At 38.7% G+C, this 144,179-nt stretch overlaps 5 protein-coding genes across 7 annotated transcripts; 2 read left to right on the top strand and 3 right to left on the bottom strand.

Moving 5' to 3' along the window:
- Positions 1 to 16,331: 16,331 nt before the first annotated feature.
- mtfr1l (mitochondrial fission regulator 1-like) lies at positions 16,332 to 36,921 on the bottom strand. Its single transcript, XM_057859994.1, has 8 exons — positions 36,773 to 36,921; positions 31,717 to 31,864; positions 31,482 to 31,589; positions 31,308 to 31,417; positions 26,789 to 27,000; positions 26,320 to 26,713; positions 23,373 to 23,515; positions 16,332 to 17,471 (listed from the first exon to the last, which is right to left on the bottom strand). The coding sequence occupies exons 2-7, from the start codon at positions 31,729 to 31,731 to the stop codon at positions 23,398 to 23,400; spliced, it is 957 nt and encodes a 318-aa protein (XP_057715977.1). The 5' UTR covers positions 31,732 to 31,864; positions 36,773 to 36,921; the 3' UTR covers positions 16,332 to 17,471; positions 23,373 to 23,397.
- Positions 36,922 to 42,710: 5,789 nt separating this feature from the next.
- si:ch211-15d5.11 (nuclear receptor coactivator 7) lies at positions 42,711 to 86,017 on the top strand. Of its 3 annotated transcripts, none has more exons than XM_057859505.1 (16): positions 42,711 to 42,856; positions 47,288 to 47,519; positions 57,976 to 58,178; positions 58,333 to 58,412; positions 62,331 to 62,441; positions 62,772 to 62,924; positions 66,973 to 67,104; positions 69,070 to 69,254; positions 69,364 to 69,680; positions 72,902 to 73,064; positions 78,151 to 78,328; positions 78,400 to 78,516; positions 81,865 to 82,017; positions 82,081 to 82,176; positions 82,257 to 82,330; positions 85,357 to 86,017. In XM_057859505.1, exons 2-16 carry the CDS (start codon positions 47,425 to 47,427, stop codon positions 85,490 to 85,492), a joined length of 2,193 nt encoding a protein of 730 aa, XP_057715488.1. In that variant the 5' UTR covers positions 42,711 to 42,856; positions 47,288 to 47,424; the 3' UTR covers positions 85,493 to 86,017. The 3 variants fall into 3 exon arrangements, with proteins under 3 accessions (XP_057715488.1, XP_057715486.1, XP_057715487.1); XM_057859503.1 differs by having other exon boundaries at positions 69,361 to 69,680; positions 85,357 to 86,014; XM_057859504.1 differs by having other exon boundaries at positions 62,775 to 62,924; positions 69,361 to 69,680; positions 85,357 to 86,009.
- A 44-nt stretch (positions 86,018 to 86,061) lies between these two features.
- selenon (selenoprotein N) lies at positions 86,062 to 100,321 on the bottom strand. The gene is made up of 12 exons (XM_057859506.1): positions 99,958 to 100,321; positions 97,146 to 97,263; positions 96,946 to 97,076; positions 96,574 to 96,786; positions 96,362 to 96,486; positions 94,088 to 94,225; positions 93,928 to 94,009; positions 93,681 to 93,869; positions 93,517 to 93,622; positions 90,935 to 91,047; positions 90,743 to 90,844; positions 86,062 to 90,668 (listed from the first exon to the last, which is right to left on the bottom strand). The coding sequence occupies exons 1-12, from the start codon at positions 100,144 to 100,146 to the stop codon at positions 90,489 to 90,491; spliced, it is 1,686 nt and encodes a 561-aa protein (XP_057715489.1). The 5' UTR covers positions 100,147 to 100,321; the 3' UTR covers positions 86,062 to 90,488.
- Positions 100,322 to 102,778: 2,457 nt separating this feature from the next.
- Positions 102,779 to 105,967, bottom strand: znf593 (zinc finger protein 593). The gene is made up of 4 exons (XM_057859563.1): positions 105,901 to 105,967; positions 103,403 to 103,617; positions 103,209 to 103,271; positions 102,779 to 103,134 (listed from the first exon to the last, which is right to left on the bottom strand). Exons 2-4 carry the CDS (start codon positions 103,600 to 103,602, stop codon positions 103,008 to 103,010), a joined length of 390 nt encoding a protein of 129 aa, XP_057715546.1. The 5' UTR covers positions 103,603 to 103,617; positions 105,901 to 105,967; the 3' UTR covers positions 102,779 to 103,007.
- A 259-nt stretch (positions 105,968 to 106,226) lies between these two features.
- Positions 106,227 to 137,333, top strand: rlf (RLF zinc finger). Its single transcript, XM_057859561.1, has 8 exons — positions 106,227 to 106,441; positions 117,807 to 117,961; positions 120,083 to 120,164; positions 123,902 to 124,037; positions 124,150 to 124,352; positions 124,513 to 124,649; positions 125,084 to 125,225; positions 131,912 to 137,333. Exons 1-8 carry the CDS (start codon positions 106,262 to 106,264, stop codon positions 136,250 to 136,252), a joined length of 5,376 nt encoding a protein of 1,791 aa, XP_057715544.1. The 5' UTR covers positions 106,227 to 106,261; the 3' UTR covers positions 136,253 to 137,333.
- Positions 137,334 to 144,179: the final 6,846 nt, after the last annotated feature.

Here is a 144,179-nt window from a genome sequence, read left to right as displayed (position 1 = left end):
GGGAAATGACATATGTCCGATTTAGGTGTCATAAAATATCTTTCGGGAGGTGCGACAGTAAAGGTGAAGCCGACAGTTTTGACCATTATGGAGTAATTTTGCCATGCCGTCCTGAATAAGCGCATTTTTATTATTTCATATTCCATTTAGCACAAGACTGTTATTTGTCATGACCATGCCATTTATTTAGCAATTGGGGAAAATACTTGGATAAAAAGAATACCCTGTAAAAATATTCAAGCAAAGAGACAGAAACAATGACATTTTGCAGCTCTCTTCGTCGCGTTTTCCTCGTTCTGAATAGTTCCCCCTCGATGGGCTGACTGGTCCTTCTCAAGCCATTTATTTAGCTATTGGGGAAAAAAATACTTGGATAAAAAGAATATCCTGTAAAAATATTGGAGTAGAGAGACTGAAACAATGACATTTTGCGGCTCTCTTCGTCGTGTTTTCCTCGTTCCAAATAATTCCCCCTCAATGGGCTGAATAGTAAAATCGATGAGCCCAATCTCCCGCTGACGTCATCCACCTGTTGGGGACGCTAGAGCCCTATAATGGTAGGCGTGGCTAACCGGCAGATTAAAAGACTAATTTCTCATCATCTGCGCTTTGCTAAATTGTTGTATATAGTCGAATCGTCTCAAAATATGATTCTAATTGACATAATAATGCTATTTAAGACTTTTTTTTTCTCATGTCGTATGCTCTTTAAACACAATTTACCATAAATATGACAATCTGAAGGCCTAAAACTGATTGAAATCCCAAACACTTTCCTCCCCCTGCGACGACGCTCAAAGCCAGCCAACAGTCTTTTCATGATGTTTCTATTATTTGATGGAGCGACGCCGCTGACCTTAACTGGTGTCCAGCTGGTCGTCTTGGACACTCGGTGCGCGGCACTCGGCGCTAACGAAGCCGCGGCTAAAAACAAACTAGGAAGAGCAGTCGGGGTCTTCAAGATGGCACACGTCTCATGTTTGAGCTGCTACTTTTGCTTTCAATTGCACTACCTTCATTTTAATGAGCATTTAACACTTAAATATCGGTGATTTTCTACACTTGCTAGATTTAGCCAGGATTTAATTACGCATCTGCTTAATACACTCATATGTCGAGCAAAGAGTCCTCATGTCAGGCTAGCTGCGAGCTCCACTTCCATATTGTTTCAGCGCCAAACAATACAACGTAGACCTCAAGTGCCACGAACAGCTGCACAGTTCACCTAATTTCTATTTACAGATGGCAATGTGAACGCAAGCAGGCACCCCGTTGTGAGTCATAAGTGTCGGCTTTGTGTCTCGATGACGTGGGTGGGCGCGTGGGTGACATCTGGGATAGAGGTGATCAGGTCACAACGCCTGTCTTTTGCGAGACCTTTGTCATCCGCACTGTCAACTTAAATCAGATGTCCGTTGCTAAGATACGACGACGGAGTGATGACAATCAAACGGAGCAGAAAACGAGTTATTGGGATGAATTACATGTGACTTCTTCACCCACTGAGCTTGAATTAGCTATTTAAGTCCAGCTTTTTTTTTTTTAACTACACAGTAAAACAAAAAAAAAAGCAGACTTCATAACCTATTGACATGACACGGGAAACGGGGCCGATTCGTAGGGGGCCTATTTTTAAAAATTTCAAATTCAAATAGCCATACAGTGCCCTCCATAATTATTGGCACAACTGAAAAAGATGTGTTTTTTAGCTTCTAATATTTTTTTAATTCAAATAATATGGGACCATAATGGGAAAAAAAGAGAAAAATCCAACCCTCAATACAAGTGCATTTATTCAGTGGTGAAAAAATCCCACATAAAGAAAAAACTATTTGACATCAAATAATGTGTGTCACAATTATTAGCACCCCTGGTGTTAATGCTTTGTACAACCCCCTTTTGCCAACAAAACAAGGTCTGGGGACTGAGATGGCCATAGGAGGAGCTCGATTTTGTGTCTGGTGAACCATTTCTGTGTAGATTTGGCCATATGTTTAGGGTCATTGTCTTGCTGAAAGACCCAGTGACGACCCATCTTCAGCTTTCGGGCAGAGGGCAACAGATTTTGATTTAAAATGTACTGGTATTTCAAAGCATTCATAATGCCATGCACCCTAACAAGGTTCCCAGGGCCTTTGGAAGCGAAACAGTCCCACAGCATCACTGACCCACCCCCATACTCTTTCGTGGCACGCCAGACCCACTTAGAGTGTTTGTTGCCAAAAAGCTCAATCTTGGTCTCACACCAAAATACACACGGTCCCAGGCTTCAACTGGGACCGTGTGCTTTGGTCAGATGAGACCAAGATTGAGCAGAAATGGTTAACCAGACACAAAATCAAGCTCCTCCCATGGCCATCTCAGTCCCCAGACCTTGTTTTGTTGTCAAAAGGGGGTTGTACAAAGTATTAACACCAGGGGTGCTAATAATTGTGTGACACACTATTTGATGTCAAATAAGTTTTTCTTTATGTGGGATTTTTTCCCCTCTGAATGGATGCACTTGTATTGAAGGTTGGATTTTTCTCTTTTTCCATTTAGGTCCCTTATTATTTGAATTAAAAAAAAAATATTAGAAGCTAAAAAACGTTTGTTTTTTTTTTTCCACTTGTTTTTTATTCCCTTTTACAAAACAATTCACACTTACACCCAGTGTATTGAAATGACAAACAACAAACCTAGGCAAGATACACCAACAAATCAGAAAGAAAAACATGCATATAAAAGTTAAATAATTAAAAAAAAAATAATAATAATAATAATAATAATAAATAAAAATAATACTAGTCTACAGTATCGTGGCCCAGCCTTCAATCTCTCCTGAATAATCCAGTCCACATCAAAGTTCTTGTTTATCGTTTGAAATTGGTGCCCTCTTTTATTTTCTAAAGTCTCTCCATTTCTTCCATTTCTCTTCAAATTGACTTTCTTGCAGTCTTAATCTAAACGTAATTCTTTCCATTTCACATAGCTCTTCCACCGTGCACATCCACTGCTCCTCAGTTGGCTGATCCACTTTACACCACAGTCTCGTGATTGTTTTTTTACTTGCAGTCAGCAACACTTTGACAAGGTACTCATCCTCCTTTTGAATCATTTCCCGAGTTAAGTTCCCCAAATAAAGCACCTTGAATGTTTTTGGAATAGCATATCCTATTATTTTCCGCAAATCTTTCCAAATTATATTCCAATATTCTTTTATATTCTGGCAAGACCAGAATATATGCAGGTGTCCCACGTCCTTATAGCCACATGCTCTCCAGCATGGTTGTTGAGTGAATATAATTTCTTTCTTTTGCAGAGGACTTATAAAAAAGCGTACGATATTTTTCCAACTAAATTCTCTCCAAACCTTGGAGCTAGTGGATGTGCTCTGTGTCTCACACATCTTTGACCATTCTCCCTCGGTTATTTGTGCTTTAAGTTCTTTCTCCCATTTTTCTTTAATGTACAGAGATGTGTGTGTCTGACATGACATGAGTGCTTTATAGAGTTCAGAAATAACTTTGCATTTTTTCCCATCATAAACTTTCTTGAATACCTGTATAATCTCATTTTCAGTTACACCCTTGACCTCTTTGTCATAGTAGTCTTTCAATTGTATGTATCTATAATTGTCCTCCTCTTCCAATCCAAATCTCTGCTTCAATCTTTCAAAACTCTGCAGCTTGCCTCCTTCCACCACTTTAGTTATTGCCGTTATGCCTCTTTTTGCCCACCTCCTAAACCCTTTATCATTTAATCCTGGTGTAAAAGTATCATCAAATGCGAACCAACTCAGAATTTTTGTTTCCCTTTCCAGATTGTACCTTTCCACCACAGTTTTCCATATATCCACTGTATTCTTAGTTATCTCCCCCAGTTGGTTATGCAGTGTTTTAATTTGTTCCTTGTGTGCTATTAAATTCCGCATTTCAATATTTGTTTTTCCTAATTCAATATCTTTCCATTTTGCAGAGTAACCTTCCTTGCACCAATAAACCAAAGGTCTAATTTGTGCTGCAAAGAAATATTCTTGCAGATTTGGCAATGCCAATCCGCCCTTCTCCTTTGGCAGCTGCAGAGTCTTGAACTTTATTCTTGGTCTTTTACCCCTCCAAATGAACCGCGAGATCCACTTGTCCCATTCTACAAATTGTTTTTTTGGAACTTTCACTGGCAGAGATTGGAACAAATACAATAGTCTTGGCAAAACATTCATCTTGACCACTTCTATTCTTGAACTCAGATCAGTAACCATATCCGACCACCTCTCCAAGTCTTTTCTTATTTCTTGGTTGATTTTTGTATAATTTGCTTCATATAAATTGTCCATTCCCTTCGCTATATTCACACCCAGGTATTTTATTGATCCAGCTGTCCAATTTATTTTATACATATCATTTATTTCCTGTGATGGCACATAGTTTATTGCCAATATTTGAGTTTTGGAGATATTGACCTTATATCCCGAGTATTTCCCGTAATCCTCCAATAGCCTCATCAACTTTGGTAAATTTTCATTTGGTTGTCGCAAGTAGACCAAAATGTCATCTGCAAACAATCCTATTTTATGCTCTTCCCTTCCAATTGTCACTCCCTTGATATTATCCTGTTGTCTTATCATTTGTGCTAATGGTTCAATGACCAACGCAAAAAGAGTTGGGGAAAGGCCACATCCCTGCCTCGTCCCTCGTGCCAATTTGAAATTTCCAGTCAGGCTGCCATTTATCTTAATTCTTGCATGTGGGTCCTGATATAGGGATCTAATGCAATTAATAAATCTTTCATCAAAACCAAATTTTTGCATTACTGTAAAGAGAAAGGCCCAATTAACACTGTCAAAGGCCTTTTCCGCGTCTATGCTTACCAAGATTGCACTTTCTCCTTTATTTTGTATTTCCTCCATGATAAGGAGTGTCCTTCTAATATTATCTTGTGTTTGTCTTTCCCTGATGAAGCCTGTCTGGTCTTCATCTATCAAATCATGCATAAATGTCTCCATTCTCTTGGCTATTATTGATGTATACAGTTTATAATCCACATTCAAAAGTGAAATGGGCCTGTAGTTACAACATTGCTCTCTGTCTTTACCTTCTTTAGGAATAATTGAGATGATGGCCTCTTTCCAGGAGGGGGGGATCTTTCCTGTCCTAAGAGTATAATTAAATGAACACTGTAAAACTGGAGTTAACTCCTCTTTGAATGTTTTATAAAAGCAAGCCCCAAATCCATCTGCACCTGGTGATTTTCCTGGTTTTACTTGGCTTATTGCCTTTTGTATCTCCCCCATTGAAATTTCCGATATCAACATCGCATTTTGTTTTATGCCTAGCTTTGGTAAATCCAAATTATCTAAAAAATTGGTCGTATATTCTCCTTCTTCTGACCACGGTTGAGAATATAATTTACGATAATAATCTTCAAATATTTCTCCAATTTCCTCAGGGTCATATGAAATTTTATTGGTTATTGGGTCCCTCATTTTATGAATACCATTTAACTCTTGTTGTCTCCTAACACGTCTTGCCAATATTTTGGTTGCTTTTGATCCTCCCTCATAGTAAGTTTGTTTAAGGAATCTTGCCTTTTTTTCCAACTCATCCAGCAAGATATTATCAATGTTTTTTCTAATCTTCTTCATCTCATTACATAAATCTGGATCATTCGTCTCTTTATGTTGTTGTTCCAGTTCTTTTAGATCTTTTGTTAGTTTCTGAAATGTGTTCAATCTGGCCCGTTTTGTGAATGTGGCGTACGAGATCAGCCTCCCTCTGAGTACTGCTTTTAGGGCATCCCATAAAATTACTGGATCCACCTCCCCATTATCATTATCTTTCATATAACTATTTATTTCCCCTTTAATTTGTTCGACCAAGTCTTTGTTGTTCAAAATACCTTCATTAAGTCTCCATAATGTATTTCTCCTTCTATTGTTCAAGTGAATTTTCAGATAAATTGTGCTATGATCTGCTATGTCCATCACTCCTATTTTACATTCTCTCACTCTATTCATATCACTTTTATTCATAAGAAAGAAATCAATTCTAGAATATACTCCATGTGCAGCTGAATAGTGAGTGTAATCTCGAGTCTCTGGGTGCAGTTCTCGCCACACATCTGAAACATCCATTAGTGACATCATTCTATTCATATACTTATTAATGTGTTTCTTATTTCTCTTTACACTTGTAGTATCCAGTTTGTAGTTCAATATCACATTAAAATCACCCCCACATAGTAAGATTCCTTCCATTTCCAAATTTATCATATCAAAAATCTTCTCATACACCTTTTTGTCACTTTCTGGAGGGGCATATATGTTAAACAGTGTCACCAATTGATTTTCTAATTTCCCTATTACCATGATGTACCTTCCCTTCTTATCTCTAATTTCCTTTTTCAGGTCAAACTGCACCTTATTAGAAATCAATATCATCACTCCCCTCTTGTGATTTTGTCCATATGAGCTGGAGAATGAGTTACTGTAACCTAACTTTTTAAATGTTTCATGCTCTTCCCGTGTTAGGTGTATTTCCTGGAGAAAGATGACCTGTATTTTTTCTTTTCTGAATTTAGATAAGGCCTTTTCTTTTTTCTTTTTGTTGTTCAGGCCATTAATATTTAATGACACCATCATTATATCATTGTGTGACATTTTTTGAATCTCTGAGCATTATTCTAGACCACTTTACTGTAACATAACACCGAACAGACAAAAAAAACCCAGAAACATACAACCCAGACTCCCCGGTAATTATGAACCTTATTTCCCACAGGTTCAGTCTCCCTGTTGGCGGGAGAAGGGGATCTCCTTCTTTAAACAAAGGGCCCCTCCTAGTATATTGGGATTTCCCTAAATCAGAAATTCCCTTGCTACTAGTTATGTCCAACATAAAAATACATTTCTAAGACTCCTTGTCGAAATTTAATTAATTTAAGAAGCCTCATTAATCATAAGCAGAGAGGATGTGATAACGATGAGGGGGTAATGTTAATGATCCCCATTCACCCAACCGTCGAATGATCTTAACTTTGAAGAAAAAAATATTCAATCCCCATTGTCACTCTTTGTACTCCACCCCATCACCACTCCCTCTAATGCACAAAACAAGCATTTACTCATCTTCAATTGCTCTTCTAAATTCCTGCAGCTTCCTTCTCGCTCGACCCGCAGTGTCTTCAGGCGAATCCAACGACGCGGCTTTTTCGGCGCTTGTCGCGTTCCTCTTGTCGATGCGTTGCCATGTTAACGCACGAACGCGTTCCTCGAGTGATGTTAGGCCGCTTCCCACGCTGTCCTGTTGCTCCTCGATCTCCAGGCCTCTTCTCTTCATGTCTCTCGTTGCTTCTCCCGCGCTGTCATAGATCCTAGGACCATCTGACCAATGGATCCTGATTTTACTGAGGGGTGTTTGAAAGCGTATCTTTTTTTCTTTCAAAACTTTTTTAACCTGAGTGTAGGATTTGCGCTTCTTCAGCACCTCTGTGGGGTAATCGTGGTCAAAAAAAATCTGCCTTCCTTCAACTTGAATCTTTTTTTTCCAAGCCTTGGCCAAAATACTTTCTTTAGTCTCGTATTTCAAAAAGTTGACCACAATAGACCTCGGAGGTGCTCCCGGTGGCGGTTTCTTCCCGAGGCTCCTATGCGCTCTTTGAATATGGAGGTCTGTCTCATCTCCACTTACGAGCTCCCGGCGGAGGAGTCCTTCTACCCGCTCGCGTACAGATTCGTTGTCACGCTCCTCCACGCCGTAAATTCTCAAGTTACAGCGCCGTCCGTGTCCTTCCACTTCAGTCAGTTTGTCTTGTAATCGTGCTTGTTGTTTAAGGAGCGAAAGGATGGCTTCTTTTGCTTCGGTATTCCACTCCTCCAACTGGGCCACCCTCGCCTGCACTTCGGCGATATCCTTCCGCTGCACTTGAATGTCTGCTATGTTTTGTGCTAATTTTCTGTCCATTTCCTCCATAAAGTCCGCGAACTCACGTTTCACCTCCACCTTAAAATCGTCTTTGAACTTGGCGAAATCCTCTTTTACCTCTTTCTTGAAATCTCGAATTTCTCTCGAGATTGCAGCAAGTCCTTCGAGTAAAGTGTGGGATATGTCGGCGTCGCCAACTTCGCCTCTTCCTCCCGCACCTTCGAGTTCTTGGTCTTTTTTATCTTTAGACGTCATTTTTTTCTTAGAGCTTCTTTGCCCTCGTCCCCCGCTCATTTCTAGTTATTCAAAATTCGTGTTCGGTTGTTCTCATTGTCAGGGGGGAATAAATTTATCAAGTCGACGCGGAGCTCTGCTCTACGCTGCCATGCCGCTTCACCCGGAAGTCGCCATCTAAAAAAAACGTTTTTCAGGGGTGCCAATAATTATGGAGCGCACTGTATCCTGTTTATCTATAAAGTCTTCGAAGCAGGCAGTTCTTGGCTTAGTCTGATTCTTTTCTCTCATTTGAGTTAATACTTGTTTTGGAGTTCAAAAGTGAATTTTCCTGACAAGGATACGCCGATACAGAGTACCGATCTGATACCATGGCAATTTATTCATAATTCAATCATTTATTTCAAAGCATACTTTTTTGTTATTGTTTCTTTTGACAATATCCTTGTCCATGTTGATTATTTTGTTGCTTTGTATCAATTTTTTAAAAAATCTTAAAGACACAATCTTTTTCCACCCGATTATGATCTTCTAAAAATGTTGCGTGGTACAAAACATTACTTTTTTATTATATCCTTGTACATTTTGTTGCTTTGTAGCCATTTCATAAACATATGAAAATCTTTCAAAACTGATTTTTTTTTTTTTTTACCCGATTCTGATCTTTTAAAAATGACATGATCGGATCGAGGACATCCCTAATCGGTTATAAGCCCCTGGATTTTTTGGGTGTTTGTCGCCCTTAACTTATTCACTGCCTTTGACAGAAATAGAAGTTAAATTTTTATTACTGGGAAAGTTGGCGGTGAGTGATCGTGTTTCTCTGGCATTGATGGAGATAGACGTCCACTCCAATTTGACTGGAAATTGGAGTGGAAGTCTATTGCTGTCAATGGCAGCTAAAGAGTTAATATTTAAAAATAAAAATGTTAGACATTTTAAAAAACCGAACTTTTTTACCCCTTCCTGATCGTGTAAAAATGACGTGCTCGGGCCAGATTTCTGATCATGTGATCGTAGACATCCCTCGTCATAAGCTCAAATGTTAACAGCAGAATGTTTCAATTTGTGAGGGGAAAAAAAACATAATATGTGTCCTTTTAATGCGGCGTGAGTCGGTATTTTAAAAAATGGAACAATTACGCAAAGGCAGATGATCATGTTGCCACTACACTGACATGCAGCTATTGAGCTCACGGGATCATCGGCGTATTCTGCTCTGGTATTTCCTTTGCCTTTTTCCAAAGTGGAAGGTTACTCAGACTGGAAATGTGAGTGAGTCACAATTTGGCATAGCGAGAGAACAAAAAAAATAAGCAAAAGGCATTTAACTTTTTCATTTTATACTCACAATATACCACTTTGTTGTTCTCTTTCACTGAGCTACATTTAGACCTCATTTCAGACTGGGAAACGGAAGCATTGTTTGGAAATGTGACCCAAGAGCCGAGCTATTTTATAAGATCCGCCATCTTAAAGATCATTAACTGTGACAACACCTGCAGTCCGCACAGCTGTACTCCAGACTGATGAACGGTCGCCACAACAGGGTTTGGCGTATCATTCAGCATTTCATCACTCAGTTAAAACCAATGATAATTATTTGGGCGAAAAGAGCAAAGCATAGAAGCGAACAAACACCAAGAAAAAACGAAGACAAACTCAACCAACACAGGTTAAACAACTACAAAAGGTGGTATACGATACGTCAGCTTTTCAAAGGACACTCTTTTAATTAATTCGCAGTGAGACATGAGCATTCAGAGAAAATCCTCCCAGTTTAACCCCTTCAGACCAAAGCATGCTGCTGAAGGACATGATGTGTCTCTAAACCAAAAAATACACTGAATTTAGTTGCTATTGCCAATTCTGTGAGATGATTGGATGAAGCTTTACCCAAATCAAATCATGAGGTTTGGTACACCCTCTTCGCTATTTTTAGCTCTTTGAAAATGGATGACCAAATGCAACTTTAAAAAGGATAACGTAAGGTGCTCATGTTTATGAAAAATACATTAACATTACAAATAACCACAAAAAGCGTGAAATATCCCCGACCAAAAAAAAAAAAGCACTTTGTTCTGGTGTTTGAGTAGAGTAAAAATAAGTACTGATTTCTGTTTTGTTTTTTTTTTTGTTTTTTTGGGGGGACATCTATCGCTGTTAATGGCAGGCAATGATTTAATACTAAAAATAAAAATTGGAAAAAAAAATAAAGAAAACTTTAGAGTGTTATTGGGGGGCATAACCAGTGTTTTCTTGTTTTATTCATTTTGATTAATTGCATTTTTAAATTTTTTATTCATTTATATTAATAAATTTCTATTCCAATTTATATATTTTTTTTATAATTTTAAAATTAATTTATATTTTTACATATAGAATACATATTTTAAAAAATAAAATTATTAATTGTTTAAAAATTACAATAATTAACAATTTTTTTTTAAATTACTGTATTTTCTGCAGTATAAGGCGAACCTAATGGCTTTCCATTTCCTCAAAAGCCGATTATTATCAGATGCGCCTTATACATGGATCAATATTAACCAAACCACTACTACTATTACTACTACTGCGCCTTATACTGTAATGTGCCCTATATATGAAAACAGTTTTAAAATAGGCCATTTATTAAGGGTGCGTCTTACATGCCAATGCACCTTATAGTGCGAAAAATACCTTATATAAAATTTAATTGAGACCTGATATGTGGGCATCCCATTTTGGGTCATGGAGGCCACAATATTAACGCACTCACTGCCATCGACAGTGATAGATATCAAATCGTTTGAACTGGAATGGCTGGTGTTAAGTGATCGTGTGTCAATGCAAATGACGGCGGGCACTAGATTCGACGTCTTGCGCAGTCAATGGCTATGGAGGACCAGGAGTGCAAAAATTAAACAAATACACAATTAAATAAATTATTATATGTGTCATTAAAATGCTTGTATTTCAAAATGCATTTCAATATTTGTCATTATTTCATTTTTATTATCTATTTAAATCTTTATATTCTTTTTATTTTACTTTTTATTCATTCATTTAAATTCTTATTTATTTCAATCTTTAATTATTTGAACATTTATTTATTGTAATACATATTTCAACATTTATTTCCATTTTTATTTATTTAAACATTTATTTATTCCAATACATACAATATTATTTCAACATTTATTCATTATTAATTACTTCACTTTTCATTCTTACTGTTGTTCCTGAACAAAAAATTGAAATGAATAAATATGAATGGAAATAAATTTGAATTGAAACAAATAAAAAGTGAAATATACAAATAAAAATTGACATACATTAAAAAAAAAATCGAAATAGATATTGAAAATAAGCATTTCAATGACACTTTTAATATTTAGTTAATTTTTGCACTCCTGGTCCTCCATACCAATAGTGCAAAAATAAATACACAATTAGATACATTATCAAATGTGTCATTAAAATGCTTCTATTTCAATATTTCAATTTTTATTTATTTCAGTTCATATTTTATTTTTTATTTATATATTTCTATTTTAATTTCAATGTGTATTCGTTTAAATTTTTATTTCAATTCATTTATTTAATGTTTATATATTTCTCTCTACTTCACTTATTTCCATTTATATTTATTAAAATTTTTATTTCAACATTTATTTCCATTTTTTATTTCAACATTGATTCATTCAAATATATATTTCATCATTTATTTCTTTATTTCATTATTTACTTCAACATTTCACTTTTCATTCATTTCATTCTCACACTGTTTCCTGAACAAACAAAAAAATGAATATAAATTGAAATAAACATATATTGAAATAAATAAAAAGTGGGCTATCTAAACACAAATTAAAATATATAAAAATGGAAATAAATATTGTAATCGAAGCTTTTCAGTGACACATTTCATAATTTATTTAACTGTGTATTCATTTATTTGATTTTTGCACTCCTGGTCCTCCATAAATGACTGCCATTGTGTTAATATTTTGTATCCTCAAGTCACTTTCCCTATAAGGGGTTAAACCGGCAGCATAATTGACACAGGTTGCGACAAATTATTCCCTTGTGAGGTCATCAACACAACTGAGGCAAACAAACAGGTTGCATGTGAAACATCAACGCAGGTAGATCAGTTGAGGGAATAAAGGACTTCAAAATAAGTAGATTGTGATACAGGTGAGCAAAGCCAAACTAATGTAGGTGAGGTAATTGAAGGACATGACAAAAAGAGGGGGAAAAAATCTGAACAAAAGGTTTATATTTATAGCAGAGCCTAATTATGACGCTAAATCTCATTTATAGAGCTCCCCACAGACACACCTACATTCAGTAGGATAGTCATGGTGGCGGTGAACTAGGCCAAGGTCTGGCTCGGAAAATAGACTGTGGCTCACTTCGTAGCAGCTTCATTTCGGAAATAAGGGAGAATGGGCCAAAATGTACAAAAATATTTAAGTGCAATTAGTTACGTTCATTGAACTCGTATACTTTTCTGTAGTTTAGCTGAGTTTATCTGCCTCCTTGTGGAAACATGTCATACTGCAACATATTGTTGTATATTGAAAATTTAGTTTTAGAATGTTTCATCAATCAGAGGATTTCAAATGAGCAATTTTGAGATGCAAGTCATCATTTGGTCAGTTTCTAAATATCGGCAGCATACCTCTCAAGAAGCAGCTGATGAACAATTCAGGCATTTTATTGCCATTACTAGTTGTTAACTGTAAAAATAAAGCATAAAACAGAAAATTACAACAAACCAAAGGAGTTTTCCCTCATGAAAATAGTTTTAGTTAGAGGTGGATAGTAACGCGTTACATGCACTCCGTTACATTTACTTGAGTAACTTTCTGAGAAAAACGTACTCTAAGAGTAGTTTTACTAAGCCATACTTTTTACTCTTACTTGAGTAGATTTGTGAAGAAAAAATGCTACTCTCACTCCGCTACTTTGGGCTACACAAGAGTCGTTACATTTTTCCAATATATTAGTTCGAATAATCTGATAACAAACATTTAATGCGTTGCAGAATGCTTGCAATAATATTTTCCTTGCTAAGATTACTTTCAAAAGAGCATTAAATGAGAGTACAAAATAAAATTCCTGAGTGTTTCTTGAAACTATGCAGAATTTCACTTTGATTTAACAAGAGAAATAATTTAAATACCCGAACTTAGCCTCAAATGATATAAAAATTAATAAATGAGGATCTATCTAAAACAAAAGAATTAGCACTTTTGCTATGCAAGCTACCCATCTTAAATGCTATAAAATGCTTTTTTTTTTTTTTTTTAACAATGCTCTTAACAAATCATTCAAACACATGCATAAACAAATGCATAAACAAACACATTAGCTCTAACAAAAACATACCTTATGTTGGTCTTAACAGGGAGCAGCTGGTTTCAGCCATGTTAGACGAGATGGCATATTCACTGCTGCCACAGGAAGGCAGTGTAATCCACCCAAATCAATAAAACCAAATGCAACACTTTCAAAGCAAACTATTACAATTTAAATAATTGAATGACTCCTCGAAGCAGCAAAATTCAATTCGAAGCTTTTTTCTAATCGAATTACTCAAATTAATCATTGCCGACGTTGCAGCAGTACTCAAAATACCCCAATTTATTGAAAAATGGAACCTAAATGAGGTGCCATTTGTTTGTGCTATGTTTGCGGTAGTTGTTGAGACCCCTCTCTTATTGAGTTGGCACACTACGTCAGCCGCGACGGAGGTGCTGCGATAGAAGTAATCACTCAAAATTAATACAGTGGTACCTCTACATACGAAGTTAATCCGTTCCAGGAGCTTGTTTGTAAGTCGAAATGGTCGTATGTCGAGCAGGATTTTCCCATAGGAATACATTATAATTCCATTAATTCGTTCCACAGCCCAAAAACCTGCACTAAATCCTTAAAAAATACTGCTGGTACTATTACAAATTGCAATTACACATAGCAAAACAAATAAATTATAAATCAAAATCGGAATAATAATAATAATAATAATAATAATAATTCCTGTATTAATGTAACGAATCGGGTTCTAATGTGGCGGACGTTTTTTGCTGACCCTGAACGCACCGCGGGGCTCACGTGCCAGAGACAGACCGGTGAGCTTGAGTTTCACTTTCACTTTGAATGTTTTCTTGAGAACACCTCAATTGCGGCAGACAGAAGGTGTTTTTGTTTTGAATAAGTTGTGAAATAAATGATAAAAACGTGGCGAAGTTGGCGATTTCTCTGGAGATGTTACCACAATAAGAATTGTCAGCTTAACTTATAAAGACTGGCGAACGATGGTCGGAGGAGGACCGTGGAGATGTATTGTTGAGCCATTTCACGGATGCCCACCCTACGCTCATATTTTTCTGTCATTTGCATCTTCATTTAGAAGGTAAGCGTCAACTTTTTCCTTGTTTCACCACCTGTACCAACCTTTTCTGAAACCTGTGTTGATTTGTCACACAAGAAAATCCGCCGTGCATTCGTCTGCGGTGCTGCCATTGTCGTCGTATTTCGAGCATGTCGTCGGATGTAGAAACAAATGGCGAGTCAAATTTTACGTCGGATGTCGAAAAGTTCGTGTGTCGAAGCGATCGTATGTAGAGGTACCCCTGTATCTCAATATCTATAAAACGATATCAAGAAAGACAGACACCATTTTTAATCAAAAATGCGGTTTACCTCAGATTGACCTATAAAAGAATTGTTAATATCTCCGTACTACGGACCCCCCTGGGTGCCAGGGTAGAAAAAAAAATATCATAGCTCATCTGTAGGTACAGTTTACTAATCCGTACCCACAGTTTACTAATCTGTACCCACAGATCACTAAACTGTACTCACAGTTTAGTAATCTGTACCCAGATAACTAATTTGTACCCAGTTTACTAAACTGTACCCATAGTTTCGCAATCTGTACCCAGATTACTAATCTGTACCCACAGATTAGCAATCTGTACCCACAGTTTACTCATCCGTACCCACAGATTACTAATCTGTACCCAGTTTAGTAATCTGTACCCAGTTTACTAAACTGTACCCAGTTTCGCACTGCACCCACAGATTACTAAACTGTACCCACAGTTTAGTAATCTGTACCCACAGTTCACTAAACTGTACCCACAGTTTACTAATCTGTACCCACAGATTACTAATCTGTACCCACAGATTACTAATCTGTACCCACAATCTACTCATCTGTACCCAGTTTTGTAATCTGTACCCAGATTACTAATCTGTACCCAGTTTACTAAACTGTACCCAGTTTTGTAATCTGTACCCAGATTACTAATCTGTACCCAGTTTACTAAACTGTACCCAGTTTCGCAATCTGTACCCACAGATTACTAATCTGTACCCACAGATTACTAATCTGTACCCAAATATTACTAATCTGTACCCAAATATTACTAATCTGTACCCAGTTTACTAATCTGTGTACCCACAGTTTACTAATCTGTACCCACAGATTACTAATATGTACCCACAGATTACTCATCTGTACCTACAGTTTACTAAACCAGGGGTTCCCAACCTATTCCACTAAGGCACACTGTGGGTGCAGGATTTCATTCTTACCAAACAAGATGACAACACTTTTTCCCCAATCTGGTGTTTTACAAGTGCAATCAGTTGATTGCAGTCAGGTGTGGCTTGTTTTAGCAGAAGCCTCATTGGTTCAACTGTCTCTGCTGGATCGGCTGGAACAAAAACCAGGACCCACAGTGTGCCTTGAGGACTGGGTTGAAAACCCCTGTACTAAACTGTTCCCACAGTTTAGCAATGACCCGGAAACAGTAGTCACCAATGTTTGGCAGGGACTCCAAACGCCGAGGGACCGACCGAGCAAGCACCTACACGTTTTGTCCTCGGTGAACAAAGGGGTTTTAAAAGGTAACTATTGCACTTTTTTTTTTTGGTAGCAGTCTAAAATTTCACTTTCAGGTGTCATCAATCAATATGGCATGTTGTGTTTGCAAATTTTCTGTGCTGCTGACGTGTCCGTGCGTGCTTAATTGAACTAGTGTTCATTTGTCAGTTAGCTATTTTTAGTCATTGCTAAACTGTGGGTACAGATTAGTAAACTGTGGGTACGGATTAGTAAACTGTACCTACAGATGAGCTATGACTTTTTTTTTCTACCCTGGCACCCGGGGGGCTCTGTACAAAAACAATAGCGGCATAAACTTTTTTTTCCAGCACAAACCAGTGACATAATTTTTTCTATAAATTTGCATCTGATGGGGGCCCAACTTCACGGAGTTTAGTTTAACACAATACTCTTATTGCCATAGATGAAAAGAGAAACAGTTTCAAAACATCTGCCCATCTTTATTTACAAATCCTCACATAACAAAAATAATATCGAAAAACATGCGGTACAATGTGGAGGTGCCATGTTCAACCCAACGAAAGGGATCGATGCTGAGAAACTGAGGTAAATTCTAACTTGTCATGATGCTCTGAAATGTCTTAAGGATATTTGTCATCTCGTCAAAGGATGCATGAGGAAGTAAAGCAAGTAACAATTGTGAGGGGGTTATTCCTACCCATATATTGGTGGCTCAAAACACATTACACTCAATAAATGTTAACAAATAACGCACATATTGTATGGGAATAAGCGACGGGTAATAAAAATATATTCGTGGCACAATCAGGGATGGGGGTGAGTTACATCAGGCATCCGAGCAGGCAACAGATGTGCGGTAAGGCGGTACCAGGAATATTCATAGTCACAACTCTCATGTTCCCATACAAAGTCATGTAAAACAAACACACACTTCAATTTTCTTTGCTTCATCAGGCATTCCCATTGTACTTCAAAAGGCCGTCAAAAGCTTGGATCCTTTGAAACGTCTCACACTTTGTTCAGTTGAGGGGTGGACAACTTCAGAATAAACATACTCCAAATACATTGTGTACACACCTTTTAATTGGCCGAAAGATCAAGGAGTAATTTGTTTTATTAGTATGTCATTCCTCACCCCCGTTTTAACTATATTGGCTAAACGCATACACGTCACCTTATGACTCTTATGTTGATCCAACGATTTAAGAGATGTTGTGTGTATCCTCGCAGACATTTTCAAGTATGATACAGAACTGGAAAATGTCCTAATTAAAAACCCACCTCTTCAACGCAGAAAGGGTTAAAAAGTGCTCCTAAAAAGGGGCCACTGGTTACTCCTCAGTTCAAATTCATTTGTTCTGAAAACCGGAGTGTGAAATGGACTATGCCATACAGTTTTGTTTACTAACTGGCAGCAGGCAGCTGCTGCATCCAGGTCCGAGGAGTAAGGTCGCAGTCCATGACTACACCTACAAATGAACAGAAAAAGAAGATCTCAATAGGGCTGTCCCAAACGACTATTTTTCTCCCGATGAGTCAGCAGTTTTCAACGATTAGTTGAGAAGTCTTTTTTTTTTTTTAAACTAATCTAGCAGTTAAATTTTTGTTGACACTTATTAATTCACAAAAACATTTTGAAACACTTAAATTCTTTATTAAAATACAAATTAGCACATAAATAACCATTTTAAAAAGTCACAAATAAAAATGTGTAAGGCGGAAAACACAGATAAGGCTGAAAAAGTAGTTTCTGCTCTTGTACCCCTTTAAGCCAAAAGAGCTGTTGTGTTTGACATAACAATATATCTATTAGCAGTGCAACGGTTTGCGGTTCAAAACCGAACCGTACGGTTCGCCCTGTACGGTTCAATACGCCTTTATGAACCGCGCCTTTTTGGTTTTGCAATTACAGTAATTTATTCCGAACGCTTGTGGAATGAATTGGTCAAACTCTGTGTGCCTGTGTGTGACGTGAAGCGCAGCTGTGGAGAAATTCCCGCCCCGCGAGTAAATGTCCAATCGCTGTCAAGCACCTGTGTAATAGGAGCCGAGTAACGCCCTCTCTCGCTTACGAGCGAGGTGAAAGTGAAACAAGAAAGAAAACAAAAAAAGTTATGGCGAGCGGAGGAGTCGACAGACCGAATTTTGAGGAAGCACCGTCTTCTTTCAAATCTGCGGTGTGGCAACATTTCGGTTTCCCCGTGGACTACAATGCAGACGGGGAGAAAATATTGAAAAAATAAAATAAAACAATTTGCAAGCATTGCTCAGCGCTTGTTCCCTATGCTAAAGGCAACACTTCTAACATGACTCAGCACCTCAGCCGGCATCACCCACAGAAATCGCTTTCTCAGAGCAGGACAACCCCGAAGATGACACCAGTGAAAACACACGGGTCTACAGAAGAGGCGTTCCAAAAGCCTTACAATATCAGGTCAGAAAAACACAAGAAAATAACCCACGCAGTGGGGATGTGCATTGCAAAAGACATGCAACCATATTCCGTAGTTGAAGATGCGGGCTTCGTTTATTTAATTGCAACGCTTGACCCGCGTTATATTGTTCCCTCGCGGACATATTTCGCCAACAACATAATCCCTGACATTTATGAAATGGCACGCAAAGCCATCGAAGATGATTTCGCGAAAGCACATAGTTTCGCCCTGACCGCTGATAGTTGGACGTCCCGTGCTACAGAGTGCTACTACCTAACTGTGACGGTCCACTATAATTCATACCTATCAGGTTGTACGGTCTCGTCGTAATTTGTACAAGTGAGCACTGATTTTTAAATGTGTACGCCGTACGTTACGATCAAAATATGCACGTTTTCCGTGCATTGCGTTTTTTTTTTTCATCCGTTCGGATTTGGTCACCGTTTCTGCAAGAGCCAATGTTCGTTAATACTTGAATGACGCGAGAAAAGTCAGACACGGAGAGGGAAGAGTGTGTGTTGAGACGCTGTAGCAAACGCGATGCTAGGCTACGCCTGACTTTAGCCGACATCATACAATCTACGCCTAGATATCTCATGCATATAGAACTACATGCGAAATGACACTTGGTAGCGTTACTAAACAGCCGCCATTTCAGAGCAGTAAACTTCTCAGAAAGGCTCTGTTGTAGTAAACCTTCCGAGCGAACCTAAGCAACTTTTTATCCAAAATACTCCTAAATCGGCAAAATCTTGACTTGAGTCTATCTTTAAAGGATGAAAGTCACATGTCGAAAGTAGACAGAAGGGAACTAAGGCAAAAACGGGAGCAATTTTATCACATTTAACGGTTGATTCACAAAATTAAATGACCTCCAAACATAGCAAAGGTTACTATGTTTTTGGGTTTGTTTGTTGTTGTTTTTTAATGAAAAAAAAACATGAAAGGTATCAACAGTTACTTTGCCAAGTAACTTTTTTACTACTGTGTGTGTATTTCAGTAGTCAGTCACTACACTTGCCAAAGAGCTAAGTGGCATTTTAACAGTCGAAAATGTTTACATTTTAAGTGTTATTTCATTTTTTTAAAAAGCAAAATAAAGGCAGTTTAAAAAAAAAAAAAAAAAAAAAAAAGCAAACCCGAACCGAAACCGTGATCCCAAAACCGAGGTTCAAACCGAACCGTGGGCTAACTGAACCGTTGCACCCCTAATATCTATATGCTGCCAAAGCAGATTCATGGTGCATTAAGCCCCTGAACTATCTCTAATTTGCCTGTTTTACCCTGGAGACCCCCGTTTACAGACGTCACGCAACCGCTTTCTTTTTTCCAACTCAGCCATTAAAAAAAAGGTAAGTAATTATATTTATTTATTTATTTTTATTTATTTCCCTTCAGGCATGACAAATCCAACAAACATACAGCAATTATATGTGTTTACAATTAATTCAACCCGAAAAGAAAAGGGCAGACGGGAGAAGCCGAAGCTTATTGAAACCCGCCCCCAGTATACCTTAGGACGCAGAAAATATCGAATAACAGTTTTTGACATTCAGATTGCGTAGTGATTACATGGTTCTTTTTTTTCTTTTTTCTTTAATTTAACCATCCCCCTTGATTGTTCATTTTCCCAGTAGTCCATGTCGATCGTGTCCATGTGCTCGTTATGTTTAGGGCTGCATCTATCGAATATTTTAGTAATCGAGTAATCGACTGAAAATTCTATCGATTAATCGAGTAATCAGATAAAACATTTTTTTTGGGTAACGAGCAATTATCAATATACATGGAAAAAAAGACATTTAATCCAATATTGAACCATTTTCAGTCAATCAATGTCTTTATTTTCGATGTACATTGTTGAAAACAGCCAACAATTGCATCTCTGATGTGACTAGAAAAAAAATCACTGCTTTCACTCAAAAAACTTCTAAAGCTTATTTAAAAAAAAAAAAAAAAAACAACATTTCTTCCCTAAAAATGTAATTACGCTTGATAACACACATCACTTGAAAGCTACGTGTTTTTCTCACGTGTTTCAATTGAATTTCCATTTGTGTCAAGCTATTTTTAAGTTCTAGTGAAGTTTTAAATTAGTCTAAACTGTAAGTACTGACAGGATTTTGAGTTTTTGCAGTGTTCAAAATAAATTTATGATACTTGCTGTATTTGAGCACATTAGGGACCAGCGCTACTTGGTGTTTTATTCAGCAATGACTACCGAGCTAAAACTGACAGTTAGCTTCATTATGTTTTAATTTTACACCCTTATCACTCTACAGCGCCATGTTTTTACAGATTAAATAAAGCCTGTATGTAAGACACGTTAGCCACGCATCGACAGTGGTCATAATCAATAGAAACCTAGCCCTCCGAAGGGCTAACGATACATGAGCGAGTGACAGTAACGTTATATTTATTAGCGCTAAGAAGTGTACTGCTTAAAGATGGCAGCTGTTTACTAACGTTGCCCAGACGCGGCCGAGTCTGTCATTTCGCATCTAGTCCTAAATGCATGCGATATCTATGAGACGAATCGGACACTAGCTGCTACCACACTAGCATCATGCGGGCATAGTTTTTAGCAACGTCGGCGTAGTTTGTAGCGGCTGTCGGCTGCAGTAAGGGTTTTTTTTTTTTTTTTTTAATGCTTCTTCCTCTACGCACGTGACGTCAGCGCGTTGTCCCACATTAAAAGTAGTCCGGGCAAAACGAGATGCTTAGCTGGCAACATTAAACGATTCCTCGAGGTGAATAAAATTACTCGGATCAGTTTTTAAACTCGAGTTACTCGAGTTGCTCCGAGTATTTGCTTCAGCTCTAGTTATGTTGATTAGATCCAGTAGATTAGTTCATAATTCAGCAGTTAGTTTATCCAGTTGATTCGATCCAGGCAGGCGCGTTGTCCAGGTTTTGGCCGCCTTTTAAGATCTTGGCCAGGGCACTCAGTGGCCAATTGACCAGTTCCATGTCATTAAGATTATCTGTCCTTGTGATGTTTGGTTGAGTTCTGTTTGCATTGGAGTCCCTCCTTTGTTTTGAGTACACTTGGTTTTGTTTACAAGTTTGAATTGCCACCCAGACATTATTTACCTTTTGTACAATTCGTATTATGACCTAGAAAGATTAAAAATTCTGTATACGTTAGAGGCTGAAGAATGTGTTTTATTATAAGTTTTATAATTTATATATTTATAATTAATAATAATTAATAATTTATATTATATAATTTATTATTCGAAATGTGTCATTTTTAGCTTTGAATCATTAATTGAGGTCTAATATTTATTTTTAAAAAAACAAATTTGAAAAATTATTCACTCGCATATTTTAAACAGTCAAACAAATTACGTCACAATGAAAAACATGGTGTCTGTAAATAAGTCACGGATATTTGCCTCATAACTATCGCTTGATTGTATATATATATTTTTTTTTACTGTCGCGTTTTCCTCAATATTTTCAATGATAAATAATCGGTACAGACAAAGAAAAATTGGGGGAGAAAAAAAAAAAAAAACACATTTAAAAGGGTAACTATATGAAAATTAAATCTCGACCACTCCTTGATGTTGGCGATTTCTGCATCACGACCCTTGTTATATTACCATGTTTCACCCATAAACCCCCCCAAAATACGGCTGTGGCCATTCACAGCTGTGCCTTGACACTTGGTGATACATGCTACATGGAGTTTTTGGATCAAAAAGAGGTAAGTATGTGATAATATCTCGTTAAAATCATGGTGTCTTTAATATGCTCTCTCGTGCCCTTACCTCTAGTTAGGATTTTGCTGTTTCATTTTTTTTTTTTTTTTAAATGCCCTCCTATTCAAAATTTTTCTTCCCCCAGAAAATTTAGATTTTAAGCTTTCCAATGATGCATCGCACATCGGACAATTTTGAAATTTGGCCAAATTGGGGTCTCAGGGCGGAACTTCAAGTCACCTGAGTGTTTTCCGCCATATACATAATACCTTATAATGTAAGTATGCAAGATTAGTACAGTCATGGACTATAGTCAACAGGCCAGTGTTTCCGGTTTATTTTATTTGTTTATTTTTTTTTTTTTTAGTCGCACAAAGTGGATACGTCATTCAAGAAAAGTTTAGGGCAAGGGACTATTTTTGGTAATAAAAAACAAACTTATGTAGCATCTACAAGGACAACGCCCACTTGGTGACAATAATGCACACTCGACAGGAAAACAGTCCATTATGTTCAATTAATTTTACCCACCTGAATGCCACAAACTGTATGTAAAAAGAGAGTTTAAGATGACGCTCGCCACGCTAAATGCTAATGCTAGCTAGAACGCGAATACTATGCTAACGCTCTGAGGTCTGAGCCCCAAAGCATCATCTTTGCAACGGCGTCACAACGCCCTTCCCTCCTCCCCCTCCCGCTCTGCTCTTTCAGTGTCTCTTAGACATCTCGTGTCGTTCGACCAAATTGCAGTAAAGCACGCCTTCACATCCTAAGTAACGGTAACGCCGTTGCAAAGATGGGAAAGTTAATTAATTAGATTACTCACGACAGACAAAAATAACGCAGTTATACTCTAACGCCGTTATTTACAACACTGTTTGTATGGACTTACGATCTGCCAGCTTGTTGTCTCCTGTCGTCTTCCAAAATTAAAATTGGGTGACGGCGCTTTAGGTGTTCATTCACGGCCGACAAGCTTGGCATTGCAGACTGCACATGATAGTGTACCCTCCTTTGTTTCGTTGAAGTAAGTCCATGCTTTGGTCACTCTGGTGCGCTTTTTTTGGCTTTGTGTCGCTTTCTCCGCTTGCGCTCTGCCATTCTCATCTTTCCACACATATGTATTTTTTGGCCCCTTAGACTTTTTTAACCGTCGACTAGTTGGGACATCTCTAGATCTGAATATCTTGACAACATTTAATGTGGTTAAAAATGCTTTATGACTTACATGGAGAAGCAGGACCGGTGAGGTGTTACTTCCGTTTCACGGCCATGCTGTCTTCATCCTTCAGGACAAATTTTTTCCTCAGTGCCTCCGAGATCAGGGAAGCCGAGTCTTCTTCTCTCAATGACGTACAGCCTCTGTTATACCTAGGGTTGAGTATTGTTTGGGTTTTAACTAGGGCAGTCAAAATATCGCGTTAACGGGCGGTAATTAATTTTTTAAATTAATCACGCTAAAATATTTGACGCATTAACGCACATGCCCCCCTCAAACAGAGTAAAATGACAGCACAGTGTCATGTCCACTTGTTACTTGTGTTTTTTGGTTTTTTGTCGCCTCAGCTGGCACTTGGGTGCGACTGATTTTATGGGTTTCAGCACCATGAGCATTGTGTAATTATTGACATCAACAATGGCGAGCTACTAGTTTATTTTTTGATTGAAAACTTTTGAAATTTTACTAAAACGAAAACATTAAGAGGGGTTTTAATATAACATTTCTATAACTTGTACTAACATTTATCTTTAAACAACTACAAGTCTTTCTATCCATGGATCACTTTAACAGAATGTTAATAATGTTAATGCCATCTTGTTGATTGTTATAATATACAGTACTTATGTAAAGTATGTTGAATGTATATATCAATCTTGTAGCTTATCTTTCCATTCCAACAATAATTTACAGAAAAATATGGCATATTTTATAGGTGGTTTGAATTGCGATTAATTACGATTAACTGATTTTTAAGCTGTGATTAACTCAATTAAAAATTTTAATCGTTTGACCGCCCTAGTTTTAACTACTTGGTACTTTTGAAAATGCTTCCAGTGCTGAAACGGTTCTTGAAACAATACCCCCGCCAAAAAAAACAAAAAGAAAACCCCACAAACAACTTGACCAAATTGAAATAAACTTCAATTGAATCTAAATTATTATTCTGGCTCCTGATTCAAGATTTCTTTTGTGTCTATCTTTATAGACCTATTTTATTTAAAAGAGAGTTCGGTACAATTGTGAAAGGCAAACCGGATGTCATTACGTAATGGATTTCCTGATTAGCATTTAGCCTGAGAATTTGCGCTAACTAGTGATTAGTATTGTGGGATAACAGTTAGCGATTGATTAGCGATTTGCCTAATCATTAGCATGTTACCTTGCCGAAGTTTAGCACGTTGACTCTTTCTTGTTAAATCATATCATCAATTAGTAGTGTTTTATGTATAGTAAAATCATTAAACACACAAGTAACATCGTATTAATAAATAAATACAAAATAAAATTTGGATTTTATCATACTACATAATATACTTGTGTATATAAATACAATAAACAGGTAGTCCCCGGGTTACGAACGAGTTCCGTTCCTAGTTCCTACGCTGGTGGAAACCGAATTTCCGCTCAAATCGTAATAATAATAATAATAATACATTTTATTTCTAGAGCGCTTTTCAAAACACACAAAGACGCTTCACAAGAGGCATGGAATCACAGTACGATAAAAAGGTATTAAAAGGATAAAAAATTAAAAGCACAATAAAAGAAGTAAAAATATAAGAGCTAGGGGTTATGGTGGGTAAGAAAGAGTGAACAGGTGTGTTTTCAGTCTAGATTTGAAAAGTGATAGAGTAGATATGCTGCAGAGATCAGGGGGTAGGGAGTTCCAGAGCTGGGGGGCGCAATGACTAAAAGCTCTGGAACCAAAGGTGGAGAGGCAGACACGGGGGACGGAGAGGGGAAGACTAGTGGTAGAGCGAAGTGAACGGGTTGGATTGTTTAGACGGAGAAGATCGCAAAGGTAGGGAGGGGCCAGGGCATGGAGTATTTTGAAGGTGATGATGAGGATCTTGTAGTTGATTTTTTGTTTGATGGGAAGCCAGTGAAGTTGACAGAGAATGGGGGTGATGTGGTGTGTTGCGGGGGTTCTAGTGATGAGATGTGCTGCTGGAATTAACCCTTCAAGTACCCCTAAAACTCAAAATATCCAAAAAGTCGAAAAGTATGGTATTTTGTTTAATGATGGAAGACACACTGCCCTCTGGTGACAGCGTTGGGTCTAGCTGGACTGTCGCCTTTTATGACTGAAGAGCAGACTCAGACATCTGACATGGATAAAGGATAGATTCGCTCTGGATTGGCCCACATTCAGGCTGTAAGTTGTTTCAGCTAATATATGTTTGTGTATGCATTTGTGATTAAGTTTACAGCTACAGTTTGTGGAGTTAAGTTTGAGCGATTTGATATGAAATTGTAAATACATAAGCATTCGTAGCATTTAAGCTAGTGGACGTTTGTTAGGCAAATTAGGCTAATTTAATCTACTGAATTTACATATTGATCAGACTAGATGGACGTTTGAACAACTGTTTTGTGTCATGTGTTTGTTAAAATGCGTGTCAGTTTGAACATAAGTGTACATATGTGGGTTACAGCTTTACAAACTGTCAAAAGTGAAGGAAGTAAAAAGCTTAAAAAAGCAGAATTGCCTTGTTTGTTGTCTGTCAAGCTGAACATCTTCACGTTTAGCAAGGACAGAACATGTCATATTAATAAAGTTAAAAATAAGATACTGTGAGGTGCAATAAGGTACCGTTTATGCAAGTGAAAAAAAAAAAAAAAAAAAAAAACGACTGGAAACAAAATGGCGGACAAGACTCCGGCGTCGTAAAGTTGAGGTCGCGTAAGTCTAGTTCGTCGTAACCCGGGGAGTACCTGTATATATAACATCACGCTTGTTTCCAGAACAAGCGAGCGGAGTTAAAAAAAAAAAAAAAAAAAGGCACTAAAATGTTGGGGTTTTTTGGGTCCGGTTACTGGAACCGTACCAAACTGATACCGGGTTTCAGTACAAAACCCTATTAATACCCAACGTTGATTCCATTCCACACGTATTAGGCACATTCAACCTGTAAATTTAAGATTTCAGATACATCATAAAGAGAGTTTCTACCTGTCTTTACTCATCTTCATGCGGTTCATGTCCTTCAGGATGTCCATCACGTCGGCAAAGCTGGTGGACTTTGACAGGGACACCGTGTCTTCCTCTGCCTCGCGGTAGTCCATGCTGGGCCGGTCCAGGTCGAAGGTGGCAGATGCCGTCATAGAGACTGGCGGGAGGGGGTCCGGGACCAACTCCGACACCACGGACACCATGTCTTTGTCGTCGTCTTCTTCTTCCTCCTCCTCCTCTTCTTCTTCTTCATCTTCCTCGGTGACATCGCTAATAACAAAAGAGGCGGCTGCCGTAGCCGCCGGCTGGTAGGGAGTGGTCTCAAAGGGCGCCATGGAAAAGCTCATGGTGGTGTCGTCAGGGGAGAGCAGGTCAGGAGTTAAGGGGTTGGAGCCTTGAATGAAACAAAGAAATTCGTAAAATTTCCAGTTGTAATGTTCTTGACTAACAGGAAGAACAAAGGATTTACCAGTATCGCCGGCCACAATCTTTGCAATTTGCGCTCGAAGTCTGCTCAGCTCATCTTGCAGGGCGGTAGTGCGGTTTAGTGCGGTAACGCCAGGCTTTCTCAAGCCTTCCACTCGCTTGCCCTCTCGTCGGAAGTTGGGCACCGATGAGTTCCTGTGTAGAACCAGGAGTGGTGTGGGCCTCCACTCGTGTTTCAAAGGGCGACTGTCACTCCTGGAGAGAAAAAAAAACAAAAAATTTGGGCTGCAGCTATCGAATATTTTAGTAATCGAGTATTCTACTGAAAATTATTTTAGATGTACATTGATGAAAACAGGCAACAATTGCTTCTCAGATGTGACTAGAAAAAAAAAAAAAATCACTGATTTTACTCAAAAAACCTATTATAAAAAAATAATAACTTTTTCTTACCTAAAAAAGTCATTACCCTTGATAATACTTAAACCACTTAAAAGTTAGGTGTTTTTCCCACGTGTATCAATTGAATTTTCATTTGTGTAAAGCTATTTTTAAATTCTAGTTAAGTTTTTAAGATAGTCAAAATTTTAAGTCCGTATAGGATTTTGAGTTTTTGCATTGTTCAAAATATATGTAGGATACCTGCTGTACTGGAGCACAATAGGAACCAGTGCTACTTGGTGCTTCATCCATCAATAACTACTGAGCTAAAATTGACAGTTAGCTTTATTATGTTTTTATTTTACACCCTCATCACTCTACAGCGCTGTGTTTTACAAATTAGATAAAGCCTATATGAAAGACACATTAGCCACGCATCGACAGTAGTCATAATTAATAGAAACCTAGCCCTCAGCAGGGCTAACGTTACGTTAGCAAGGTACAGTAACGTTAATCTTATTGATAAGCGCTACGTTAACTTAATTTGACCTAATCCCGAGTATCCCTCCTCCACTCTCGGAGTAAACGGGGTGCCTTTGGTGGAGCTGCAACATTGAAGGCGTGCTCTACTTTTATGCAAGCGCTATCTTACAGTGAATGCATGAAACAGTGTTCGCCTTGGTCTTCAGCTTGAATGGTGCCCACACTTTTGACAATTTCTGCTTTTTCTTGGTGCCTTTCTTTTCGCTTTCATTAGCTTCTTCGTCATTAGCTCTATATTCATGCGTGATGTCAGCGCGTTGTGCTGCATTAAAAGTAGTCCGGGCAAAACGTCATGTTTAGAGCTAGGAAATTTAAATGATCCCTCGAGGCTGTGAAATTCCTCGATCAATTTGTTTTTAAATCGAGTTACTCGAAATATTCAAGTAATCGTTTCAGCTATAGTAGAATTAAGCTTTTCACTTGCGAACAAAGTTGTCACGTAGCTGTTTTACCGACACTGGGGAAAACATTTTGCCATAGAATAACTTATTAGACTTGAGATTTTATTATAGCCTGCACAGATTTAACTACCTAAGCCCCCCCCACAAGGTCTTATTTCATAGCCGGGACTCGGGACAGTGTACATTTCTTTGTGGGTTTAACAGAAGTGTACTAACACATCTGAGCAGGTGTCAATCAGTGCTGTTTTTGGAAGCCATTTTAATTTTTGTCTTAGTATTTTTTGGACCAAATGCCAAGTAGTCTTATCATATTTTAGTCATTTCAAAATATGTTTGCGTTTGCCTAGTTTTAGTGGATAAAAAAAAAAATCAAAATGTTTTTGTCAGTTAAAAAAAAAAAAATCAAAGGTTTTGTCCAAGAGTAAATTAAAAAAAAAAAAAAAAAAAAGTTTTCCTAAAATATTGAATGAACATCAACAGAGGAGCACGTATTGTAGCATCTACGATGACAACGCCAACTTTGTGAGTTTTTTTCCAATGATTTTATTTGCAACCGGAAGCACAGATCGCTACTACTATAAATCATAGCCGACACAAACTAAACAAAAACACAACAACAGTTTCAGAGGATGCTCGCTATTCTACAGTTAATGCTAACGCGAATGCTATGCTAACGCTATGAGTTACATTTAGTTTGTGATGATCACTCATAGAGGCGTGAGAAATTTCCGATTCTTAGATTATTCGCGATTCGGCCGTGGAAGATTCGACAACGATTCACAAACTTTCAAATTCCGATTATTGAATTATACCAGGTAAAGCGGAAGTAAAACACAGTCAGCGCGGTCTTCGGGACGCAATGAGGAATGGACCCAGAGTAAATATCATGTTCAACTCATGCCGCTAGATAAAAAAAAATAAAAAATCATACCTGACTGCGGCCGACAGCCGCTACAAATAACGCCCGGTTGCTAGTTGCTACAAACAAACGGCTACAGTAGATATCATATATATGTAGAACTAGATGCAAAATGACAGAAGACGGCGGTGTTAGAACATGTATTATTGAACAGAGATGCGAAATGACGGACGCGTTAGTAAACAGCCGCCATCTTAAAGCAGTAGACTTCTCGCGAAGGCTCTGTTGTAGTGAATCTAATTAACTTTTTATCTAAAATACTCCTAAATCAGCAAAATCTTGTCTTGAATCTATCTTCAAATGATGAAAGTTTTAAAACTTTGACATGTCAAAAGTAGACAGAAGGGAAAATATTAGGGTTGCTCTGATCATGTTTTTTTGATCCCGATCGTTTTAGTTTGAGTATCTGCCGATCCCGATATTTCCTGATCCGATTGCTTTTTTTTTTGCTCCCGATTCAATTCCAATCATTCCCGATAATATTTCCCAATCATATACATTTTGGCAATGCATTAAGAAAAAAATGAATAAAACTCGGACGAATATATACATTCAACATACAGTACATAAGTACTGTATTTGTTTATTATGACAATAAATCCTCAAGATGGCATTTACATTATTAACATTCTGTGAGGGATCCACGGATAGAAAGACTTGTGACTTTGTATATTGTGAGTGAATATCGCCATCTAGTGTATTTGTTGAGCTTTCAGTAAATGATACTGTAGCCATTTAACTGTTCTGCCCAAATGCATGACGGGAAGTGCAACCATGACTGTGAGGATGTTAAGGAAAAGATCAACCACTACCGTTCTTCCCCACATTGCTTCCCACGATATTTCTAATTGTTGAGAGAGGGATTTTAAGGCTTTAGCCAATTAAAAAAAAGACTCCAAAGACTGCCAAAATTCTCTCAATTCATTTTACGCTGCCTGTTAGCTCTATTTATAGGTAAAACGGCGCCAGTATAGATTGAACGCGACAATGCGTGAGTGGGTCGTGCAGCGCATGCAATAATTGCATTAAATATTTTAACGTGATTAATTAAAAAAAAATTAATTACCGCCGTTTATGCGATTAATTTGATAGTCCTACTTTAAGCCAAAACTAAAGACTCTGGATGAATGTAAGACATTTAGTCTGTAACGTTATATACAATTAGAAAACAATTTAATAAAAAAAAAAAATATATATATATATATATATATTAAAAAAAAAGGCATGTCCGATATTTTTTTGCCGATTCCGATACTTTGAAAATGAAGTGCTCGGACCCGATCGATTATGGAATAACGGGAGCAACTTTAACAACTGTAACGGTTGATTCACAACAATAAATTAATTGAATGTAGTTTAAAGCTGCTGATACAGAATGGGGACTGGAGTATTTTATTTACTGTTATTTTTGTATATTTGTTTACTGTTATATGTTAACTTGATACTGAAATAGTAGTTTGGTTAAGCCTGAAAGGATTTTTGAAACATTTTGGAACTAATGTACAAAACATGGGGGAAAAAAAAGGAGGGGGGTGCATCAATAATCGTTTTATAATCGAATCGGAGCCTCTGAATCGTAATCGAATTGTTAGGTGCCCAAAGATTCCCAGCTCTAATCACTCACCACAGACCTTTCAAGCAAGGGTGGGCAAACTATTCCACAAAGTGCCCCGGGATTTTGTTCCAACCCGTCATGAGGCCAGCCTTTCACCAATCTGATGTCTTACAAGTGCAATCAGTTGATTGCAGTCAGGTGCTTCTTGTTTCCACTGAAACCACCTCATTGGTTTAATTGTCTTGTGCTAAGTCAGTCGGAACAAAGACCAGGACCAGTTCAATAGTTATGTGTAAATAAATTGTTACTTTGCGATCAAAAGCTCTATTTGTCTTGTTGTTTATGTTATTTTGTAGAACGAAAACATTACTCAGATATTTGGGATGTCACAAAAGCGAAAAATATCTGTGTTAAAGTCAAAGTTATGTTTGAAATGTATGCTTTTACAAAAAACTCAATTTCTCTGTTTTTTCATCAGAAATTGGAAAATTGCTCAAAACTAAGCTATTTTCTAATGCTGATTTCTAAAGAATGGAAAAAGATATGAACTAACTTTTTTTTCTGTTGAAAGAAGAGAGTCTAATCTTTCTTTTGGTGGGTTCCATGTTTATATAGCAATAGAACAGAATTTTCTGTGGGCCTTGCAAAATCAGTCCAAATCCAGTAAAACTGCCAGGAGGGAAGGGCCTTGTTCCGGTGAAAATGGCTGGGAGTGAATGAGTTAAGCTACATCCAAAAGAAAGGAGAACATATCCGTCTTTACCGCACTCTGGCGTACGTCTCCTCTTCATCCGCAACTATCCAGGCAATATCTGCCAAGGTAGGAACCATGGGGCCGTCCATAGGGCGAAGAGAAGTCAGGCCTGGTAGCTCCTGATTTTTACAGATTATATTAATGCATAGAAACGACAAGAAATCAAGAATGAAGGGACAATACCTGAAAACATGCTCTTTGTGGTGGTTTGAGCGGAAGAGTGGAGCCTATTCGCCTCACCACGCTGCGAGTGGATCCATGAGGCTTGTTCTGCCAGATAGGAATAACGTCCTGCAAACAATAAAGACAAGAGAATCAATCTCGGTAAACCAAGAAACCTTCCATCGGTGCAAATTGCACATGCCAGCACCTTCCTAAAGTGCTAATTGATGCAGCGTCTGAAAAAAGGCTGACTTACGGTTTCGGTTTCCATGGTGACAGCTCAGCTTGCTGGGGAACACCGGTGCGTTGGTGCTCTTAATGGCTCAAGACTGAGCAAATGACTGAGCAGATGCCACGTTAATCTGACAACTCTCGGGATGTAAATTAGAGATTAGTCAGAGCATCTGTTGGGGAGACACAAGCGGGGAGAGAGAGAAGTTACACTCAATAACTTGAACTTTTATGGAACAAATTAATAAACTGGATGACGTTTTAAGGACGCTTCATTGTAAATAAACTCAAGTGGTGGACATGACACGATTCCTGAATTCGGACTACTGAAAATCAAGAGAATACGCACAACCTGAACTAAATTGGATGAACCAAAATTGACAATGAGCTATGTTGAGTTAATAAGCGTAATACGTCAAATTCTTTATTACAATTATCTATACATGAAAGCGAGACGTCCAATCCATTTTGAGTGGGAGAAGATGGTAGCAAATAGTGATCCAGTCAAAATGGATCGCTATTTGCTACCATCTTCTCCCACTCAAAATGGATTGGATGTCATTGTTTAGTGTTGTCAATGAAATTAAAAGATGAGCATTCACAGACAGTTTTAGTGATTTGGGCGGATTCACTGCCCTCTAGTGGCAACACTGGATATGACATTACTCATTTAACGTGGCTGAATCCACCTGCTCCCTGTTAAGGCCAACATAAATTTGTAAGTTTTTGTTTAACCCTTTAACACCGAACGTGTCGGCAGCGACGCGTTTACGCATATCGTCTTTGAAGCTTCGTCACGCTGTAATTATGTCACCCACGGGCCGCTGGTTGGTCTCATTTGAAAGTGCGGAAGTTGATGTCCAAACCACTTTTTATTTGAAGTCAATCGACCAAGAAAAACGGGAGATAATGTCATTTGAATTTTATATTTTTATTGCACTCATAAATATGCATGAAAACGCTGCATGGACCATGTATCCATCTCAATATTTCCATCATTTCTGGTACTTTTTCAAAACCGAAAGCAACACAAAAGACTATATATATCCCAAGAGCCGTTGTGATGTCAAGAAGGACGAACCGAATGTGATCATTTTTAATAAATTTTCGAGCGAAGCGCCAACTATTGAAAGGGAGGCATGCGAAGCAAGCAACAGCCGGGTGTTGTGCCGAAAAATATCCGTCCCGCGCGAGCGACTTTGAAACGTGCAGAATGAATCTAAAACTACATTTAGCGCAAGCTAATGCATTATTTCATTAACTCGAGGAAGAAGATGAGCCGTATTTGTCGTTTTCTTGGGATGGGTCGGCGTCTCGGCGAGTAGAAGTGACAGCAGCGCGCAAAGCCGCAAACGGCGAAAGAGTAGGCTGTGTGACGTTGTGTGTGACGCAGCTCCGTGACCTGTTGAAGAAGAAGCTTTATTGAGTGCGCAAAAAAAAATAAAATAAAAAATAAAAAAACTTTATTGCATGCCTGAAAATTTTGAATTGAACTGAACTACTTGTCAATATTTTTTAAAATACTTTTTTTCAATGTTATATATATATATTTTCTTCACTATAATCTTTTCAATTTTTATGTAGATGTGTGTTGGAGAAGCTTGATTGCATGTACGTATATACTTTTGATAAGGTGATGGGTACAACACCTAACTTCACAAAGAGATATCCTCCAAACCCTTTTTGTGTTAGATTATATATATAATTTTTTTTCTCACTATTTTGCACAGTATATAACCTGTTTTGACCATAGTATGTGTAAAGGCCAAAAACGCCTATGACCATACCTGCTGTTTGTGTTGAATTGTCAAACATAAAACTATTCAATCTTATTTTTTTCTACTGAATTAATATTATCAAGCTTCAAAACGGTTGGTCGAGCATGTTTGGTTGTCAATGGGACATCAACATTACAAATTTTGAAAAAAGATTTTGGGATTTTTTTGTCTTTTTGGGTCTAAAATGTGGATTATAATTGGTCAGTGAAGAAAACAACAGTTTAGACATGAAGTTCAAGGTGTCCTCAAAAAAGGGACCCAACTTGGCCATTGTAAAGAATTTTTTCTTTGAAATATAAAGGCAACATCGAATGCATGCAAATTCGGCCAAAATAGGCTTAGGTGTTAAAGGGTTAAACTAGGGCTGTCGATTAAAATTTTTAATCAAGTTAATTACAGCTTAAAAATTAATTAATCGTAATTAATCGCAATTCAAACCATCTATAAAATATATGCCATATTTTTCCCGTAAATTATTGTTGGAATGGAAAGATAAGACACAAGATGGATATATACATTCAATAAACAGTAAATAAGTCCTGTATTTGTTTATTATAACAATAAATCAACAAGATGGCATTAACATTATTAACATTCTGTTAAAGCGATCCATGGATAGAAAGACTTGTAGTTCTTAAAAGATAAATGTTAGTACAAGTTATAGAAATGTTATATTAAAACCCCTCTTAATGTTTTCGTTTTAATAAAATTTGTAAAATTTTCAATCAAAAAATAAACTAGTAGCCCGCCATTGTTGATGTCCATAATTACACAATGCTCATGGGTGCTGAAGCCCATAAAATCAGTCGCACCCAAGCGCCAGCAGAGGGGGACAAAACTCCAAAAAACACAAGTAACAAGTGGGCATTGCACTGTGCTGTCATTTTAATCTGTTTGAGTGGGACATGTCCGTTAATTGCGTCAAATATTTTAACGTGATTAACTATAAAAATTAATTTCCGTCCGTTAACGCGATAATTTTGACAGCCCTAGTTTAAACTGATATGATTGTTTACCAAATCGTAATATAGTTGTATATTTAGAATTTTTTGTGGGAAAATGTGTTTGAACGATATGTTTAAAAAAAAAAAAAAAAAAAGTTAGCATTTCATATCATTTCAGCTAGCGGACTTTTGCCATGCAAGTTAGCTAATTGTTCTGTTGTTGTACTTAGAGCCTAATTAATTTTTTTGAGGAATTTTATTTTGTATTCACATTTAATGCTCTTTTGAAAGTACAATCTTAGTAAGCCAAAATAAATATTATTGCTAGCATAAAATTGTTTCTTTCCTTTTATGGCACTTAAAATTTATTTGGCAAAGCATTTAATGTATGTACCCTAATTTTCGCAATATAAGACGCACCTGACTATAAGTCGCCACCCACCAAATTTGGCACCAAAACAGAATTTATTCATATATAGGCCACACTGGACTATAAGTCGCAGCTGTTTTCACTGTATAATGGGATATTTACACCAAAAGATATGAACCGGTAACACTTTATTTGTCAGCGGCATCATACGACTGTCATAAGACCAATTGAACCACCATGAAACTTTGAACCAATTGGCTGCAAGGCTTCATCGCTTCAAGAAACTTTATTTGGCCATCACTGCTGCTTTGGGGGAGACAGGCAACCTCTGCTGCCACCTGCTGTCAACACTGTTGTGTTCCAACATGCCTCCAAGCATACACTGCAGTGCTACAGATGTAAAATATAAAAAATCATGTTCTGTGCTAAACATTTCTTTAGTTACTGTTCCAGATTTTTTCATTAATTGCTAGTTATGGTATTTGGTAACACTTTATTTGACAGTGGAGACATAAGACTGTCATTAGACAATCATAATTATGACATGACACTGTCCGAAGCATTAATGAATGCTTATAACAGATGTCATTTAGTGTTAACCGGCCAATTATTTCACCTTTGAATGGATGTAAAAGATCCAAGCTGGACTTAAATGGAGTTAGTATTACCTGGTAAATTATGTCACTAAATGACATCTGTCACAAGCATTTATTAATGCCCATGATAGTGTCATGACACAATTATGACAGACTTATGACACAGCTGTCAAATAAAATGTTACATATTAACCCAAATAAATCAACAAATAAGACGCATTGGACTATAAACCACTGGTATCAAAATGAAGGAAAAAAATAGCGGCTTATTGTCTGAAAATTACGGTAATCAGATTACCCGATTATTCGAACTAACTAATGAATAAATTGATCGAGTACTTAGACAAGTAGTGCTGAAATGATTAATCGATTAACTCGAGTAATTAGACTAGAAAAAAGATTTGGATTAAACTTTGCTGCTTTGAGTATTCTTTGAACTAAAGCGGCATTGTAATGCTTTGTTTTGAAAGTGTTTGCATTTTGTTTTATTGATTTGAGTGGATACACTGCCCTCTAGAGGCAACAGTGAATATGACATAACTCATTGCACATGGCTGAATCCAGCTGCTCCCCACTAAGACTAACATAAGCTAAGTTTTTTTCTGACTTAAGGTTTATTTAGCCGTTTGTTGTAATTTTGTAATTTAGTTTACCAGTAAATTTAGCTGTTTTTTTTTTTTTTTTTTTTTTTTTGAAGGAATATGTGGGGGAAAAAAGTTAGCATTTAATAGCATTCAAGCTAGCAGACTTTTGCTATGTAAGTTAGCCAATTGTTCTTTTGTTGTACATATACCCTCATTTATTTAATTTTCTATACCGTTTGAGGCTCAGCTCTAGTATTTTCATTTTTTATGTTCCTTATCCGATTACTCGATTATGCGAACTAGTTCATCGATTAATCGACTACTAAAATAATCGATAGCTGCAGCTCTACTTAAAGATATCCTTTTTCCATTGCATGAACATAAAGCAATTGCAGCAGGGCCACTTTGAAACGACGGATGGACAATAATTTCTGGAATAAAATCGTGTCAAAGCCAAATAGCTTAAAGAGTGGTATGCATAGTTTGAGGCACCTTAGAATTGTTATGAATTATACTCAATGAAAAACCAACAGCAGGTCTTTTAGTTACGACCTAAACCGTCGACACTCTGCTCGGATACTTTAAAGAAGTAAAATGATTTCAAAAAGGACACTAAAGAGACTAATAGTGTAAACTGTGTCAATACATTTGTTTAGCCCGGCTGCTAAAGATATCTAGTACACACACATACAAAAGGCCGTGCGTTAGCTTCGGTAGCGCAGACGGTGACCCTTAAAGTATGCGCCCATTTCCCGGACAATTCGTTGAAATTCGGCAATAAAAACGAAAAACACATAACCAAAACTTACGGCCTACAAAGTGGAGAGGTTCAAAGAGAGGAATTCTATTACAGACGCAAGTTATCCTTTTCGTCTTTCAATGTGAGTAGTGTTGATGTTCATCAGCGGAAGCCGGTGGTTCGTTTCCGGTGAATGTGTGATGATTTTTCTAACACTGCGCCCCTAGAGTTTGCGTTGAACACGCTTTTATTGGTTCAAATTTAGTTTAGAGGGACTTTATGTTGGTGTTGTGTACTACGCGGATTAAAATATTAACGCAATGATTTGCACTTTATGTTTATTTATTACTGGAGCGGAGAGAGTCGCAGGCATTGATATCGTATAGATGTATGACGCGCGCTGTGAGCCGAAAGGAAGGGTGTTTTCACTTGTCGGCCATCTTGCATCGGGACCATTCGCTAAACAACACTAGTCAGTTGAGTGAGCAGTTTTTTTCTATTTTCAAACAGCTTGGTTTTTCGTGAATGTTAGAGAAGCAGTAAATTTCATTCTTACCTGGAAAAATAAACGTTTTTTAATTCACCCAGCATCATAGCCACGTAATTCTTTTTTTTTTTTTAAATGTGTGAACTAAAAAAAAAGGTTTTTTTCTATTTACAAGTTATTTTTTTTCCCCCTTGACGAATAGGAGATGACAACACAAAATTCAGGAACATAATAAAGCCATAATAACCAAAGATATACAGTGTTGGCTAAAAAAAATGGCACCCCTGCAATTCTGTCGGATTATGCTCAATTTCTCCCAGAAAATGATCGCAATTACAAATGCTTTGGTAGAATATCTTCATTGATTTTGCTTGCAATGAAAAAACACATACGAGAATGGGAAAAAAGGCATTATCATTTTACGCAAAACTTCAAAAATGGGCCAGACAAGAGTATTGGCACCCTTTGAAAAATCATGTGATGTTTCTCTTATTTGTGTAATTAACAGCACCTGTTACTTACCTGTGGCACATAACAGGTGGTGGCGATAACTAAATCACATTTGCAGCCAGTTAAAATGGATTAAAGTTGACTTAACCTCTGTCCTGTGTCCTTGTGTGTACCACATTGTGCATGGAGAAAACAAAGAATCTCAAGGCTACAAGTCCATCCAGAAAGACGGGAATGTTCCCGTGTCTAACGTGCGCAGTGTCATCTATAAGTTTAAAGCACATGCCACAGTGGCTTACCTCCCTAGATCCGGACTGAAAAGAAAAATTGACGAGAGATTTCAACAAAAGATTGTGCGGATGGTGGATAAAGAACCTCAACTGACATCCAAATAAGTTCAAGCTGGCCTGCAGTCCGAGGGTACAACAGTGTCAACCCGTACAATCCGTAGGCGTCTGAATGAAAAGGGACTATATGGTAGGATACCCAGGAAGACCAACTTCTGACCCAGAGACATATCTACCTTTTTTTTGCTACTGTCGCATTTTCCCTGTTATTTGAGATGATAATCGATCCAAACAAAGACAATTTGAAAAAAATAAATAAATAAAAACGTTGAAAAGGGTAAATATTAGGGCTGTCAAACGATTAAAATTTTTAATCGAGTTAATCACAGCTTAAAAATTAATGAATCGTAATGAATCGCAATTCAAACCATCTATAAAATATGCCATATTTTTCTGTAAATTATTGTTGGAATGGAAAGATGAGACACAAAACGGATATATACATTCAACATACTGTACATAAGTACTGTATTTGTTTATTATAACGATACATCAACAAGATGGCATTAATATTAACATTCTGTTAAAGCGATCCATGGATAGAAAGACTTGTAGTTTTTAAAAGATAGTACAAGTTATAGAAATTTTATATTAAAACCCCTCTTAATGTTTTCGTTTTAATAAAATTTGTAAAATTTTCAGTCAAAAAATAAACTAGTAGCTTGTCATTGTTGACGTCAATAATTACACAATTCTCATGGTGCTTAAACCCATAAAATCAGTTGCACCAAAGCGCCAGCAGAGAGAGACAAAAAACAAGTAGCAAGTGGCCATGACACTGCTGTCATTTTAATCTGTTTGAGTCAAATATTTTAACGTGATTAATTGAAAATATTAATTACCGCCCGTTAAAGCGATAATTTTGACAGCCCTAGTAAATATATGAAAAAGAAAATCTTGACCACTCCTTGATGTCTTCGATTTCTGCATCGCGACTCTTGTTATATTACCATGTTTCACCCATAAAATCCGGCTGTGGCCATTCACAGCTGTGTCTTGACACTCAGTGATACATGCTACATGGAGTTTTTGGATCGAAAAGAGGTAAGTGCGCGACAATATCTTATTAAAATCATGGCGTCCTTAATTATGCTCTCGTGTGCTCTCACTTCCAGTTAGGGTTTTGCTGTTTTAATTTTTATTCATTTATTTTTTTAAACCTGTCCTGTTCCACTGTTTGACACGGAGAATAGAAGTCTAAGTGCCCGGATGGTCTGAACAGTTTTATTGTTTCACATTGAGAGTCTGACATACTCCCATTGCGATCATTCAACTTATCTTGTTTATTATGAAAAAGCAGCGAACAGGAAGGGGTTAAGGGGGAACAGAAGAAAAGAAACATGAGAAGAAAGAAAAGAAACACAAACTACAACAAGAAATACATTGAACGTCTACACCAGGGGTGTCCAAACTTTTTGCAAAGGGGGCCAGATTTGGTGTGGTAAAAATGTGGAGGGCCGACCTTGGCTGACGTCCTTTACGTAGAACAATATATTTAAGGAAATGTTAGCAAGCCATTCTGTGTGTCACATTTGCCTTATTATTTTTATTTTTTGTGTGCTTTTTTTTGTGCTGAAACGATAAATCGATTAACTCCAGTATTCGATTAAAGAAAAAAGATTCGAATTCAATTTTGCTGCTTCGAGTTCTCGTTTAATTAAAGTGATACACTGCCGTCTAGTCTGCCTCATTTCAAATGGCAGAATCCAGCTGCTCCATGTTAAAACCAACATAAGCCAAGTTTTTGTTTGAGCTAATTTAAAAAAAAAAAAATTTTTTTTTTATGCATTCGTAATTTAGTTTATTGGTATGTTTAGCGGGGTTTTATGTGGGAATATGTGTCTGAACCATTTGTCAAGAGCATTGTAAAAAAAAAAAATAAAGCATTAGTGTTTTATAGCATTTAAGCTAGCAGACATTTGCTATGTAAGTTAGCCATTGTTCTTTTGTTAATCCTTATTTATTTTTTATACCGTTTGAGGCTCAGCTCAGGTATTTTAATTTTTCATGTTCCTTATCCGATTACTCGAACTAAATAGTTCATCGATTAATCGACTACTAAAAAAATCAATAGCTGCAGCCCTATTTTTTTAAATTGATAATTTCAACAATCTCGCAACTAGCCTTTGTGGCGTTCTCTTTCGACTCTCGGGCTCTTGCGAAATACTACTGTTATATGTCATGTAATAATGTAATAATGCTGCTGTAAAATTAAACTAGCTTGAAGTTGCTTCAATTTCTCGCTTCTTCCCTGTAAGCTTTTCGTACATGTCAGCGTGTCTTGTTTGGTAATATCGCCTCTGGTAATATCGCCTCACATTGAACTATTTAAAAACAGCGCACTGTCTCTTTGCAAATGAGGCAGACACAGCTGTTGCGTATTTTAGTGAAGAAATAGTCAAATTTCCACCTATCCCTAAAGCGTCGGCCGTCACAGTCAACAGTTTTTGTCGATTGTCGCTTCAGAAAATTGTGAGTAAAGGGTCACACGGTGTAATGTTGCTTGGAGTGGTGCTGCCTTTTAGTGGATAAATGAGGAGCAGAATTTAGTGTGTGAGCTACTTCATATGCTGGTAGCAGTACTGCTGACCAATATATTAAGTCTATGCGGGCCAGATGTTAATGATTATTATGACAGAGGCTGGGGGCCGGATGAAATTTGACCGAGGGCCGCATTTGGCCCCCGGGCCGGACTTTGGACTTGTCTGGTCTACACTAACTACTAGAGGTGTAACAGTACACAAAAATCTCGGTTCGGTACGTACCTCAGTTTTGAGGTCACGGTTCAGTTCATTTTGGTTACAGTAAGAAAACAAAATGCAAAATATAAATGTGCTAATTGTTAATTACACACTTTTGTGCTTTCAACAATAGGAACATTAGCCTATACAAAGCTAGAATTCTTCTCAAAAAGTAGCGGGTATTTAAAGATAATAATCCAACAACAATTTGCCTTTCAGACCCCGTGTATTGGTCAGCTTTCCTTCTGAAAGAAAGAAGAAAAAAGAAGTCCTGTGCTAAAGAGAAAAGCAATCCCAATGACAAAGATTTTAACATGTATTTTACAAATGAAATTCCTAAATGAATCATTTTTTTTCTCAAGAACAGTTTTCAAAAGCTTTATTGGTGGATTTTCTCAAATTAAAGCGCCACAAAGAAATTAATAAATTTAATTGTGTTAGCAGGATCTGTGTATTATTCTTATTATTTGATTACAGGTGTTTTAGCTCATTTCAATTTATTTTATTTAAATGGGCTATTATTCATTATATTATGTGTTTATATTTTGCAAATGTGATGTAGTATTCATTTATATTGTATATTTTATGTTGCATAACTTTAGTTCCTATGTGAATATTAGTTACTTGTTTTGTTGTGGTAGGAGGGTTTTGTATTGAAGACGGGGCCGTCTTGGTTATTATTATAGCAGAAAAAACAGCAGTAAATCAACAAAGACAAGTCAACTGTGCCCGATCGACCACCCAAGAGATCTGATGGACTCAAAAAGTGGGTTACGATTGCATATTAGTTTGAAAATCGACCGGATCAACTGTATTTTTACACGAGTGACTTCCGGTCTGCCCGATCCTAGCTACCGGTAGTAGTATTGACGCAGGAGGGTCACATCTCACGTCAAATAATAAACTGCCGTTCTTTTCGCGGGCGTTGTGTTGGGCCGCTTCTGGGACGCATCTAATACGCAGCCGCACTGCGACTGGTGTGCATTGGCTGATTGACTTTCACTGCGTTCTCGCGGCGGCCACGTTGCTGCGCCGATGACGTTTCTGGGTTATACTGTCCTACCGTGTTGGTCCTCATTATAGTAGAGAACACGGAGTAAATATAATCTACACAAAGAAACTGTAACCCGATCGACTCACAGCCTCGAAAAGTAAGGGTTACATTATGTACTCGAAACTCGTTCGGTACGCCTCCGTTCCGAACCGAGGACTCCGTACCGAAACGGTTCAATACAAATACATGTACCGTTACACCCTTACTAACTACTGATATGTTGGTGCTATCATCAGCTAGATGTATTTCCGGTTGACACCATGTGGTGGTCTGTTGACCAGGGAAAGAGGGGGGTGGTGGTTGAGGAGTCTATAAGCGAAGTGATTGAAAGGGGTAGAGTGTACACAAATCAGCTCTGTGATCTAGAACCCAGTAATCGTGTGAATCCCTTGTGAGTGTAAGCCCGTTGGCGACCGACCCTACGCTGCCCGATCGCCAATCCCGGCACCGGGACCCCCCACCCGAGCGCACCCCATCACATCCAGCCGCATGCGAGCCCCATCAGGCGCGCCACAGCCACGCAGACGCCAACCCAAGGCCACTGCTTTTTTTTTTTTTTAAATGCCCTCCTCTTCAGAATTTTCCTTCCCCCCAGAAAACTGAGATTTTAACCTTCCCAATGATGTATCACACATGCATATTGGACAATTTTGAAATTTGGCCAAATTGGGGGTCTCGCAGCGGAATTTGAAGTCACCTGAGTGTTTTCCGCCATATATATTCAGCAAGGATAATTTCATCATTTTACTCCCACCAACAGCTTTCCAGTGAAGCCCCTCCGACACATGATGACCGCCAGTTACTTGTGTCGTGGACTCCACCTTATAGGCATCTAGTCTTTTATAGGTGATATCTACTACTAATATATTCTATTCTTTATCTCTGATGAAACAAGATAATTCCCTAACATACTTCCGCTTTGGCAGGAAGTCGGTCGTTTAGAGCAGCGGAACTGGATATGTTTTAATTAGACAGTGGGCGGACCGTGACCGCAGCGCGGCGGCATTGCTTGTGATGATATCATAACACTGCAACTGACGAACTGCGCGTTGGCCTTCGGCATCCCAAATGACCGGTATGTAAAAGCCTCAGTCCACGTAGGTTCGTGGTTTATCTGTTTAGAAGTTGTGTTGTAATCCGTCTGATCCATTTCTGCTTGCCAGGCTCAAACGTGTCGGTAATTTACTTCCCCTTGTGGTGATTTAACTCACACCCAAAAACACTTCCTGGAATCACACTTGAAATGTTTGCATTGGCGTAGAACGCTAGGCAAATATTAAAGGAGTAAACAAAGCGCCACACGCAGTTAAGGCTGCGGGCCTTTGAAATTGTGCATTCCAATGCTCTGATTTGAAGGTACATTACGTCTACAATCAGCATAGTGTTTTTAAGTAGTCTTGAGTGGCTGTAAGACTTTGAAGAGCAGTGTTTCACCTTTATTGAGCCATTTGTCATATTTCACAAGAGTAAAATCAAACGGGTCAACACTACTGAAAAAATATTCAAAATAACTTAATGGGGATCCGCATTGGAACAAGTGGATACAAAGGTGGTTACTATCCCTTCTGCCCCCTGGTGGAAGGGTACCGTAATTTTCGGACTATAAGCCGCTACTTTTTTCCATCAGTATGAATCCTGCGACTTATAGTCCAGTGCGGCGTATTCGTTGATTTATTTGAGTTAATAGGTAACACTTTATTTGACAGCGGCGTCATAGACTGTCATAAGACCGTCATAACTATGACATGACACTATCATGAGTATTAGTGAAGGCGTATGACAGATGTCATTAAGTGTCTTCCGGCAAATAATGTCACTAACTCCATTTATGTTCAGCTCGGATCTTTTACATCCATTCAAAAGGGAGATAATTTGCGGGATAACGCTATATGACATCTTTTATGAGCATTAATTAATGCTAATGAAAGTATCATGTCATAATTATGATTGTCAAATGACAGTCTCATGGTGCTACTGTCAAATAAAGTGTTACCAAATACCTAAACAAGCAATTAGTGAAACAACTGGAACAGTAACTGAAGAAATAATTAGCACAGAACATGAATTTAGATTGTTATTTACATCTGTAGCGCTGCAATGCATGCTAGGAGGCATGTTGGACAACAACAGTGTTGACAGCAGGTGGCAGCAGAGGTTCACTGTCTCCCCCAAAGGAACAGTCATGGAGCTTCTTGAAGCAATGCTTCATGGTGGTTCATTTGGTCTTAGTATTCTTCTAATGCTTTATGTATATTTGTTAACTTGTCTTATGATGTCGCTGTCAAATAAGGTGTTACCAGTTAGTGTCTTTTGGTATAAATATCCAATAATATAATGAGGACAGCTGCGGTTTAGAGTCCAGTGCGGCTTGTCTGTGAACAAAAGCCGTTTTTGTGTCACATTTGGTGGGTGGCGGCTTATAGTCAGGCGAGCCTTATTGTGCGAAATTTACGGTAATTTTCTGGTTGTTAATATAAGTCACTGGCATAGATGGATGAACAGAAATTTTTGAGAGTAAATAATTACTTAGAGGTGTCATAATTACCGTATTGGCCCGAATTTAGGACGGCCCTGATTATAAGACGACCCCCTCTTTTTCAAGACTGAAGTTTGAAGAAAGACTTTTTGAACACCAAATTAATTTTTATACAGAAAATAAGTACAGTACATCTGAAACAAATGATAACAATATATTTGAGAGAAAAAACATGTTATTTTGCCTCATTCAAGTCTTAATACCTGAACATTTAAATATGTAAACTAAAGTGCAATTACATTCGTAAATGAATGGCTTCTGATTTTTGAAATGTGAATAAAACAATCTATTGTGATAAAACAACAAAATTGCAATAACTGCATTAATCATCAAAGTGAAGTCAAACTGTAGTCTTGAAACAAATCTGAATAAGGAAAAACATTGCAATAGAATATTGCAAACTGGTTAAACTTGAGAGTAGCTGAGATCTGTCATGACAGAACATCGCTTCAATGATATCTGGTGCCATCTAGCGTCGTGAATGGGTATAATGTCTAGACCGCGAAAACAAAAATTGACATTTATTTTATTTTTTAATTATATATTTAAGACTAAAATAGTGACTAAGTCGTAATAAATTCATGAGGGAAATTATGATAGTTAGAGTTCGACCGATATATTGTCATGATATATGGCAAGGCAAAGCAAATTCATTTGTATAGCACAATTCAACACAAGGCAAATTCAAATCAAAAGAAAGTTAAAACAAAATCAATTGGAACAGGAAATAAAATGATACATAAAAATGACATTAAATCAGGAATAGAATTTAAAAAATGTAATAATAATTGAAATCAGAAGTGGAAATAAAGCAGAAAATGAACCAAAAGCAAATAGTTTTGACATTTTAAATATATAGACAGTTATGCTGTGATAAGCAAAAGCGTTTTTAGCCTTGATTTAAAGGAGCTAAAAAAAATATATGGACTTTTTTCCAATAGTGTCCATGTAGATGATGGAAGGATAAAAAAAAGGATTTTTTATCAGACATCTGTGTGGGCAACTGTGGTCGCCGCTGACTGACAGTAGGACCCCGGAAGGACCCTGCTGCAGCTTGAAGCAATAATACCTGACTGCAGGCGACAGTCATTACAAACTACGCCCACATAATGCTACAGTAGATATCACATGTATATAGAACTAGATGCGAAATGACAGACTCGCCGGTGTTAGTAAAAGCTGCCATCTTAAAGCAGTAGACTTCTTAGGAAGCCTGTGCTGTAGCGAACCATCCTAGCGAACCTAAGTAACTTTTTATCTAAAATAATTCTAAATTGGCAAAATCTCAATTTGAATCCACCTATAAATGAAAAAAGTTTTAAAACTTTCACATGTTGAAAGTAGACGGGAAATAATGCAATAACGGGAGCAATTTTAACAACTTTAACGGTTGATTCACAAAATTAAATGACTTCCAAACATAGCAAAGGTTACAATCTAGTTATCCCACTATCCGCAATACCCCTGTGTCTAGTTAAGTTTATGGTAAAACATTGGGCTAGTTTAGTTTTTTTTTTTTTTTTTTTAAATCTTGCATAAGAGAATATACAAATTTGCTTTAGCCTTTTAAGGTGTTTCCTGAGTGAGCATTACACACTAAATGTAATTTGTAGCGTTAATGTAGCATTCGCGTTAGCATTACCTTTAGCTAGGCAAGCATCCTCTGAAACTCTCACTTGTTTACATCTCGTCGTGATGTCTTGGTTGGTTTAATTATTTGAAATTAATGGACTGTTCTTGCTGAGTGTGTATAATCATAACGGAAGTGCTCTGTTCATTGGTTTGGTAGCACTAGACCGAATTAATCCTTTAAGTCTCAGGTCATCATTGTAAATTTGAAGTCGTTGAAGCAATTAAAAAAAAAAGCTTTTCATAATCTACGTGCTTTGAAAAAATAATAGAATAACAGCCTCAAATATCGGCTTTGGATATCAGTAGGGATGCAGCTATTTTAGTAGTCGATTAATCGATTAACTAGTTAGTTCGAATTGTCGAGTAATTGGATAAGGAACATAAAAAATTACCTGAGCTGAGCCTCAAACGTTAAAAAAAAAATTTGAATCTTGGTACGACAAAAGAACAATTGGCTAACTTCCATAGCAAAAATCAGCTAGCTTGAATGCTATAAAATGATAACTTTAAAAAAAAAAAAAATTATTACAATGCTCTTAACAAATAGTCCTAACACATATTCCCACATGAAACGGCTAATTATTCCTATAAACTAAATTATGAATGCATTAAAAAATGAGCTCAAACAAAAAGTTAGCTTATGTTGGTCTTAACAGGGATTCAGCCATGTGAAATGACTTATGTGATATTCATTGTTGCCACTAGAGGACAGTGTATCCACCCAAATCAATAAAGCTAAATGCAACCCATTACAACGCGACATTAAAGGAATACTCGAAGCAGCAAAATTTAATTTGAATCTTTTTTCCAATCGAATTACGCGAGTTAATCGAATAATCTTTGCAGCACTAGATATCGGCAATCGGCTGAAACTTTTTTCAGATATCTGTATTGGAATCGGCATTTGAAAATCCCATATCGGTCGACCTCTAATGATAATAGTTGGTTGAATCCATAGGATATAACATGTTTGTTTTATTAAAAGGGAACCAGTTTCACATTAACTAATGGTATTAATGGCATAATTGCTGAATACAGGAATCATAATAATGTTGGCTAGAGTTCCAGTGGAAATCTCTTAAGAATTCTTGATCATTTAGGGTTGTTAACTGAAGCATGTTTTAAAAAAAAAAAAAAAAAAAAAGCATGATAGAAATTTGAATGTCTCCTTTAAGAGCAAGTTGCACCCCCTCCTGATTGATTCGACATTCTAATTGAAATGTCCATCTGTATCCATTAGTCCACTTAGATCACTTTCCTGCATCTGCAAAAATCCATCCATGTATGCAACCTGACCCCTCTCTGCACCAAAGTTAAGTTGCCACTTTCTTTCATCAGCCGCAGATACTGTAAAACGGGAGCAACCAAAACAGGCCAGTCATGGGGAATAAGAGGAGACGGAAGGATGCCAGTTGAGCCCCACCATCCTTCTGCAGTGAGACCGCAGCAAGTGTCAGAATAAAGAGACGTAGACGATGGCTCAGTCCGTGAGGAGGATGGACATCTCTATCGAGCACAAGCCGCAGAGGGACAAGACCCGGACCAGCTACTTTGGCAATGTGAAGAGCAGGTCAGGTTTTGCAAAAAAACAAAAACAAACAAAAAAACAAGTCATGAGATGTGCTTGGCTTGCTATTTGACTTTCATGTTTTAATGTGCCACAATCCAGCCTTTCATTCATCTCTGTTTATATTGAGAATGGCACAAAGAATGTGTTGTGCCAGATTAGGGCATGAACAAGAATGTTCCTTGCACACAAATGCAAGTACGTAGCTGCAATCCAAATAAGCCCCAATTGAATATATTGGTTCTTATGAACTTATATTCGAGTAGAACTGGGTGTTTGACTAAAGCGTTTAACTCTACCAAGGCATTATCAAAACAAATCATAATAATAAGTCCTTCAGTCTTACTTTCAGCTAGCTATTTTTCTTATTTCAAGAAATCTGAGTAAAATTTACTTGAAGCACTGGCAGATAATTTCACTTATTTCTAGTAGATTTACACGGAAAACAAGGGAATTTAAGTCGTTTTGTGGAGGTGTGTTATTGCAGTGCACTCGAGTTTTGCAGGTTAACAAGTTCACACAGTCCAAAGTAGAGATGTCCCGATCCGATATTTGGATCAGATCGAACGCCGATATGGGCAAAAAAATGCGCATCGGTATCGGATCGGCCGACACGGAAAAATTCCGATCCAGACTTAAGATCCAGTTTGTTTTTTTCTTTTTAAAAGTCCGGTCCAGGTTTTCCAGCGCACCGATTTACATAATCCATTCCAGGTTTTGCTTCGGTTTCCCTCAAATCCGGTCCGCATTTTACGGCAAACCTTCAACACACTACATTACAGTCTCCCAATTTACCGAGAGACTTTATCGGTAAAAATGTCAGCTCTGTGGGATCATTTCACCTTAAAGGACGACAAAGACGAAGAGGCAGAGTGCAACATATGCAACAATAAAGTCAAGCGTGGTGGTAAAGCTGTAAGAAATTTTAATACAACCAACCTAATCAAGCATTTAGCGAAATACCACCACAAACAATATAAGGAGTATCATGTTAAGAAAACCGAAGACAAAAGAAAGGTCCTACGCAACTAACACTGGCAGAAACTTTTGCTATGCGTGACAAACTGGCACTCGACAGTCCCAAAGCTCAGGGAATAACAAGAGTCATCGCCGAAGAATTCATTCTGGATGACGAGCCATTATCTCTCGTGAGTAAAGACGAACCATCCAACACTTAGAACCATGGTACAACATGCCCAGCCGTCATTACATCCTTGAGCAATTCGGCTGTGGAAGATTCGAGAACGATTCACAAACATCCAAATTCCGATTATTGAAATATGTCAAGTATAGAGGAACTAATACACAGCGCAGTCTTCGGGACGCAATGAGAAACGGACCGCATTGCGTCCCGAGAGTAAACATCATGCTTGTCATAGACCCGGTTAATGCCACTGCTCAACTCACGGCTTAGCTCCACTCATGCCGCTGGATAAAAAACACAAGAATACCTGACTGCTGCTGACAGCCGCTACAAACTACGTCAACATCGTTTTACTGTAGATAATAGATATCATATGTATATAGAACTAGATGCAAAATGACAGAGTCGACCGCGTTAGCAACAGTGAAGTATGGAAACTTGATGCGTTAGTAAACAGCCGCAAACTTAAAGCAGGAGACTTCCCTAGTAGGCTGTTGTGAACCTTCCAAGCGAACCTGATTAAATTTTTATCTAAAGTACTCCTAAATCGGCAAAATCTTGACTTGAATCTATCTTCAAAACAGTTTTAAAACTTTCACATGTCGAAAGTAGACAGAAGGGAAATTTTGAATAACTGGAGCAATTTTAACAACTTTAACAGTTGATTCGCAAAATTAAATGAATGTAGTTTAAAGCTGCCGATAGAGAATGGGCACTTGAGTATTTTATTGACTGTTTTAAAATGTTAACATGATACTGAAATAGTTGTTTATTTAAACCTGAGAGGCTTTTTATACAATTATTGTAACTAATTCACGAAACATTAAAAGCATCTAATAGCTTGGGGGGTTTGTGGGATTTTCCACAGAGATTGTTTGTGTGTTTTGCTTTTTTAAGACCGGTTACAATATTATTTGCACGTTTTACTGACTGACTATGCCATTTCTGTTTGTTATTTATAATGTTTTGTGTTTGTCACTGAATAAACAAGTCAGTTTCTTGTTACCAACCATTGTGTGTTATTAAAACTCACCTAATTCAGCTGGCTAGTTGTTATCAAGAGTACTAAAACCCTTTTCAACATGAGTCTGACAACTAAGTAAGAAGGCTAAATAACTTTAAACTTTAACACATGCTCAGATAGGCCGGTATCAGCCAGTATCGGATCGGAAGTGCAAAACAATATCAGTATCTGATCGGAAGTGCAAAAACCTGGATCGGGACATCCCTAATAATAAATCTGTCAATCTTACTTTCAGCAAGCTATTTTTCTTATTTTAAGAAATCTGAGTAAAATTTATTCAAAGCACTGGCAGATAATTTCACTTATTTCTAGTAGATTTACACGGAAAACAAGTGAATTTAACTCGTGCGTTTTTGCAGTGTACTCGAGTTTTGCAGGTTAACAAGTTCACACAGTTTAATGCTATGTTAACTCTGATGCAGGTCGCACTGTCAGTAGCAAAATTATTGGCGTGCAAAATTTCCAATTTTTAGGTTATTCACGATTTGGCTGTGGAAGATTCAAGAACGATTCACAAACATCCAAATTCCGATTATTTAATCATACCAGGTAAAGCAAAACTAAAACACAGTAAGCGCGGTGTTCGGAACGCAATGAGGAACAGACCGATAGTAAATAATATGTTCAACTCATTCCGCTAGATAAAAAAACAATAATACTTGACTGCGGCCTCAGCCGCTACAACCAACGCCCAGTTGCTAGTTGCTACAAACATACAGCCACATACGGCTACGGTAGATATCACATATATGTAGAACTAGATGCGAAATGACAGACGACGGCGGCGTTAGAACATGTAGTAGAGAACTAAATGCGAAATCACAGACTTGCAGGCATTAGTAAACAGCTGCCATCTGAAAGCAGTAGACTTCTCGAGAAGGCTGTGTTGTAGCGAACCTAATGAACTTTTTATCTAGAATACTCCAAAATCGGCAAAATGATGAAACAGTTTTAAAACTTTCAACAACTTAAACGGTTGATTCACAACATTAAATTAATTGAATGTAGTTTAAAGCTGCTGATACAGAATGGGGACTTGAGTATTTTATTTACTGTTGTTAACTGTTAACTTGATACTGAAATAGTAGTTTGGTTTAGCCTGAGAGGATTTTTGAACAATTTTGGAACTGATGTACAAAACATTAAAAGCGGGGGGTGGGGGTGTGCATCAATAATCGATTTATAATCGAATCGGAGCCTCTAAATCATAATCGAATTGTTAGGTGCCTAAAAATTCCCACCTCTAGACTGTTCGCCACTGTCCAGAACATTAACGTCTTTTTACATTTCAGTGATCCCTCGTTTTTCGCAGTTAATTAGGACCAGAACTCGCTGCGATAGTTAGCACTCCAATTTTTTTTTTGTGTTGGTTCAATGTATTTATTCAGATTTTGATTTGAAAAGATATACACGTATGACATGTATTTTTAGCTTTATCCCAAAGTATTATATATATTATTTTTTGGGGGGGGGCTGTCAAAATTAATGCGTTAACAGGCAGTAATTAATTTTTAAAATTAATCACGTTAAAATATTTAACGCAATTAACGCATGCGCGGAACGACCCACTCAAGCATTGCCGCGAACAGACTACAATGGTGATGGATGGATAAAAAAAGGATTTTTTTTATCAGGCATCTGTGTGGGCAACTGTGGTCGCCGCTGACTGACAGTAGGACCCCGGAAGGACCCTGCAGCAGCTTGAAGCAATAATACCTGACTGCAGCCGACAGCCGTTACAAACTACGCCCACATGATGCTACAGTAGATATCACATGTATATAGAACTACATGCGAAATGACAGATTCGCCGGTGTTAGTAAAAAACTGCCATCTTAAAGCAGTAGACTTCTCAGGAAGGCTGTGCTGTAGTGATTCGCGAACCTTCCTAGCGAACATAAGTAACTTTTTATCTAAAATAATTATAAATCGGCAAAATCTCAATTTGAATCCACCTATAAATGAAAAAAGTTTTAAAACTTTCACATGTCGAAAGTAGACGGGAAATAATGCAACAACGGAAGCAATTTTCACAACTTTAACGGTTGATTCACAACATTAAATGACTTCCAAATATAGCAAAGGTTACAATCTAGTTATCCCAGTATCCACAATACCCCTGTGTCTAGTTAAGTTTGTGGTAAAGAATTGGGCTAGTTAAGTTTTTTTTTTTTTTTTTTTTAATCTTGCACAAGAGGATATACAATTTTGCTTTAGCCTTTTAAGGTGTTTCCTGAGTGAGCATTACACACTGAAGGTAATTTGTAGCATTAATGTAGCATTCGCGTTAGCATTAGCTTTAGCTAGGCGAGCATCCTCTTAAAGACTTCTTAATAGGACTAGTTGTTATAGATCCCAAAGTAAATTAATCAGCACAGCAGTTGAGGTCCTCTTGGGTGGGGTGGACTTAGTCACTGACTGAGCGGTGCCACCAGCTCGACACATCATCAGTTGTGTGCCCCAGCTTCATCAGGTGTTTCGGCCACTTAACACAATACACCCTCTGCTGGGGTTGGCCCACCACAGGCTGATCAGACCTGGGTGAGTGTCAAGCGGTGGCACCGCACGGTCACTTGGCAGCCCATGTTGCGTCCCTGCGTTTCAGCCACAGCCAGTGACTGCTCCGCTCTGCTGCAGTGGCAAGTTCTTTAATTGCCTTCCGTTGGGCCTGCCCTCTGATCCCCACCTCCTTCAGGAGCCTTGTGGTGGACCTTGCTACAAAGCCTCTGCAGCCGACCTCCACTGGCCACACCTTCACGTTCCAGCCCCGCCCCTCTGCTTCAGCTGCTAAGTTGGCATACTCACTTGGTGAGTGGTGTGTTCAAGGTGATGAGCTGTGTTGCTTTTACGCCAAACATATCGTTTTGCATTGTGGCCAAAAAGTTCAATTTTGGTTTCATCTGACCAGAGCACCTTCTTCCACATGTTTGGTGTGTCTCCCAGGTGGCTTGTGGCAAACTTTAAACAAGACTTTTTATGGATATCTTTGAGAAATGGCTTTCTTCTTGCCACTCTTCCATAAAGGCCAGATTTGTGCAGTGTACGACTGATTGTTGTCCTATGGACAGACTCTCCCACCTCAGCTGTAGATCTCTGCAGTTCATCCAGAGTGATCATGGGCCTCTTGGCTGCATCGCTGATCAGTTTTCTCCTTGTTTGAGAAGAAAGTTTGGAAGGACGGCCGGGTCTTGGTAGATTTGCATGGTCTGATGCTCCTTCAATTTCAATATGATGGCTTGCACAGTGCTCCTTGAGATGTTTAAAGCTTGGGAAATCTTTTTGTATCCAAATCCGGCTTTAAACTTCTCCACAACAGTATCTCGGACCTGCCTGGTGTGTTCATTGGTTTTCATATTGCTCTCTGCACTTTAAACAGAACCCTGAGACTATCACAGAGCAGGTGCATTTATACGGAGACTTGATTACACACAGGTGGATTCTATTTATCATCATCGGTCATTTAGGACAACATTGGATCATTCAGAGATCCTCACTGAACTTCTGGAGTGAGTTTGCTGCACTGAAAGTAAAGGGGCCGAATAATATTGCACGCCCCACTTTTCAGTTTTTTATTTGTTAAAAAAGTTTAAATTATCCAATAAATGTTGTTCCACTTCACGATTGTGTCCCACTTGTTGTTGATTCTTGACAAAAAAATTCTATTTCATATCTTTATGTTTGAAGCCTGAAATGTGGCGAAAGGTTGCAAGATTCAAGGGGGCCGAATACTTTTGCAAGGCACTGTATGTCACCGAAACATCACAGAGATTCCTTTTATACTGTAATACCACACCCACAGGAAGTGCACACTATGGCAACAGCAGTGTGACATAAATATGTCACATCTCCTCCCTCCTTACATAACATGTCCCAGAAATAAACACAAAAATACCTCCTGTTTTTCCCCCATTACTTATTACTTATAAATCCAGTCTATCAGGCCTGCCTTATTTACCTGTCGCGTGCAGGATAACGACGTTCAACAGTCACTTCAGATTTTCCACTTGTGGAAACAGGTTCCGATACCGTTTCGTTTGTGCTTTAGACACAATTACAGCAGGATTGTTTGTGTTTGACACATCCGGTAAGCTAGACATTTCTGGTATTTTTGGCTGTTAACCGTTAACCGGCACATTCCGTAAAAGAGGTAAATGTAAGTCTCAACATAATAAGAATATTTCACTTATGTAACTGAGATCATTATATAATGCAAATGAGATTGCTTAAAAGTTGATGGGGACAATTTTGGCATCCTGAAAAGTTGGTAGTGTTTTGTCCCTACCGTCCCTATGCAAACCTAGGCCCTTGGCCGCCGCTAGTGTTAAATAGCCTATAAACCAGCAATGAATGGAAATTAGGGCTGCAGCTATCGAATATTTTAGTAATCGACTGAAAATTATATCGATTAATCGAGTAATCAGATAAAACATTTTTTTTTAGGTAAAGAGCAATTATAAATATAAATGACAAAAAAAGACATTTAATCCAATATTGAACCATTTTCTGTCAATCAATGTCTATATTTTCGATGTACATTGTTGAAAACAGCCAACAATTGCATCTAAGATGTGACTAGAAAAAAAAATTCACTGCTTTCACCCAAAAAACTTCTAGATCTTGTACAAAAAAAACATAAACAAAAAACATATACCTAAAAATGTAATTACAGTTGATAACACACATCACTTGAAAGCTACGTGTTTTTCCCACCTGCTTCAATTCAATTTCCATTTGGGTCAAGCTATTTTAAGTTCTAGTTAAGTTTTAAGTTAGTCCAAACTGTAAGTACTGAAAGGATTTTGAGTTTTTGCAGTGTTCAAAATAAATGTATGATACCTGCTGTATTGGAGCACATTAGAGACCAGTGCTACTTGGTGTTTTATTCAGCAATGACTACTGAGCTAAAACTGACAGTTAGCTTTATTATGTTTTAATTTTACACCCTCATCACTCTACAGCGCTGTGTTTTTACAGATGTATGTAAGACACGTTAGCCACGCATCGACAGTGGTCATAATCAATAGAAACCTAGCCCTCCGAGGGGCTAACGTTATGTGAGCGAGTGACAGTAACTTTATATTTATTAGCGCTGAGAAGTCTACTGCTTAAAGATGGCGGCTGTTTATGAACGCTGCCCAGGCATGGCCGAGTCTGTCATTTCGCATTTAGTCCTATGCATGCGATATCTATGAGACGCATTGGACACTACCTGCTACCACATTCTAGCATCATGCGGACATAGGTTTTAGCAACGTCGGCGTAGTTTGTAGCGGCTGTCGGCAGCAGTACGTTTTTTTTTCTTCTTCTTCTTTTATTGCTTCTTCCTCTACGCACGTGAAGTCAGCGCATTGTCCCGCATTAAAAGGAGTCCGGGCAAAACGTGATGCTTAGAGCTGGCAAAATTAAACGATTCCTCGAGGTGAATAAAATTACTCTGATCAGTTTTTAAACTCGAGTTACTTGAGTTCCTCGAGTATTCGTTTCAGCTCTAGGTATTTACACCAAAAGATATTAACTGGTAACACTTTATTTGACAGCGGCATCATACGGCTATCATAAGACCAAATGAACCACCATGAAGCTTTGAACCAATTGTCTGCAAAGCTTCATTGCTTCAAGAAGCTTCATTTGGCCATCACTGCTCCTTTGCGGTAGACAGTCAACCTCTGCTGTCAACATCTTTGTGATCCAACATGCCTCCTAGCATGCATTTCAGCGCTACGGATGTAAATAACAATCAAAATTTATGTTCTGTGCTAACCATTTCTCAGTTCCTCTTCCAGTTGTTTCATTAATTGGTAGTTATGGTATTTGGTAACACTTTATTTGAGGGTGGCGCCATATGACTGTCATTCGACAATAAGAATTATGACATGACATAGGCAGCATTTATGAATGCATATAACAGATGTCGTTTAGGGGCAGTTTACATGGCGACTCTGCGACACGAAGACTCAATGACTGTGTTGCGGAGTTGCCTCGTATGCATATGGTGTCGGCGAAGACGAAAAATTCTGAATCCTGCCTCAAAAGTGGAAGAATCCGATTGAGGGGGGCTTGCTCAGCATGCATATCAAAGGCTCCCGCGGCGAGAGACAGCGCCGATAACGTCAGCACTCGTACACGTCACATTGGGCGTGTGCAGCGGTGCTACTAAACATTAAAAACAGCAAATATGGCGGAATGTCGGCTTTAATTTACTGTTTTAATAATATTTTTAAATTAAATATGTTGAATGTTTCCATTTTTGTGCCTTTTTGAACAAAAGAAAAATGCCATTGCTTCGAGTGGGCGGGCATATTTTTTCCGGGTTGAGGAGCTTGGTGGGGTCAAAGTGCATCATTTGCTGTCACCTTGTAAATCTGCACTGCCCCCGAGGGCTTGGCATGAGTACTACATCATTTTCATGCAGAATTGCGACATTGTTCGAATGGAGACGGGCCCATTTAGATGCAAATTTGAAATGTTCGGATTCTCGGGGAGTCACCATGTAAACAGCCCCTTAGTGTTATCCGGCAAATGATCTCACTTTTGAAAGATTGTGTAAAAAATCCAAGCTGGACATAAATGGAGTTAGTGACATAATTTGCCAGATAACACCTAATGACATAAGCATTCAGTGATGCCCATAATAGTGTCATGTCATAATTATGACGGTCTTATGACAGTGTTATGACGCCGTTGTCAAATAAAGTGTTGCCTATTAACCCAAATGAAACAACAAATAAGCCGCACTGGACTATAAGCCGCAGGTTTCAAAATGAAGGAAAAAAATAGCGGCTTATAGTCCGAAAATTACGGTAAATGGTGTTTCAACTGCTTGCAGTCACTGTCCCTAAATTGCTTTAGTTTTGAATTGATTAATAATTGAAGGTTGTGCCTCTTGCTGTGCTGTATTTAAATGTTGGATCTCATGGTGGTCAGTGGCGCCTCCAGAAGTTTTTCATAGGGGTGGCCAGATGGGGCCACTTAAAATCTTGGGTTGGCCAAAACTAAAAGCCATAATTTCAGGTTTTCATTATATTATTGCAGTAAAAAAGTCAGGGGAAAACTATCGGAAAGACTTCAGGACACGGCTACTGATATACTTTGGTGTATTGTGTAATATTTGATGTTACTAATGATTTAATGTGCATAGTCCATAACTGTCCAGTCAACATTTTGAGTTCCACAACAATTCTGTTTTATTGTGTTATGTATATATTAGGCATAAGGTGTACATTTAACTAGGGCTGTCAAACAATTAGAATTTTTAATCGAGTTAATCACAGCTTAGAAATTAATCGTAATTAACCGCAATTCAAACCATCTCTAAAATATGCCATATTTTAAATTAAATTATTTTTGGAATGGAAAGATAATACGGATATATACATTCAACATACTGTACATAAGTACTGTATTTGTTTATTATAACAATAAATCCACAAGATGGCATTAACATTATTAACATTCTTTCTGTGAAAGGGATCCACGGATAGAAAGACTTGTAATCCTTAAAGGATAAATGTGAGTTTGTATACTGTGACTAAATATTGCCATGTAGTGTATTTGTTGAGCTTTCAGTAAATGATACTGTAGCGACTTAACTGTTCTGCCCAAATGCATGATGGGAAGTGGTGCAACCATGACTGTGGATGTGGTGGCTGCAAATCCTATATCTTCTCTGCGTTGGGTACACTACAGGGTGTTAAGAAGAAGATCAACGCCTGTCATTCTTCCCCATGTCGCTTCCCACAATATTTATAGTTGCTGTGGGAGAGATGACAAAGCTTTTGCCCATTAAAAGCACGGCCCCAATGAATGCCTGTATCTACTCTACCCATTTGACACTGCCCTTTATCTCTGTAGAGAAGTAAAACGGCGCCATTGTAGGCTGTTTGCGGCAATGCGTGAATGAGTCGTACCGCAAATGCGTTAATTGCGATAAATATTTTCACGTGATTAATTTTTAAAAATTAATTACCGCCCGTTAACGCGATAAATTTAACAGCCCTACATTTAACAAATCAAAATAAATGCATTCATTTGGGATGAAATCCATAACTGATGCTACAACAATCTAACGATATACTGGCAAGCGGAGTGGCCAGTGGGGTGGCCAACCAATTTATAGGGGTGGCTATGGCCACCCCCTGGTGGCGCCACTGATGGTGGTGCTTGGAGAACAAAGAATCTTTGGAGGTGGTACTGTTAAAAAGTATGAGAAACAAAAGTATTTCATCTATATTAATTACTGAAGTAACCAACTAAATAAGACATTAAATGTAATTTCTATTGTGTGTTTTCAGGCTTGGTTCAAAACTCCCTTCAGGGGTCTCTCAGCCTCCAACGTTCGCAAAGCCGCCTTGGGACATTCAACCTGTTGTCCAAGGCTTGAATGAGCCTTCTGTCAGCAACCTGTATCACCATCAGTACCGAACTACTCCAGTCCAACCTTTGGACCACATCCCGCACATTCGAAACCCAATTTTGCGGCAGTATTACCTGCAAGGTAATTTAGACGCCAATAATGAGTGGTGATATTTTTAGTCAAATTTACAACCAACTATAAGGATTTTTGACATGTTTTGTAAAGTCTATGTGAAAATTGTGTGGGGTTTTTTTTGTGATGATGTCAAACACATAACCTTTTGGTTTGATGGCAGGCACCTCATGGGACACCAACACAGCTGTGAAGCAAGAGCTAAAGGGAAAATTATCAAATGCGGGCAAAAGCAGCAGTACGGTCAGTGACAAGTCTCTTCCGATATACACTCACCGGCCACTTTATCATGTACACCTGTCCAACTGCTCGTTAACACTTAATTTCTAATCAGCCAATCACATGGCACCAACTCAGTGCATTTAGGCATGTAGACATGGTTTAAGACAATCTCCTGCAGTTCAAACCGAGCATCAGTATGGGGAGGAAAGGTGATTTGAGTGACTTTGAACGTGGCATGGTTGTTGGTGCCAGAAGGGCTGGTCTGAGTATTTCAGAAACTGCTGATCTACTGGAATTTTCACGCACAACAGTCTCTAGGGTTTCCAGAGAATGGTCCAAAAAAAGAAAAAATATCTAGTGAGCGGGCAGTTCTGTGGGCGGAAATGCCTTGTTGATGTCAGGCGAGAATGGCCAGACTGGTTCGAGCTGATGGAAAGGCAACAGTGACTCAAATAACCACCCGTTACAACCAAGGTAGGCAGAAGAGCATCTCTGAATGCACAGTACGTCGAACTTTGAGGCAGATGGGCTACAGCAGCAGAAGACCACGCCGGGTGCCACTCCTTTCAGCTAAGAACAGGAAACTGAAGCTACAATTTGCACAAGCTCATCGAAATTGGACAATAGAAGATTGGAAAAACGTTGCCCGGTCTGATGAGTCTCGATTTCTGCTGCGACATTCGGATGGTAGGGTCAGAATTTGCGTCAACATGAAAGCATGGATCCATCTAGAGCTGAAACTAGTACTCGAGCAACTCGAGTAACTCGAGTTTAAAAACTGATCCGAGTAATTTTATTCACCTCGAGTAATCGTTTATTCTGACAGCTCTAAGCATCACGTTTTGCTCGGACTACTTTTAATGCGGGACAACGTGCTGTCACGTGCGGAGAGGAAGAAGGGAAAAAAAAAAAAATTACTGCAGCCGACAGCCGCCACAAACGACGCCGACGTTGCTAAATACTAGCCCGCACGATGCTACGTTGGTACAGGCAGCAGCTGATAAGTCTCATAGAGATCACATGTATGTTGAACTAGATGCCCAATGACAGACTCGGCCACGTCTGGGCAGTGTTAGTAAACAGCCGCCATCTTAAAGCAGTAGAGCGCTAAGCGGTAATAAAGAGTGCTTAGCGCTAATAAATAAAATTAACGTTACTGTCGCTACTAGCTCACGTAACGTTACGTTAGCCCTGCAGAGGGCTAGGTTTCAATTAATTATGACCACTGTCGATGCGTGGCTAACGTGTCTTACATACAGGCTTTAACATAACATAGCATTGTGGAGTGATGAGGGTGTAAAATAAAAACTTAATCATGCTAACTATCAATTTTAGCTCAGTAGTCATTGCTGGATAAAACACCAAGTAGCACTGGTCCCTAATGTGCTCCAATACAGCCTGTATCATACATTTATTTTGAACACTGCAAAAACTCAAAATCCTATCAGAACTTAGTTTAGACTAACTTAAAACTTAACTAGAACTTAAAAATGGCTTGACACAAAGAGAAATTCAATTGAAACACGTGGGAAAAAATCCTTTTAAGTGATGTGTGTTATCAAGCGTAACGGCATTTTTAGGTAAGATTTTTTTTTTAAAATAAGATCTAAAAGTTTTTTGAGTGAAAGCAGTGAATTAGTCTTTTTTTAATTGTAGTTACATCTGAGATGCAATTGTTGGCTGTTTTCAACAATATACATCGAAAATAAAGACATTGACTGAAAATGGTTCAAAATAGATGAAATGTCTTGTTTTCTCATGTATATTTATAATTGCTCTTCACCTAAAAATATATTTGTTTTATCCGATCACTCGATTAACCTATAGAATTTTCAGTCGATTACTCGATTACTAAAATATTCGATAGCTGCAGCCCTTGATCCATCCTGCCTTGTATCAACAGTTCAGGCTGGTGGTGGTGGTGCAATGGTGTGGGGAATATTTTCTTGGCACTCTTTGGGCCCCTTGGTACCAATTGAGCATCGTTGGAACGCCACAGCCTACCTGAGTATTGTTGCTGACCATATCCATCCCAACTTCTGATGGCTACTTTCAGCAGGATAATGCGCCATGTCATAAAGCTGGAATCATCTCAGACTGGTTTCTTGAACATAACAATGAGTTCACTGTACTCAAATGGTCTCAACAGTCACCAGATCTCAATCCAATAGAGCATCTTTGGGATGTGGTGGAACGAGAGATTCGCATCATAGATGTGCAGCCGACAAATCTGCACCAACTGTGTGATGCCATCATGTCAATATGGACCAAACTCTCTGAGGAATGCTTCCAGCACCTTATTGAATCTCTGCCACGAAGAATTGAGGCAGTTCTTAAGGCAAAAGGGGGTCCAACCCGTTACTAGCATCGTGTACTTAATAAAGTGGCCGGTGAGTGTAAGTCTTTGACCTGTTTCTTAAAGGGCTAAGGAAAGGGATGCTGGGAAATGTTATCTCGAGGATGTAAAACTTCAGAAGCGTACCCTGCAGATATGACTTTTATGTGTTTGAAATGATAAGGAAAGAGTGTCCACTGTCCAACGTTCAGTTCGCTGACAAGTGCTCCGGTTCGCATGGGTTTACTGAATGTATTTCAGAGCCTCCATGGAAAATACAGTCGGAGGAATGTATTTTCTGATGTCTTCACTAAGGTAGTGTCGCTTTTTTACATTCAAAAACGAAGCTCTTGATTGGGAATAATTAACTAGTCGTTGTGTCTTTTAGACAAACATGTTCTTGCGACTGGACCGATTTACTTTGACCTTTGAGCAGAAATTTGTTGCATTGCTATGGTTACCTGGTGCTCCTTAAATGACTGGTTTATTTAAGGGGACACCTGACTTAAAAAGGAAAGAAATCATTACTAACTGCTTTGGTCCTCAAACAAGACCATTGCCTCTTGTTAACTTCTGTTTATTCGATTGTGCTTGAATATGAAACGGTCTAAAATGGTCAGAGATTCAACTCATTTTTGTGCCATTGAAAATGTTACATTGTCATAATACTCATTTTCACTAGGATTTTATTTTGTCACAAAAATGCTCTATTTTGCCAGAGGATTGCTGTATTTTTTGTTAGTTGCGATTTTGCCACCAACCATGTTGATGCTTTATAATAATAATAATACATTTTATTTGTAGAGCGCTTTTACCAATGCTCAAAGACGCTTTAGAGTAGGAACAGAAACAGCAAACAACGTGAACAGAACAAAACAAAGAAAATAATTATAAGTTAAAAGCTAGTTTGAAAAGGTGAGTTTTTAACAGTTTTTTGAATGTGGGAAGGTCTGAACAGGAACAAATGGGTTTTGGGAGTGAGTTCCAAAGGGAGGAAAATCTAAATACTTCCTAAGTACAGTAGTATGAAAAAATGTCAACTTTTTGGAATTTCGTTTCTGCATAAAATCACCAAATGTGATCTGATCTTTGTCAAAATCACACAGATGAAAAAAAACAGTGTCTGCTTTAACGAAAACCACCCAAACATTTACAAGGTTTCATTAGAGGTGGGAATCTTGGGACACCTAATGATTCGATTACGATTCAGAGGCTCCGATTCGATTATTGATGCTGCCCCCCCTTTAATGTTTTGTACATTAGTTCCCAAATTGTTCATAAATTCATGACTTCTTTTACCTTTGCCCTACTGGCCCAAAATGTCATAATCGTTCTCGTCAAATCACTTACCTGCATATTTTAGTTATAGGCTAATCTGTTATCAAATTATTGCGAAATTCCTTTTCTGACTTCTATGACCTTTGACCTCATTACCCCAAAATGTTTTCACCTCTTTTGTTACATATTGCAAATATATACTGCACGTTTTATAACAATCAGCCAATAAGTAATGATGAATTACAAACGGGACAAACAATTATCGTTTCAAATATTCTGTTCCTATATAATTTGTTGACCTTGTTTTTTTTTCGTTCTCCACCCAGGATGAGTCAGTGTTCAGTATCTCATCCCGGTTCGGCGGCAGTGACACAGCTCCCTGCTCGCATTCCCGGTCACAATCGTCACCTTTGTGCTCTGCTCTTTTCCGTATGGAGGTAGGAGTCAGCACTTGTCACATGATGCTATTTCAATTGTTATTGTTGTTGTTATTATTGCCTGGATTTTACAGGCAAAACAGTACCTGCAAATGACTGCAGCAAGTGTAATGACCAAAAATCTGACTTTTATGATCCATGCTGATCGATATACATTCATATGCTTATTTTACCGTGGCTCTCATGTCTTAAATGGTGTCATGTGGAGCTCTGCTATGAGTACAAACACCGAGAAAGGAGGGGGAAAATGCAGGCAGAAAGAGGAAGTACTTGACTGTTGCCGAGCTATAGTCGGTTTCAGTCACTCATACCATGGCCTTCTTTGCAAAGCAGCAGCAAGCAGAGGAGGGAAAGAGCACCGTAGAAGCCAGCTTGGTTGCTTCTAAGAAGAGGATGATGCTGGAGATGGACTCAGATATCTCGGATCGACATGCTGCTCCTGCCCAGTCACCTTTGCCGGAAGCAGAATATGACAAACTACTGGTAAGCATATATTGTCTGGTTTTTATACTGGTAAATATTACTTAATTGCTTAACCCTTCATTTATATTCAGTGGCGCCTCCAGAAATTTTTCATAGGGGTGGCCAGATGGGGCCACTTTAAAATCTTGGGGTGGCCAAAACTAAAAGCCATAATTTTAGGTTTTCATTATATTATTGCAGTAACAAGGTCAGGGGAAAACTATCAGAAAGACTTAAGGACACGGCTACTGATATACTTTGGTGTATTGTGTAATATTTGATGTTACTAATGATTTAATGTGCATAGTCCGTAACTGTCCAGTCAACATTTTGAGTTCCACAACAATTCTGTTTTATTGTGTTATGCATATATTAGGCATAAGGTGTACATTTAACCAGGACTGTCAAACAAATTAAATTTTTAATCGAGTTAATCACAGCTTAAAAATGAATTAATGGTAATTAATCGCAATTCAAACCATCTCTAAAATATGCCATATTTTTCTGTAAATTATTGTCAGAATGGAAAGATAAGACAAGACGGATATATACATTCAACATGCTGTACATAAGTACTGTATTTGTTTATTATAACAATAACCCACAAGATGGCATTAACATTATTAACATTCATTCTGTGAAATGGATCCACGGATAGAAAGACTTGTAATTCTTAAAGGATAAATGTGAGTTTGTATATTGTGACTAAATATTGCCATCTAGTGTATTTGTTGAGCTTTCAGTAAATGATACTGTAGCGACTTAACTGTTCTGCCCAAATGCATGATGGGAAGTGGTGAAACCATGACTGTGTGTGGTGGCTGCAAATGCTATATCTTCTCTGCGTTAGATACACTACAGCGTGTTAAGAAAAAGATCATCTCCTGTCATTTTTCCCCACGTTGCTTCCGGCAATATATATAGTTGCTGTGGGAGAGATGACAAAGCTTTTGCCAATTAAGAGCACGGCCCCAATGAATGCTTTTATCTACTCCACTCATTTGACACTGCCTCTTATCTCTGTATAGAAGTAAAACGGCGCCATTGTGGGCTGTTTGCGGCAATGCGTGAATGAGTTGTACTGCAAATGCGTTAATTGCGATAAATATTTTCACATGATTAATTTTAAAAAATTAATTACCGCCCGTTAACGCGATAAATTTGACAGCCCTACTTTTAACAAAACAAAATAAATGCATTCATTTGGGATGAAATGCATAACTGATGCAACAACAATCTAACAATATACTGGCAAGCGGGGTGGCCAGTGGGGTGCCCAACCAATTTATAGGGGTGGCCGTGGCCACCCCTGGCCACCCCCTGGTGGCGCCACTGTTTATATTCAATAAGAAGGGTGATTTCCGTAATTGCCGCTACTTTTTTCCCCTCATTTTGAATCCTGCGGCTTATAGTCCACTGTGGCTTGTTTATTGATTTATTTGGGTTAATAGGTAACACTTTTTTTGACCGCAGCGTCATAAGACTGCCGTAAGACCGTCATAACTATGACATGACATTATTGTAGGCATTAATGAATGCTTATGACAGGTGTCATTAAGTGTCATTTGGCAAACTATGTCACGAACTCCATTTATGTCCAGCTCTGATCTTTTACTTCCATTCAAAAGGGAGATAATTTGCCGGATGACACAAAATGACATCTGTCATAAGCATTGATTAATGGTCATGGCAGTGTCATGTCATAATTATGATGGTCTCTGACAGTCTGCTGGCACCACTGTCACATAGGCTGTTACCAAATTCCATAACTAGAAATTATTAAAACAACTAGAACAGTAACTGAAGAAAAAAATAGCACAGAACATTGATGTTATTTTCAACCGTTGCACTGCAATGCATGTTAGAAGGAATGTTGGATGACAACAGCGTTGACAGCAGGTGGCAGTAGAGGTTGACTGTCTCCCCCAAGAGAACAGTGATGGCCAAATGAAGCTCCTTGAGGCAATGAAGCGTTGCAGCCAATTGGTTCAATGCTTTACGGTGGTTCATTTGGTGTTATGACAGTCTTATGATGCCGCTGTCAAATAAAGTGTTACCGGTTGATATCTTTTGGTGTAAATATCCCATAATACAGTGTGGACAGCTGCGGCTTATAGTCCAATGCGGCTTATCTAGGAACAAATGCCGTTTTCGTGTCAAATTTGGTGGGTGGCGGATTATAGTCAGGTGCACCTTATAGTGCGAAAATTACGGTAATTAAACTTTTATGGCCTTATATTGGTATCAAAAGTTGATTGAACAGTTTTTAGAAAGTGTTCTGTATATATAAATAGACACTATTTGTCCAGCATACAGCATGAGTTTATTATTTGTTCAATTTAAACTCAATTGTTATTACGCCTAACTGCTCTTCAGTGCTTATTGTAAAGAATAATACACAAAGTTCCTGAATGATAAAGGGTAGAAATTGATCCGAAAATGTGTATGTAATAATAATACATTTTATTTATAACGCACTTCACAATGGAAAAACAAATCTCAAGGTTATTTAAAATGTAATTTTCAATACCTGACTTAAAACTTGAACCTCTGTTGTCACTGTAAAAACAAGAAAGTATGTTTATTCAAAATATTGTAATTGATGGTGCATTCATTTAATCTTAATTACCGTAATTTTCAGACTATAAGGCGCACCAGAGTATAAGCTGCCACCCACCAAATTTGACACGAAAACGGCTTTTTTTCCCCATAGATAAGCCGCACCTGACTATACGCTGCAGCTGTCCTCACTGTATTATGAGATATTTACACCAAACATACCATTTTATTTGACAGCAGCATCATAATACTGTCATAAGACCAAATTAACCACCATGAACTAATTGGCTGCCAATCTTCATTGCTTCAAGAAGCTTCATTTGGCCATTACTTCTCCCTTGGAGGAGACAGTCAACCTCTGCTGCCACCGAATGTAAAAACTGTAATCCTCCAACATGCCTCCTAGCATGCATTGCAGCCATACAAATGTAAATACCAATTAAAAATTCATGTTCTGTCCAAATTATTTCTTCAGTTACTTTTCCAGTTGTTTCACGAATTGCTAGTGATGGTATTCGGTAACACTTTATTTGACAGTGGTGCCATAAGAGTGTCATAAGACCATCATAATTATGACATGACACTGCCATGAGCATTAATGAATGCTTATGGCAGATGTCATTTTGTGTCTTCTGGCAAATTATCTCACTTTTAAATGGATGTAAAAGATCGGAGCTGGACATAAATGGAGTTAGTGACATAATTTGCCACTGTACTATTATTAATAAAAGCAGCAGTATTAAGTAATTTCTTAATAAATAACTGGGGAAATAACTTATACATATAAAAGCATAATGTTTGCCATGCTTGCTAATAACAAGCCTTCAAATCTTACAATGTAATCCATGTTACTATGCAAACTTGTGAACTTTGAACATTAGCGGCTAGCGTGAGCCATACACTTATGCCTGCTAAACAAACACTATTACGTTGATACTCAGTTGTAAAAAGTGGTTGTTTATAGATGGAACATTTTTCAATGGTGGGAACTGACAAAGTATAAAAAATTGGGGTGATACTTAGGCAAAGTACAGATTCTGAAAACATCACAAAAAATGGAGCAATTCCCTTTTTTGCTGCACTTTACTCAATTCATAATAATAAGTCTGAATAAACAGGGACTATGTTAAAGTGGAGTAAGATGTTTGCCATCCATTGCCTATTTAAGATAATTTCATGAATAAATGCATGAATGAATAAGCTATGGGGAATGCATTGTAGTGTTTTGGCCTCTCCCAAAAAATGCCAGCATTTTGTGTTCAATCGTTGTTCGTTTTATTCTTATAAAATACCCACAATTCAGTTTTGTTTTTTGGCTTTTTTTAATAGCTGAGCTTAAGAAGAAGCAAAGCTCTGACGGCATGTTATTTTCAGAATGGGTACATTTTACTTTTTTTTTTTTTTTTTTTTTTTAAATTTGAGGAAAAGGTTTCGTACCATAGTTTACTTTTTTTTTAAAAAAATTGAATCAGTCGTTCACTTAGCAAACTAATCTTCTTGATGCAAACAGGATGTAGAGGCGGTTCCAATGCCTGACGGACAGCTTTGCCTTTTGGCCCTACCGCCCGAATGCTGCCCGGGCGAGGGACCAGATGCCACGCCTTACCTCAAATTGTTCTGCCGCCACATCACTGACCGTAAGGTAAGTACTACTGGAGGTACCTTAAGTCCCTTTCACATACACCTGAACACCGTTTAAATCCCGGGATTTAAATGGGCAGCCCTTGTGTGTGAAAGCGATTTCCCGGGTCGACTGATGCGGACATTTACCGAGTTGCGTCTTAGTATATTGTCCTGGAAAGTCCCGGGACGAGGCGTATGTGAAAGCTAGCGTTAAATTCCTGGGTCACAGCGCGATGGCTGATGACGTAAATATAATGGGCTGCCGATCGTCACTTCTTCTTTCTTCGCAGTAAGACGAAAAGTGGTAAACAAACATCGCAATTATCAACATAGCAAGCTGGAAATAGCAAAATTAAACTGAAAACATAACGAAATTAATCTGCTGCTGGATTGTAGAGCCGAGGAAGAGAGTTCATCTTTGGAAATGCGTGGTTTATTTTGTTGCCGATGCCGACCAAAAAGGACGTAATGTTATAAAGTCGCGCCAGCCGCCCTCCCCACACAGAGTCTGCAACCCGGGACAAGTGAAAGTGTCCAACCTGCGTCATTCCAGGGGTATCACACGGAAATTTACCGGGATACAAGTCTGAAAGGGACTTTAGTGTCTGGTCAGCCATCAATTAAAGAGCATACGACACGAGAAAAAAAGTCTTAAATGGCATTATTATGTGAATTAGAATCATATTTTGAGACAATTCGGCTATATACAACAATTTAGCAAAGCGCAGATGACGAGAAATTAGTCTTTTAATCTGCCGGTTAGCCACGCCTACCATTATAGGGCTTTAGCGTCCCCAACAGGTGGATGACGTCAGCGGTAGACTGGGCTCATCGGTTTTACTATTCAGCCCATTGAGGGGGAATTATTCAGAACGAAGAAAACGCGACGAAGAGTGCAGCAAAATGTCATTGTTTCAGTCTCTCTACTCCAATATTTTTACAGGATATTCTTTTTATCCAAGTATTTTCCCCAATTGCTAAATAAATGGCATGGTCATGACAAATAACAGTCTTGTGCTGAATGGAATATGAAATAATAAAAATGCATTTATTCAGGACGACATGGCAAAATTACTCCATAATGGTCAAAACTGTCGACTTCACCTTTACTGTCGCACCTCCCGAACGATATTTTATGACACCTAAATCGGACATATGTCATTCATTTCCCTTCCCCGGCTTCGGAGAATGTAAACAAACCAGAAGGCGTGACAGCTAGCCGACATGCTAACCCGAACCGAGTGATGTTTCAAAGTCTTCGAAGCGGAAAATCACACATACTGTAACTAGCCTGGATTATTTGACATGACGACCCGGTTGTCGATTGTCTTCGCGGATCGGCAAACCGCCCGGCGGAGAGCAATTTACAGTTCGTTCCCCGGAGGAGGGTGGCTGGAGTTGTTATGCAGCTAATGAGCATGAGGAGAGCTTTTTACATGCCCATCAATGATCAAACGTAAGTAGTCCTTTATTTAAAGGAAGTTTGTAGTGTTTACTTTGTAATCGCTGTATTCGCATTTGACATAATACAAAACAAGATGTTTACTCACTTCCTCGTAAGTCCAATGGTCCCACAGTAAATATCCACGGTGAATGGGAACCTTTTGAAACTCCAAAAAGGCGCATACGCCTCTCCCTCATACAGAATGATTTTTCTGCAGCCGTTTGGCTGGCGTGATGCGAAAAATAAACGTATTAATCCGCAAAATCTGCTGAATCCGTCGTCCTCATACACAACAGTACACTGTAGCGTGAAGAGGACGTCTTCTACCGTACACGTCACAGCGCCCTCCTCCTCAATGCGAGACCGAAGCCGGAAGTCACTCATTTTCATGGCGCGGGATTCAAAAAACTAAATAAAAATAGCGATCGCTTCCACACACATCCAAGCGGTCCATATCATTCAGGGGCATAAAATACCGCGTGTATTATGAAATAAACATGCTTTTTCGTGTCACATGCACTTTAAAATGTATTATTACAGGGCATCGTTTCCGGTATCCTCCTGGTGACGACAAACAAGCTCTTTTTCGACCCGTGCAAGACGCACCCACTAGTGAAGGAGCACGGCTGCGAGGAGTACCTCCTGTCATGCTCCGTAGACAAGCTAGTGTCTGTTTCGTTCTTCTCCGACATCTCACATGTTCGTTTTCACTCCTCCCAGCAGAGGTAAATACAGTAAATTGCTAACGAGTACATGTTTTGCAACAGTTTCATATACTGTATACATTGTATGTTGTCAAGTCGTTCTAATCTAAAGTTCTTTGCTTTTTAGAAGAAAAGGGAAAAAACTTTTCCACAGGATCAAAACTGCCAAAAGCCAAGAGCAGAAGGGGGAGTCACTTTCACTTCTAGAACCTGGAGCACTTTCCAATTTGAGCCTTAATGAAGAAACTGCTGCAGGAATTGAGCAAACTGATAGTGAAAACGCGTCTGAAAAAAAACAGCTTGATAAAAGCCCATCTGAGGTGTTGTCGGAAGCTTCTGGAGGTGCTCTAGGTGTGGCCGCTACCTTCTGCTGCGGAGCTCCAGAGTTGCCCGGTCAAGGGAGGACTGATGAGTTGCCGTCTTCTTCTGTGAGCAGCCCGACTCCAGGTACCTACATTTGTGTGATGTGTTGTAACAGTGTTGTTTTTGGCAGCCATCTTCATTTTCGTCTTAGACTTATGTACAGAAATACTTATTAGTCATATTTTAATCATTTCAAAATGTGTTCGTCTTCATCTCGTTTTAGTCAACCAAAACTCTGACAAATTTCGTCTAGTTTTAGTCGACAATTCCAAAACGTCTTTGTTCAGTAAACTTCAAAAGTTTTAGTCCATGAATAAATACATTAAAGGTTTCCAACAATTTTGAATTAACATGACGGACGAGCACATAACTGTACTCTACAAGGATGCCACCATTTTCTTGATGAAAATATTTACTTAGCAGGAAAAAAAGCACGTTATTGGCAATTAATTAAACTCATCTGGATGCCATGAGCTGTATGTGAAATGTTTTTCAAGAGTTAAGGAAGACAACCGCGCTAAATGCTAATGCTAACGCGAACACTATGCTAACGCAAGAAGTTAGTTTAGTGTGTCATGATCACTCAGCTCAGACCTTTAAAGGCTAAAGCAGTACTTCTCAAATAGTGGGGCGCGCCCCCCCAGGGGGGCGCAGAGCGATGCCAGGGGTGGCACATGTGACCTCGGGGAACATGTTTTTTTTTTTTTTTTTTTTGCTGTACTAGAATAAAGTGTACTTGCACATCCACTCAGCTGGTGGCAGTGGCGCTCTCATTTTCAAAGTGCACGCAGTATTTTTGAAGTAAGCAAGAGCACACAGTAGAGAGATATGAAGAGCTGTGCGCCGTTTTCAAAAGCCGTTTTCCGGCCGGACTCGCGCAGCGACCCACTGTCTTCTCCGGTTCTCACTTGTCCGCCCGAGAAGTACTATTTTCGGCTTGGGATAGTCACGACTACCGCCCTCACCCTCTCCCTCGGCCGCCGAGAATGCGCTTTTTGCGGGCCGTTTGCCTTTTGGCTTTGACATTTAATACAGTTGTAGATGAGGAAAGACCACTGTTTACTGTGTCTAAAAATGATTATAGCGGACAGCCGGAAGCCAAATCAATTAAGACGCCACTTAAAGACATTAGACCCCAATCTCATTGATAAGCCGCTTGGTTGTTTTTCAGCGAAAACGTGCCGAATATTGCCAACAATCGTCCCGCTTTGTCAGTGTTATATCAGTAAACCAGTGAGCACTGTTAGCATGCTCAGTGCAAAATAACCCAACACCACTGCAAACTGTAGGTGATACTATGAGCAGCGAGCAGCGAAAATAAAAACTGTCCTTCTGTCCAAAAACTTTTTTTTTTTTTTTTTTTCTTCTTCTATTCAGTTTTGTTTTTTCGGTAAAATTTTTTGGCATATTGTCCTCATGAGTTAATGTTTCTAATCAATTTGAATTTGTTATTATTTACTGATTTTATTTTTCAGTATCAAATGGTAAAAAAGGTACCTTGAGTGTATTTTTACAGTTTGGATGCGACTTTTTTTTTTTTTTTAATTCAGGCAAATTGATGCGCGTTAAGTCTTTTCTGTTACAAACAAAACAATGTTAATAAAGTTATACTATATTGATCTGTTAGTTTCTCTAATAGAAAAAAAGGACACAATGTGAGGCAGAGGCGTACTTATAATAGTAATGTTATAGACAAATGATACTATTTACAGTGGCGGCAGAGTTTTGGAGGGGCGCGAAACATTTACGTCTTCCTTGGGGGGGCGTAACAGAAAATAATTGAGAAGCACTGGGCTAAACCAACATGCCAAAATAAGAAAGCAAAACTTAACAATCAGCACCTGACCCATACCGTATTTTTCGGACTATAAGTCGCAGTTTTTTCTTTTTCATAGTTTGGCTGGGGGTGCGACTTATACTCTGGAGCGACTTATGTGTGAAATTATTAACACATTATTATATCATTTCACATGTTATTTTGGTGGTTTGGATTGAAACTGATAGCTTGGTAAACTTGTTTGCATGTTATTGTTATCTGAAAAACGGCTATGTTACGTTAACATACTAGCCATGTTCATGCTTCATGTACCATTATCATAATGTACACTTATTCAGCATGTTGTTCTCTATTGTATTTTTATTTTAAATTGGCTTTCAAGATGACATATCTGTTCTATGTGTTGGATTTTATCAAGTAAATTTCCCCCAAAAATGTGACTTATACTCCAGTGCGACTTGCATGTTTTTTTTTTACCTCTTAATTGCGCATTTTTGGGCTGGTACGACTTAGGGGCAGTTTACATGGCGACTCTGCAACACAAAGACGCAATGACTGAGTAGCGGAATCACCTTGCGTGCATATGGTGTCGGCGAAGAAGAAAAATTCGGAATCCTGCCTCCAAAGTGGAAGAATCAGATTGCGGGGGATTGAGAGGGGCTTGCTTCGCATGAATATCAAAAGCTCCCGTGGCGAGAGACCGTGCCGATAATGTCAGCACTCGTACACGTCACATTGGGCGTGTGCAGCTGTGCTACTAAACATTAAAAACAGCAAATATGGCGGAATGTCGGCTTTAATTTACTGTTTTAATAATATTTTTAAATTAAGTATGTTGAATGTTTCCATTTTTGTGCCTTTTTGAACAAAAGAAAAATGCCATCGCTTCAAGTGGGCGGGCATATTTTTTTTCGGGCTGAGGAGCTTGTTGGGGTCAAAGTGCATCATTCGCTGTCGCCTTGTAAATCTGCACTGCCCCCTAGGGCCTGGCATGAATACTACATCGTTTTCATGCGGAATTTCGACATTGTTCGAATGGAGACGGGCCCATATGAATGCAAATTTGAAATTTTTCGTATTCTCGGAGAGTCACCATGTAAACGGCCCTTTATACTCCGGTGCAACTTATAGTCCGAAAACTACGGTATGTTTCACAAAAGGAGCCGGGAATGAGCACAGGCTGAGCACGGTGAGTAAGTGTGTATGTGTGGGGCTGATATTATTGACTCAACCAAACACTGCTAAATGCGTGCTAACTACACATACAATAAGAAAATATCCCACATTGTGAATTTATGACGGAATGATGAGTTTTCGTCTCATTCTCGTGTTGTCAGATGACAACTGACATCCATCTCGTTATGTTTTAGTCACCCAAGACATGTTTTCAGCACGTCATCGTGATATCATTGTCATGAAAAAATTGTTCGTTGACGAAATATTTTCGTTATCGTCATCGTTGACGAAAATAACACTGGCTCAGTAAGTACTACAAAATTGATAATGCATGTTCTTTTAAAATCTACAGTGTCTGAAAGGTCCCCAGCAGGAAGTCCCAGGTGTGTTATGTTTGTCCGACTGCGGGTTCAGTCGTCTGCTGGACAGAAAAGGCGTGTTGGAGGGTTTCAGTTTGGCGTGACTGAGCCGACCGCTGCCGTACGGGAAGCTTGGATTGCACTTTCACAAGAGAGGTACACTGACTAATGCTGTGAATGTGTGCTGTAAAGAGCATACGACAGGAGAAAAAAAGTCTTAAATGGCATTATTATGTGAATTAGAATCCTATTTTGAGACGATTCGACGATATACAACAATTTAGCAAAGCGCAGATGACGAGAAATTAGTCTTTTAATCTGCCGGTTAGCCACGCCTACCATAATAGGGCTTTAGCGTCCCCAACAGGTGGATGATGTCAGCGGTAGACTGGGCTCATCGGTTTTACTATTCAGCCCATTGAGGGGGAATTATTCAGAACGAGGAAAACGCGACGAAGAGAGCCGCAAAATGTCATTGTTTCAGTCTCTCTAATCCAATATTTTTACAGGATATTCTTTTTATCCAAGTATTTTTCCCCAATAACTATATAAATGGCTTGAGAAGGACCAGTCAGCCCGTTGAGGGGGAACTATTCACAACGAGGAAAACGCGACGAAGAGAGCTGTAAAATGTCATTGTTTCTCTCTCTTTACTTCACTATTTTTACAGGATATTCTTTTTATCCAAGTATTTTCCCAATTGCTAAATAAATGGCATGGTCATGACAAATAACAGTCTTGTGCTAAATGGAATATGAAATAATAAAATGCATTTATTCAGTACGACATGGCAAAATTACTCCATAATGGTCAAAACTGTCGACTTCACCTTTACTGTCGCGCCTCCCGAACGATATTTTATGACACCTAAATCGGACATATGTCATTTCCCTTCCCTGGCTTCGGAGAATGTAAACAAACCAAAAGGTGTGACAGCTAACCGACATGCTAACCCAAACCAAGTGATGTTTCAAAGTCTTCGAAGCGGAAAATCACACATAACTAGCCTGGATTTATTGACATGACGACTGGGTTGTCGATTGTCTTTGCGGATCGGCAAACCGCCCGGTGGAGGGCAATTTACAGTTTGTTCCCCGGAGGAGGGCGGCTGCAGTTGTTGTGCAGCTAACGTGCTGCTAATGAGCATGAGGAGAGCTTTTTACATGCCTATCAATGATCAAATGTAAGTAGTCCTTTATTTAAAGAAAGTTTGTAGTGTTTACTTTGTAATCGCTGTATTAATATTTGACATAATACAAAACAAGATGTTTACTCACTTCCTCCTAAGTCCAATGGTCACACAGTAAATATCCACGGTGAATGGGAACCTTTTGAAACTCCAAAAAGGCGCATACGCCTCTCCCTCATACAGAATGATTTTTCTGCAGCCGTTTGGCTGGCGTGATGCGAAAAATAAACGTATTAATCCGCAAAATCAGCTGAATCCTTCGTCCTCATACACAACAGTACGCTGTATAGTGAAGAGGACGTCTTCTACCGTACACGTCACAGCGCTCTCCTCCTCAATGAAAGACCGAAGCCGGAAGTCACTCATTTTCATGGCGTGGGATTCAAAAACCTAAATAAATATAGCGATCGCTTCCACACACATCCAAGCGGTCCATATCATTCAGGAGCATAAAATACCGCGCGTATTGTGAAATAAACATGCTTTTTCGTGTCACATGCACTTTAAGGCCAAAGTAACATATTTTATTATAAGGTCGCTAGGAAAGCTAACAGGTATTATCCAGCCAATTGAACTGTTTTCTGAAAGGTTAACTGTATCTAGGGCTGCAGCTATTGATTATTTTAGTAGTTGATGAAGCTATCAACTCGGTAGTTCGAATAATCGAGTAATCGGATTAAGAACATTTAAAATAGGATAGAATAGAATAGCACTTTATTGTCATTATACGGTTGTACAATGAAATTGTGGAGCATCTCCCTTTACAGTGCATGACAAGTAAAAAAAAAAATCTCGAGAGTGGTTTGCAATAATTAAGCATAAAATCTAAATAAATATAAAACATGTATAAGGTAGTCCTACATTGGGGCAAATAAGTATTTAGTCAACCACTAATTGTGCAAGTTCTCCCACTTGAAAATATTAGAGAGGCCTGTAATTTTCAACATGGGTAAACCTCAACCATGAAAGACAGAATGTGGAAAAAAAAATACAGAAAATCACATTGTATGATTTTTTAAAAAAATATTTGCAAATCATGGTGGAAAATAAGTATTTGGTCAATCCCAAAAGTTCATCTCAATACTTTGTTATGTACCCTTTGTTGGCAATAACGGATGTCAAACGTTTTCTGTAACTCTTCACAAGCTTTTCACACACTGTTGCTGGTATTTTGGCCCATTCCTCCTTACATATCTCCCCTAGAGCAGTGACTTTTTGGGGCTGTCGTTGGGCAACACGGACTTTCAACTCCCTCTTCACCCAGTGGCATCAAAATGATAACAAGAACGGGGAGCAAAAATCCCAGAACCACACCGGGGGACCTAGTGAATGACCTACAGAGAGCTGGGACCACAGTAACAAAGGCTACTATCAGTAACACAATGTGCCGCCAGGGACTCAAATCCTGCACTGCCAGACGTGTCCCCCTGCTAAAGAAAGTACACGTCCAGACCCGTCTGCGGTTCGCTAGGAAGCATTTGGATGATCCAGAAGAGGACTGGGAGAATGTGTTATGGTCAGATGAAACCAAAATAGAACTTTTTGGTAGAAACACAGGTTCTTATGTTTAGAGGAAATAGAATACTGAATTGCACCATACCCACTGTGAAGCATGGGGGTGGAAACATCATGCTTTGGGGCTGTTTTTCTGCAAAGGGACCAGGACGACTGATCTGTGTAAAGAAAAGAATGAATGGGCCCATGTATCGAGAGATTTTGAGTAAAAATCTCCTTCCATCAGCAAGGGCATTGAAGATGAGACGTGGCTGGGTCTTTCAGCATGACAATGATCCCAAACACACATCCAGGGCAACAAAGGAGTGGCTTCGTAAGAAGCATTTTCAGGTCCTGGAGTGGCCTAGCCAGTCTCCAGATCCCAAACCCCATAGAAAATCTTTGGAGGGAGTTGAAAGTCAGTGTTGCCCAACGACAGCCCCAAAACATCACTGCTCTAGAGGAGAACTGCATGGAGGAATGGGCCAAAATACCAGCAACAGTGTGTGAAAAGCTTGTGAAGAGTTACAGAAAATGTTTGGCCTCCGTTATTACCAACAAAGGGTACATAACAAAGTACTGAGATGAACTTTTGGTATTGACCAAATACTTATTTTCCACCATGATTTGCAAATAAATTCGTTAAAAATAAAATAATGTGTTTTTCTGTTTTTTTTTAATCCACATTCTGTCTCTCATGGTTGAGTTTTACTCATGTTGACAATTACAGGCCTCTCTAATATCTTCAAGTGGGAGAACTTGCACAATTAGTGGTTGACTAAATACTTATTTGCCCCACTGTATGTTCAGGCAGTGCAAATTATTGAAGTGAAGTCGCAGCAGTTGACAGTGAAGGCATTGAATATTGCACAATTAAAAATCTTGAAAGTGGCTTGCAAGAATAAAAGTATAAAATATAAATAGTATAATATATGTATGAGGTAGTCCCATGTTCAGGCAGTGCAAATAATTGAAGTAGCAGCAGTTGACAGTGAAGGCATTGAATATTGCAGATTAAGATTGCACGTGAATACGTATTGCACATAGAATATGTGTGAATAGAAGTTGCAGAAGTTGACAGTGAGGCATTGAATATTGCACTTAGTAAGTATTGCACGTAGTATATTGCATGTAAATGAATGTTGGACACTGGGTGATGTGGTGTTATACATTGCAGAATAAATTTTAGGAGAAGTAAACAATGCAGAATTGCGCTTTCATTTAAAAATAAATCAAAATACTTAAGCTTAGCTTCAAATGGTAAAATAAATTAGGACCTAAGTACAACAAAAGAACAATTGACTAACTTGCATGGCAAAAGTCTGCTAGCTTACATGTATATAAAATGCTAACGATTTTTAGCAATGCTCTTAAAAAAATTGTTCAAACAAATATTCCAACAAAAAACGGCTACCCATAAACTAAATAACAAATGCATAAAAAATATTTGATCAAACTAAACTTACCTTATGTTGGTCTCGATTGGGAGCAGCTGGATTCGGCCATGTTAAAGCAACACTAGGTGACTTTTCAACCTTTATGAAATATTTTCACAATTGTGATATGTCAACTGACACCTGGTTGAATGACACCTCTTTTAGATCCTTAGGGGCTCTGTATCGTTTTCACCAGCACAAATGAATTTTGTGGAGGGTGGCAGGTAACCTACCACACAAAAAACTACAAATGTGCTGACTGCTTTACGGCATAAGTCACTTCCCCTTTTCCCCATTCACTATAAAGACGGACGTCGATGCGAACACTTCCGCACAAATTCTGCAAAGATGGCAGAGCAACAAAAGAGACAAAAAGTTTTGTCCGAGGCAGAAAAAAGGAAGGCTACCAGGATAAAAAGATACTCAAGAATAAACATTGGCCCGGCTTATACCCGCTTGCATGAAACCCTATCCCTTCAATCGAACTCGTCAGGTAGTGTGGAAGGGTTATCCACACGTTTGCTAACCGTCATATGCTATTGTTCAGCCACAACTGGATTCATTACCTCATTACGATTAATCCTTCACACAGCCGCTGGAAACAGAAATGTTGTTTAATCTATCTGCAGGCAACCGTAAATCATGATTTTACGACACTGTGCGGGTGTGCGCTGGATCTTTAAAGAAAACACTACCATTTTTATCCACCAGCGTCGCTAAAATTGACCAAAGCTGGAAAGTTACCCAGTGTTGCTTTAAATGAGCTAAATGCCAAATTCACTGTTGCCACTAGAGGGCAGTATATCCACCCACATCTATAAAACTAAATGCAAACGAAGCAGCAAAATTTGATTCAAAGCTCTTCTCAAATCAAATTACTCGAGTTAATCGATTAATCGTTGCAGCGCTAACTGTATTCAATTCTTTAAATGTTTATAAAAGTAAGTAACCCTAGCTAAGTGAATGTTACTCCACCCTAATAAGTATACAAACAGGAATACTTAAATTCCGAATCGCTTTCTGGAGCCGCCGCGGCTGTCCGTTTACCTTGTTTGCCAGTTTGTTGACGCAGCTGCTGACCTATTCGTCCGTCCTGAATAGCCGCTTCTGTCCTCCCGCTTAGCTCCGATGAACTGCACGCCTTTCTCGAGCACCGTCGACCCGACTTGCGTCTGCACACGGGAGAAGAGGACGGGGAGGCAGATTACAATGAAGAGGAGTTTGTACTGGTGGAGGATAAAGACGAAAAGGAGCTGGAGGACATGTTACAGAAGCAGCAGAGCTCTGGGGATGACTGGGAGGTGAGCATTGAGAAGTGCAAATAATGTCTGTTCTCTTTGAAACTAATAGAACAACTCTGTTCTGTTTGCAGATGGTGTTGATGGAGGACAACAGGGAGAAGCAAGGCCTACTCACTGAACGAGACCCTGAAGGAATTAATGCCATTGTGGAAAAAAGCCATATTTTGGAAGCCTCACATGTCAGAGAGGTCAGTGATATAATTTCCTGCAAGCGCCTGGATGGGAGAATAGTTTTGTTGCCATATGCGTTAGATATCACACTTGACCACCAGAGAGCGTTGTTGTTTTTAGTTATAAAAGTGTTACCATTAAAATTAAGGAGGGGTAAAATTACAGTTTTGATTCAGTTCCTTTAGCTTGTTTGTTCGCTGTTAGTTTAACTCAGTGCTTCTCAAATATTTTCTGTTATGCCCCGGTCAATGAATGTCTTTATTTTCAATGTACATTGTTGAAAACAGTCAACAATTGCATCTCAGATGCAGTGTTGTCAGTAACGCGTTACAACTTGTTTGAGGCTGTCTGCCATGGCGGTCAACAACATAGCATTCTGACGAGGCAGCGAGGCTAACAGTGAAGGGCAGGATATATGCCGCAAATGGATGAATTTGCTCACTGGAAATACAGCCATTACTTCACATTTCTGTCCAGTAAAGATGACAAAAATATCTCCGTGCGTAGCAAACTTTACGCTGACTGAAAAAGACTGTCGGCCGCTAAAAACTCTACATCCAATTCAACAAGGAAGCACTTGGAATTACAGGACAACGCGACAAAACTCGTAAAAGCCGAGAGGTAAAAAGACAGCCAGCACTTCTACAGTTTGTAACCAGCCTTTATGCACATTTTATTGTCAGTGTTTGTAACCATAGGCGGGGTTTTACTTTTGTGGGGCTGGAGGCAAAGCATGTTGATGATTGAAACTAAAGTCAAAAGTTTGGACTCACCTAAACATTTTTACATTTTATATATTTTCCCTACTATTGTAAATCTTCTCTGAATACATCAAAACTATGAACGAACATGTGGAATGACAAAAAAAAAAGTGAAACAACTGAAAATTATATTGTATATTCTTCAAAGTGTCCACCTTTGGGGTCTCGCCAAACTTTTGGCCAATACTGTATATATACATAAATATAAAACTGTTCAAGCTCAGTTGTTGTTGGTTGCGTTTGAAAGCTTAGGTTTACAGAAATTCTACATACCCATCTTGCCTCCACAGGTGTAGTTTTGGCTTAGCAAAGCAAAAGCTAGTGTCTTAGGTGCTAGTCACATGATCTGCTCGAAAAATGATTTTGACCCGTTGTAGGATTCTTGTTCATTTCAATAATTTTTGTTGTTTGTTTTATTGCTTTACAACTTTTATAGATAATATTTTAACAGCTAGGTCTTTATTTTAAAGGGGAAGTTCAGAATTTTTGACATTAGGCTTTATCTTGGAGTTAGCGGGGGATTGTTTAGTCGTTGGAGTTGATTTGAACAAATTCCATGCAGTTTGTCAGTTATTTGTTAGTTTCAGGGCTCCGGGGTGGCTAAGCTAGCGCGAGTCAATGGCGGTTGAAATCAACTCCATCGACTAATTAAACCCCCGCTAACTCAAAGATTAAGCCTTATGTGAAAAATTCAATTACATGCGATGACATTCTTTGCTGTCATTTTTATGTTGAGGCAGCAAAATGAGAAAAATTGGTCAAAAGTAACTGATAAGTTACTTTTAAATTAACTTAGTTACTTTGATAAAGTAATCGGTAAAGTAATTAGATTACTTTTTTGAGGTGTAATCAGTAATTACTTTTTTAAGTAATCTGTGACAACACTGCTCTGATGTGACTAGAAAAAAAAATTCACTGCTTTCACTCAAAAAACTTCTAGATCTTAAAAAAAAAAAAAAAAAAAAAAAAATCTTACCTAAAAATATAATTACGCTTGAAAGCACACATCATTTGAAAGCTACGTGTTTTTCCCCACGTGTTTCAATTTAATTTCCATTTCTGTCAAGCTAGTTTTAAGTTAGTCTAAACTTTAAGTCCTGATAGGATTTTGAGTTTTTGCAGTGTTCAAAATAAATGTATGATACCTGCTGTATTGGAGCATATTAGGGGCCAGTGCTACTTGGTGTTTTATTTAGCAATGACTACTGAGCTAAAACTGACAGGTAGCTTTATTATGTTTTAATTTTACACCCTCATCACTCTACAGCGCTATGTTTTTACAGATTAAATAAAGCCTGTATGTAAGACACGTTAGCCATGCATCGACAGTGGTCATAATCAATAGAAACCTAGCCCTCCAAAGGGCTAACGTTACATGAGCGAGTGACAGTCACGTTATATTTATTAGCGTTGAGAAGTCTACTGCTTAAAGATGGCGGCTGTTTACTAACGCTGCCCAGACGCGGCCAAGTCTGTCATTTCGCATCTAGTCCTAAATGCATGCGATATCTATGAGACTCATCGGACACTACCTGCTACCAAACTAGCATCATGCGGGCATAGTTTTTAGCAACGTCAGCGTAGTTTGTAGCTGCTGTCAGCTGCGGCAAATTTTTATTTTTTTTATTGCTTCGTCCTCTACGCACGTGACGTCAGCACGTTGTCCCGCATTAAAAGTAGTCCGGGCAAAATGTGATGCTTAGAGCTGGCAAAATTGAACGATTCCTCGAGGTCAATAAAATTACTCGGATCAGTTTTTAAACTCGAGTTGCTCGAGTATTCGTTTCAGCTCTAGTATGTTTTCCATGTTTTTCCATAATAATTGCTCCCACAGTTGATTTCTTCACACAAAAATGCTTACCTATTGCAGATTAGGTCTTCCCAGCGAGGTTTACGTCTTCAATTTTGTTTCTGATTTGTCCTTTGAAAGCTCTTTGGTCTTGGCCATAGTTGAGTTTGGAGTGTGACTGATTTAGGTTGTGGACAGGTGTCTTTTATACTGAGAATGAGTTCAAACATGTGCCATTAATACAGGTATTGAGTGAGGGACAGAGAGGCCTCTTAAAGAATTTACAGCTCTGTAAGAGCCAGAAATCTTACTTGTTTGTAGGTGACCAAATACTTATTTTCCACCATAATTTGCAAATAAATTCTTTAAAAATCTGACAAAGTGACTTTCTGGAATTTATTTTCTCATTATGTTTCTCATAGTTGAGGTATACCTGTGAAGATAATTACAGGCCTCTCTCATCTTTTTAAGTAAAATAACTTGTACAATTGGTGGCTAACTAAAATACTTCTTGCCCCACTGTATAGAGCACACCACATTATAAGGCGCAGTAGTAGTAGTAGTAGTAGTAGTGGTTGAGGTTGCATGAGACATCCACTAAATGGTGCTGCGCTAAAGGAAATGTCATGCCATGATTAACCAATATTGATGCATATATAAGGCGCATCGGACAATAAGGCGCACTGTCTGCTTTTGAGAAAAATGAAGACTTTTAGGTGCGCCTTATAGTAAGGAATTGTTCAACTAGTAAGTTAGTTTTTGTCCAACTATTTTAGCCCTCATTATTTTTTTTAAATCTTGCTCTATTTACTCAGCTGTACAAAGAGATGCCCCCCAAAACAGTGGGCTATACCTGGCAGCTGGCGTACAGCACGTCTTGCCACGGCTCCAGCCTCAAGTCCCTCTACCGCAAAGTGAGCCAAGCGGACTCGCCCAATCTGCTTGTCATCAAAGATACTCTGGACGAGGTGAAGTCTCCACTTTACAGCATCTCAGAAGAGCTTGCCGTAATGTCTCCTTTGCTTCCTCAGGTATTCGGGGCGTTCCTCTCGCACCCGCTAAGGCTCAGTGAGGCGTTTTACGGAACGGGAGAAACATTTCTCTTCATGCTGCATCCTCGATTTAAGGTCATTGTCATGTTTTGCAATATGGGCTGATGTTGGGAACTGAAAACATGTTGGTAAGTGTACTTTCCGTGTACCCGCAGTGCTTCAGATGGACTGGAGAGAATTCCTTTTTCATTAAAGGGGACTTAGACTCATTCGCCATTGGCGGAGGAAGGTAAAGTTTATATCGAACGGTTTGGCAATCGCTTATTTGCAGATTTTATCTGCTATTATTACTTTTTTTACCATTTCGTGATTTAAAAAATGCTTTGGCGCATATACTATAAAGGGTACCATGGATATAAAGACTTGTTCTTAAAATATAAACGTTCGTATAAGTTAAAATAATTCGATATTAAAACCCCTTTTGATGTTTTTCTTTTTATACAATGTGTAAAATTAGTTTTGACTCCTAGGACGCCATTGTTGTTGACATCGCAGGGTGGTGACATCACTGGGATACGCTGCTGGAGTAGGCCTGTCGCGATAACAAATTTTAGTGTGCGATAATTATTCTCATAAATTATTGCGATATGCGATATTATTGCGCCCCCCCACCCCCAATTTTTTTTAACCAATTTACAATAACACAGTGAGAATACAGTATATATTAATAGATCAAGTACACCCATTTAAACGCGATAAATATTTACTCTTAAATTCAAAAATACTTTTTAAGAAATCACAATTAAAAACAATAGACCATGCCTCTTAAGTAAAAAACAACAATATTGATACCGCACAGAAACACAGAATAAATAAAATGTGTTAAAAAAAAAAAAAAAAAAATTGCACTTAATAACTTAAGCATTTAGTCATAGCTTCTGCAATGGTGTTCCATAGGGATCCAACGATACAGTTAAGTCATGGTTCGGTACGATTTTTGATACGAGGGACACGATTTTCGATCCGATTCAATACATTTAATGCTCTGTAAAAAAAAAAAAAATATATATATATATATGTATATATATATATATATATATATATATATATATACAGTGGTACCTCTACATACGAAGTTAATTCGTTCCAGGACCTTGTTTGTAAGTCGAAATGGTTGTATGTCGAGCAGGATTTTCCCATAGGAATACATTATAATTCCATTAATTCGTTCCACAGCCCAAAAACCTACACTAAATCCTTAATAAATACTGCTGGTACTATTACAAATGTCAATTACACATAGTAAAACGAATACATTACAAATAAAAATCGGAAAAATATAATAATAATACAATAATTCCTGTAATAATGTAACAAATCGGTTTCTAATGTGGCGGATGTTTTTTGCTGTACCTGAACGCGCCACGGGGCTATCGTGCCAGAAACCGTTTCACTTTCCCTTTAAGAGTTTCACTTTCCCTTTCAATGTTTTCTTGAGAACCCCGTCAATTGCGGCAGACAGTAGGCGTTTTGTGTTGAATAAGTTGTGAAATAAATGATAAAAACGTGGCAAAGCTGGCGATTTCTTTGGCGATTTTACCACAATAATAATTATCAGTTTAACTTATAAAGACTGGCGAACGGTGGTCGGAAGAGGACCGTGGAGTTGTATTCTTGAGCCAGTTCACGGATGCGCACCCCACGCTCATATTTTTCTATAATTTGCAACTCCATTTAAAATGTAAGCGTCACCTTTTTCTTTGTTTCATCACCTGCACCACCCTTTTTGAAATCTTTTGTGTTGATTTCTCACACAAGAAAATCTGCCGTGCATTTGTCTGCGGTGCTGTCATGTCGTCGTATTTCGAGCATGTCGTCGGATGTAGAAACAAATGGCAAGTCAAATTTTACGTCGGATGTCGAAAAGATCGTGTGTCGAAGCGATCGTATGTCGAGGTACCACTGTATATATATATATATATATATATTTTTTTTTTTTTGCTAACGAGCAAAAAATAAATTGCCATCATATCATGCAATCTTTACTGTTTGTAAAGTGAGGCGGGGCACACTGTTGATTGCTACAGCTCTCTTGGCAGCTAGGTTTACTACATGAGCAAGATATCCTATTTGTGGTCCGAATCCATCTGTGTCACGTACTGAATTAACAATATTTGCAACATTATCTATAGTCACTGGTATGGATAGATTTAGCCTTCTTAACTTCCATTCAGTCATGACAGTTTAGAATTCATCGATGTAGTATATGGACTACATGTCCCATAATCACTCTGGGCTTACGTAGCCAATGGCATGGGACATAGTACATCTAGTTTGCCATTTCATGATGTCTAGTGTGTGTGCGCAATGGCGCATTAAAAGAGTTAGCAAGCGCCGCTGAAGTCACGTCTGCTCATTACTACACAACACCAGCATATGACCATCGACTTTCATGAACAGGACGAGTTTGAAGCACAGCGCTCTTAATTTCATTCAGCTGTTCGTTGTCAAAGCGAGGTTGATCGTAGCAGCCAAGTCGGTAACAATGTTTTAGTGGACTTCGTTGTAAATATCCGGCGTTGTGCCGAAAAATAGCCGCCCCGCGTGAAATGTCACTCAACACCGGCGCGCCATAGATGGTCCAGTCACTCCGGAGCACTGACGCGGCCGGTATGCATTGAATAGGATATAATGGGAACGATTGGCTCCGGCGCTAGTTTTTGCCGGACCTCGAACGAAGATGCATTTTGCGCAGTTGGTAACGAGAAATCCGAACTTTTAACAGCACGTCTGCCGCACGCGAGGCAATAAATCGCAGCGGAAAAATTACCGCCTTCATTTTTATCATTGTATATTGCGACAGGCTTATGCTGGAGTTCTACCAAAATGTCCCAAATGACTCAAAATACTACCGTGAGCTTTCAACTTTTGTTTCGATGCACATAAGAAGAACGTACTAAAAATGCTGTAAGAAAATACTTATATGTCAAATAAGGGTGGTTTAAATACACTATGTGACTAATGGGGTCAACAGATCAACACTCTGCTTAAATGCCACCACAAGAAAACACAATGCTAAGGGAAATACATGCAAAAAGTATTTTGAGGCAATGAAAATGTAATAAAAGACTCACTAAAGACACAAATAGTAAATAATCGCCACTTTTAACCATAAGCCGATTTTAAGGTGGGGAGGGGGGGCAGGACAAGAACAATTGTGGCTTATTAGACCCTACAAGTCTTTGAGTACCAGGTACCCTATAAGCTATTACATATTATTCACAGATTTTCATATGAATTTTCTCTGCCCCGCAGCGGTCACTTTGGTCTATGGGTGGATGAGAATCTGTACCTTGGCCGAAGCAGCCCCTGTTACACCTTCAATAACTGTTGCCTCTCAGAAACAGACGACTTCCGGATCATGGAACTGGAGGTGTGGACATTTTGCTGAGGCGTCCCACCTTTTGCTAGTTATCACCGGCTGTTATTTCACAGTACCAGTCAGGTCGGACAGTTGGATTTATTCACACTGTTGAACGGATTAGGATGAGTCAACTTTTGGAGCGCTGGCTGCCACGAGGGACAATTTAATGGATGACGCATTCCTGCGGGCATGCTCTCAGAGACTTTGCTCCATGTGTGAATCAGTTATTTATTATGCAAACGGCTCTGCATCTTCATGCCGGAAGCCACAGTTTGTAAATATATTATTATGTGTGTTCTAATGCTCCTGTCTTGACAGGATCTCATCATTACATGTCAAGAGGCTGGTAAAATAAAACAGATGGCATGTGTTAAGAATTAATCATAATTTTCTTTATTTTAGGCTGACTTCTGGTGCTGCTTTTCCATTGTGGGGGTGGATTTAAAGTGAATTTAGACTCATTGGCTGCAATATTAGAGCCATTTGTATGTTCTAATATTTTATCAAAAAAGGTGATTTTCCCCAAGTAAACTATGCATGCTTTTACATCTAGAAGCTAATCAACGGAACTGGACTCTTGGGTTTGTCATATTTTGCAAATTGCATGGCTATTTAACTGATTAGCTGCCATTGATGTAACATAACATTTTAGAATTGCCATGTCAGTTGGATGCAGTGCAGAACTGCAGTTCTACAACTACAATAATCACTAGGCCTACAAGCAGGACTGAACGGGCCCTCGCATTTTGGCGCAACTCAGACGTCACGCAGGTCAGGGTGGTGGCAGATCGTCTCCCTCTCATCTCATGAGAACCTAACGCGAAACCTGCCTCTTTTTTGGGATTAGAAATGCATTCACACACCTAGGGGTAAAAACAACCCTTTTGAAGAGGGTCCTGCAAAAAAAGAGGCGCTACTGAGCTGTGCAGCCACGCCTTTGTTCAAAACCAAAATGAATGGTCTAATTGGGCCAATTCGACCAAGTGTACCAAATTTCGTGGCTCTCTAAGCTGCCTAAATCCCTGAAAAAATCTACTTTTAATGGCTAACAAAGGGTTGTCACGGCAACAGACAGACATGTGGACATGGGCCTTAAAATGTAGTATTACAAAAAAGTCTTGTGAATACAATGACACACTTGAAAAGAACTGGACTTATATTTGTAAAATGAGTGACTTTCTGCTGCCATTAGTTGGCGCTGCAAAGTTGATTCAAATGACCCCTACAGGACTCTTCAGGGTAAGACGCTTACCAAGCATGGGCAGTTTGCACATATATTTTGTATGTCTGCCAAGTTTGGACTGTTCAAAATTTGTGGCGTGACAAAGTGGCGACAGTCTTTTTCACTTTCCTGTTTGGACCCCTCTGCTTCAACGAAACCTCAACATTTTTCATCAGGCACATGAACACATGTCTTCAGGCTCCCCTGAAGCAGGTTTGAGGTCAATTGATTTTTTTTCCCTTGGAGGAGTCTGTCCAGTACAAAAGGGTGTTCCCTGTTCCCAGCAGGGGGCGCCAGGCCTAATGGGTAACATTTCAACGTAGTCGCGTTCAGGCTGGGATATCTTTCATACAAGCCAGATATGAACATGCCTGCATCTTGGGTTAGGGAGTTATTAGTCATTTACTGAATTTGACGTGTTGCCCAAAAAAATGGTCGACTTTGGCACCCCGCCCAGGTCAGGCACGTGAAAGAAAACTCACCATTTTGATAACTGAAGATCTCTTATGTCTCATGAACAGTCTCACCAATGTTGAGGAGGATCCAACTAACTCCCGAGGTGCCAATATCTCAGATATACACCCTGTAATTCAATGTAAATTTCACATTCAATCCAAAATACCCGATTTCCCGTTTCCGGTTTTGGAATATGGGTCCAAGACTTTTTTTTTAATGCAGTTTTGCACAAGGTATCGACTCACCAAATTTCATTTCAACAGGATAGGCCTTTTAGAAAAATTCAAGGGGGCACCACTGAGCCATTTTCTTACGGTTTTTCACAAGGTCACAAAATTATCGAAATTTACGCCAAGTATGTATGCATGTGCAAATTTTCATTTTCATTTGCCATGAAAAAAATAATCCTTTACATTCCAATAAGGCTCTCGTACCAAATATGGTTAAATTAATGCTTCTGACGGAACAGAATTTTAAAATCTGTCATTGTTTCAGTTTGTCAGACACATTTGCAAGCTAACCTGTGTATGGGATGTAAACAAATCGCAGTGTTTGTAAAAACAAACATGAAGACAAAACAGTTTATTTGTATGGTACAAAAAGTTATAGGATTACGGTGTTTCCATTCAAATTCATTCTATCTTTCAATTTACAAGGCGCTTTCACACTAGCCCTGTTTGGTCCATTTCAAATGGACCAGTTTTTTTCCCGGATAGTCCGCTTTGTTTTGTAAATGTGAACACTCATCCGAACTCTAGCTCGGACCAAACAAAACGATCTCCGGTCCGCTCAGGAATTGTGGGTCTCGGTCCGCTCTAAGCGCACCTTGCTTCGCTTGGTAATGCAACAGGAGCAAGGTCCGCTTTTGCTACTTTATGTGCAGCGTTACATGCAGGGCAACAATGGCAAGAAGACAGACGATTCACCCCGGCCAAATGTTGTTTTGCTGCGCTAAGCAGATGCATTTGATACACAGAATCAGGTTCAAATGTGGCAGTTGTGTGTTGCATGCTGTTCCTGCATATATAACGGTTAGTAACATTGGTCAACCAAATAGGCTAATGTAGTCCATCGTTAGCAAATGCTAACGATGGACTACGTTGCAAACCCTCATGCTTTGAGCGTGAGACACACGCAATTGCCTGTTTTCTCACGCACACGCGCCACACATCCAATTTCTCACGGGGCAAAATTTTGGTCACCCCCAACAAAATCTCACTCCTAGGTTTTTCTAAAAGCTGGCAGCTCTGTGAATGTAGCGTGTGAGAGTGACAGTGGCCGAGACAGGCGGAGCCTCTCGGGGCGGCCCTGAGTCTCGCTCTCCTGGAAGTGGCGACAATTTGACAGTCGAAAAAGTCATGAAAGTGAGAGCGTTTGCACGCCTGTGTGATTTGAGGTACCACGCGGTTTCACGGTTAATTTTGCCCTATGCATTTTTTATATACCGTAATTTTCGGACTGCAGTGTCATAAGACTGCAAATAGACCATCATAATTATGGCGACACAAGCATGGGCATTAATGCTTACCATAACTAGCAATTAATGAAATAACTGGAACAGTAAAGAAATGATTAGATCAGAACATAAATTTTAGGGCTGTCAAAATTATCGCGGGCGGTAATTAATTTTTTGAATTAATCACGTTAAAATATTTGACGCAATTAACACATGCCCCGCTCAGATTTAAATGACAGTACAGTGAAATGCCCACTTGTTAATTGTGTTTTATGGAGTTTTGCCGCCCTCTGCTGGCGCTTGGGTGCGACTGATTTTATAGGCTTCAGCACCCATGAGCGTTGTGTAAGTAATTATTGACATTAACAATGGCAGGCTACTAGTTTATTTTTTGATTGAAATTTTTACAAATTTTATTAAAACGAAAACATTAAGAGGGTTTTTAATATAACATTTCTATAACTTGTACTAACATTTTTCTTTTAAGAACTACAAGTCCCTCTATCCATCCATCGCTTTAACAGAATGTTAATAATGTTAATGCCATCTTGTTATGATAAACAAATACAGTCCTTATGTATGGTATGCTGAATGTATATATCCATCTTATCTTTCCATTCCAACAATAATTTACAGAAAAATATGGCATATTTTATAGATGGTATTAATTGCGATTAATTACAATTAATTTTTAAGCTGTAATTAATTCGATTAAAAAATTTAATCGTTTGATAAATTTTGATTATTTACATCTGCAACGCTGCAATGCATGCTAGGAGGCATGTTGGACGACAACCGTGTTTACAGCAGGTGGCAGCAGAGGCGGACTGTCACCCCCAAGGGAGCAGTGATAGCCAAATTAAGCTTCTTGAAGCATGTTTTGCAGCCAATTGGTTCAAAGCTTCATGGTGGTTCATTTGGTGTTATGACAGTCTTATAATGCTGTTGTCAAGTAAAGTGTTACTGGTTAATATCTTTTGGTGTAAATATCCCATAATACAGTGAGGACAGCTGTGGCTTATAGTCTGGAGCGGCTTATCAATGAACAAATGCCTTTTCGTGTCAAATTTGGTGGGTGGTGGCTTATAGTCCGAAACTTACGGTACTCGTTCGCTCAACATCAAGTCGGGAGGGAGCGACCCTGCCGCTGGGGAGGTATTTTCTATTTGTCCAATCAATGAGTGCACCTTTCATCCATGTGATGCTACTCAGAAAGCTCGGTTGGCGCATTGTGAATGCTGAACCTTTTTAACATGTCATTTGCAAGTGTTGTAGCAAGGTATCTCTCCAACTGGACCCTGGTCCTCTTGGTCTAATGTGAAAGCGCCCTTAGTATCACTCTGATATTTGTTTTGAGATGAATCTGTATGAAGCAAACAGCTTTTCAGACTGATTTCTGGGGTCATTCTGAAGGCGCGAGGCAACTGGTATAAATTATAACAATCTTTGGTGTAGCGTAAACCCTCCCCCCCACAGCTAACATAACAAAATGCATGTTAAATACATAAAACTAATTAGGGAAAACTCACTTCTCCAGAAGGTATTAAATAAGTACAAGCTTAAATATTCTGAACATGTTTGAATTCTTGGATCTGCTGCATCAGTTGAGAGAGTGCAAGCTTGGTGTGTTTCCATCAGGCTTCATCAGCAACTACATCAAGTTCTGCCCGGCCTTACAAGGGCTTTCGGGCAGAACTATCACAAACTGCTGAAAAGCGCCTGGAGGCTACACTTCTAAAGGCTGTGAATGTGCATGGTGAGTCGATTTTCATCACAACGCTCAAAAATAATGCCAGAATGAGGAGGAACTCTCAGTTCTTCACCAGTTATAACTTATCACACCTCATTAGCCACAGGAATGAAGAAACGCACATGTGAATACACATGCTCTACTGTTCCAGGAACTGCTTAGCCTTCTCCAGTCCCTCCTTGAGGAAACTGATATAAGTGGAAGTAGAGGGGTCTTCAAACCCTCCAGAGAAGCTGAAAGTGGTTCCCTCCATCTGCTCGCCTTCGTCAGGCTTCATCGACGTCTGGTCCAAGAAGACGTTTGCATTCATGTGATGGACCTGTTAAAAGACAGCACTTGAGTTTTGGTGAATTAAGTGACAAATTTCTACTGGAGGAAAGAGTGGTTGTTTACAATGGTTCCGTTGGGCAGGGCAACCATCATTTCCACAGGGAAGGTATACTTGTCAAGGTGCAAGCTAGCCTTTTCACTTAGGTCGGGGCTCTGCTGATTAGCCTGAAGCAGAGAAACAAAATAGGAAAATTGTTGGTAGGAAAACTGGATCTCCTTTAATTGCCAGTGTACGGTTCCTGAAAGAGTTCTTACCTGTATGTTTTCCAGCTCTTTGACCAGAGACCAGCTGCTCACAAAGCTATGGTTGAGCAGAGCCAGAACGGGCGAACTTTCCAGGACGGTCTCCCGGAGAGTTCGCCCAGAACCTTAAGACCAGAAATAAGTGAGAGACATTCCGACATTTCATACATGCAAAACTGTTTGTGTAAATGCTTAAAGTTGTTGTTGTTAAGTGGAACTGCTGCAAATGAAGATGAATTCAGGAGTTTGGCTCTTAATGCTACAAAAAGAAAAATGGAGATGTTTACTGAGCTATGGTCTTCCTGAATGAGTCTTTAGACACTCACTTTGAAATGTACGCCTTCAGTTGTCCTATTATAAGCTACTGTGGGGCTATGAGCAATATAAATATGAAATTACACCATTTTAATTAGATGCTAGGTTTCTAGTCATGCCATTACATCATTGCCACAGACGAGCTTTTTTTGTCCATGTTCCTGCAGAAAAATATATTGTAAAGTGTTTGGACTAAGTAAATACTCATAACCTATCATTTCTTCATCACCCTCAATGCCAGGAAATGAGGTCATTTTGGGCTATTTCAGGTCATTACCTGTAGATTTTCAGTCACTTCCTGTTGATTTTGGGTTACAAAACAGGAAAAGACCCAGGAATTAATAGGCAGTGACTCAAACTCACAGGAAATGACCTGTGAATGCCCAAAAATGAATAAAAAGTGACCTGTAAAAGCCCCGAAAATCGGAAAGAGTGGCTGCGAATGCTCTAGTTTCGAATGAACGAACATTTATTCACCCTTCCCAGGCTTAATGGATTGGGCGTCAAGCGCCATTAATGGCAGCCATAGAGTTAAATGAGACACTATTATGGTGGTAGATTTTGGTAGCAACTTGTTGGTTCTTTATTGTTTTGTTTTGTTTTTTAAACAAATTGACTCCTTTTTAAAACGATATATCGACTCTTGGTGGGAGCAGAGTGATAACCTTTTGGGCTACAAAGTATCTCGATTAGTGCTGCAGCTATCGAATATTTTAGTAGTCGATTAATCGATAGACTAGTTAGTTCGAGTAATTGGATAAGGGTCCGCGAACCTCGTGAGGAAAAAGCGGCATGGAAAATGAATGAATGAATGAAAATGAAAATACCTCAGCTGAGCCTCAAACGGTATGAATTTTTTTGGGTCAAAAATGAGGATCTATATACAACAAAAGAACAATTGGCCAACTCACATAGAAAAAGTCAGCTATTTTAGATGCTATAAAATGCTAGTTTTTTAATTAATTTTTATACAATCCTCTTAACAAATGGTTCAGACACAATTTGCCACAAAAAACGGCTAAATATACCTATAAACTATATTATGAATGCATTAAAAAACATTAGCTCAAACAAAAACTTGGCTTTCGTTGGTCTTAACTTGGAGCAGTTGGCTTCAGCCATGTGAAAAGAGGCAGACCAGAGGGCAGTGTTTCCAGCCTAATCAATAAAACTAAATGCAAACACTTTCAAAATTAACCATTACAACGCCACTTTAATTAAACGAATACTCGAAGCAACAAAATTTAAGTCGAATATTTTTTTCTAATCGAATACTCGAGTTAATCGATTAATCGTTGCAACACTAATCTCAATATATCAGCTTTTCGATATATTGTCACATCACTAATAGTGATTGACTACAGCGCTTTCTAACATACAAATTTGTAACACTTTTGAACAATGACAAACATTTTTAGTGCTTAATATGATTGTATGTCATATGTTCAAGCTACAGGTAGTCCCCGGGTTACGAATTAATTCTGTTTTCCTACGCTGGCGAAGTAAACCGAATTTCCTTGTAAATCGGAATTAAGCCTTTAAGTACCCCCAAATAACTATCCAAAAAATCCAAATCATTGTATTTTGTGTAATGATGGCGGATACACTGCCCTCTGGTGACATCGTTGGGTCTTGCTGGACTGTCGCCTTGTATGACTGAGGAGCAGACGCCCGTCTGACATGGATAAAGGACAGCTGCGCTCTGGTTTGGCCCACATCAGGCTGTAAGTTGTTTCAGCTAAATATGTTTGGGGATGCATTTGTAATTAAGTTTACAGCTATAGTTTGTGGAGTTACGTGTGAGCGATTTGCAATGAGAATTGTAATTACATTAGCATTCGTAGCATTTTAGATAGCAGAGTTTGGTTAATCAAATTAAGCTAATTTAATCTACTATATTTAAATATTAATCAGTCTAGATGGACGTTTGAACACCAATTGTTTTGTGTCAAGTGCTTTATTGTTAAAATGTGTGTCGTTTTGAACATAACTGTACATGTGTGTTACAGCTTTACAAATTGTCAAAAGTGAAGGAAGTAAAAGGCTTCAAAAAGCACTATTGTTTGATGTCTAAAGCTGAACAACCTCATGTTTAGCAAGGACTAATCACTTCATATTAATAAAGTAAAAAATAAGGTACTGTGGTACGATAAGGTACTGTTTATGTGATTTAAAAAACAACGACTGGAGACAAAATAGCGGACGAGACTGGCGTCATAAAGTCAAAATCGCGTAAGTCGAGTACTTCGTAACCCGGGGACTACCTTTATTAGTCTTACCTCAGCAGGACTGGTCATCAAGCGCTCCCCAAAGTAAAATGGAATGCACCAACTTTTTCTCTGCTTCGGCTCTCTGGAAGGCCTCCGAAAAAGGTAGGTAGGAAACCTGCAGTACATCACAATTTTAAGTATCATGATTAACATAATGACGGTGTCGCATTTACCTTTTTGAAGGGATATAGAGTGACCTCCAGGAGACGGTCGGCTTCTTTCCGATCGATTTCGGAGCGCCAGTCAATCTCCTCAAAGACGAAACGGATCGGATCGGCGCTGCCTGATCGGCTGTCGATGATGTTGCCGTTCTCGTCCATTATGACGGAAGGAGTCGATGGCTCGGTGGATCGCAGCTCCAGCTGGGAAACAATGTCACGTTAAGAAACGTGCCTTGAACTCCAAGTAGAAAGACCTTACCTGTGGAAGGTACCCGATATCCACTTCCATGTTGCTGCTCTCGCTGGCGCCATACAGCCATTCCATGTCGACATTCAGAGACCTGTGATGATTGCAAAAAATACAGTAGAATTACTTCAACGTGCAGAGTTACACTATGAAAATCTTAAGAGGGCTTTACTTGTCACTGGGGACGTAGAGGTGAAAGTGTCGCACGTGAGAGGCGTCTTTCGACAGGACGATGTTGCCTGCAAATTGGCCCGGCGTGAACCAGAAGGGAAAATTTGGGACGTCGTTGAGCTGGAACTCGGCGTGAATCCTGTTTGTGGAGATGTAGGACAACGATATGATCTAAACAGTTCATCTACAGTGAGGAAAATAAGTATTTGAACACCCTTCGAAGTTCTCTCACTTAGAAATGATGGGCGGGTTTGAAATTTTCATGGTAGGTGCTTGTCCACTGAGAGAGACAATGTAAAGAAAAAAAAATATCCAGAAATCAAAGTGTATGATTTTTAAAACAATTTATTTGTATTACACTGCTGCAAATAATTATTTGAACACCTTTCTATTAGCTAGAATTGTGAGTCTAAAGACCTGTTAGTCGCCTTTAATAAGTCCAACGAATAAGTGGAGTGGAGTTTAGACTTTTTGAGCCCGACTTTTTTACCTGTTTGAGGCAGTGAGCTAAATATAAACACCTGTCCACCCCATACAATCAGAAAGACTCCAGTTACTAACATGGTCAAGACCAAAAAGCTCTCCAAAGACACCAGAGACAATTGTAGAACTCTACAAGGCTGGAGAGGGTTACGGGGCAATTGCCGAGCAGCTTGGTCATCTAAGATCCACTGTTGGAGCAATTATTAGAAAATGGAGGAAGCCAAGCATGTGTCAATCTCCCTCCGACTGATGCTCCATGCTAGATCTACCTCGTAGGGTCTCAATGACCCTAAGAATGGTGAGTAATCAGCCAAGAAGTACACAAGAGGAACTGGTCAATGACCTGAAAGTAGCTGGGATCACCATTTTCTTTCCTTTTTTTTTTATTTTTAAAACCTGTCCTGTTCAGCTGTTTGACACGGAGAATGGAAGTCTAACTGCCTGGATGGTCTGAACAGTTTTGATATCTCACGTTTAGAGTCTTACATACTCCCATTGTGATCATTCAACATACCTCGTTTATTATGACAAAGCAGCGAACAGGAAGGGGGTATGGGGGAACAGAAGAAACACGAGAAGAAAGAAAAGAAACACAAACTACAACAAGAAATACATTGAACGTCTACGCTAACTACTAATATGTTGCTGCTATCGTCAGCTAGATGTATTTCCGGTTGACACCATGTGGGGGGCCTGTTAACCAGGGAAAGAGGGGGATGGCGGAGTCTATAAGATAAGTGATTGAAAGGGGTAGAGGGTACATAAACCAGCTCTGTGATCTAGAACCCAGTAATCGTGTGAATCCCTTGTGAGTGTAAGCCAGTTGGCGACCGACCTTACGCCACCCAATCGCCAATCCCGGCACCGGGACCCCACACCCGAGCGCGCCCCATCACATCCAGCTGCATGCAAGCCCCACCAGGCGCGCGACAGCCACGCAAACGAGCGGAGACGCCACGCGGGCGCCAACCCAGGGCCACGGCCCCCACCCAGCCAGCCTGAGGAGGGAGGGCGGGAGCTGGGGGGGGGGGGGTCAGCACAGCCCATCTCTCCTCCAGCAGCCGAGCAAAGGAGCCATCGCCCCCCTCCCCCCACCCAGGATCCAGGGTGGTCCCCTGGGCCACCCATGCACCCATCAACCAGCCTTCAGGGATAGCAAGAGGGGACGTTTTTTTTTTAGATTTCACACATTTTTAAAACGATATCTCGATTCGAGGCAGGAGCATATCGATAACCTTTTGGGATACAAAGTATCACGATCTATCACCATTTTGATATTTTGTCACACCCCTATTCCAGACCCGAACCCAATAGAACATTTTTGGAGGTAGCTCAAACTCAGTGTTTCTCAGCCACAGTCTAGAAACCTGATTGATCTCGACAGGATTTGTGTGGAGCAGTGGTTCAAAATCCCTGTTGCAGCCTGTGCAAACATGGTGAAAAGTTACAGAAAACGTTTGACCTTTGGAAGTAAAAGCTATTGTACTAAATATTGACATTGATTTTGTCAGGTGTTTAAATACCTGTTAGCAGCACTATAATACATAAGTTGTTAAAAAATCATACACTGTGATTTCTGGATTTTGTTCTCACAGTGAACAAGCACCTACCATGAAAATTTCAAACCCGTCTATAATTTCTAAGGTGTTCAAATACCTATTTTCCCCACTCTATGTTCTTTGAAAAATATTAATGGTAGATGTCAAAGACAGCAAATAAGTTTTAAAAAATGACACTGTGGATGAAGACAATTTTCAAATCACATATTGCATCATACTGTGTTTCTCTTTACCTGAACACAATGTCATAATAGAAGTCGTTACTGGCACGTATGCACGCAATGGTGCCCTGAGGTGAGAAGCGAGACTTGATGAAGGGTCGGGGGTGAAACATGCTCAGCAGTGAGTGAATGAAGACCTGCAGCGAGAGCAAAAGTGCAAAATATAACATTTATTTTACCTGGAACTGGAAAAAAAATGTTTTTTTTTTTTTTTTTAAATATACCTCTTTGCCCTTTGGCGTGGGAGGATGGTAGCGGTTGTTGGGCAGGTACCCGGTGAAGATGTTAAGCTCGCTGGGTATCACCCACCAGGTGTCTCCTACCTCCTGTTTGTTCTTGGGAGGGAGGAAAACCTTGAACTGGCTGGCAAAGAAGGTAGAAGAAGGCACGGCCGGACTCCTCCATGAGCGCAACCCGCTCAGGCAACTGTGAGAGACCTGCAACATATAAAACCACGCAGTTGTTCACAAAGTGGTGAACTTTGCCTTGAACTTGTTCACCTGTGAAGTTTTCCATACAGGTCTGTTATGTTTTATCTATTTTATTTCATAGAGTTAAATATGGCTCTATTTTTTTTTTGCAATTGTTGCTCTTACCCCAAGAAAGCCATCTTTGCTTTTTGTCATGGAGTCCATAAGTAGAGGCTCCATTCTAGCCTCCAGTGTTATAGTTTCCCCATCTGGGTCTTCTATCACCACCTCTTCAATATCCCCCGGTGGTGTGATCCCTTTTGAAAAACAGGAAGAAGATGTCATTTATCATCAAAGATCATTAAGTTAAGTAAAAATGGCGCTACCTGTGAGTTTCTCCACAACCGGTTTAAACTCCTCTGGACTGAGATAGAGGTCATGATTCGTGTCTAACGAAGAGAAGAGAAAAAGCCCCTCGGCACCCAGAGTTCGAACACTGTCCTCCTAATGGGGGTAGCAGACACGTATTCATTAGCCATACTAGAGTGACTTCTTTGTCAATGCACTCTGCAACAAAGCTTTTGTTACTGCTGTGATGAAAAGTGGAAAGAATGGGAAATATCTGCTTTAAGGCCACAGATTCTTTGGCGCGAGTTCTATCCAGTCAGGCTACGTCTCAAACACATGTTGACCGCCAAATACACAATGGTTGGTAGAGGGGGAGCACAAGACCAACACTGAGTTGTACCAGCTGGGATGAATAAAAGGCACACCCCTTGTAAACACACAATGGGCTGAACTAACTGCTAATTTGGCGTCTATGCCACAGCTATCGATTACTTTAGTGGTCGATTAATCGATGAACTGGTTAGTTCGAATAATCGAGTAATCGGATAAGGAACATAAACAATGAAAATATCTGAGCTGAGCCTCAAATGGTTTAAAATACATGAAAAAGGATCTAAGTACAACAAAAGAACAATTGGCTAACTTACATACAGTGGTATGAAAAGTATCTGAACCATTTGGAATTTCTCACATTTCTGCATTAAATCACCATCAAATGTGATCTGATCATCGTCAAAATCACACAGATGTAAAACCATCGTCTGCTTTAACTAAAAGCACACAAACATTTATAGGTTTTCAAATTTTAATGAGGATAGCATGCGAACAATGGCAAAAGGGGGGAAAATAAGTAAGTGAACCCTCTGCCTAAGGGGACTTAAAGAGCAGTTAAAACCAATTTTTACCAAACATTATAAGTCAGGTGTGTGCCCAATCACTGATAAGTGGTTTAAAGCTGGCCTGCCCACTATAAAACACACACCTAGTAAGAAATGTCTTGATGAGAAGCATTGTCTCATGTGCATCATGGCTCGGTCAAAAGAGCTATCTGAAGACCTGCGATCAAGGATTGTTGATTTGTATGAAGTTATAATTTGAGGCTGTTTTGCTACCTCATGGCCTTGACAACTTGCAATCATTAATGGAAGAATGAATTTAAAAGTTTATCAGGATGTTTTGCAGAAAAAGAGGATAGATGCTGCAACAAGACACAGATTTAAATCAACTTCAGAATGGTTTCAGAAGAACAAAATACATGTTCGGGAGTGGACAAGTTAAGGTCCAGACTTGAACCTCATTGAGATGCTGTGGCATGACCTAAGTCAGCGATTCATGCAAAACATCCCAGGAATCTGACTGAACTAAAGGAGTTTTGTAAAGAAGAATGGGGCAAGATTAGTCCTGATTGATGTGCCAGACTGATCTGCAGCTACAGGAAGCGTATGGTTGAAGTTATTGCTGCAAAGGTGGGGCCACAAAATATTAAATGTGATGGTTCACTTACTTATTTTCAGCTTCTGTCATTGTTTGCATACTATCCTCATTAAAATATGAAAACCTATAAATGTTTGGGTGGTTTTAGTTAAAGCAGACACTGTTTTTTCCATCTGTGTGATTTTGACAAAGATCAGATCACATTTGATGGTGGTTTTATGCAGAAATGTGAGAAATTCCAAAAGGTTCAGATACTTTTTCATACCACTGTATGACTGTAGCAAAAGTCAGCTAGCTTAAATGCTATAAAATGCTAACATTTTTTTTTGACAATACTCTTAACAAATAGTTCAAACACATATTCCCACAAAAAAAAAAACAGCTAAATATACCTATAAACTAAATTACAAATGCATTAAAAAAAACATTAGCTCAACCAAATTGAGCTTATGTTGGTCTTAACAGGGAGCATCTGGATTCAGCCATGGTAAATGAGTTATGTCGTATTCACTGTTGCCACAGTGGGCAGTGTATCCACACAAATCAATAAAACTAAATGCAAACACTTTCAAAACAAACCATTACAACACCACTTTATTCAAACGAATGCTCGAAGCAGCAAAATTTAATTCGAATCTTTTTTCTAATCAATTACTCGAGTTAATCGTTGCAGCACTACACAGAACACCAAATTTATAGGAATCAATATCAAAAAATGGGTTGTTTAATAACTGTGAACTTTGAATCCCTCAAGTGAAAGTCTTAAACCACCTTCGGAAAATTGATGGATGCAGGTTAGCAAGTTCACACAGTTTAATGTTATGGTAACTCTGATGCAGGTCGGACTTTCAGTAGCAAAATTAGTGGCGTTTGCCTCACGTCCACAACATTGACACCTATTCACATTACTTACAGTGCCTGCTGCTGGGCGAAAAAAGAATCTGTCGGGGCAGCATGAATGTGCGTGTGTGTCTGTATGGTGGTGGTGGGGGTCAAGTCATCAGCCAATCAAATGTTCGTTTGAGGGGGAAAATGGACCAGCACATTCAGCAAGTGGAAAGGGAGAAATAGGAGACATGGGCGAAGACAACCTAAATTACCTTTATAATGGAACTCACTATATAATGCAAATAAGGTTGCCTAAAAGTTGGTGGGGACAATTTGAGAATCCTGAAAAGTTGGTAGTGTTGTGTCCCTACCATCCCTATGCAAACCTATGCCCTTGTTTTTAACATTGACACCTTTTTAAAACAATATCTCGATTCTTGGCATGAGCAAATCGATAACCTTCTGGGATGCAAAGTATCACGATATATATCACCTTAGCGATATTTTGTCACAACCCTAGTATACAGTATATTAATTCTAAATATTATGGGATCAAAATAAAATGATTAGAATTCCACAAATGCTCACGTGTCGCTTGAGGAGGTGGGCTTCTTGGTGGTACTTGACGCCCCAAGCCAAAAGGGGAACCGCAAAAACCAGGAGCAGGGTGCACGCCCGTGTTGAGATCCAGGAGCCGGAGCCCCGAGGCGGGTGTCCCTTCTGGCCGTCGCAGCGCTCACCCTGGCGGGTCTCATTTTTACGAACGTCCGCCGCCATACCCTCCTACCACAAAGGCATATTTCTCGGATAACATCCAAAAAATGTCGAACCGCCTTTGTTGAAAAAGCTTCGTTGAGACGCTGGAAAAGGACGTCCTTCCTGGGAGATGAAGTTCCCAGACGACCGCTAGCAAAATTGCAAATTAGCCATACATCCTTGGAGGATTTTTTTGGCTAAGTGGTCAAGTGAAACTAGCCACAACTCGGATGCTCCACTTATGTGTTTTCAAAATAAAAGACAATGAAGAAAGGACAACGCAATCCCTTCATAACATGCTATTGACTGCATTTTAAGCTTTTTATTTTGAAAGAACGTTTTCGGAAAAGTAATCACACTAGGTAAATATAATTCGTCCGTGACTGTTAAAAGGGGTAGGGTCTTTTCCTCCCAGGAAATTCTGCTAAACAATTTAAATTACATGTTTCTCTGCCAAAGAGGACTTAAGATCAGAATCTGCAGCTTCTGCTTCCAATAGTTGTTCTTCAGCAATGTTATGTAATGTGGCAACTTTAAGAAATGCTCGTTTTGATAACTTGGGACAAGGAAAAAACACTTGTTCACACAAAAAAGTACTGTATTCAACAAATTCATGTTGCATTTTTTTTCCATGTAAAATGCTAGCGATGGTTGAACATAGCTTTGATCACCACTTGAAAATAAACAAAACCAAGTACCGTACTTTTCGCACTATAAGGCGCATCTGACAATAGGCCGCTACACAGTACCCACCAAATTTGACACGAAAACTACCACAGATAACTGACCGACGTTGAATAAACGTTGATTTTCCATCAAAATCATCAGTATGGTTGACATTGAAATTTTCAACGTCAAGTGACGTTGAAACGTTTTTCTATGGTATGTCAGGCGATGGTTGAGGTAACATTGTTTTATAGTTGATGGACTAATGTTGACAAATCATTGATTTATGATTGACTGGGAAATATGATTGAAAACTCGTTGAATTATGGATGAGCAGTCGTTTTGGTCGAAAACATAACATTGATTCAGGGTTGTTCCAATATTATTAATAATCGAAATGACATTTAGATTTTGTAAGGATTTCAACGTTGAAACAACAAAAGTGACGTTTATTCAACGATATAAAATCGACAGCAGAATGTTAATCCAATATCTTTTCAACGTCGGTCTGCTATCTGGGGCATTTGTTCATAAATAAGCCGCACTGGACTATAAACCGCAGCTGTCCTCGTTGTATTATGGGATATTTACACTAGTGCTGCAACGATTAATTGATTAACTCGAGTATTTGATTTAAAAAAAAAGATTCAAATTAAATTTTGGCGCTTCGAGTATTCGTTTAATTAAAGTGGCGTTGTAATGGTTTGTTTTATTGACTTGGGTGGATACACTGCCCTCTACTCTGCCTCATTTTACATGGCCAAATCCAGCTGCACCGTGTTAAGACCAACATAAGCTAGGTTTTTGTTTGAGCTAATGTTTATAATAATGCATTCGTAATTTAGTTTCAAGGTATATTTAGCCAATTTTTGTGGGAATATGTGTCTGAACCATTTGTTAAGAGCATTGTTTAAAAAAAAAAAAAAAAGTTTTTATAGCATTTAAGCTAGCTGACTTTTGCTATGCAAGTTATCCAATTGTTATTTTGTGGTACTTAGATCCTTATTTATTTTTATACCGTTTGAGGGTCAGCTCAGGTATTTCATTTTTTTGTTTATCCGATTACTCGAACTAATTAGTTCATCGATTAATCGACTACTAAAATAATCGATAGCTGCAGTCCTAATTTACACCAAAGATATTAACCGGTAACACTTGGTTTGACAGCAGTATCATACGACTGTCATGAAACCAAATGAACCGCCCTGAAGCTTTGCAGCCAATTTGTTAAGCTTCATTTGGCCATCACTGCTCCCTAAGTGAAGTCAACCTCTGCTGTCAACACTGCTGCTGTCCAACATGCCTCCTAGCATGCATTGCAGCACTACAGATGTAAATAATCAAAATTCATTATTGTGATAATCATTTCGTCAGTTACTGTTCCAGTTGTTTCATTAATTGCAAGTTACAGTATTTGGTAACACTTTGACAGTGGCGCCATAAGACTGTCATTAGACAATCATAATTACATGATACTATCATGAGCATTAATGAATCCTTTTAACAGATGTCATTTAGTGTTTAAATTATCCCACTTTTGAATGGATATAAAGATCCAAGCTGGACATAAATTGAGTTAGTGACATAATTTTCTGGATGACACTTAATGACTAGGATGACATCTGTCATAAGCATTCAGTAATGCCCATGATAGTGTCATGTCATAATTATGATGGCCTTATGACGCCGCTGTCAAATAAAGTGCTACTTATTAAACCAAATAAATCAACAAACTGTAGGATTCAAAATGGAAAAAAGTAGCGGCTTATAGTCTGAAAATTATGGTAATCATATTTTTACAGAGTAAGAAGTAGAAAAAAGTTGTTCAAATGTAGGATGTAAAAGGTCTGTTCAAATACCTGCAAAAAAACAACTTTCAATTCTCATCCAGTTTCCTCAGAGAATATAAAAACCTCTTAAATACATGTTTTATCTTGGCATATGGTGTGTGCAATTCATTTAACAAAGAACACCAGTTTATCTGCCTTGTGCAAAGGCAGTTCAGGCTCTCTTTATTACCACTCCACACGGTTCTGCATATGTCCCATATTTACACAACTTTCACTATGTATTACCTCATAATAAGCAATACTTTCATGATGCTGACATAGACAGTTATGAAACAGCGGTCTGCAAAAGCACCATTTCACAAAATGTGCAATTTTGACTTTTGGCCGTTTGTGAATCCAAATATCAGTTCACAGAGAAGGAACTTCTTAGCACATATCTTCTTCAACAGGCTGTGTCTTCACCTCCACAGTCTTTGGAGGTATGTAGGAGCCCATCCCGGCTGCTCTCTCTGCTTCCGCCTGGGTGTAAGGTTCCTCCCTAAGCTCTTTCAAACTGGTTCAAGGAAAAACAGGCTCAGAGTTCGAATGCTGCCTATTTCAAAGCATACAAAACTAACATAAGCTTACCGTCGCTTGTGGACTTTAGTCTTGAAGTGGTCTTTTAAGGATTTCATATCCACAAAATATCTCCTGCAAGACACATAGTATTATCCAACAAGAACTTGAGCGGTTGGTTTCAGCACTGCAAAAATATCTACATTAAGTTAATCCAAAAAAGTCCTCATGCACCACCATTACAGTGAGTAAGGTTGTCCACTTACGCGCAGTGTAAACAGTAGTGCTGTGCACATCCCGTCACATCATAGTCCACCTCCTGATTAAGCAGTTTGGCAGCAATTTCAGGCTTCATGTCGGAGTGGATCTCATCCAAGTCTTTGGTCCTTCGCTTTGTCTTCCACGTCTTTGAAATGTTTTTCTTTTTGCCATTATTGTGGTTTTTCGTTTGTTTGGACTTCCCCATGATTAGACAGCTGAGCTGCAAGGAGAAATATGAAATTAGAACATGTTTAAGTAGGGTGGATTGAAATACTCAAGCACGGGAACGAGGAAATTAGAAAATTATTGTTGTGTATGGTACGTTTATGTCACGGTAATGCGGTTCATGGGTTTTGTCATTATGTGCATGAGAAGTCATATAGGGTGACCAAATGTCCTCTTTTGCCAGGACACGTCCACTTTTTACATCCTGTCCAGGGCCGTCCGGCGGAGTTCTATAAATATATGAAAATGTCCAGTTTTCAATATTTTTCACAGAACCTATTAGCGTGTGTTGAAATTGACTGACGCTTTGCACAGAATACTACGGTACTGTGCTGTCTGTGACGTGCTCCCAGAGGCAACGTGCTAGGTTAAAGTACGTAGCTGCTTATTCAGCTACAATAGCCCAGGGGGAGTATGACTAATACTATGAGAATAAATGTTGAATTAAGAGTACGAGAATACAAGTTGTATTATTATTACATAGCGCTAACGTAGCTGAATAAGAAGCTACGTAATTTACGTTGTGTGTTGACGCCTCTAGTAAAATACCTAATACCTTGTTGTAATCGTCCCCCAAAGTGCGAAAACAAAAAACACCAAAACATTAAAGTGACGTGTTTTTTTTTGTGTTAAAGCAACACTTGGTAACTTTTAAGTTTTAGTCGATTTTAGCGACGCCGGTGGACAAACGCGGTAGTGTTTTGACATGGGACCAGCGCACAGCCGCATAGTGTCGCAAAATCATGATGGTCGCCTGCAGATGTATTAAACAACATTCCTCTTTCCAGTGGCTGTGTGAAGGATGAAAAGTAATAAGGTAATGAATCCAGTTGTGGCTAAACAATAGCATAGGACAGTTGGCAACCGTGTGGCTAACCACCCCACCCGAACTCATCAGCGTTAACGAGCATCGACTTCCACCTTATAATGAATGGGGAAAGGGCGAAGTGACGTATGCCATAAAGCAGTCAACATATTTTTAGGGGGTTTTTTTGTGTGGCAGGGTTCCTGCCACCCTCCTCAAAGTTGATTAAAGCTGGAGAAAGCGATGCATACCCCCACAAGATATAAAAGAGGTTTCATTCAACTAGTTGTCAGTCGACATATCACAAATGTTATGAAAATATTTCAGAAAGGTTGAAAAATTACCTAGTGTTGCTTAAACTTGGTTTAAATTATCATTGTTCTGAGGCTACGATTTGATTTAGATTATTTCACTGGAAAGGGAAAAGAGCTTTTTGTTAAAAACTGGATTTTCTAACATTATTATTGTTGTATTATTTTAGGAATAATAAAGCTGGGTGCGTAATCTTTAAGAATGTGTGTCTTTGGTTACACAGCTATTATTTTGTTATAAACTTATCCAGGCGGAGGAGGCACGCTTTAAGTAAAATGTAAGTATCTTGAGGCTGGGCCGAGTGTCCTCTTTTTTGAAAATCAAAATATGGTCACCCTGAGTCAGGGGTCGGTAACCCAAAGTGTTGAAAAAGCCATATTGGATTTATAATATGGACCCAAAAAAAACACAAATATGTCTGGACCCGCAAAAAGTGGAAGCCCTATAAGCCTTAAAATGAAGGCAACACATATTGTATGTATCTATATTAGCCAATTATGAAAATGACTAAGTTAACTCCAAATTCATAATGAGCCTTTATGACTAAAAGTGTATTTTCCCTGCAGTAAATCCTATAGAGCAGGTATAGAGAATGACGTACCACGTCACTACTCTGTTGTATGATGCCGCATTAAGTTTAACTTCAGTAAAACATTAATGAATTAGAAGAATGTTTGTGGCATGTTTGTCCTCATACAGACACCATATTAAAACAAAAAATGCATTTCCCTCCCCTATTTTTTCCATTTTCAAACATTTTTGACAAAATTCCAGGCAGCAACAGGGGCAGCAATCTGGAGCCGCATACGGCTCTAGAGCCGCTGGTTGCCGACCCCTGCCCTAAGTTATATATTACAGTACAACTTGTGTTCTGTTCAGTGAAGGTTTGTGCATAGTTTGAACAATATAACAAGACTTGTGTTACTTTTACCTTACAGCTATATGTAATATTAGGAATCGGATTCCTTTATATAATTCTAAAGAGATTCATCATAATAATGCGTGAGTGAAGCGACTGGAAAAGTCAATCCGAGTCATCTATCAGGTGTCAGAAAACACTAAAGCTATGTGTAAAAAAAAAAAAACTGTTGCAAAGTGTTTCGTTGTAATAAAGCCTTTTATCTCTTTTTGTTAGGCGTCATTTCTTTAGTGTTTGCTTACCTTACCCACGTGCAGCCCGGAAGGAGTGGACTCGTTTACTTCCGGATAGAAGGAGGAGCAATCGTCACTGTATGGATGCGGTTGAAAAAGTACAGTAAAATTAATATTTCTCATGACAAAAAAATACTTATAGTATATTTGGAGTGCTAGTCCTATAAAAAATGTATGTTAAAGTCAAATTTGATTTTTCAAACTGATAAAATGCACTCAACATTGCATACAACACACATGTAGTAATCATTATTAACCACTAGATGGCACTAATGTAGTAATACATATAGCAATCCCCAGAAAAAAAAGAAAAGAAAAGAAGGCGGTGTCAGACTGCACTTGTGCATACGCGCCGTGGACGAGAGGGAAGATGGCGGAGAGGAACGTCGAGACGGCGCTCGAATGGAGCGAACGGGGCCTGGACACGGCCGAGGACACGCTGGTTGCAATGGAAACCCTCCTAGCCACACTGAGGGCCTTCGAAGACGGCCTCAGGCAACAGGAAGTGTCCGTGGCGTCGTCCTCGGACTACTGTGACAACTTCTGCCAGGTAAAGAGTGCGTGTAACGTTCATGCTATCATTAGCATAGCGATAGCTCAGTTTGGGTTGTTTTGCTCGGCGGGTGCAAAATAATTGGGGTGTTTTGAGGTGTAGCTATCCTCTAGCGTTTAAAAAAACTGTATTGTTGCACATATTTATATTATATTAGGTGTTCTAACTTGCTTATAAATACTGAAACCACTCTATATCAAAACGGTTTACAGTACTATTGGTTCAATTCCAAAACCATGCAGTGATGATGTAGCTTGATCACATAAAAGAAAGTGAAATTGCTGTTCACATATTTCAATAGTGTAACGTACTTTTGTGTTTTAACAATAACGTGGGCGCGGCGACGTGTTGTTTACACGATTTAAGGTCGCTTCACATACTGTACTTGACAAATTAGACATGGCATTTTTGTGCCATAGAATGACTTTTCCTCGAGTGATTCGTTAAAATAAATGGTTGGGCATGCATACACGTTGCGAAGGTTTTGTACTTTGAGGATGTTATGGTTCAAAATCAAATGTATCCCAATGTATACTCAAATGGATTGTAAATTTAACACAGCGGGTTCAAGTAGAGGAAAATGGTGTATGCCATAAATGCGTGCAGTTATCATGGGATAGAATCATGAATAACTTGATGTGGTTTGTGATTTTTTTCATGGAGACGGTCTCGAAACCGTGTGGGATTAAAGTTTATACGACTACTACTACTCTTTTTCTCCCGTTGTGCCTTAGTATTAGGGTTGATACACGTAATTTTCAGTTTAATTTTTTTTTTTTTTTTTTGTGATTAATCAAGTAGTCCATTAGAACCGAAACATGCATTGAAAAGATAATAATGTACCGTTCATCAGGGCTTGCAGGAATCAAAGAATATTTACTGGTTTGATAGTTTAAAAGAAGAAAAAAACAGCAAAGGTAAGACCATTTTTTTCAGTTCACCTGCTTTATTTCCCCTTAAACCTTGAAGTTCGAGGCCTATTTTGTCAGAGTTGGAATGACTTTGATGTTGCCTTTATGTTTCAAAGAAATAATTTTTCACAATGGCCTGATTGGGTCCCTTTTTTCAGGACACCATTACTATCATGTCCAAACTGTTGTTTTCTTCACTGACCAATTATAACCAATGTTTTGGACTCAAAAAGACAAGAAAATCCTAATATCTTTTGTCAGAATTGGTAATAATGATGTCCTCTTGACAACCAAACATGCTCAACAAACCATTTTGAAGCCCGATAATATTTATTCAACTTGTTAGGATAAATATTCAACAGAAAAAAAAATAGACTAGTTTAATAGTTGATAATTAAACAGAAACAACAGATGGATATCGATGTTTTTGGGCTTTTTTACAAACTATGGTCAAAACAGGTACATAACAGTAGACTAACAGTGCAAAATAGTGAATATATCGTTTGAACGTCGCCATCGCAATGTGTGCATGCGGAATAGTCCCATCCTAGGATGTGCGATTGTATTTTTTTTTGTAAACTTTTGTTTTTTCCTTCATTAAAGCATCATATCTTTTATATACACCAATATTCATCCTTCACAAATAAACTCCCTTAGTCTGAATTAAATGGTATTATATAAATACTAGCGATGTTAATCAATACAATATCTCCTGTCTTACGTCGATTGACTTCAAGTAAAAAGCGTGGACCTTGACTTAAGCACTTTCAAACGAGACCAACCAGTGGCACGTCGGTGACATAATTACAATGTGATGAGGCTTCAAAGATGAAATGCGCGCAGGACGCGTCAAATCTTTTAAGGGTTAAGCCAGGGGTCCCCAAACTTTTTCCTGTGAGGGCCACATAACTTTTTCCTTCTCTGATGAGGGGCCGGGTCAGTTTGTAACAGAAAATGTTAACGATTGCAGGAGTGCCTAAATGTAAAAATTTATTGTTTTTTCAGAAAGCCACAATCAAAAACTCTTTCTGAATTCTTCACGGAACAAAAGTAAATATAATATATAGGGCTGTCAAAATTATCGCGTTAACGGGGCGGTAATGAATTTTTTAAATGAATCACGCTAAAATATTTGACGCATTTAACGCACATGCTCCGTTCAAACAGATTAAAATGACAGCACAGTGTCATGTCCATTTGTTACTTGTGTTTTTTGGTGTTTTGTCACCCTCTGCTGGTACTTGGGTGCAACTGATTTTATGGGTTTCAGCACCATGAGCATTGTGTAATTATTGACATCAACAATGGCGAGCTACTAGTTTATTTTTTGTTTGAAACTTTTACAAATTTTATTAAAACGAAAACATTAACAGGGGTTTTAATATAAAATTTCTATAACTTGTACTAACATTTATCTTTTAAGAACTACAAGTCTTTCTATCCATGGATCGCTTTAACAGAATGTTAATCATGTTAATGCCATCTTGTTGATTTATTGTTATAATAAACACAGTTCTTATGTACAGTATGTTGAATGTACTGGACTGTCTCAGAAAATTAGAATACACAATATTCTAATTTTTTGTATATATACACAGGACTGTCTCAAAAAATTAGAATATTGTGTATTCTAATTTTCTGAGACAGTCCAGTATATATCCGTCTTGCCTCTTATCTTTCCATTCCATCAATAATTTACAGAAAAATATGGCATATTTTAGAGATGGTTTGAATTGCGATTAATTACGATTAATTAATTTTTAAGCTGTGATTAACTCGATTAAAAATTTTCATAGTTTGACAGCCCAAAATATAATACAATGTAACATAATATAATATAATATAATATAGTATAATATAATATAATATAATAACACTATTAATTAAATAGACAATAAACAAATAACCCTCTCTGGGTACTTCACAGAAAAAAGCCAGGAAATAAATAACACAATGGGTGGGGGGTATTCAGGGGGCCAGACTAAATGTGGAGGCGGGCCGTAGTTTGGGGACCCCTGGGTTAAGCTATCCAATACTATTTTATTGGGATGGATAGCAGCAATCATTAGGAGCCAGATTTTTTTTGTTTTTATGCCCGAAAAGTGGAAAAAATGTATTTTAATTGATCTATTTTCATCTATTTTAAAATGTAATCTCTTTCCCTCCCCCTATTTTTCGCTATACTCACTACAGAAAGAAAGTCTTTCTTGTGGAATATTCTATTGAGTGACTTTACCAGATTTTCTCTTTTTGGCTAAAAACAACAACAAAAATCCAAATGAATTACTTTTTGACTTTTTTTTTTTTTTTTAAACTCAAATTAACTAATGTATTCATCGCCCAGGCCTAGTATATCTATACAGATCTCAAGGGATTGAGATCCTTGTCGGAAAGCCCCCTTGGTAGTTATGCTTTAAATAGACAGCAGGGAATTAATCAGTGCTCCCCAACTGTGTACTTCTCACCTGCAAAGGTGTCTATTATTTGGGCGTCTTGGAATTGTCACGGGTAAATTGGAGTCTATCCCATCTAACCCCGGGATACCCATTTTGAATAGGCCAACTCAAAAGACTATCACAGCACGTGTTCCGTTCAAGGTTTCTTAGAGTACTTTGTTTTATACACATAGTTTGTTGTATTGAATATAAACAGAAGAGGGTAGCCTTGATCGGTCCACACGAGGATTGCAAGAGTTTTTTTTAAATGAAATGCCTCAATAAATCTTTTTTATTTCTTATGAAAGGTTTCCAGAGCTTTATTGATGAATTTGTCAAGTTAAAGCACCACACAGAAATTAATACACATTCTTTTGTACTTTGTTTTTCCTTCATTTGAAAAAGTGGCCATTGATCATTGATCTGGAGTAGGGCTGCAGCTATACAATATTTTAGTAATCGAGTAATCGACTGAAAATTTTATTGATTAATCTAGTAATGGGGTAAAAAAAAAAAAAAAATTGGTAAAGAGCAATTATAAATATACAAGGGAAAACAAGACATTTCATCTAATATTGAACCATTTTTGGTCAATCAGTGTCTTTATTTTCGATGTACATTGTTGAAAACAGCCAACAATAGCATCTCAGATGTGACTAGAATAAAAAAAGACTAATTCACTGCTTTCACTCAAAAAAAAAACTTGTACCTCTTATAAAAAAATAGATATATTTCTTAATTAAAAATGTCATTACGCTTGATAACACACATCACGTAAAAGTTAGTTGTTTTTCCCACGTGTTTCAATTGAATTTCCATTTGTGTCAAGCTATTTTTAAGTTAGTCAAAACCGTAAGTCCTGATAGGATTTGGGATTTTTGCAGTGTTCAAAATAAATGTATGATACCTGCTGTATTGGAGCACATTAGGACCAGTGCTACTTGGTGTTTTATCTAGCAATGACTACTGAGCTAAAATTGACAGTTCACAGTATTAAGTTTTTATTTTACACCCTCATCACTTTACAGCGCTGTTTTCACAGATTAAATAAAGCCTGTATATAGGACACGTTAGCCACGCATCGACAGTGGTCATAATTAATAGAGACCTAGCCCTCAGCAGGGGTAACGTTACGTGAACGAGTGACAGTAAGTTAATCTTATTTGTTAGCGCTGAGAAGTCTACTGCTTTAAGATGGTGGCTGTTTACTAACGCCGCTGCTAACGCCGCCGAGTCTCATTTCGCATCTACAGTAATTTTCGCACTATAAGGCGCACCTGACTATAAGCCGCTGCACACCAAATTTGACAAGAAAACCACATTTGTTCATAGATATGCCGCACTGGACTATAAGCTGCAGCCGTCCTCGCTGTATTATGGGATATTTACAAAAGATATTAACCGGTAACACTTTATTTGACTGCGGCATCATAAGGCTGTCTAAGTCCAAATGAACCTCCATGAAGCTTTGAACCAATTGGCTGCAAAGCTTCATTGCTTCAAGAAGCTTCATTGGGCCATCACTGTTCCCTTAGAGGAGACAGTCAACTTCTGCTACCACCTGCTATCAACACTGTTGTTGTTCAACATGCCTCTTAGCATGAATTGCATCTCTACAGATGTAAATAACAATGAAAATTCATGTTCTGTTCTAATTATTTCTTTAGTTACTGTCCTAGTTGTTTCATTAATTGCTACATTAACTGGTTACACTTTATTTGACAGTGGTACCATAAGACTGTCAATAAACAGTCATAATTTCGACATGAGACTGTCATGAGCATTAATGAATGTTTATAACAGATGTCATTTAGTGTTATCCGGCAAATTTTCTCACTTTTGAATTGACGTAAAAAAGCCGAGATGGACATAAATGGAGTAAGTGACATAGTTTGCCAGATGACACTTAATAACATCTGTCATAAGCATTCAGCAGTGCCCATGATACTGTCATGTCATGATTATGACGGTCTTATGACGCCGCTGTCAAATGAAGTGTTAACTTTTAACACAAATAAGCCGCACTGGACTATAAGCCGTAGGATTCAAAATGAAGGAAAAAAAGTAGCGGCTTATAGCGCGAAAATTACAGTAGTTCTACATGCACGTATTATCTATGAGACTCATCAGACGCCACCTGCTACCACCATTGCATCATCGGGCGTAGTTTTTAGCAACGTCGCCGTAGTTTGTATCGGCTGTCGGCTGCAGTTAGGTTTTTTTTTTTTAAATTCTTCCTCTACACACATGACATCAGCGCGTTGTCCCGCATTAAAAGTAGTCCGGGCAAACCGTGATGCTTAGAGCTGGCAAAATTAAACGTTTCCTTTAGGTGAATAAAATTACTCGGATCAGTTTTTAAACTCGAGTTGCTCGAGTATTCGTTTCAGCTTTAGTCTGGAGCAGGCCAATAGCGATAGCTGCTTGGCATGCAAAGTGATCACGTGTCATCACACAACAGAGAGTGTAGTGAGCCATCCAAGACTGCTTTTTAACACAATTGACTCTGTTTTAAACCCGCACCCCACTGTCTTAACTGATGTGTCAGGTGCCACTTGTGAGGAGTTTCTCGCTTTCTTTCAAAACAGTCTCTTCGGTCAGGCAAAATGTCTGCAATTCGGGTATCTCATCAGATAATCTACATCCTCCAGAACTGCTCACTGTTTTTGAACAATTTGATCTCCTTCCATTGTCATCTCTGTCTGAAATAGTTAGTGGCATGAAACCCACTAACTGTCCGTTAGACATAATTCCAGCTGGGCTTCTAAAGGAAGTCTTTAGTTGCCTCGGACCAAGTCTGCTGGCTCTTATAAATAACTCTCTCAGTACCGGTTCTGTCCCAGCTGCCTTCAAACAGGCTGTAGTCAGACCCCTTCTTAAAAAACCCCATCTCGACTCCTCCGTGCTGTCCAATTTTAGACCCGTCTCCCACTTGTCTTTCCTTTCTAAAGTTTTAGAAAAAGTTGTTTTTATTCAATTGCAAACATTTCTAGAGACAAACTCCACCCTTGACAAGTTTCAATCAGGCTTCAGGTCCAGACATAGCAATGAGTCAGCACTGTTAAAAGTGCACAACGACATTGCACTTTCTGTAGATAACGGAAACCCAGCAATCCTTGTTTTACTAGATCTCACAGCAGCATTTGATACAGTCGACCACACAGTCCTTGTATCTCGTCTAGAACACTTTATAGGTATCCGTGGTAAAGCTCTACAGTGGTTTAAATCGTACCTGGAACATAGGACCTTCTCAGTAATGATTGGGGAATTTTCCTCCTCACAAACCTCTCTGTCTTGTGGGGTGCCACAAGGCTCCATTTTAGGGCCTGTTCTCTTTGCACTTTATCTCCTACCTTTAGGATCAGTTATAAAAAAACATAATATCTCTTTTCATTTTTATGCTGATGACCTGCAGCTGTATCTCCCCCTGAGACCCAACGAACAAACTGCTCTCACTAAATTAATGGAGTGCATATCCGATGTGAAGCAGTGGCTAGCGCAAAACTTTTTACATCTTAACGAAAGCAAAACTGAATATATTACTTTTGGCACACCTTCCATGTTAAATGCCCTTGAGCCCAACCCTGGCACTCTGGCTCCCTTTTTTAAAACACATGTTAAAAATCTCGGAGTGATATTCGATTGCAGGCTCAACTTTGAAAAACAGATTAGTTCTGTTGTAAGAGCAAGTTTTTTCCAGCTCCGTCTCCTGGCCAAAGTGAAGCCTTTTCTTACTCGCCACGACTTGGAAAAAGCAATTCACGCTTTTATAAGCTCAAGGCTGGATTACTGCAACGCTCTTTATGTTGGTCTTCCCAAATCCTCAGTTTCTCGTCTCCAACTTGTTCAAAATGCTGCTGCTCGATTTTTAACAGATACACCTAGACGTGAACATATTACCCCCGTGCTATCATCGCTCCACTGGCTTCCAGTCCATTTTAGAATTGATTTTAAACTTTTACTGTTTGTTTTTAATTCTATTAATGGCCAGGCTCCTTCTTACTTATCAGAAATTTTAACCATCCGTAACTCTGGCAGGAGTCTTCGCTCTACCGGCCAACTTCATTTGCAAGTCCCAAGGTCCAAACTCAAACAGTGGGGAGACCGATCTTTTGCGGTTGCTGCACCCAGGTTATGGAATAGTCTTCCCCCGGAAATCCGCACCACTACAAATTTGGGCCTTTTTAAATCTCGTTTAAAGACACACCTTTTTAGACTCGCCTTTCCCCAAGATTAGTTTAGCCTGGTTTTATTTCTTTAGGGTTTTTAATGTTTTCGGATTTTATCTGTTTTATTGTTTCGTTTGGTGTCTGACTAATCGTGATGCGATGGTTCGTTTTTTTTCTTTTCTTTTCTTCCTAATGTCATTTTATAACACTTTCCTGCCTTTTATTTACTATGTGCCATGTTTGTCTTTGTTGTAAAGCACTTTGGGGACCTTTCGGGTTTTGTAAAGGGCTATATAAATAAATTTGATTTGATTTGAGCGTCAGGAGGAAAAAAAGGCTGTAGTCAAGTGTTATAATACTGGACCGGTAAATGGTATCGGCGCCCTCTTTGTTGGTACTCGTCGATACCACCGCCTAACCCCCGCCGATACTGGTATCGATATCGGTGCATCTTTAGTAATAAGGCAAGATGGTGGGAGAGTGTTAAGTAACATTATGCAGAAGTCTCAATTTTGGTAACCCAAAAATGACTTCGGTAATTATGCTATAAGGCCATTGATATGTAGGAGAAACTTTAGTTCTTAAAGGGAATCTCAGACTTGAATTTGTAGGCTCTAGTAAGCCACAATTGTTCTCTTTTACTAAAATATGTTAGAAGAAACGCATAAATCTATACTATTTAGTTCATGTTTTGACCTACGGAGGGCGCCATGTTGTATGGACGCTCGGGGTGATGACGTATATTGATACTATCACTCGACGAATAGTACTGGGTTACTGCAATTCGTACTACGCGGTGAGACGACAAACACATGCGCTCATCAGTTAAAAGCGGCGAGTACTTACTATTTGTGTTTTTATTGAGTCTTTCATTACCTTTCCATTGCCTCAAAATACTTTTTGCATGTGTTTCCTTCTCATACTTTTAAGCATTGTTTTTTTTGTAGTAGCTTTAAAGCAAATTGTTGATATGTTGACCACATTAGTCACGTAGCATATGTTAACCACCCTTATTTGATATTCCTACGTTTAAGTATTTTCTTAAGGCATCTTTAGTAAGTTCTGTCTGTATGCATCTAAACAAAATAAGCTGAAAGCGCACGGTAGTACTTTGGGTGTCAAATTCGCCTCTTGTAAGACGTTTTGCCGGTGTAGCACATTTTAGCAGAACGTTTTTTTTTTCCCTACTCTCGTCACGTCTCATCCCATCTTTCCTGTTCATTTGGCTTTTGCTGCTTGTTTTGTGAAATATCAACAGTGCTGTCATGCTCATTCATGTTCCTCCTGGGTTCAAATTAGTGCTGCAACGATTAATCGATTACCTCGAGTATTCGATTACAAGAAAAGATTCGATTAAATTTTGCTGCTCAGAGTATTAGTTTAAAGTGGTGTTGTAATGGTTTGTTTTGAAAGTGTTAGCATTTAGTTGTATTGATTTGTTGGATACACTGCCCTCTAGTCTGCCTCATTTCACATGGCTGAATCCAGCTACTCCCTGTTAAGACCCAACATAAGCTAAATTTTTGTTTGAGATCATGTTTTTTATTTCAAATGTAATTTAGTTTATAGGTATATTTAGCAGTTTTATATGTGGTTGAACAATTTAAGAGCATTGGAAAAAAAAAAAGTTAGCATTTTTATAGCCTTTAAGCTAGCAGACTTTTGCTATGTAAGTTAGCCAATTGTTCTTTTGTTGTACATAGATCCTCATTTATTAATTTTTAATACCATTTGAGGCTCAGCTATTTTAATATTTTATGTCCTTTTCCGATTACTCGATTATTCGAAGGAAGGAGTTCATCGATGAATCGACTAATAAAATAATCGATAGCTGCAGCCCTAGTCCAAATTGAAAGGGTTGAACAGATGACATGTTTATGTCACTAGAGTCGTACTCTGGAAGCCTGGCAGCGTAACCATGTGACCTCACCGCCTTGCGACGTCAACAACAATGGCGACCTACTAGTTAAACAAATTTTACAAACTGTATAAAAATTTAAACTAGAGCTGAAACGAATACTCGAGCAACTCGAGTAACTCGAGTTTAAAAACTGATCCGAGTAATTTTATTCACCTCGAGTAATCGTTTATTTTGACAGCTCTAAGCATCACGTTTTGCTCGGACTACTTTTAATGCGGGACAACGCGCTGATGTCACGTGCGTAGAGGAAGAAGCAAAAAAAAAAAACTTACTGCAGCCGACAACCGCTACAAACGATGCCGACGTTGCTAAATACTAGCCCGCACATACTACGTTAGTTGCAGGTAGCGTCCAATGAGTCTCCTAGAGATCACATGTATGTTAAACTAGATGCTCAATGACAGACTAGGCCGCGTTAGCAAACAGCCGCCATCTTAAAGCAGTAGAGCGCTAAGCGCTAATAAAGAGCGCTAAGCGCTAATATATAAGATTAACGTTACTGTCACTACTAGCTCACCTTACGTTAGCCCTGCGGAGGGCTAGGTTTCAATTAATTAAGACCACTTTCGATGCGTGGCTAACGTGTCTTACATACAGGCTTTAACATAACATAGCGTTGTGGAGTGATGAGGGTGTCAAATAAAAACTCAATAATGCTAACTATCAATTTTAGCTCAGTAGTCATTGCTGGATAAAACACCAAGTAGCACTAGTCCCTAATGTGCTCCAGTACAGCCTGTATCATACATTTATTTTAAACAGTGAAAAACTCAAAATCCTATCAGGACTTACAGTTTAGACTAACTTAAAACTTAACTAGAACTTAAAAATGGCTTGACACAAATAGAAGTTCAATTGAAAAAGGTGGGAAAAAATCCTAACTTTTAAGTGATGTGTGTTATCAAGCGTAAAGGCATTTTTAGGTGTGTTTATATATATAATATATATATGTATATACTTTTTTAAAATAAGATCTAAAGGTTTTTTGAGTGAAAGCAGTGAATTAGTCATTTTTTAAAAATTCTAGTTACATCTGAGATGCAATTGTTGGCTGTTTTCAACAATATACATCAAAAATAAAGACATTGATTGACTGAAAATGATAAAATGTCTTGTTTTCTCATATATATCTATAATTGCTCTTCACCTGAAAATATATTTGTTTTATCCGATTACTTGATTAATCGATAGAATTTTCAGTCGATTACTCGATTACTAAAATATTCGATAGCTGCAGCCCTAATTTAAACATCAAGAGGAGTTTCAATATCAAATTATTTAAACTCATAATAACATTTCTCTTTTAAGAACACTAATTTTTCTATCCGTGGATCCCTTTAAAAAAAAAAAAAAAAGACTTTGTTCCAGTAAAAATGAGGGATTTAAAAAAATTCTTAATTCATAAAGAGATGGCAGTTTTACGTAATGATATTTCGCAATCATAGGCTTAGGACGGGAAATTGGTCTTTTAAAATGATACAACATAATTTATCAAATAAAATTGATACATATTAGTGTTTAATTTAGTGAAGAAACAATGTAATTAAGTGGCAACACAGTCGCCCTTTTAAAGCAGCAGAACACATGAATACAGGGTTATACTTAAATACATTTAGAAGCGATGTTGCCAACTGCTAGACATTTAATCACAGTTGATTGTTCAATCATAAAGCATTTCATTCTTACTAAATGTGCTATGAATATGACGGTTCATTTGGGTGACTTTCTCTTCCTAGAATGCAAGCCCCCTCGGGCCTAATCAATAGCACTTTTAACTCCAGACATTGTCAAGTGGGATCACCTAGGTGCAGTCTAGTGTCTCACCTCTGTCCCAAGTGAAAAGGCCTTGTGAATCTCACCTAAATATGATTGTTCTTATGGGAAACCTATTGTCATTCTAGTGTGTAACCCTGTATTTTCCCTCAGGCACTTATGCATTATGCTGGGAGCAGGAACTCCATAGACCACGGTCTTCCGCTTCTTGAGGTCTACTGCCTATCAATAAACTGCTTTGCCGCCGCCCGATCACACCTCACTGCAGAGTCGGACAGAGTCACTCTTGTTTTGAAGAGGCTAGCTCTGTAAGTACAAGTGTTTAAATTGGAAAAAATGTGTTACTACTTTTGGCCATATTATTACTCAACAAAACTTACATGCACATGGCACTGACCAAACCATGCATTTGTTAAGGGAGAGCATTCAAGGGAGTACATTCAAATTGATAAATATCGTGTAAAACCAAGAGACAATTGACCTAATATTCAGTTGTTCATGTATAGTTGGAAGTTGACCTTTCCTGTTACACTCAAGGTCATACTTTCGCCCAATGTAAGTGTCTTATATGGTGGGGCAAAAAAGTAGTTAGCCACCAATTGTGCAAGGTCTCCCACTTAAAAAGATGAGAGAACCCTGTAATTTTCACCATAGGTATACCTCCACCATAGACTTCATAATATATTGACATGACACTGGGCACAGGGCCGATCCGTAGGGGGCCTATTTTCAAAAACTTCAAATTCAAATATTTTCAAAACCAAAGCTGCTACCGACCTAAGACCAAAACAGGCACCTTACCTTAGCCATATATGAGTCTCCATGAGCAGCGTCATCAAAAAATTCAAAGTCGTTGCCTTATAAAATCCGGATTACAAAACTTAAAATGTCTATAAAATTCTCAGATTTTACATTAGATAAACAAAAATCACGAAATGCAGAGATAATCACCTATATTTCCAGGATCAGTAGCAATATTTAACATAAGTTTTTGCCCAAAATAGCAACCTAAATTTTTTAAAACGGCTAATAAATCACTCAATTTTCACATCAGAAACTTATTACTTGAGGAAAACTTGCAGAATCAATTATAAATAATTTACAAATAGATTATTGATAAATTCTATATGCAATCACAACTTATTATAGGATAGAATAGCCCTTTATTGTTATTATACAGTTGTATAGTTGTTGTAGTGAATGAGGCTAGTGGCCGCCTGACGTAAACGGAACTTTTCTGGTGAAAATTCTTGTGAATAAATGCTTCAATGCCCGAATTCTTCATAGATATGGACGTGAAACAGTCTCAATTCTTGTTTTAGAGCAAAGAAACCGTGCAGTTAGCGTTTATTTTACGTAAATGAGTCAAAGTACAATGCTACTCTGTTAGCGAATGAGGCCAGTAGCCGCCTGACGTAAACATAGCTTTTCTGGTGAAAATTCTTGTGAATATATGTTTAAATCCCCAAATTCTTCATAGATACAAACGTAAAACAGTCTCTATCTCTATTCTTGGTTAAAAGCAAAGAAACCGTGCAGTTAGCGTTTATTTTACACAAATGTCGAAGTACAATGCTACTCTGTTAGCGACTGGGGCTAGCGGCCGCCTGACGTAAACAGAGCTTTTCTGGTGAAAATTCTTGTGAATAAATGCTTAAATCCCCGAATTGTTCATAGATATGGATGTAAAACGGTCTTGATTCTTGGTCAAAAGCAAAAAAACCGTGCAGTTAGTGTTTATTTTACGTAAATGTGGCGAACTATGATGCCAATGCACCAGCGGCTGATTTCTCCCATTGATTTTTTTTCACAACGTTTAAAAATGCATGTATGGTATGAAAAATATAATAATTACCTTGAATCCTCGAACAAATCACTCCTGAGACAATCCTTCCTGTTTGTATGTGGTACAGCTATCCTACTTCTTGAAAAATCCAAGCTTAAATGGACATGAGCGTGTGCCGTCTTCGAATGACTATTACTAAATGAAGCTCAGCCCCCTATAGTAAGGCAAAGAATGACGAAGTGTCAGGTCAATAGTTTTGAAGTCTACGCCTCAACTATGTGAGAGAGAATGGCTTAGATCGTCAGCCTAGGAACGGAACTCGTTTGTAACCCGGGAACTACCTGTATTCATGTTTATTGGAGCTTTAACTAATGGATGGAGTCACCACTCTGGCACGACCTTGTTTTGTAGGGGAAGCGTGAGCTTTCTTAAAGATAAAATGAAATCCTTTGTTGTCACAACAACAACATTTTCTAACAAAATTCATGACTGAAATGCATTTCAGAAGATTATTCTAACAAAAGCAATTTAATAGTCTTCCAATGTACTGACACCAAAATAATTGCACATGTCAAGAGAGATGGATTTCTCATGAACTAATTATGATTATTTACACCAGCATTTTCACTCTTATTTCATGCAGAAGCTGTTTTGAACTATTTCTGTCTGTTCCGGAAAATGAAATCCCTTATGAGGCCTGGGTTCAGTTTCACCAATCTGTTCAGGTGAGAGGACCTTTGTTTATGTTGTTAATCAGAGCAACTGAATAGTGAATATTGAAGCTTCATTTGCATGTTTTGTATTTTAAGACCTTCTCTGCCAACCAGTTCTTTAATTCATGTACCGTAATTTTACCGCAATTTTCGGACTATCAGCCACTACTTTTTTCCTTCATTTTGAGTCCTGTAGCTTATAGACCAGTGCGGCTTATTTGTCGATTTATTTAGCTTAATAGGTAACACTTCATTTGAAAGCGGCGTTATAAGACTGTCATTAGACTGTCATTATTATGACATGACACTATCATGGGCATTACTGATTGCTTATGACAGATGTCATTCAGTGTCTTCCGGCAAATTATGTCACTAACTCCATTTATGTCCAGCTCGGATCTTTTACATCCATTCAAAAGAGAGATAATTTGCCGGATAACACTAAATGACATCTCTTATAAGCATTCATTGATGCTTATGACAGTGTAATGCCATAACCAGTGTTGTTAATCTTACTGAAAAAAGTAATTAATTATAGTTACAAATTACTTCTCCCAAAAAGTAATTGCGTTAGTAACTCAATTACCTGAATGTAAGAGTAATTAGTTACTTGGCAAAGTAATTGGTGATAATTACTTTTTTTTTTTTCCCTCAAAAAAAAAAAAAAAAAAAAAAAAAAACATTGGCCACACTATGTGAAGTTTTTTGTGAAGGTTTTTGGTACAATTGGCCCGAGCCCAATTCTTTACCCTAATTTACCCTTTACCCTGAATCAACTGTTAAAAGTTGTTAAAATTGGTCCCATTATTGCATTTGTTCCCTTCGCTCTTTCGACATATGAAAGTTTTAAAACTGTTTCATCATTTAAAGATAGATTAAAGTCAAGATTTTGCCGATTTAGAAGTATTTTAGATAACAAGTTACTTAGGTTCGCTAGGAAGGTTCTCTACAACAGAGCCGTCCTAAAAAGTCTACTGCTTTAAGATGGCGGCTGTCTACTAACGCATTTAGTGCCATGCAGTGTTGTTAATTTTACTTTAAAAAAGTAATTAATTACAGTTACAAATTACTTCTCCCAAAAAGTAATCGCGTTATTAACTCAGTTACCTGAATGTAAGAGTAATTAGTTACTTTGCAAAGTAACTAGTGATATTTTTTTTTTTTTCTCAAAAAAAAAAAAACACAGGTCACACAATGTGAAGCTTAAAGGGTTTGGGGGGACAATTGGCCCTAGCCCAATTCTTTACCCTCCACTTAACTAGACACAAGGGTATTGCGATAACTAGCTAGAAACCTTTGCTATGTGTGGAAGTCATTTAAAGTTGTGAATCAATCGTTAAAGTTGTTAAAATTTCTCCCATTATTGCATTAGTTCCCTTCTGTCTACTTTAAACATGTGTAAGTTTAAAAACTGTTTCATCATTTAAAGATAGATTTAAGTTAAGATTTTGCCGATTTAGGAGCATTTTAGATTAAAAAAATTACTTAGGTTCGCTAGGAAGGATCTCAACATCAGGGCCTTCCTAAATTCCTGAGAGGTCTACTGCTTTAAGATGGCGGCTGTTTACAGCATGTAGTCCTTAAAACATGTTGACAATGCAGCAGTGTCTGTCATCTGCATCTAGTTCTATAATATGATATCTACCGTGTCATGTGGGCGTAGTTTGTCGGCTATGGCTGCAATCAGGTATTATTGGAGCCACCTAGCATCGCGGTTGCAACGGCGTCTTCCCCACTCCTGCTCTGCTCTCGTCCCCGTGAGTCCGTTTCTCTCAGACTTTTTTTTTTATTCAACCAACTTAGTAATGCATAGTAACGCACGCCTTTCCCGCCTCAGTAACGGTAACGGCGTTGCCAAGATGAGTAAAGTAATTAATTAGATTACTCATTACTGAAAAAAATAACGCCGTTAGTAACGCCGTTATATTGTAACGCCGTTATTAACAACACTGGCCATAACTATGATTGTCTAATGACAGTCTTTTGGCGCCACTGTTAAATACAGTGTTACACAGTACCATAACTAGCAATTAGTAAAACAGCTGCAAAAGTAACTGCAAAAAAATAAGCACAGAAAACGAATTTTGATTGTTATTCACATCTGTTGCGCTGCAACGCATGCTAGGAGGTATGATGGATGACACCAGTATTGACGGCAGGTGGCAGCAGAGGTTGACTGTCTCCCCCAAGGGAGCAGTTATGGCCAAATGATGCTTCTTGAAGCAATGAAGTTTTCCAGCCAATTGGTTCAAAGCTTCATGGTGGTTCATATGGTCTTATGACAGACACTTATAATACAGTGAGGACGGCTGTGGCTTCTCATCCAGTGCGGCTTATCTATGGACAAATGCCGTTTTCATATCAAATTTGGTGGTAGGCGGTTTATAGTCAGGTGCGCCTTATAGTGCGGAAATTATGGGTTTTTTTTTTTTAGTACAGCCAGCCATTTTTAAAGTGCAAGCCAAGTTTTTGCTCTATGACAATATAATCACTGAACCAACAAACACAAACAATACTGTATTGGTGAAACCTCAAACCTGGTTAAAAAAAATATATTAACAAACAAAAACAAGGCTGATTTAATTTCTGAAGTTGTCAACTTTGTCATGATCACGGCTAGGGCTGCAGCTATTGATAATTTTAGTAGGTGATTAATTGATCAACTAGATAGTTCAAATAATCAATGAATCGAATTATGAACATTTAATGCGTTGCAGAATAGATTTTAGGAGATTTAAACAAAGGCTTGCTAAAATTACACTTTCAAAAGAGCGTTAAATGCGAATACAAAATAAAATTCCCAAGTGTTCCTTCAAACTATGCGGGATTGCAATTTTTATTTAAAAATGAAATAAAATACCTGAGCTTAGCCTCAAACGGTATAAAAATAAATAAATGAGGATGTCAGTAGAACAAAAGAACAATTGGCTAACTTGCATAGCAAAAGTCCGCTAGCTTAAATGCTTTAGTTTTTTACAATGCTCTTAACAAATCGTTCAAACACATATTCCCACAAAAAACTGCTAAATATACCTAAAAACTAAATTCCGAATGCATTAAAAAAAAAACGTTAGCTCAAACAACTCAGTGACAGCCAACGGGCACTTTTAATTTTTTTATTAATAACAAATCTTAATTCTAGGATTTAGTTATTTTTCCCATACTAAAGTTTTTTTTTTTTTATTTTTTTTTTTTTAACAACAGGTAAGGTAACCGTGGCAGTCAGATACTATTTTAATTTTTTTCAGGTCATTTATTGTCAGAGGGCAAAATGCCACGCTAAAAAAATAAGTGAAAATATCAAAATGGCTTACCCCTTCGTCCTCTGTAGGACCATGGCGCCCAACAAAATGTTAACTGCATATGAAATGTGAATGTCTTCACCTTGCTGGCGTTAAAATGGTCTTTTGGACAGCCACGCAAGTTGATCCATTCTTCACATTTTTTTTTCCTCAGAGTTTTTGGTTTTGGGAAACGTATGAAGAAAACATCCTTCATATGTCATAATGTCTAGAATCGTTCGTACAAGTTCAATAGCAATGGTGTGTGATCGGCATGTTCTTTTTTGAAAGATTACTGGAGAAAACAAGCAGAAATAAAGTGGGTTGTATGAGAGGGCGTGTCTATAGTGTCCCACTTCCGCGTTACGATGGCGACGTCACAGTTTAAAAATAGCATTCGTGCGGTACGCTATTGAGGCACAGTGTTGTTTGGTGTTTAGTCTAATGAAAAGTGTTGCTTCCCTCCAGATTGCACATGACACCTTGATACAGTATGGGAGTACAGACCTTCAAGCTTTACTACAGATCACAGGAGAAGGAGGTGCATGGAGCAACCCCGTCCTCTCTGCCCTCCTTTCAGGCCAGCCAACCATCCAGCAAGAAGGTTAAATTTAAAATAATTGTCACAAACTACAGCAACTTTAATCTTGGCATCATATTGTCCTGTTGGTCATAGCTTGCTCATATTTGTAGTGGACTTTTTTGTGTGTGTTTAGTTGATCAATACATCTGCTTGGAGGGCGAGGGCTTTATGGAGATGCGAGTAAAACATCTGGAGAAGATGGGCGAGGTCGCCAAGGCTGTAGTGCTGGCAAAAGCTTGCACGGACTGCAGCGCCATTTCCAACCAAGCTACTTTTCGTCACACATACGTCTCTTTGCTTTGCCAGCTGCTTCCCAATGAAGAAGCCATCATGGAGGTAAAGTGGGCAGGCACGGAATTGTTGAAAACTTGTTTTTCTTTCTAATCGCTCCCTGAACACTTTCTCATGTAATGTGCGCATTGTTAAGTTGTTCTGGAATGCCTCGATGTTTATATGACCTCCTGCTCACATAATACTGAACATTGCTGCCTTACAGATATCCAGACAAAACTGCAAAGATGTCCTTGAGATTACTTCCAACTTAGATACTGAGGGCGAGGAGAACACTGGCTTTATCTTGTGCACAACCTTCCTAACGCAGCAGCTTCAGCAGCCCAGCCTTGACTGTTCTTGGTGAGTATTCAGCTTGGGCTGAGGCCAAAATGGATGTTGGGCTCCTAGTTTCACCATGATAAGTGGTTGCTGTCTTGATGGAATGTTTACAAGAAAAAAAAGGAGTCGAGTTGTACTGTTCTGTTTTTATTTGTAGGAATTTTATGACTTGATTTTTTTTAATTGGCAAAAAAAAAAATCTGTTGTTTCCTTAAATACGTAGTGATTTCTGTCTGACACAGATGAGTCTGTTTCTATATGCCCGTCATCCGATTTTCATAAATATTAGTGCGTTATACACAGGCTGAAGTTGCCATTCCAGCTAGACTCGGTATTTTCAGTTGTTTTGGTGAAATCTTGTTACAGTAAATTTAGATCAAGTAATTTTTCTATCTTTGCTCATCATTATTATTATTATTCGCTGAATGCTAATTACGGCCTTATTTTATCCATAGGGAGCTGATTCTCCTCTGGAGTAAACTTCAGAAAAAGCTGGACTCCTCAATTTTGTCTCTCCTTGAAAGATGCCTTCAGCTTGGTGCCATTGCCAAAACAGTGCAACATTTGCTTTACCTGATCCGTATCATTCAGACAGAGGTGAGACTGTAATAGTACGTCACAAATCTGTAAACTAATATGTCTACTGTTACAAAATTTCACAGTGTATGATATATTGAGAGTCAATGACACACATGATCACGCAATAAGATTGGAAAGAAACCCATCAACAGTGAATCACAATATCAACATAGCTAAAGAAATTGAAATGGATAGGTGCTTTAATCAAAGTACAAGAGTAATTATATTAAATTCATGTTTTTATTAACAACATAGTATGTATACAACATTGAAATAAGGTAGGATTCAAGTACTAGGCATGTGCCGGTATCAGATTCTGACTGTATGAAAACCTTAAGGCAAAATATCATAGTTTCACGGTATTACGGTATTGCAATTACAGCGCTAAAATGTGTTACTTTGAGGTATCTGAGTTGGGGGAAAAAATGTCAAAGCATATCAGCAAATTGGAACTTCAGTATGTTAAGTTAAAAATTTTTTTTTTTTAAAAAAACAACAATATTCTAAATAAAAATAAACCCACTACCATAGCTCAACATTATTTAATCTTTATTTTATTAGTCAGTCTCATTGAGATACATATCTCTTTTACAAGAGAGGCCTGAGCACAAAGAATCATTCACAAATATCAGACAACACAAAATACACTAACTGAAACAGTTACAATAATCAGTAAAAAACTCAGACAAGAGATTTAAAATCACCAAGATCAATGATTGACTGTAGTTTAAGAGTAGATTGCAATCCGTTCCACTTATGAGGAGCATAATAGGTAAAGCCAGTTCTGCCAACATAAGTGCGTGTGAGTGGAATGTTTAGGGTTAAGTAGTTAGTTGATCGCGTTTTCTAGTTACTGGATTTGAATGACAGGAGAGATGTGAGGTAGGTTTGCACAGTAAAGCCTTATAGATGAATAACATGAGGTGTATATTTCTTCTAGACTGTAGTGAAGACCATCCAGCGTTTTGATAAAGGATGCAATGATGGGTGCCAGAGGTTGCGCTAGACTTTTTCGTTGTCTGTCATTTTGACTAACAGGGTCATAAAAATCCGGTCATAATCTATTTTTACCCGTCACTTAAATTTTTAAAATGATGATAATGACATTGTGGTGACCCTTTGTTTGGCATAATTCACCTTCCGTACTTGTGTGTCCATTTGGCCGAGCGCGTTTACCGGTGTAGGTTCAAGCGCCTACACCGGCTACGACAGTCACGTGACAGAGACACTTAAGAGCCGCGCGCGGTCCCCTCACTATCCACTCGCTCTCGCTATATGATTGGCCGAAGAGTCGAAATGCTCTCCCGTGAAATGCCTGTTTAAAAATGTTCCCGTTGTTACTTCTTGCGTTCGCTTATAAGTGCCCATTTAAAAAGGAAAAGCGATGGATTATACTAAACACAGAGCGTATTATTAACAAATGTTTAAGTTGTATAATCATATAGCGAGAATAAGAAACGTCACTGACAAGCGCAGGCCCCCGCGAGTGGATAGTGAGGGGAATAGGATAGTGCGCCTACAGCTGACAAGACTCTTAACATTGCATACCGCTTCAACATATTCAATAGTATTTAGTTTTCATTCATTTTAAATTAATATTCTGTCCGAACAAGCTTAACAGAGAATCCACACCGTGCCATCACACATCAAGCAGATGAATATGTAACTTTTTCTCCGCAGTGACAAAAACAGCTGACTGTGGCCCCAGTAGGTAGGTAGCCTACCATATGTAGCATATGGAACAATGAAATTAACAGTGCACCTGCTGTGGCCTGAATGTAGTCTCACACTTTCCTCCTGGTGCGCATGGACTTGAATTGCGTGCCCGCTTGTGCAGTCCCTGTTTTTTCTCCTCTTTTATCAACACCATCGTCGTTTTGAGGCTTTTTGAAGAAACTTTGGACACTCAGTTGCCTTGACATTTTTTCAGAGTAAGGCCAACGACGTCATGCATCAAGAGAGACAATAGCTAATTAATATGCTCACTCGCCACCCTGTGGTCTGGGGTGTGAATTGCAACCGGTCAAAATGACGGATGGACTTCAGTTTTTTCCGTCACCGTTTTAAAAAATCGGTCAACGGCGGAAAATATTCGGTAAACGCGACCCCTGATGGGTGCAGAAATTGTCATTGGTGATGAAACGTAGTGCACGGTCATTGACCGGGTTTAACTGATGAAGAGTTGATGGAGCTGCATGACAATGCAGGATGTTCCCATAATCAAGAACAGAAACAAAAGAAGTTAACACAATGATTTTTCGGTTAGAAGTTGACTGACAGCCTTTGATTCTATACAGGAGGCTAAGTTTGAATTTAAGTTTATGGATTAGATGATGAATATTTTTACGTTATACATTAATAATATTTTTCTTCCCAATCAATATTGTAATGTCCACTTTTTTGCTGATGATTGTATTCTATATGCGCCCGGTTCTTCCCCATCTCTAGCTCTGACTCATTTACAGACTGCTTTTGATAGCTTACAAATATCTCTTCATAAAAAATTAAAAAAAAAACACTAAATACATGGTTTTCTCCACTTTCACTCTTACTGACAATGACTTACCCGGAATCAAATCCCTAAATGGATCTCAAATTACTCTCACTGATTCATACAAATACTTAGGAATTTGGATTAACAGTAATTTATCATTCAAAACTCATGGTCATCATCTAATCCGTAAACTTAAATTTAAATGTAGCTCCTGTATAGGATCAAAGGCTGTCTGTCAACTTCTAACCGAAAAACCATTGTATTATCTTCTTTTGTTTCTGTTCTTGATTATGGGGACATCCTGTACTGTCATGCAGCTCCATCAACTCTTCAACAGTTAAACCCGGTCTATCACAGTGCACTACGTTTCATCACCAATGACAATTTCTTCACTCATCATTGTACCCTTTATCAAAACGTTGGTTGGTCCTTACTACAGTCAAGAAGAAATATCCATTTCATGTTATTCATCTATAAGGCTTTACTGTACAAACTTCCGAACTACCTCACATCTCTCCTGTCATTCAAATCCAGTAACTACCAAACACGTTCATCCAACTACTTAACCCTAAGCATTCCATCCACTCGCACTAATGTTGACAGAACTGGCTTTAGCTTCTATGCTCCTCTTAAATGGAACGAATTGCAAACCACTCTTAACCCTTTAACGCCGAACGTGTCGGCAGCGACGCGTTTACGCATATCGTCTTTGAAACTTCGTCACGCTGTAATTACATCACCCACGTGCTGCTGGTTGGTCTCGTTTGAAAGTGCGGAAGTTGATGTCCACACCAGTTTTTATTTGAAGTCAATCGGCCAAGAAAAACGGGAGATAATGTCATTTGAGTTTCATAGTTTTATTGCACTCATAAATATGCATTAAAACGCTGCATGGACCATGTATCCATCTCCATATTTCCATCATTTCTTGTCCTTTTTCAAAACCAAAAGCAGCACAAAAGACTACTTATCCCAACAGTTGTTGTGATGTCAGGAAGGACGAACCAAATGTGATAATTTTTAATAAATTTCCGAGCGAGGCGCCAACTATAGAAAGGGAGGCATGCGTAGCAAGCAATGGCCGGTGTTGTGCCGGAAAATGCACAACACCAGTTGGTTTGAGCGAGCGACTTGCGAGCGAAACGTGCAGAAAGAATCTAAAACTACATTTAGCACAAGCTAATGCATTATTTCATTAACTCAAGAAAGAAGATGAGTCGTATTTGTTATGGTTTTCCTCTGATGAATCGGCGTCTCGGCGAGTAGAAGTGACAGTAGAGCGCAAACGGCGAAAGAGTAGGCTGTGTGACATTGTGTGTGACGCAGCTCCGTGACCTGTTCAAGAAGAAGCTTTGAGTGCGCAAAAAAAAAAAAAAAAAAAACCTTAATTGGGGTCGCATGCCTGAAAAATTTGAACTACTTGACAATATTTTTTAAAATACTTTTTTTCACTGTTATATATATTTTTTCTTCACTATAATCTTTTCAATTTTTATGTAGATGTGTGTTCGAGAAGCTTGATTGCATGTACGTATATACTTTTGATAAGGTGATGGGTACAACACCTAACTTCACAAAGAGATATCTTCCATCCCTTTTTGTGTTAGATGATATATATAAATTTTTTTCTCACTATTTTGCACACTATATAACCTGTTCTGACCATAGTATGTGTAAAGGCCAAAAACGCCTATGACCATACCTGCTGTTTGTGTTGAATTGTCAAACATAAAACTATTCAATCTTATTTTTTTCTATTGAATGTTTATCCTAACAAGTTGAATAAATATTATCAAGCTTCAAAACGGTTGGTCGAGCATGTTTAGTTGTCAATGGGACGTCAACATTACAAATTTTGAAAAAAGATTTTGGGATTTTTTTGTCTTTTTGGGTCCAAAATGTGGATTATAATTGGTCAGTGAAGAAAACAACAGTTTAGACATGAAGTTCAAGGTGTCCTGAAAAAAGGGACCCAATGTGGCCACTGTAAACAATTTTTTCTTTGAAATATAAAGGCAACATCAAATGCATGCAAATTCGACCAAAATAGGCTTAGGTGTTAAAGGGTTAAACTACAGTCAATCATTGAGCTTGGTGATTTTAAATCTCTTTTGTCTGATGTTTTCACTGATTATTGTCACTGTTTCCGTTAGTGTATTTCGTGTTGTTTGATATTTGTAAATTTTTCTTTGTGCTCAGGCCTCTCTTGTAAAAGAGATATTAATCTCAATGAGACTGCCTGATAAAATAAAGATAAATAAATAAATAAATAAAATAAAATAAATGTAGGTTTTGAATGATAAATTACTGTCAATCCAAATAAGTAATTGTAAGTATTTGTATGAGTCAGTGAGAGTAATTTGGGTATCATTTAGGGATTTGATTCCGGGTAAGTCATTGTCAGTAATGGTGGAAGTAGAGAAAACCATGTATTTAGTTTTTTAGGCATTTAAAACTAATTTGTGGTTATGAAGAGATATTTGTAAAGAATCAAAAGCATTATTACCATCAGAAAAAAAAAATATATTTTCCATAAAAAGCAGGTGTGTATGACTCGTATCATGTTTACATTGTACACTGTCTTTCTCAACACAGTTGCCAGAGAGACAAAAAAAACACGGGTTACCACCGCTAGACACGCTAAACATGCAAGAGTTAACTCTTTTAGCCGGTGGGAAAATTTCATGACAGTGTTTACTAACCTTTACTTCTGTATGAATGCAAAATCATATTGGAGTTATTGCCTCCTTGGCACCCCCCAAGCAAACATTTTTTACATGTCGGTTGGGCTTCTTCCACTAAGCCATGGCTGTCGGCGACTTTTCTGTAGCCAAAGTATTCCCATACTAGCGATTAAGTTTTCTTCGATGGGGGGAAAAAGTTTGGGTTTCACCTCCTCCAGCGGTCGTGTAGTACAACTGACACTAAGCAACAACCGGTGGGGGAGGGTTGAACTCTGCAGCTGCAAGTGAGGGATTTCTCCCTGCATTTTTGGGACATAGTAAATAGAGGCGTGCAAAATTTCCGATTCTTAGATTATTTGCGATTCGGCTGTGGAAGATCGAGAACGATTCACAAACATCCAAATTCCGATTATTGAATTATACCAGGTAAAGCGGAAGTAAAACACAGTAGGCACGGTCTTTGGGACGCAATGAGGAACGGACCGAGAGTAAATATCATGTTCAACTCATTCCGCTAGATAAAAAAACAATCATACCTGAATGCGGCCGACAGCCGCTTCAAACAACGCCCAGTTGCTAGCTGCTACAAACATACGGCTACAGTAGATATCATATATATGTAGAACTAGATGCAAAATGACAGATGACGGCGGTGTTAGAACATGTATTATTGAACAGAGATGCGAAATGACAGATTTGCCGGCGTTAGTAAACAGCCGCCATCTTAAAGCGGTAGACTTCTCTAGAAGGCTCTTTTGTAGTGAACCTAATTAACTTTTTATCTAAAATACTCCTAAATTGGCAAAATCTTGTCTTGAATCTATCTTTAAATGATGAAACAGTTTTACAACTTTGACATGTCAAATGGGAAATTATGGAATAACGGGAGCAATTTTAACAACTGTAACGGTTGATTCACAACATTAAATTAATTGAATGTAGTTTAAAGCTGCTGATACAGACTGGGGACTGGAGTATTTTATTTACTGTTATTTTTGTATATTTGTTTACGGTTATATGTTAACTTAATACTGAAATAGTAGTTTGGTTTAGCCTGAGAGGATTTTTTGAACAATTTTGGAACTAATGTACAAAACATTAAAAAAAAAATTTAAAAAAAGAAAATGGAGGGGGGTGCATCAATAATCGTTTTATAATCGAATCGGAGCCTCTGAATCGTAATCGAATCGTTAGGTGCTCAAAGATTCCCAGCTCTAATAGTAAATACCTTTGGGACAGTATGACGGAAAATGTTTGCGGTTTTGGAACCGTGACGTTATCATACCTTGAAACCGGTAATCGCCACATGTGTAGATTCAACTGGGCATTTACATTTAACATTACATTTACATTACATTTACATTAACATTTGACAAGCCCCATGTGTACTGTATCGTGATCTATTGATACCATACATTGCAATGTTTTTTTGTTTTTTTGGTCATCCCTATGCAGTTCATAGATAAACTTACTCTTATTAGGCTTTTTTGCCACTCTATCAACTCTGTTAACATTTTATTTTTCAGGCAGGAACAACGGGCACTGCTGCCTCAGTGGAACTTGGTGTCAAAGCTCTACAGCTTCCACAGCATGATGACATGGACAGCAGAATCGGGATCTGCAAAATAGTGTCAGGCCTTCTCCTCAACGATCTAGAAGTACGGCGTGCCTGCCATCTCACAGAGTTCCTACTGGGCCCCAACCAGCTGGCCCTAAACCGCCTCCAGGAGCTCTACCAGCGTCCAGACCAAAAGTATGATCAGGAAAGCGGTGTCATCCCTAACTCGCTACGCTGTGAATTGCTGCTGGTGCTGAAGGCACACTGGCGTATTGACCCTGAATTTTGGGACTGGAACACCCTCAAGTATCACTGCGTTTCTCTTCTCGGGTTGAAACCCAAGTCTGAAGCGGAGGTCAAAAGTAACAAACCACTCGTGCTACAAGTCAACGCTCTGACAGAAGAATCTGAGCGCAATCTCTGTTTAAATGGAAGTCTGTATCCACAAAAGCAGCTTGATAAAAAGCCTCATTTAGTTCAAGAAGAAGCAGAAGTGAGGAGAGCCAAGGTCTGCTGTCGTATTTGTGAAAGGTTCTACACTGAGGCTCAAATCATACACCACTCCAAAAGACATATTGTGGATGACAGACATCCCTGCCCCATTTGTTTGCAACAGTTTAGCAACCGTAAGGATCTTATTCCCCACTTAAGACATCACATCCAAAGCGAAACACTTCATTCCAGTGACAATGGTAAGATTGTAGATAATGAAATCGAACCCGGTGAAATTACCATCGACCCTTCTTTGATTTTATATTACGGACCCTCGCGTGATCCTAAAGTCCTGCAGGCCCTTGTACAGCAAGCCAAGAGTGTCAAAGACAATTGCGAGGACAATGAGCATGTAACATTCGAATACATAAAACAGCACTACAGTCTGCAGAACCGAGAGGAATATTTTTGTCCTGGAACTGGGTGTTCCAGGGTCTTCAAACATTCCAAGTACTTGTATGTGCACTTAAAGGCAGAACATCAAGGCGACGAAAATGTGAAGCATTTTTATCACATGAGAGAGCTACGGGAGAAGTGTCCCTTGTGCCGACGCCATTTTGTCTCTGCTTACCATCACCACAACCATCGAAAAAGTCACAACGGGATGTACATGTGCGTGGTGTTGGGTTGCGGTGCCAGTTTTGGTTCATCCACTGAGCTTGTGTTGCACAAACACGTTCATGGCATTCAGGTAAACTACCAGTGTGAGCTTGAGGGCTGTTTTATGAATTACTCAGACCTGGGGCAACTTTATCACCATGAAGCACAGCATTTCAGGGACGCCGCGTTCACCTGCACAAGCCCCTTATGTAAAAAATTTTACTTTTCGAAAAGGGAATTCATAGAACATCTCTCCACACACAGCATTACTTTCTCGGAAAAGGACTTTGAGGATCAGCGGAAAGCAAAAGAGACAACTTTCAAGGCTGACTTAGAAAGAACGGCCCTTGCTAATAATTCCGGCGATACAGAGGAGACTCTCAACCGAGAGGGCCAGAAAACATCTGGAAGTGCGCAACCATCTGTCAATGAAACACCCAAAGCAGTACTCACTTTGGTGGCGATGTGTTTCGATGGAAGTAAGTTTACATGTGGATTTGAGAAATGCGGTATGACTTTCTCCCGAGCTAGAGATGTCCAGAGGCACCTAAAACACGCCCACCCAGAACACCTTAAATTGGAGAACAAAGATCAAAAGCATGACAAGGAGCGGGGTCCAAAGTCCAAAAAAATGAAAACTGAAATCGAGTCAGACATTGAGGAAGATGAGATCCAGTTCTTTCCTTCTTCCTCACCTGGAGAAGATGGGAAAGAATGGCTAACGTCCTCCCCTCTTAGAGCAAGCCTTGCTAAAAATGATGTCCTCAGAGAAATAATAATTGGGCTAAGAAGACTCAACCTCAATTCTTTGTCCCCGCAAAATACATCTACTTGTTACACTATTAAAGAAAAACAATCCATGGTTTTGCTTTCTAGAACGTCTTCAAAGTCGTCAAAGAAAAATTTAAAAATCGATAGATATGCCGAATCACCTGTCAATGAAAAACCCTACACTTGCAAAATGGGAGACTGTCGCTTCCGGACTGCGCGGAGCTACAGTTTGCTGCGCCACTATGTCGCCATGCACGGTCACACTATTGAACAAGCTAAAGGGATGGCTCATATTTATGACACGTCTTTTAAGCCCTTTAAGTGTCGTTTGTGTTTGAGGAGTCACAGAGAAAAAAAAGCATTGAGAATCCATTATATTCGGATGCATCAGCTCAGTACGAGTGCGGCGGACAAGTATTGTTTGGGATCTACACAGATTACAAGACCCACATTACACAACTTGAACCCAAAAATGAACGAGGAAGAACTCAGTTGGGAAGATAAGGAAAAAAACGGCGAGAACGGACTAAATCCGAGTACTTACTCATCATCTTTGACTGCAAATGTAGCCGAGATGAAAAAGCAGGAAACGGACCAAACGGGAGACGGTCAGATGGAGATACCCCACGAGAGAACGAAACGCTTGGTTGCTAAAAGTAATCTCTGCTATTTTCTCGATAAATTCAATAAACCTTTTCACTGCGTAGCCAAAAACTGCGACGCAGCCTTCTCTACCCAAGGAGGCTTAGTGCGCCACCTTCAGCTCACACACCATTACAAACGGTCTCAGCTGCTGTTAGAACAAGAAGCGCAGCAAGAACCTGACGTAAAAAGCGAGAGCGTGAAGAAAAGTCCTGACCTGACCTCCGATGAACCGAAACCCCAATTTAAATGTCAATTTGTCAACTGTAATGCCTCCTACCATCTCAAAAGCAGCCTTGCGCGCCACACCCGTATCATTCACTCGCAGACGCCAGGGTTAATGCGGTGCAAGTATGAGGGCTGCACTAAAGTATTCTCTCACAGCGACTCGATGAAAAAACACATCCTGTTTCGACACTGCAATTATTACGACTCGTTGGTGGTTCGACTCCAGAGCACTCACAAAAAGTCAGTTACAGGATGCCAAAACAAAGTTATAGTCAACCATCCAAGCTCGGTCACACCCGAGACACCTGAACCTAAACAGTCAGAGGAGAAAAACAATGTCAATACTGAAAAACAGGAAAAGTTGACTAATAAAAAGAAAAATCATTACAAAACGTATAATTTCAGAACGTACGAGGAGGCGTTACAAATGTGCCAAGACCGTTGTTTGCGTGTAGCCTACCCTTGCATGATTCAAAACTGTGACTCCGTCCTTAAGTATATGTACAACTTAAACCGCCACTACAAAGGAGTTCACCAAATGAAACATGAGTATGTTCGAGTAAATGTTGACAAGCTCTTTTTCACTGCGGAGCGACTAGAGGAGTTGATTCAGAGGAAGTCAGCCAGGCCGAAAGTGGAAGAGAAAGGGAAGCCAAGTGGAGCTTGCAAAACTGATAAACGGCCAGAGCCAGCGATTTCGGCAAACAAGCTCCCTGTCAAGGCGGAAACCCAAGGGAAGGCTCTTAAAGATCCTCTGGGATTCCCTGACAAAGAAACAGTGCCACCTGTTGAGAAATGTAGCGAGAGAAATGCGGTCATGGTCGGTGCCGACGAAGTGTTGTACGGAGAACCGAGTACCGACACTCAAGCCGAGGACTCTGTTGTAGCAATTCCGAATGGACACAAACCAGTGGGAAAAATATTGAACTTGGAACAAATAAAACCCCTACTTCGTCCTCTCACCATCAATCTCTCGCCACCATGCTCTGTACGCTTAACTAGGGAGGACGGCCTTCTCGCTGCATCAAAAGATGGAGCTAAAATGGCGGAAAAGTCCGAAACGTTGGCTACGCCCATGCGGCAACCTCTCAAGCGTAAGAATGAGATCCCCGCTCAGCCTACGAACGGGATAGACCCGCAGCCTCTCGGTTCACCGCCTCACAGTTTTGATATCGCCACATATAAGCCAGTAGGCTTTGAGGTTTCCTTCCTCCAATTCATACAAGACACTGAACCAGAAGACAAAAAATCTCCAAACGCCAAACGGCGAGACTCTGTCCGGTGCGGTTTTTCAGTCAAAGAAAACAATCAGCTTGGAATTTCACTCACACGAAGCAGACGCAGTCATCCCACACTTCACAAATCCCCCAGTAAAACGAGGGGGATTCCATCAGTCCGAAACTTGAAGTCCATCCTGGACAAAGCCCTTGCTGGTTGCGGGGATCTGGCCATTAAGCAGCTTCAGTACCTTAGACCCGTGGTGGTTCTGGGAAAGCCGGTGTGCACGGCTAGCCTGCCAAAACGCTTCCCACCAGACCCCAAAAACGGCAAACTGCTTCTGGGAAGCAAAGTTTAACTGTGCACCTTTTTGAATGAATTTGTTATTAAAGTGCTCCCCCCCCCACCACCCCCCACCCCCACCCCTCTCATTTGGTTGGCAAAATGGAAGACTTAAAAATCTGATTTTTGTTCCTCTTGCGAATCATCTATTCTAGTGTACATACAAGTGCTTGAAGATCAGTGTACAGGTTAACAGATAGTTAGAAGTGGCTGGTAGTGAGAGGCCTTTTTTTTTTCCCTGTATCGAAATTCAATGTACAAACTATAATAATCAGTACTTCCTACAAAACTCTTCAAGATGAATGAATTGTCACTTTTTAATTGACGAAAACTGGCATTTGCAGTGCTCGGATATGAAGTATCTCTGTGTTAACTTTCTAATAAATGTTAAAAAGAGAAAAAAAAACAGTCTGTATTAAGTCTTTGGTTTTCTCATATCTTGCTTTGCATTACAAACAGATGAAATCTGTGTAGGGTTTTGTCGCACAGTACTAGACTGGGCAATAACCAGAATTTAGAACTCGATAAAGGGAAAAAGTTGTCTTAAAAACTGATGCTTAAGTACACGGCAATTATTTTTCGAATCTGTATCAATTTTCAATCTAATAAATGACGGCAAAAACGTGAGCTGTTAGCAATTTGTTGTTTGTTTCATGTCGTATGCAATCAGGTTTAAATTGCGTTTTGAACTTTAAATCTGATGCGGATTTTGAAAAATTCTATTTCAAGAGACATCAGTTTGTTTCTTGGCATTTTAAGTTAAGCCCGATTAGCACACGATTCCTTAGCTATCAAAACTGTACAGAGAAAACAAAACTGATATTCATTCTGTGATTTGAATACATAGATTGGCTCCTTTTTGCTGTCAACTTGTGGGAGGTGAAAATAATCACCCACTAAACGAGCTGAATGGCTTTAATACTTCATGACAGCAACCCAGAAATCATATCCAGGGGTTGGACAAAATAATGGAAACACCCACGGGCGTTACCAGGGGGGCAGGGGTGGGCAGTGCCCACCCACATACACGCTCTGCCCACCCAAAGAAAACTGGATGTAGTGCTGACGGCAGTCTGTGCACCGCGTATGGTATCCCATTCATATAGTACTGATGTGTTGTAAGTTTTAACCTTTGCGTTGTTACCTTCTCTTTCACCTTTAAAAAAAAAATGTTTTGTTGCTACACTTGCGCATATTTTGATTATTATTATTTTATTTTTTTTTACATTTTATCAAAGTTTTCGCCTGTGTTCACCTGGCTGTTAAGTTATGGATGTGTTCCAAGTCAAAATCAAATCAACTTTTATTTGTTTAGACCAAACCACAACAACTGTTATCTCAATGAGAAAACATGTTTTAAGGTGCAGTAGTAGTAGATTTCGAGCTTTGAGCTTTGTAGCTTTTTTTTGTTTAGTTTTTGCCCCCCCCCCAAGGTAAGACTAATTATTTTGGGGGGGATGCCCACACCTGGCATCACCACTGAAAACACCGTTAAATCAACAAAAACTAATTTAACATGGTGTAGGTCCGCCTTTTGCAGCAATTGCAGCGTCAGTTCTCGAGGTATTGATTCATACCACTCGTGAATAGCGGCATAGCCCCCCTGGTGGCCAAAAAGTGTCATTGCATGAAATTGACTTTCCTATATATGAATTTAACAGTGACGTAGACTGGTAAAATGTCTATAAAAGTCGTAAAGCAATAAAACAAAATGAAAAATGGACAAAAAAATATTTTTATAATGCGTCAAAATTATTTTTTGAACAGATCATGTGACTAGCGCCTTAGCTCATTTGCTTTGCCTGGCCAAAACCACCTGAGAACAAGAGGCAAGATGTATATGGCAGAAAACACTCAGGTGACTTGAAGTTCTGCTCTGAGACCCCCAATTTGGCCAAATTTCAAAATTGTCCGATATACATGTGTGAAACATCCATGGGAAGCTAAAAATCCCAATTTTCTGGGGGAAGAAAATTTTTGAACAGAAGGCCATTTAAATAAAGTTAAAAAAAAAAAAAAAAAAGTTAACTCCTAAACCCTAACTCGAAGTGAGAGCATGAGAGCGCATGATTAAAGACACCATGATTTTAACAAGATATCGCGTACTTATTTTCGATCCAAAAACTGTGTAGCATGTATCACCGAGTGTCAAGACACAGCTGTGAATGGCCACAGCTAGGCTTTTGGGGAATTTTATGGGTGAAACACGATAATATGTCAATGGTCAAGGAGTGGTCGAGATTTTCAATTAGTTGCCCTTTTCAAAGTTTTTTTTTTTTCAATTTTTTTTCTTTGGATCGATTATTTATCTAAAATATCGGGGGATATGCGACAGTAACCAAAAATACAATTAAGTGATAGTTATGACTGAGGTAGATATCCGTGACTTATCGATACTATTTTCTTTGTGACGTAATTTTTTTTAAAGTTTAAAATATGCGAGTGAATAATTTTATGAAGTCTTTATTTTTAACTAAATATTAGACATCAATTCATGATTCTAAGCTAAAAATGATAGATTTCAAGTAATAAAACTACTTTTTATGGCTGGGTTGAAACAAAAGCGGTTGTGCGGTGTCTGTAAACGGGGGTCTCCAGGGTAAAACTGACAAATGAAGAATAGTTGTGTTCAGATCTCGGATCTTTTACATCCATCCATCCAAAAGTGACAAAATTTGCCGGATAACACTAAATGACATTTTATAAGTATTAATGGTCATGACTGCGTCATATAATTATGATTGTGTAATGACAGTCTTATAGCGCCACTGTCAAAGTGGTACCAAATACCATAACTAGCAATTAATGAAACAACAGGAATTGTAACTGAATAAGTAATTAGCACAGAACACAAATTTTGAATGTTATTTACATCTGTAGCGCTGCAATGCATGCTAGGAAGCATGTTGGACTACAACAGGCTTGGCAGCAGGTGGTAGCAGAGGTTGACCGACTCCCCCTCAGGGAGCACTGATGGCCAAATGAATCTTCTTTAAGCAATGGCGCCAATGGGTTCAAAGCTTCATGGTGGTTCATTTGGTCTTATGACAGCCCTATGATCCGCTGTCAAATAAAGTGTTACCGGTTAATATCTTTTGGTGTAAATATCCCATAATAAAGTGAGGACAGCTGCGGCTTATAGTCCAGTGCGGCTTATCTATGAAGAAATGCCGTTTTTGTGTCAAATTTGGTGGGTGGCGGCTTATAGTCTGAAAATTACGGTATTTTCTTCAAACCTAAACTTTCAAAAGTGACAACAACTACTGAGTAAGAACCAAGGATTGAAAATGTGGACCATGAAATGCCTGGGAGCACATTTGGAGTTTCAATTTGCCCCACTAAAGACGTTAATTGTACAACCATCATGGCGTACCATATTCTTCTCCACTAGGAAAAACAGAAAAACGCATGAGCACACACAGCTGGGATGCCTGTATTTCCAAGCATGGGCTAAGCTACTAACCGAGCATTTTTCTTTACAAGTTAATTTTATTGCTGACACTGCATTTCAGGCAGGGGTGAAAGTGGGCCAGAACGGTCAGGAACGCAGTTCCGGTATAAGATTCAGGGCCGGAACACAGTTCCGGTATAAGATTCAGCGCCGGAGTGCTGTTCCGGTACACGGTGCTTTGATTCCGAAAATATGACCGCAACTGTCAAAACGCTATGTATATGTAAAAAAAAAAAATTCTAAGCTGCCACACATGCATTTCACCTTCAAGAAAAAAACAATCTACCAACATCAGATTTACATACACAAATGTTAACAACCAGCTTAATAAAGTGCTTGTGTAGCGTAATCTGTTTCCAACGATATTTATTAGTGATTTTATTTCACGGACGGCATGAACGTTTCCCCAGCTGCTGCAGTTATCTGAGTCCGACGATGACGAGTCACGTCAATGCAAATGCATGCAGCAAAGTAAAACGCCTGGACTCTTATATCTGTTCAATTGGCTGACATATTGACATGTTATCAGAAGAGATGGTTAGCTCTGACTGGTTCAAATTTGCATGTTTTCTGGAACAGCAAAAAAAAAAAAAAAAACTTGTTGAATTTATGCGACAAAAACAGGACAATGCAACATGAAATGGATCAAATCTTTCTTAGCTGTCAATGTGCACTTTGGACTTATATTTGTTCATTTTTGTTAGGCTACTTATTCATTATCTTATGATTTAAAAAAGTCAATTTTTGCGCGATCTTCATTTGTACTTATTTTTCTGAAGGTATGTTACTTATATCTTTATTATTTTAAACAAAAAAAAAGTAAATGTTTACATTAACTTCAATTTTAATATATATCCTATGTTCTTAACCCTATGTCTTACTAAATATTTGATTATTAAATAAATCATAAAATGCGGTAGGAGTGACAAATGATTGGCAGTTTTCCCAAGAGGACGTGTCATGTTCATTCATCAACACAGCAGCGCTGCCAACCTACTGAAATTTACTTTCAGAACAATTTGTCTCATGTCATTAGTACTCATCGTTGATATGAATAGCATCGATTGGGGCTCGCCTCGAGCCAAAAGCTAACGTCACTAGCTTCTAATGTTCATTCCAAAACATGATCAGGGATTCGTCAAAACGTTTCTTTTATCCCAGGCAATAGTAGGTGGTTTATTTACCTGACTTGTTTCGGCGAACACTTCCACCTTTGAAAAGTTTTGACGAATTTATAAGTGTTTCGGCGAAGCGGAAGTGTTCGCCGAAACATGTAAATAAACCACCCACTATTGCCTGGGATAAAAGAAAAGTTGACGAATTTAAAGTGTGGGCAAAATGAACTCAATACAACTATAATCGGGGATTGCCTCGAGTTAGCTTTCGGCCAACGTTGCTAGCTTCTACTGTACAATGCACAACACGATTGGGGTTTTGCCTCGAGTTAGCTTTCGGCTAACGTCGCTACCTTATGCTGTTCATTCCAAACAGTTGGCGCCTGCACTGCTTTAACAAAGTAATCATTCCACAACAATTGGCAGCTCTGCTAGATGAAGTAATCAGTCGTCTATCCAAAAATCACACTTACTTTTTTGTAAATCCTTGATCATAAGCAGTCCGGTTAAGGAAGCAGGCATCTTCGAAGTGTTTGTAGCAGATAACACTACTCGATGATGGCGTGAAATTCATTCGCTACGTGCGAACGAAAGATGTCCATTTACGTGCCCTGGTATCCTTTGGCCACTCAAACAACTTTTCGTTAGAGTGAGAACAAAACATCGCCACACACCGCCGTGGCATCTTACCGAGAAGCAATGCAACAAACAATACTGTGTGTATGGCGGACTTCCCCCACAATTCTCGGTGTGACGTCAATTCCGAAGATTGCCGAAAAAAAGCATTTTTGCTGTCAAGGGCGTTGCTATGGGTTAAACAAAGAATCTGGAAGGGTTGCGTTAAAAAAAATAATGAAAATATGCTTATAATTGTTTAGCCATTGATATTATTCAAAAACATGGTTGGCCAACCTTACTTCACATTAGTGCTTTAAAATTGAGATTTGGCATTTAGTATGTGAGGGGGAAAGAAATAGGTGATGGAGGTTGGGGTTATTGCTGTTTTTGTTAACTTTTATTTTGCATATCATTGAAAAAATACAATTTTGAATGAAAATCAGTTTTTGTATGTGGTATAGAAATAACTGTGCTATAAACAGTTTTCTTTGCATTTCAGTAATTTAAAGACCAAATGTGAAGTAATTTCATAAAATGTCAAATAGGGTCACAATTAAAGTAATTAAACATTGTCCAACAAATAAAGCATGAAAAAATAATTTGTATGTTGTATATTTGACAAAATAATCGCGGTTCCGAAGTTTGAGCCTGAAAGGGGACGAACCCGGAAGTGATACGTCACACCGAGAACAGCGATGGGAGCGCTCCATACTGCCGCCTTACAAAGCCCTTCAAACAATGATTTAAACAGCGATATAAGTGATAGATCGAGCTCAAGTGAGGAGATCCAAGTTTTTGAAGAGTTGGAGGAAGAGGAGGAGTTTGGAATTTTATGTTGGACCATACATGTATTAGCCAGACGCTAATCAGGATGCAAACAATGTGCCCAGACTACCTGACATGGAATGGAGACAAAACCCATCGAGATTACAAGATTGATAAAATATAGGCTCTTATTACTGTTATGATTTGGAGCATGTCAGGTAAATAAACCACCTACTATTGCCTGAGATGAAAGAAAAGTTTTGAAGAATCCCCCGATCGTATTATGGAGTGGGCGATGGAGCAGTGGCGCCACCAGGGGGTGGCCACGGCTACCCCTATAAATTGGTTGGCCACCCCATTGGTCAATCCGCTTGCCAGTATATCGTTAGATTGTTGTAGCATCAGTTATGGATTTCATCCCAAATGAATGCATTTATTTTGTTTTATTAAATGTAGGGCTGTCAAATTTATCGCGTTAACAGACGGCAATTAATTTTTTTCAATTAATCACGTGAAAATATTTATTGCAATTAACGCATTCGGTACGACTCATTCACGCATTGCCGCAAACAGCCTACAATGGCGCTCTTTTACTTATATACAGTGATAAGAGGCAGTGTCAAGTGAGTGGATTAGATACAAGCATTCATTGGGGCCGTGCTTTTAATTGGCAAAAGCTTTGTCATCTCTCCCACAGCAACTATAAATATTGTGGGAAGCGACGTGGGGAAGAATGACAGGAGTTGATCTTTTTTCTTAACACCCTGTAGTGTACCCAACGCAGAGAAGATATAGCTTTTGCAGCCACCACACACAGTCATGGTTGCACCACTTCCCATCATGCATTTGGGCAGAACAGTTAAGTCGCTATAGTATCATTTACTGAAAGCTCAACAAATACACTAGATGGCAATATTTAGTCACAATATACAAACTCACATATATCCTTTATGGATTACAAGTCTTTCTATCTGTGGATCCCTTTCACAGAAAGAATGTTAATAATGTTAATGTCATCTTGTGGATTTATTGTTATAATAAACAAATACAGTACTTATGTACAGTATGTTGTATGTATATATCCGTCTTGTCTTATGTTTCCATTCCAACAATAATTTACAGAGAAATATGGCATATTTTAGAGATGGTTTGAATTGCAATTAATTACGATTCATTTTTAAGCTGTGATTAACTCGATTAAAAATTTTAATCGTTTGAAAGCCCTAGTTAAATGTACACCTTATGCCTAATATATACATAACACAATAAAACAGAATTGTTGTGGAACTCAAAATGTTGACTGGACAGTTATGGACTATGCACATTAAAGAGCATACGACACCAGAAAAAAAGTCTTAAATGGCATTATTATGTGAATTAGAATCATATTTTGAGACGATTCGACTATATACAACAATTTAGCAAAGCGCAGATGACGAGAAATTAGTCTTTTAATCTGCCGGTTAGCCACGCCTACAATTATAGGGCTTTAGCGTCCCCAACAGGTGGATGACGTCAGCGGTAGACTAGGCTCATCGGTTTTACTATTCAACCCATTGAGGGGGAATTGTTCAGAACGAGGAAAACGAGACGAAGAGAGCTGAAAAATGTCATTGTTTCAGTCTCTCTACTCCCAATATTTTTACAGGATATTCTTTTTATCCAAGTATTTTCCCCAATAGCTATATAAATGGCTTGAGAAGGACCAGTCAGCCCGTCGAGGGGGAACTATTCACAATGAGGAAAACGCGACGAAGAGAGCGGCAAAATGTCACTGTTTCTGTCTCTTTACTTCAATATTTTTACAGGATATTCTTTTTATCCAAGTATTTTTCCCCAATAGCTATATAAATGGCTTGAGAAGGACCAGTCAGCCCGTCGAGGGGGAACTATTCACAATGACGAAAACGCGACGAAGAGAGCGGCAAAATGTCATTGTTTCTGTCTCTCTACTTCAATATTTTTACAGGATATTCTTTTTACCCAAGTACTTT

The sequence above is a fragment of the Corythoichthys intestinalis genome, chromosome 15, assembly GCF_030265065.1.
Source record: "Corythoichthys intestinalis isolate RoL2023-P3 chromosome 15, ASM3026506v1, whole genome shotgun sequence".
Classification (NCBI taxonomy): Eukaryota; Metazoa; Chordata; class Actinopteri; order Syngnathiformes; family Syngnathidae; genus Corythoichthys; species Corythoichthys intestinalis.
This window is presented reverse-complemented; position numbering and strand designations above follow the sequence as displayed.

Bases quoted from the DNA above. Each gene is read 5' to 3' on its own strand.
- mtfr1l (XM_057859994.1), bottom strand. The intron at 31,418-31,481 runs GTATTGTCCCTT...TGTAAAAATCAG, and splicing joins CACAAAGAGCATGTTTTCAG to GAGCTACCAGGCCTGACTTC. The intron at 26,714-26,788 runs GTAAATCCTTTG...GTTTCATTCAAG, and splicing joins GATTGTGGCCGGCGATACTG to GCTCCAACCCCTTAACTCCT.
- si:ch211-15d5.11 (XM_057859503.1), top strand. From the start codon at position 47,425: ATGGCTCAGTCCGTGAGGAGGATGGACATCTCTATCGAGCACAAGCCG. The intron at 47,520-57,975 runs GTCAGGTTTTGC...GTGTGTTTTCAG, and splicing joins TTTGGCAATGTGAAGAGCAG to GCTTGGTTCAAAACTCCCTT. The intron at 82,177-82,256 runs GTCATTGTCATG...GTGTACCCGCAG, and splicing joins TGCTGCATCCTCGATTTAAG to TGCTTCAGATGGACTGGAGA.
- znf593 (XM_057859563.1), bottom strand. From the start codon at position 103,602: ATGGGGAAGTCCAAACAAACGAAAAACCACAATAATGGCAAAAAGAAA. The intron at 103,272-103,402 runs GTAAGTGGACAA...TGTGTCTTGCAG, and splicing joins CACTACTGTTTACACTGCGC to GAGATATTTTGTGGATATGA. The intron at 103,135-103,208 runs GTAAGCTTATGT...TCCTTGAACCAG, and splicing joins ACTAAAGTCCACAAGCGACG to TTTGAAAGAGCTTAGGGAGG.
- rlf (XM_057859561.1), top strand. From the start codon at position 106,262: ATGGCGGAGAGGAACGTCGAGACGGCGCTCGAATGGAGCGAACGGGGC. The intron at 106,442-117,806 runs GTAAAGAGTGCG...ATTTTCCCTCAG, and splicing joins ACTGTGACAACTTCTGCCAG to GCACTTATGCATTATGCTGG. The intron at 120,165-123,901 runs GTGAGAGGACCT...GCTTCCCTCCAG, and splicing joins AGTTTCACCAATCTGTTCAG to ATTGCACATGACACCTTGAT.